The following is a 144,179-nucleotide window of genomic DNA, read 5'->3' as shown; positions in this document are numbered from 1 at the left end:
ATAAATTTTATACTTATAAGCAAAAACATAATTGAATATTCCAACATGTATTCTATGCATATTGCTAAACATAGAATTTTATGTTAAACCCTAAAATGTTAGGAATGCTCTAAAATATCCATATATTACATTTAGAAGCTGAGAAAATGAGGGTTGAAAAGGGAAATGGATAATGCATGCTGCAAAAAAGTAAACCTTGTAAACTAAAGTAGCTGGCTGTGAAATTATTGATTTTAAAATTTTAAGAAGCTTAATTTTGGTCTTAAGCAGGTTTTGGTCTATTTAAAGAGAGAGATCAGTTCCTAAAGGCTATTTATATTGTAAACTACTTTCAAATCTAAATGGATAGTTTTATTAATTGTTGGATAATTTATCATTTACCATGTGTGCCTTACAAAAAGTTTACTTCAATAGATTGTTATAATACTAATCCCCTTCCATAGTTATTGAATTTAAAAGTGTATCGAAGGAATGTTTTACATGATAAAAATTTTGATCGAGGAATATCAAATGCTTTATCACGTAACCCTAAATAAAAGAATTGTTTGATTGTAATAAGAAGCTTGGAGAATAAAAGGCAATTGAGGATTTTTATTATAAATCTTTGTCTAAAATCCGCAAAGAAAGTCCACATAAAGATAAAAGTGAAAATTATAATCCTTGTGAGACAAGATCGGGCTAACCACTGCAAAATTGAGTTTGAGATGCTCCTAGAGGCTACCGCCCTATCCGCCAATATATAGATTAGATAGATTTATTCAATTCCTCTAGTTACATATTATATAATAATAAAGTACATTAGGATTTAATAATGAATACAATTTACATATCCAGTTACAATATTATATATTAAAATATAACTAGATAAGATTCATGGCACTACACTGTATCTGCATATATAACATCTTGATAAGTCTACAACGGCCTTGTCGCTTGGTAAACTCAACAACAGTTGATTTATCAAATAAGAAATGGTCCCTAAATAATAGTCAAGCAAAAACATTGCCAAAAATCTTTGGTGTTTATTTGTTTCAGTAAAATAAATCAAAACAGCAAAATTCTTTTATCTCATTCAAATTTAAATGTTAGGGTTATTTTTTTATAATATGGCATTCAGCGTAATAAAGTTTCATCCATATAGTTATAAAACATTCATGATTTTTAATTTCCTATGACTGGTTTAAGTTGAGCGATTTTCTTTTTTCTTTTTGTGTAAACACTTAAATCATAAACTCATCATAAATTGACTTGTAAAAAAGATGTCATTAATCTTTACCTTATGAGGACCAACACAAAGTATTAGTTTATTTATAAATGATTATAGTCAAAGCCGTAGCAAGTACGGAAAATGCCTTGGCCCAAAATAGGCGCAACTCTACTAACCATGAACATTTAGAATTTCCAGATATATGTCTTGCAATCAAAGAGTTGGTTGTCTGTTGAGTGTTAGGTAAAGGTAACAAGTTATTTCCAAATACAAAATGAATGTAATGACTTTTATTGATTGTAGAGTATCAGCTCTATATTTTTAATACCTTCATTCAATAAAAAAAATATTCTTATGATTAATAAGCCTAACAAATTATGCCTAGTATATATGTGCAAATCAAAGATTCTTTTCTCCAACAGATAAATTAATTATAGACCCATTACATACAGGGTTTAAAGTAGTGATCGAGTAAAAAAGAGTAGTTTGGCTAAAAATAATATTTCTAAAAAATAGAATCAGCCTAAAGTCTCTAGAAAAAATGACAATCTATGTGTCTAGCTCAATTAGACAAAAACAAGTATGATTTGGCTAATCTATATGTCTACCTCTATTGGTTACCAAAAAGCATATATTGATTTATCTTTATTCTAGCTCAATAGGTCAACAAGTATGTTTAGATTAATTTATTTTTCTAGCTCAATTGGTCAACATCAAGAATGTTTTGATTAATCTATTTGTCTAGCTCAATTGGCCTACAACAAGCATATTTTGATTAAACTATAAATCTAGCTCAATTGATAGAACAAGTATATTTTGAATAATCTATTTGACTATCTCTATTGGCCAACAACAAGTTTGTTTTAAAGAATCTATATTTTTGTCTATCTCTATTGGCTAACAAATAAGATGTTTTGATTAATCTATTTGCATGCAAACAGCAAGTATATTTTGATTTATCTTTATGTCTATCTCAATTGGCTGAGAATAAGTATGTTTTGAGTAGTCTTTTTTCTAGCTCTATTGGCTTACAAATAAGATTTTTTGATAAATCTATTTGCATGCAAACAGCAAGTATGTTTTGATTAATCTATATGTCTATCTCAATTAGCTGAGAATAAGTATGTTTTGAATAGTCTTTTTATATCTCTATTGACTGCGAACAAAAATGATTTGATTAATCTATAAATCTAGCTCAATTGGCTGAGAACAAGTATGTTTTGCTTAATCTATTTGTAGCTCAATTGGCTGAGAACAAGTATATATTGATTATTTTATAAATCTAGCTCAATCTGCTGAGAATAAGTATGTTTTGATAAATCTATTTGTCTATCTCTATTGGCTGAGAATAAGTATGTTCTGATCAATCTATTTGTCAATCTCGAATGGCTGCGAACAAGTATGTTTTGATTAATCGCCAGACCCTTTCTTTCTCTTCTTGTACTAGAAACATGATATGTCAAGATATATTATACAACAAGGATACTAAAATTCATAGGAAACGAAACAATTTAAGAGCCAGACAATTTGCATCTCTACTTATAATAGAAACATGATAGAATGAAAACAAATATTAATTGAAAGAGAAAAATAAGGGATGAAAGAAAAGATTACAGCACAAAGAAACAAATTAATCATCTATAATACAAACCCCCAACCCCCCCAAAAACAAAAAATCTACCCCTCAATTTTTACGAATTTTGCAAATTCGCTATTTTTTCGCGAAAATTCGTTATTTTTTTCGCGAAAATTTGCGATTCAATCGCTTTTTTTCCGCTGGGTAGGTATTAGAAGATGTAATTATACCTCTTGGGGCAAAGTCCCTAGAGTCTAGGGGCGAAGCCGCTAGTATTTTATAAATTAGTAAGGTTTTTTTGTATGAAGCTTAAGATTTCAATTACTACTGAACCGATCGAGTCTTCCTTCTAAGAATGCTTCACATAGATCCTGAAATGAGTTCAGGCTATTTCATTTTTAGATTTAAAGGGGATGTTTTTAGAATTTTTTTCAGCCCCCTTCCTACTCCTTTCAATTGATTTTAGGATGCTAATAGTGCAGCTGCTAGTATGAAAAAAAGGAATAAAAAAATTGTAGAGATATATTGTATCTTGTTTATTTCTAAACATTTTACACATATGAAAATGTAAAAATCAAGTAATTTAAAGCCATGTTTAATTTTGCAACAAAAAGAGCGAGCAAAATGTTAAACACATTAAGAATAAAGTTCAAAAAGTTACATTTACATCTTTAAAAATTTAAAAAGTATGTTATCTTAAAACTTTGTACAATTCTAAAACAATTATTATGAATATTTACTTTCAGCAAATTTAGCGGTATCAACAAACAAAGTCTAGTAATTGACTTGGATAACCGATGTTAATTAGATCATAAAAAATATATAGAAAAATTCTCAGCTGCTAGGAATTTCAATCGCCTTGCTTTTAGATAATTTCTAGAATTATAGATGGAAGCTGTTTGTTAAAATTCAGTAATAATCGAGATTTTTTTTATCATATCTAAATTTGTATAGTCAGCCATACCCAAAATGGTTTTATGCTATTTATTTCAAAATAAAATGTTTAGATGGTTTTAGGCTATTTTTATGCCACCTCTCGTACCTTAAAAGGTGTTTCAGTATGCAAAGATTGAAGCCGCTAGTCTTTTTTTGGAAGGAATAATGGATAATTGTATGGAAAACAAAAACGGATTTCAATAGAAATATAATTTAATTATGATGATGAGTCACCTGTAAATATTTGCAAAATGCTACAAATCCCTCTCAAATTTGACATAATGAAAAATCAAAGGATGCCAAATTAATGACTAAATAACTTTTGCATTAAAAATATCAAATGATATGTTTCTATGATTTAACCAAATAAACATTTTGGGAAAGATTTAACTTGTCCTTTTGAATTCTTTTAACTTTTTTTTCATTTAACATACTTACCTAAAGTATTATGAACATTTTAAGAATATAACTGACAAACAAAAAAAGCAATTACTTTAGTGTTATATGCCTCTTGCACCTATGAAAACCTTGTATAATTTGGGCTAATTTAAAACAAATTCTTTTAGCAATAATGTATAAACGTTTTATATCAGAAATGCATTTCAAATCGATTTAAAGGCGTGTAACAAGTTAATTTTAAACTATTAGTTCTTCTTTAAGTCATTTTTATCTGAAATTATTGAATTCGTTTGCCAAAGATGGTAAAAAAAGAAAAAGGACAGCACAATTCTAATTAAAAGAAGTAGAGTTTCGGTTTGTATGTCCCATAAAATCTCGCAAATAGCTGGTTTTATTTGGCTCAAATAGCTTCATGGGACATTTTTTCCTTATTCTAGTTCAAGTCATACAAAAACCAACCTCAAGGAAAACATAACACTAATAATTATAATAGTTATTTCTATCATCGTATTATAAACTGCTTTCCGCGGATATAGAATTTACAATTATAAGATTAAAACCAGTTTTTATAGCCCCGAGGTGCCGAAGGCACGGGCTAAAAAACTGGTTTTAATCTTATGATTGTACATTTTTATATTCGTAGAAAGCTGGATATAATACGATGCTAGACATAGTTTATCGTATGGATGAGAACCGGTTCCTATCCACCGGATTCGAATAAATACGAGAAAAATTATTATTTTTCCCTAGAGATCTAATTGTTTTGAAATGGATTTATTATTTCTTGGATCCTACACCCGATTAGCATCTACACTAAAAAATGAAACTTGTAGCGGGCAAAAATATCGATCTTTTCCACTCCCCAACCTTTTACTTCATCCCCTCAACTTCAACTGAATATGCGAAATGACCAATAAATGACAGGGGAAACAGCAACCTAAACTGACAATTTTTCTCCTGTTATAATATCCACGTATATTCTGCATCCATTTTTTGAACTATCACATCCTTGTATCAAATAGCAGATTATTATTTGAACAGAGAAACCCACCTTTAACTTTGGGCATCCCGTTTTTTAATATTTTTTTTGTATTTTTGCGCAATTATCAATAAATTTGCACTTCTGTCAAATATATAAAATATTTGCAATCATTATTTTATTCCTAAAATCAATATTTTTATTCTTCTAATCATGAAGGTAGCGTCTCAACATACATGAATTGAATAGATCTGGAATATACATAAATATTATAACCGGTAAAAAATTATCGTCAATTTAGGTTGCTAACTTGGAACTCATTTATTGGACAGTTAGGGTATCGTTATTTTTGCCAGCTGGGAGTATCACTTCTTAGAGCACATGAAATATGGTGCAACATCCAAGTAATTAAATATCGGTTTGTAATAGTTATTTCTCGTATCGTATTATAAACGGCTTTCCGCGGATATAGAATGTACAATTATAAGATTAAAACTAGTTTTTTTAGCCCCGAGGTGCCGGAGGCACCGGCTAAAAAAACTGGTTTTAATCTTATAATTGTACATTTCTATATTCGTAGAAAACTGGATATAATACGATGCTAGACATAGTTTTTTCGTATGGATGAGAACCGGTTCCTATCCACCGGATTCGAATGAATACGAGAAAGATAATTATATCACCGTCCAATTATAAGAATTTCTTCATAAATTTGCATTTAATGAATACCCCATGACGTCATTTTATTCTATTTCTTGTTTCTCACATATTTACTAAGAATTTGATTATAATTTACCTAAGAAAATTAAATCAATATTGATAACAATTATCATGTTAAATTTGACCAAACGCATAAAATTTTCTAATAACAAATAGATGAAGGAACAGGCAAACTTTGTATTCAAAGCATTTATAAAAGCGGGTTGGTCGTATATTTTTACAGGTAGAATAAAGAATTGGACGATTTAAAATCTTAGTCTCATAAAAAGTGTATTCAAATAATCGCTACTAGCGGCTACGCCCCCTAGAAGCCTCTAGTGGCACTTTAAATGTTTGGTTTTTTGTTGCATTCAAGTTTCTACGATATGTTGCGTAAGAGTGTCTTTATACGATACCTCGCAATGTTACGTAGGAGTCTCTATACTTAAAATAAAAATTTCGATTTATTATTATTTCTCTTGGGAGGGTGGTGGTACCCTCCCCCAAAATAGTTATAAACCTTTCCGGGACCTAAGAGAAGCTCCCCTGTTAAGGAAAACCCGATCGGTTCAGCGGTTAGCGAGATCCTTCGGTACAAACAAACACACAGACACACAAACATCCTGTTACTTTAGTGTAAGAATATGATCACATGGATGTAACACTTGGTTTTCACTTACACTAATAAAGTGAAACTCACTGCTGGCTAAAACAACGATACCCCCATTCACCACCCTTACCCCATCCCCTCCCCTCCTACTGGATGAACGACCTTACCAATATTCCATTTTATTTTCTATTTCTTCCTGCTAATAATAAGATCATAGACCCATTTATAAAAAAATCTTACCAATTGAACAAATTAGATTCAATTTTTTGAATTAAACGTATACTTTATTTGTGATACAGGAATAGTAACATGAAAGACTATTAATTATTCTTTTCCTAAACTAAACTTAAAAGTTTTAAGCTTTGAAAATTGGGTGCTTTCCTTCAAAGATCCTGTCATGCACTGAATCCCCTCTCCTTATTAAACTACACTCTTTTCTTTCTACATCTCCATTAAAATTTAAAGTTAGTTTGTTTTTCAACCTATTTTCAACAAGAAAATATAATTGAACATGTATCAATTTTCGCCCCATTCTCACAAGGAAGTTTAATTTACCATCAGGTGGCCTATCCTTGGAATACACCAAACTAAATTTCAAAATCCTATTTGTGTGTTGAGTTCCATGTAATACCAAATAAGTGTATGGAATCTCCAAATATAATTCAGATGTATATTTATCATACAAATGTACAATAAGGTCATATGGCTAATCAATGACATGGACAAATATTAGGAATACATTTCATGTAGCTGAGAACAATTAAAATCCATAAGTAGCGCAGACATAAAACTGTTGATCGTTAAAGACAGTCAATTAATTTTGTCTCTTCTTTAATGAGAGCATTGAACCTCGATAAATTCTAATGCCCATTTTTTCAATTGTTTAATTCACATAGACTCATAGGGTTAGGCAAAGTAAAAAAAACTACCCCTTCTCCCCATTTTCAAATCATGAAAAAGATATGGACAGGGGAGAGGGGGGGGGGTTAATGATCGACCAATAATTTCGCTGAAAGTACAGCTATCGACGCTTTAATAGATGTTTCATCCTTGTTGTATTTAGTTGAACAATTTGTATTAAATTTAAAACTTTGTCTATTTAGAATGGTTTCTGTGTCCACTCTGAAATAATAAATAAGATATTCTGTAATAAACTGTAGGGGGTATCACTCACCAATTTACTATTTCATTTAATTCAAGGAGGAGGGGAAATTGGACTGAATATTATTACATTGGTAGCCAAAGATTTTTAACCACATAATTTATTTTTTTATTTAAAACGTTGATATTTCAATTGAATTTTGATTGATAAGTTCAAATTTAGAATTGTTCAATAATTTTAATCATCTTGGATAAATATAAATTTATCCTCAATTGTTCCTTTAGATCTTTGGATTTATTTAAGATTGGCTAAACTTTAGTTTGTTAAATTCGACAGAAAAGTTGTATTATACAATACTTTTATAAATTTACTGCGATAAGCCAAAACTTTATTTAACAATCTTTCATTTACTTTTAAAGTATAAAGATCATCCAACAATTTACATTTGTCATTAGCCTTTTATTGGTTTTTAATAGGAGAGGGGGAATAGAAATGAAATAAAAAGTATAAATGAAAAGTATAAAGCTTTCTTTGATAAGCACCAATTACTTTACCAAGTATTTTCGGAGATCTTATGCTTCAGACAAGAACATTACTACTTTACATATTTTTATCTCAAATGTTTAAAGTTCTTAGTATTCTTTATTAATTTTGTAGGAAAAAAAAACAGATTTGTTTTGATAATCGTTTTATTAATAAAACTGGTATTGATATTACAAGAAAATGAAGTGAATATAATATAAATAATTTCTATAACATAAGTACCTAATAAAAGAAACATAAATCGTGTGCATTTGAAATTTCTTTTGACAAAAATCAGTTGGATATACAAAAATTTTTACTTCACATGAAATTTAGTAAATTAAAATGCCTAAATAAAAGTATTTTAGAGTAATCTTGATTTGTCAACGTCTTTTTACCAAAAATGCCCATTAGAACCTCGGGAACGGCAAAAAACGTCAAAAATTCCGCCTTTGGCGGTGAATAACGGCAAAACGGTTCGCCGGAGGTGGTTAATGAATAAATAACAAATGATGTGCCATGAAAAGTTCTACAAAAATGAAGAAATAGTCTATGGCCCTTAAACGACTCCTTCCCCCAAAAAAGGGGCAAAAACCGTCATAACGATGTGTTTGCCCCCAACGACAGCTGTTAAAACACGTATAGGTTTCGTGATTTTTTTCTGAATTAATTTCGTTATTGGTATAAGCTGTTCTCTACCTTACTTTATTTTTATTTTACCCAAATTTAAAGTAAACACATAATAATTTAATCTCAAACTATTTTAGATAATTTTGATTTCAATATTGAAGTTAAAAAAATTATAATTAATTTATTTTTTAAATCCTCGAAAATAATTAATTTGGAAAAAAATCCGCGAACTAAAATTTGAAAAATCCTCGAACTAGAATTTTAAAAATCTACGAGTTTATAAAAAGGGTCCCAATTTAATTTTGTCTCATTATTTTCGTGACTACCGTCAAGAAAGGTTATCTGACTTCAATCAAGAAAGGTATTTTTTTTACTTAATTTATAATAGTTATCTATCGGATCGTATTATAGATAGTTTTCTAATTTTTTACTTAATTATAATAGTTATTTATCGCATCGTATTATAGATAGCTTTCTAATTTTTTTTACTTAATTTAGAATAGTTATTTATCGCATCGTATTATAGATAGCTTTATAATTTTTTTACCTAATTTATAATAGTTATTTATCGCATCGTTTTATAGATAGCTTTCAATTTTTTTTACTTAATTTATAATAGTTATTTATCGCATCGTATATTATAGATAGCTTTCTATTTTTTTTTTACTTAATTTATAATAGTTATTTATCGCATCGTATATTATAGATAGATAATTTTTTTACTTAATTTATAATAGTTATTTATCGCATCGTATTATAGATAGCTTTCTGCGGATATTAAAATAAAAAACAATCAAAGTTCAACCCATTTTGTTAGATCCTAGGGTCTAACAAAACTGGTATTAATTATATAATTTTTACAATGTATACGTAAGCATTTAAATTTGTTATTATTTTATCAACAATTGATGCTTGAATCCAGTGAAAATGACGCTTTTAAAAGTTAAAAATTTTGTTAATAGACACTTGATTCCTGAGACAATATGATATTCCTTTAATGGACCTCTTGGTCCGCATGGAATTATAACAATCAAATCAAATCAAATCAAATCAAAATTAAATTTTGTGTATTAATTATATTTTATTTTTTTAGACTACAAAGAAGTGAATCAGCCGAAAACATGACTTGGAATAAATACAATTTGGATTTGACCAAGAACCCGCCATGTGACAGCCCGCATCTGAACGCGGGGCAGCTGTTAGGACCCATCCTGCCGCTGGTATCTGCCGCCTTGTTCTTTATGCTGTATGTAACCCAAGAACCCGGAGACTGCAATGTTGGTTTCTTGGAGTTCGCTCTGGTTGCTGGATGTATAAATTTGTTTATTGTCATCATTGGCCTGGCTTGTAAGATTATGGTAGAGGATGCCTGGGCTGATGGAACGCTATCAAGAAAAGAAAACACTGTTATCTGGCTTATGATTAATTCTCACTATGCGATGCTTCTGTCCCAGGTATTAATGTTCTTTACTATCTTTATCTACGCTGCTCTTACTCATAGAAATATAACTTATAGGAATATGGACAGTGAAAACTACTGTGCAATACACATATCTCGGAGCACTTATGGTATTTCAGCAGTTTGCTTTGCCTCCTCTCTCTATGCAACCCTGTACATCATTGCAGTCTGGGTATTTACAAGAAAGGGGGGACTAAAAGACGATAGCATCCAATTGGAAGAGGTGATAGTTTCCCCTGCATCCTCCCCCGCCACCAGAAGTTCATCATCTGCAGGATTCCGCGCGTCACCTGAGCGGCCAAGGAGCATCAGATCCATGGATACATCCAGTTCTGACGATAGCATCCAATTAGAAGAGGTGATAGTTTCCCCTGCATCCTCCCCCGCCACCAGAAGTTCATCATCTGCAGGATTCCAAGCTTCACCTGAGCGGCCAAGGAGCATAAGATCCATGGATACATCCAGTTCTGATGATTCTGGCAGACCTGTTCCTTAACAATTTGATTTAAAACCAGTATTAGAACCAGAATAAAAAAATAACTAAAATGTATTAAAGACTTTTCACTCAGTGAATTTATCATAAAATAAGTAAATAAATAAATAATAATAATACAATATATTTGAATTTTTTTACTAAAATCTTATAATATAAAGTGGTAAGGTTTTTTTGTCTCAAGCTAAAGATCTCGAAATTACACGTCCGAATAGGCTGTGCTTTTATGGAAAGCTTTATAAATATCTTGTGGTGGTTTTAAGCTTTTGTTCTGACATCCCACGCCCTCACCTAGAGGCTAGAGGCGAAGCAACTAGTCCTTATAATAAAGTAAAAGAATGTTTGTTTGTCTGTACCGAAGGATTTCGCTAACTGCTGAACCGATCGGGTTCTCCTTAACAGGGTAGCTTCTCATAGGTCCCGAGAAGGTTTATAACTGTTTTAGGGGAGGGTACAACCAGATTTTTTAAATCACGAAACCTATACGTGATTTTCAGCTGTTGTTGGTTGTGGGGAGGGGGGGGGGGGGGCAACGCTTAATAGAATTGACGACCTCTTTATCTTCCCCCCAAATATTATTTTAGATTTATTTCGCTTATTGGATATATCCTATTCCTGCATTAGTTTGGAAATTAGAATCTACACTGCAGAGAATTTAATCATATATAGAAATTTATGCTTTTATCATTCTATATTTTAATATTATGCTTTTCAGGTTTTCATACCACATTATTTCAAAGTAGTTGGCTGTCAGCTTCTCCATTAATATCTCGATAACTGACCGCTGGACTCAAGTGTATACAATTAGCTTATTATTGCACTTCTTTGGAAGGTTTAGAGCTATTTTTTTCTATTGTTTTTAACACGAAACACTGTGTATTGGACTTATCAAATAAAAATAACATGTTTAATTAAACTGTGTTGATCACTCTATCCTTATACTAAAGTAACAGGATGTTTGTTTGTCTATGTGTCTGTCTGTGTATCTGTGTGTCTGTACCGAAGGATCTCGCTAACCGCTGAACCGATCGGGTTCTCTTTAACAGGGTAGCTTCTCATAAGTCCCAGGAAGGTTTATAACTATTTTAGGGGAGGGTACCACCAACCTCTCAGGAGAAATCGCCCCTAGAAAAAATTACTCCTCCCGAAAAAGAGACTTGAACGAAACATAAACCAATTATTTATGTAATTAGACATTTTAAATAAAAAAAACATTCAAAGTGCCACTAGAGGCCTCTAGGGGCGTAGCCGCTAGTATTATATAAAGTAGTAAGTTTTTTTTGTCTATAGCTATACTGAGCTAATTGAGATCTCTATATTATGAAAGCTTCCTTTGATGGTTTTAGGCTATTTAGTTTGTAGATTTAAGTCTTGGGGTGATTTTAGGCTATATTTCTGCTTTCCTTACCCTTCGAATACAGAGCATCTAGATGCTAGAGGCACAGTCCATAGACGCTTTAAAAAAAGCTTGGACGTCTATGGCATAGTCGTTTGAGGGTATGAAAATAATAGCAAGTTTTTTTTCTAATATAGTACAAATATTATAGATACAGATTTTATTGTATCTTTTTCCCCTGATATTTCTTTTGTTCCTTTTTCTTGAGAATTACATAAAAGAAAGACATCAGTTTCCATGCAAAATGGATTTATTATTACTTGGATCTTGCACCAGATTTGCATGCTCGATAAAACAAAGTGAACTCTGTAGCGGGCTAAAATAACGATCTCCCCCATCCTCCTCCTTTACCCTATCTCCCCCTCCTACTGGATAAACGGCCCGACCAACTAATGCAACTTAGCAACCTAAATTGACGTCAATTTTTCTCCTGTCATAATATCCACGTATATTCTACATCCATTGTTTTAAGAGAACTATCATAATGGTTACTGAAGATGAATCAGTTTGTTTCCAGAACAACCCAGGTTTACAGTCGTACAGTAAACAAATATTTTGAATCTACTTCAGTTCACGGTAAAATATTACTGGTAACAAATATTGCCAAAAATCTATAAATTTTAAAGGCTGCTAGCTGCCAAACGACTCGTACAGATCATACCCGCACACTATTTTAAGCGGTATAAGAATGCCTACAAATAATCTGAAATAGCCAAGATCCAATGATGCACAGGGAAAGCTTCACTAAAGAAAAACGCGTAATTCTCTGCACTGCGAGATAATTATGGATTATTGATTTATGGCTATTCCAGATTATATATAGGACTTCTTATGCCGCCTAAAACAGTTAGCGGGCATGATCTGTACGTTTAGCCGTTTTGCAGCTAGCAGCCTTTTAAATTCATTAATTTTTGGCAATATTCGTTACCAGCAATATTATTCTTGATGCAATAAAGCAAGCCGTTTTATAAAAAATCTGTCGAAAATAATTCATAAGGTAAAAAACAGAAAAAGTAGTCGCTCATATAGGTATAGAATGATTTTTATTTAAATGTATTTTTAATTATCTGTAATACGATGCTATTCATGATTTTTCAATAGGGCTGAGAACCGGTTCATTCCAGCGGATATTAATAACTTTCGAAGCCATCCTGGAATATGAATTTAAAAAAGGCTACTCTACTATAAAAAGCATATCATCAGAATAGAGATGGATTTATTCATTGCAAATAACAATTTTGACATCACACATTAATCTATTTCTCAATATCAAGCAAAAAATGAAGGACATTGACAATCATTCTGATAGTTAGGTTAGTGGAAGTTTAAATGTCTAAAAATAGAGGCTTTTACGTTAGGATGGAGGTGTGAGGAGTCGAAACTCTCCCGCTTTTAATTTTGATTTAGAAAATAAAAAGTAAATAAAAAATTTTGAGGGGCAGACAGACAGACAAAAATCCTTTTGATTTCACGATATTGATATTGCAAATTTATTACAATTTTCCACAAATATTAAAATGAAAAATCATACTATTAAAACCCCCAACTGAAGGCCGATGGAAAGTTGTCTATAATGCGATGAGATAAAAAAAACTATTCTATTTAAATTGTTCTTTTGAATAACTCTCTCTCACAAGTTAACAAAAACTAGAATCCATTTCCCTTTATGATTTCACTGCCTTATCAAACCTAACTCAAATCATTTCAGACCTTATTTATCAAAGAACAATAAAACCAAAGAGTCTTCATAGATTAATCAAAATAGGGATTGGCGAGTGTTTAAATTGTAATATGCTTAAACGCTGTGTCGAATAGCCAAAAAGGAGATAGAGCTGTAACGAACTCCGAAAATATGAATTTTTGGAAATCTATAACTCATCAATATTCTTTTTCTTTTAAAATAAGAACTTGAGTCTAGCAGTAAAAAATAAAACACCTCTATAATAACTCTTTTATCTTTTATATTCATTCTCTCTCTCTTTTTTGGGATATGATAAATTAGGCATTCACTAATAATCAAATCAAAATTTAGGACAAACTTACACAAGAATAATATTCTAAAGAGAAAATATATTAAGATATTCAGACTTAATTAAATAGTAGAACTATTGCATATGTTCAGATATTTAGATTCTTAAATCAATTTAAAAAGCTTATTGTAAACCAATGGTAACATAAAGCCAATCCAAATTAATAAAAAAATACCCTAATGATAAAATATTGTCAATAATTGATTGTATTTAGTATTAGTATTGAATTTTTGCTATGTGTTGCAGAAGCAGCTTATATTGCTATATAAAAATGACGTCATACAATACAAATGACCAATGCTAGGCCAGTATACATTTTACAATTGGCCAATTATAATGTATACTGTCCTATCATTGGTCATTGTTTTTGTATGACGTCATTTTTTAAGGCACTATAAGCTACTTCTATGTCACACAAATAGTTTTGAACATGTTATAATATACGTGTATTCATATTAAAGATAACTGATCATGATGATTTAATGATATATCTCATTTTATAATATCTGATTACAACATGTTATGGAAAGTTTGTGTCCTTGTTTTTTTTCAGGCAGTCTTATTTCTTATGCATTGATGTGCCAATTTCATGGCAAACCTAATCTAAGTTAACTTTATAGGTGTTTTCCCAATACAACAATACAAACAAAATTAAAGCCAAATTGTTAAGCCAACAAATAAGAAAACTTAATATAAAACTTTGGAGACTAGTGTAATAAACAGACCAATGTCCCATCCCTCCCTGAAGTAACCATAGCAAACTAATTCAACTTAGCCTTACTTAATAATCTTTCTAAAAGAGTCAGAAGAAAACCCCTTACCTTTTAGGAAACGTAACTCTTTGATTACAAATGTCCTTCCTCTGTAAGTTTCTAAAAAGGAATTACAATTTACTTTGGTTGCTATATGAGATAGAAATTCAAAAACTTCTTGTAAATAATTATCTAATAACGATTAACTACTCTAAAACTGATTTAGTAAATATCTGTCTCTCTGTAGGAAGACCTAGTTTTATATAGACATTAATAGGACTGTAAACATTTTCTAATCTGGAGATAAGCAAAACAAAAGGGAGATCTAGATATTAGAGTTAGGATTCATTGGTAGATTAAAGTAAAACACTGGAGGGGGAAAGGGTTAAATAACTGTATCTGACTTTCAATTAGGTCATTGAAAATTAACCAATGGTGTGGTGTGTATTAACACAGCCTGAGCTAAATAGCAGGAAACAAACTGATAGACTTGTCCAATTGAATTAAAATCTAATGTGACGCAATGTTTAATATAAAGTAGAATAACATCCGTAAGCTAGCCTTTTAATATCATCACTTGAAGAGCTGAGCATTGTCTGTTTATGAGCCAAGACATCACCTCCAACCCATCTGACAATATTGTAGATCAATCTTAGATAAAAAGTATTGATTGCTAAATAACTTTATGTCTAATGTATAGAAAAACTAGAATCAAATATTTTAATTGGTTCGGACAGAAAAATTGAAAAATCTCGTCAAAACTCAAAGAAATAAATAGATTGCTGAAAAGCTATCTATTGCATTGTATTATAGACAAGTTTCCGTGAATATTGAAATACAAATTAAAAGAATTATACCAGTTTTGTTAGCCCAATGGAAATTCTCCGTAATACGATGCTATACATAATTTTTCAGTATGGCTAAGAACCATTTCCAATCCAGCGGATATTAGTCGGTTTCGTAGCCATACTGGAACAGTTATTTCTCGCATCGTATTATAATCGGCTTTCCGCGGATATAGAATGTACAATTATGAGATTAAAACTAGTTTTTTTTAGCCCTGAGGTGCCGAGGTACATTTTTATATTCGTAGAAAGCTGGATATAATTCGATGCTAGACATAGTTTTTTCGTAAGGATGAGAACCGGTTCCTATTCACCGGATTCGAATGAATACGAGAATAGTTATTTATTTCATCGTATTATAAACCGCTTTCCGCGGATATAGAATGTACAATTATTAGATTAAAACCAGTTTTTTTAGCCCCGAGGTGCCGAAGGCACGGGCTAAAAAAACTAGTTTTAGTCTTATGATTGTACATTTCTATATTCGTAGAAAGCGGTTTATAATACGATGCTAGACATAGTTTTTTTCGTATGGATGAGAACCGGTTCCTATCCACCGGATTCGAATAAATACGAGAAAAGTAATTCTGTTGAAATTATGTTAGACGCTTGACTAAAAGATTGCTTCAAGTTTAATGGAATAAAACTCTAAATACTTACTTTTATTACAGAGAAGCTATTCTTCCCAGCTAGCAAAACAACTATACTAAATGCAATAAGTAGTAAACTCATTTTTACAATATAAAAGATTAAACAAGGTTTACTATATAGCCAAACATATACTTTTAGGTCATTAAACTTGTATAAGCGGTATGCATATGTTTTTTTACAATACTTGTGTCAGATAATATATTTTCTTGTATTCATTCGAATCCGGTGGATAGGAACCGGTTCTCATCCATACGAAAAAACTATGTCTAGCATCGTATTATATCCAGAGCTGGATCTTTAAAACGTTTTAGAGGTGCGCTGAATCGGGGCGATTCAGAGGTGAACCGGAGGTGCGCTGATAATGCGGTATTTTATATAAAACAGTATATAATTTATTTAAAAATAACTATAAAAATGTTTTCACAATAGTTTTGCAATAAAATATTAAACTAATAAAAAAAAATATTTATTTATTAAATCACACCGGTTTCGCGCACCAATGGTACTCGCTGGTACAACAATGGTACTCGCTGAGTACCATTGGCGCGCTGGTACCGCGCAACTGGCCGCGCTGATTCGCCCATGCCATTTGGATTTAAAGATAGGTATTAATAATCCGATGGTGCGCTGAAATGAATCGCCCCGAATCAGCGCACCTATAAACAATTTAAAGATCCAGCTCAGCTTTCTACAAGTATAAAAATGTACAATCATAAGATTAAAACCAGTTTTTTTTGCCGGTGCCTTCGGCACCTTGGGGCTAAAAAAACTAGTTTTAATCTCATATTTGTACATTCTATATCCGCGGAAAGCCGTTTATAATACGATGCGAGAAATAACTATTCTTGTATTCATTCGAATCCGGTGGATAGGAACCAGTTCTCATCCATACGAAAAAACTATGTCTAGCATCGTATTATATCCAGCTTTCTACGAATATAAAAATGTACAATCATAACGATGCGAGAAATAACTATTCTATTATGATCCTAGGACCAACAGTCAATTATTTTTTCAACTCACTATTTGCAAATATATTTTACTATTAATGTCATGCTTTTGATAAAACAGCATTAGGTATCATTTTTTCTCATATTTGACACATCCTCAGTAACTATTGGATACTTGTTTTGGGTTGAGAAGCTATTCTATAATTTAATTTGTTTCTACGTCCTATAAAAACGTAAGCAATTTGTTTTCCTACAACAATTTATCCTTGTTTTATGACCACTTTAACCGTATTTCTATAAATATTTTTTTGTAATATACTTCTCTTGTATGTTGTCATCCTTGTTATTCTTGATAGGGATATCTATATATGCCAAGAGCAAGAAAAGCTTTCCTGTTTTTAAATGTTTCTAAAGGTTCTACTTTGAAATGTATTTTAATCTTAGTTTTTTGTATAATTAAACAAATAGCCAAATGATTTAAATCAGTTTTGATAAAGGCTTTATAGCCACCCAATTTTGGACGGCTAGGTGCAACTGCAGGTTGTTGTAAAACATTACTGCGGATTTAGTACATACTGGCAGCTGTAAATAAAAAAAAAACTATGATAAAAATGTGGTTGTTACATTACGAAGATGGAGGTGACTGGAAAATGATAGAAAAACTAAGGTTCTAGATTCATACGTTTTGATAGTTACTTATTAGGAGGATGTCTTTTGTCAGATATGGATGGTCCAAAACAAAGAATAATTTTAGCAGCTTCGGCGTACGTTACAAAACACTATATGTGCGGCTACCAAACCATGTTTTGACCATATTCAATTATCTATTTCCGAAAAATTAGTATTCATCTAGCATATAAAATTCAGATTGTAAAAGAATATAGTTTCTCGTATTCATTCGAATCCGGTGGATAGGAACCGGTTCTCATCCATACGAAAAAACTATGTCTAGCACCGTATTATATCCAGCTTTCGACGAATATAAAAATGTACAATCATAAGATTAAACCAGTTTTTTTAGCCGGTGCCTCCGGCACCTCGGGGCTAAAAAAAATAGTTTTAATCTTATAATTGTACATTCTATATCCGCGGGAAGCCGTTTATAATACGATGCGAGAAATAACTATTAGTAGCGTAGCTACTAAACAAATCTAATTTGTATGTAGGGTTATTTTCTTATGATTGCCTTTCTTTATACTTGCCAATATTTTATAGAATTGAAAATTAAAGTTCCCATGAGACAAAAGAACTTTACATTTTTTTTACATTATTTTTTCCCAAGATACCCTTTTTATATCTAACTATTACAGTATATTTTGTACATTTTATAGCCTCCTGATGTAAAGTGATAATCTATAAATACAATAGTCTTTTGAACCCGCTACTAGTAAGATTGTTATACTTGATAAGTATGCCGTATTAATTGCTTTCAATAATTGACTTTGTTGATTTTTCTGTATGATAAAATCAGGTCTATATGCATATTAGAGTTCAGTTAGAGTTTTTTTTGTAGCTTCTTTAGCTAGAAAACTTTATCTATTACTTAAAAATTGTGTAAGTTTAAACAAAAAGCAATTGTGCATTTATCCTTTTATAAAAGTAACAGGATCTTTGTCTGTGTGTCCCTTCGAATCTTGTTAACCGCTGAACTGATATGGTTCTCATAGCTTCTCATAGGTCGTGGAACGGCTTGTAACTTTTTTTGAAGGAGGATACCACCCATTCAACAGAAATTGCACCTAGACATAATTCTATTTATCATTTGTCTATTTCTGAATTTTCTTTCTGTTTGTACAGCTTTGTTAGTTATACAGATCAATAGAAAGATAAAAACTGTATTCTCTAATATAAAGATCTCTAGAACGGAAATGAAGATAAATAAATAATTTTTAGGAAGGCTTAATCTTATTCAAGCTTGGCATTCAATTTATTAATGCTTGGTTATAATACAGGCTAACTTGTCTTATATACACATAGATTTTACAACTAGACACCTATATCTCTATTTAACGCTATTTTGATAAGGCAAGTCAGTAAAAATAGATTTTTTAAAAAGGGGAAAACATCCATTAGTAATGAAGCATTTGATGTAGCTATGATTGATGAATGAAAAAAGAACAAAAATTTGACAAATAGAAAAATCTATCCAATCCTAAAAATTAGTTCAAGATAGGACACAACGTCATATTATAATGAGATTAAACGATTGGAAATTTAAAAAAGGTTAATTTGGCCTTTGAATTAGTTCCCCAAAAATTGCTGTTTATCGTCAACATTTATTTTTAAAAAAACATCTGAGTAAGTCTACTTTTTTATTATCCTACATTCGATAACAGACGGACGTACTGATATTTTCTAGTTATATACTAGCTTCGCTCTAAAAAGAGACAAAGGCACGTGTGTAATTTCTCCCTCACATGGAAAATCCTACAAAACAAAGACAAGGAAAACATCTGTCCAAGGACAGGAACAAGTCTTCTAAAAATAATAAGAGCATGAAATTTAACAATAGCGACAAGAGAGGATATGCTATAAATCAAGAAAAATCATGTAATTTTTGTAATATGAATAATATTTATCTATAATACAAAGTAGAACGATGTCTGTCTGTTTGTTTGTCTGTCTGTCTGTTTGTTTGTAGCGAAGGATCTCGCTAACCGCTGAACCGATCGGGTTCTCCTTTACAGGGTAGCTTTTCATAGGTCCCGGTAAGGTTTATAACTATTTTCTTGGGGGGTGGGACACCCCTAACCCCCCTAAAAAATGAAAAATCCCCCCCTCCAAAAAAATAAATTTCCCTCCCCCCCCTCCAAAGAAATTTTTTTACATTCATATTTTAAATTTAAAATACGAAAATTTGGTTTCATCAAACCTCTTGGGGCCCAAGCCCCTAGAGGCTAGGGGCGAAGCCGCTAGTTTAATTTAAAGCATTACCGACAGACCAAGTGGATTGTTCAGGGATTCTTCAACAAAACTTTTGGCTGTCTATGTTTAATATCAGTAGATTCCCCTTATCGTACAGACACACGGTCAAACGTACAGAGGAAATGATTTAAAATGTAGCCTCGCTTCCTAAATAAACTGTTTTTAGTACCCAAGCAATTTCCCCCATAGGCATCTAGGGCCATAGCCGTTAATTTAAAAAAAAATTAAGAGTATCAATTATGACAATAGTTTTAATAATTATTAGATGGAATTGTTTGTATTCGAATTCCAGACTTGTTTAAAGGAATAATTGTACCTATCTTTACAAATGTGAATATCAGACTATTTTAATCTTGTAAAAATACAAAAAGAATGCTTGAGTCTTTATTTCATCTATTCTTGCTTTATCCTGAGCGACAATTTTTTTTTATAGCGAAGCTATTCTGCAATGGGTCGAGCCGTGATAAATGTGTGACTTATTCTAGGTCTAAATCACTGGAAACTTTGATATGGATATGTCACATCATCTAAAACTAAAATCTAAAAATTACAGCCGACTTCCCTGTGGATTAGAGTGCCTAGTTTTAGGGATGCATCCACCAGTCAACCTGAATCCAGACAATTATAAATGATATAATAAATGTTTGTAGTAATGGTATTTATATTGAACTTATATAAATGGAGACAACATTGATATGGTAAACACATAAATGGATACATTTTCATCTCAAAATCACCAAAAAAAAGCCGCAGCTAAGCTCTGAACAAAATTATACCAATAAACTTTTTATAAGTTATATGAATGTAATTTTCACTGGCTTGGACAAAGCAACAGTGCCTAAACTTTTTCACCATTAATCTTAAACTACATTAGGGGTATTTATGCTTCTCAAAATTTAGTAATATTTAAATGCATTTTTCATTGTCGCATATTTCAAGATATCTAACTTTTCTAAATGTTTGTTTCATCCAATTTTCTTTATTTGTATTGATTAAGTGAACCAAATTTATGATAAATGCGCTAGTACTCAAACATGGAAAAATTTGGGCGTAGCCAAGCAAAGCGGGGGGATATGTTAACTGCAAATTGTAAATGTGTAATAGGTCAAACTAATTTTTAAGCATACCAACAATTTAATATTTTATGAAAAAAAACTGCCTCCCAATTTTCTGTCATTTGAAAAATACATGAAATTGATTATTAAAAATCTAATTGACATGTTATTCCTGCAATACACCTTAACCGGTTCTCAGCCATACAGAAAAATCATGTATAGCATCGTAATTCAGACAATTTCCCACAAATGTTATGATGAAAAATCATAGGAGGAATTAGTATAAGCGGAAAGCTGTCTGTAATACGATGCAATTTTTGAATATTTATCCTCATCCCAAGGCGTTTCCCTGACATTATACAACCCAACAATAAATAAAACCCTTTACTTATATGTTCAGTGGTAGTTCCTTTATTGGTAATATTTTGTTCTAGAAAAAGAGATAAAAAAGACAAAAAGAAGATATTAAGAAAGAAAAAGAAAGAGGGAGATGTAGAAAAATAGATAGATAGATAGAGAGAGAGAGAGAGTGAGAGAGAGAGAGAGAGAGAGAGAGAGAGAGAGAGAGAGAGAGAGAGAGAGAGAGAGAGAGAGAGAGAGAGAGAGAGAGAGATAGAGAAGAAAAAGATACATCAGATTACACAAATAATGAAAATTAAAAAGAAATAGAGAATAAAGAGAATAGGAAAGTAGAGGAAAAAATAAAAGTATCAAAATTAGAAAATAAATACTATTATAAATGCAACAAACAAATTTCTGTAAAATGATATGGACTACCACGCAACCCTCATTGAAAGAAATTACAAGCATTCCTTCTTGGTCACTTCGATACATTATAACAGTGGTGAACATTCAATACTGTAACAATCATAGACGTCCAAGGGGGGGGGGGTAAAGGGGTGATTACCCCCCCCCCAAAAAAAAAAAAATTTTGGATTTTCAATTTTTACCCCCCCCCCCCAAATAAAAAAAATGCCTCTATGAAATAAAGATTACCCCCCCCAAATCAAAATCATAGACGTGCAAGAGGGGGGGGGGGCGGGGGGTAAAGGGGTGATTACCCCCCCCCCTCCAAATCAAAAAGCATGGACGCCCCTGGTAACAATATTGGTTTTTAATATTGGATATTAGGGTATATTATACCAGCTGCTACGCGCCTATCCTCAGAAGGCTCTGTATTAGAAAAAAAAGCTTAAAACCAGCCTAAAACTTGAATCGGAAAATAAATTGGCCTAAAACCATGACAGGGGCTTTGTTTAGTTTACCTTAAAAAGTTAACTTAATTGGTTCAGTAGTTATTTAGATCTTAAGCTTTAGACAAAAAAAAACCTTACTATTTTGCATAATAGGATTTGAAAAAATACCAAGGATTGATATTCGATTTTCTAGCAAACACATAACTTCCTTTACTATTTAACAACACATTTAGGTGAGATTTCAAAATTATACGCTAATTATAGAAATTTGTATTATAGTGGAAACACCAATTTAATTCCATGGAATTCGGAGTTTTCTTACAAGTATAACTTATAACCGATACAAATGTGCTTAGACTGCTTCGTATCAAAGCTATTCCTTAAATATTGTCCATCCAGAGGTGTGCGTTCAGGGGGGGGGGGGGGGGACCAATAGAGAGTGAAAAAAGAAAAGCCTCAATTTAAATTTTAAGGAGGGTGTTGACATCCCACTACTGCTTCAATCCAATTTCATCCCACAAAAATTCTTTTTAAAAATAATTGATATCTATAGGGATAAGTACATTGAAGAATATAGGATGTTTTTAGGGTAGCTTAACTTCTAATAGTTTCATGAGCTTACTAAATGTTACATAACTATCAGTGATCTAAAGGGATAAGCCAATGGCCAATAAATTGATGTACATCCAGTGAAGATACACAAAATTACCCCTTCTATAGACTACAATTATTGATTGAAACAATCGGACACAAAACTAAATTAACCAACTTATCAAAATTCAATAAAAGTCCCCAAGGTTGTTAAGCCAACAAATACGAAAACGTTATTATAAGACTTTTGGCACTAGTGTATTAACAGCCCAATGTTCCCTCCCTTACTGCATATCCGCAGGGGAAAGGGGACATTTGGCTGTTTATATTGCACAAGTCCACAAAGTTTATCATAACGCTTTCTTATTAATTGGCTTAACAACTTTGGAGACTTGAATTAAATTTGGATTAGTCGCTTCATTAGTTAAGTGTCCAAACGTTTCAACTTCGGGGACTTTTAATGATTTTTTGTTGGTTGATTCATTAGTTTAAGTGTCCAAACGTTTCAACCACTATTTGTAATCTAAGGGATAATTTTGTGTACCTTAATATGGGATGTTCATCAATTTATCGGCCATTGTCTTATCCCTTTAGATCCCTGCTGTATATGGCTAGTATCCTACTTTAAATGATAATCTTTAGTGACGAACAAACAAACAAAAAATACAATATTGTAGATGTGCTTAAGATAAATCTAAAAAACAAAACAAATTTTTCTCGTTATATTTATTCTGTTAAAACAATAAAGAATTATCAAATAAATGACTAGATTTATAATTTTAATAGTGTTAGCTTTATAAAATCAAAACTATTTTTAATTGCATTATATGTTACGACAAAAATTATACAAATATTTATTTTCATTAATCTAAAATTGTACTTCGATGTTTGATAAAATTAGTAAAAGAATTTATAAACTTTATTAATATAAGTTAGTATTTAAATTTAAACAATTAATTAATCACTTTTAAGACTACCTTTATACTTATTTGTAACTAATAATGGGATAAGGTATATAGAATCTAAAGAAAAAACTATTTTTGCCTATATATATTGAATAATATAATTCTTTAAATAGTTACAAATAGAAGAAGAAAAATCCACCAACAGCAATTTAACTTTTTGAAAAAATATTGAATATTGTAATAGTTATAGCTAACGCATCGTATCATAGACAACTTTCCGCGCAAAATAAAAAACTAAAAGTTATATGGTCAAAACCATTTTGTTAACACCAAGGGGCCGAAGGCCAGGGCTAAAACAACCAACTATTATTAATTTTATGATGTTTGTTTCCAAATTCGTGGAAAATTGACTGTAATACGATGATTACATGATTTTTCAGTATGGCTGATAACCTGTTCTAATCCAGAGGATATTAATCGGTTTTGAAGCCATACTTGAAAATAGTTTTTTTTCTGCAGATTCCATACCCCTTATTTGTGACTTTATGTAATTATGACAGATGAGTTTGAACTTGCATTGATGGATAACTCAGTAAGGCAGATGAAAAAAAATTTCTTTCTTAAAATGCTTTTCACCCTTCCGTAAACACACCCACTTTGAAAATGTTCCCCTTTTAGTAAAATTGGAAAAACCAAAATATCTTGAAATTTTAGTGAATCAATAGCCAAACAGCAATAAAAGCACCTAAAGTAAAGAAAGAACGTATCAGCTGCCAAACTGAAATTAAATAAAAATAACCAAAAAATTGATCTTAATCTACAAAACGCCCTGCAACATTTATGATTATGTAATATTTGCATAACATTTTACTGCTTAAAAAACATGAATAATAGTTATTTATTACATCATATTATAGACAACATTCCGCGGATATTAGAAGAAAAAAATCTCAGATCAAAACCAGTTTTGTTAGTTTCGAGGACCGAAGCCTTTGCTTACAAACTGGTGTTTAATTTATAATTTTTATTTTAATCTTCGTGGAAAATTGTTTTCAATACGACACCATATATGATTTATCAGTGTCGCTGAGAACCAGTTCTAATCCAGCGGATATCAATCGGTTTCAAAGCCATACTGAAAAAATATATTATTTTTCTTTTCTAGTTTTCTTTGCAACCAATAGACCCTAACAACAGAAACCAATAAAGAAATTAAAGTAAAATTTGTCTATATTTTTATTCAAGACACACGCCTAGAAATTATACAAAATCGGAGGGAGATTTATTCTGAAAAGAAAAAGGTATTTTGACTTATTTCTTATTTGTAAAAATTAATCATGCCTAGGCATTTATTCTACTGCTACTATTTGTGCCCCCCTCCCGATATAGCAGTAGTAGGTGTTATTTTAAAAGTATATTAGTCTATAGTTCTTGTTTAAATAATAAAATATCTAAACTACCTATCAGTATTGAAAATGATAAAGGAGGCACATACATTTTCTTAACACGAATTAATCCCGACTACGCTAACAAAATTAAGTTTGTTCATTCTATTTTTGTTAATCAGAATAACACTCCCCCTCCAAATTATCTAGCAAATAATTGGATCTTTGGTATTTGCTTCAAAATAAACTATAAACAGAAACCCACCCAAATTTTAACTAACAAAAGTAAATTCATTTAAAAATTTTATAAACAAGAAATAAAGCAGTTTTGCCACTTAAACTCGTATAATTTCTAAAGATGCTTTTTTATTTATCAAAATTGTTAATATTTTCTTTAAAAAAAACTCGCTATTTTTACTCTAAAATGGCACAAAGATTATTTAAATTCTATTAAAAGAGATCACTCTGAATATAATTTTAATTGAAATGGCAGTTTTAACTTTATATTTCACTATTTTTATATTATTTTCTATTAGTAATGATCAAATATAACATTTTCTCTCACAATGAATCTATAATCCTTTTTTCACTTGTTTTATTAAACAACATATAAATCACTTTAATTGTAGATTTCTATGCCAATGTCTTATATCTGAAATATTGTGCTGTAATCACCATTTTTTGTCACTAAGTATTAATATCAAAAGTAGGATTGGGTGCCTGAACCCGCACCTTCCTCGGGCGGATGGTGTCCATCCCCTCCGGCATTACTCCCAGAGACTCGCTGGAGGTTGAGGAGGTGCTGCTGTCTGAGTTGGCGTCCTCGACTGCTTCAAGCGCCTGACACAGCAGCAAATATTTGAATTTAATTTAACCCTTTAACAATTTAACCCTTTTCAGAGGGAAAAGGTTTCTATAAAAACTTATTCCAGGGGGGGAGGGGGGCTTACGCATTCATATTAAACAAAATAGACAAACCTATGTGAAAGATAGGTATGCATAATAAGGTTTGCTTTACAGCAATTGATTCAAAAGCTTTAAAAAAGTCATCCTTATATTTAAAACCTGCAAGGGATATCTCAACATTTCAGTAAACCACCCTTCCTGGTCACATCTTTCTTGAAGTGTAAATGGAAAACGAAAAATGTCTGGCCTATAAGAAGAAAACAAAAGTTTTAGACATTTAAAACAAGATTAAATCCTAAAATTTTCAAATTATACTAACGAGGGTTTTTTGAGAAAATTAGATTTGAAAATTAAGTTCAATTTTCATCCCCTAGGAGTTACCGCATAATCAAGACAAGAAAAGCAAAGCATACTTTTTAAACACTTTGAACAAGTTTGCTTTTATAAAGTTCTTCATAAAACCACTCTTGAAGGGAGTTAATTAATGGCCATTTTTATCAGTTGCTTTGCTAAGGTCACGGAAATTCAGCCTTAAATAAATCATATATAGAGAGGTTTTATGAAAGACTTCATAAAAGCAAAGTTGTTCAAAACTTTAAATAAACAATCTTTGCTTTTCTTGTCATGATTATGCTTTAACTCCTAGGGGATAAAAATTGAACTTGAAATTTTCAAATATAATTTTCTCAAAAAAAAACCTCGTCAGAATATTTTAAAAATTTCAGGAATTAATCTTGATATAAATGTCTAAAACTTTTGTTTTCTTCTTATAGGGCAGACATGTTTTGTTTTCCATTTACACTTCAAGACAGATGTGTAGTCCAAAGCCTTTAGTTTGCACAAAAAAGGTAAATTTTTACATTGAATTAGTCCTAATGTGTTAACAATCCCAATTTAGGCGTGAAAACAATTTTTCTTATTTAATATTTTTAAGCATTTGTTGCCTGAGTAAGTAAATTATCAGCTGCTAATCTTTCATATTCCCGAGTGCTTTGATACAAACAGTTTAAAAATTTGAACACCTAAAATGAATTGGATAATTAATTAACAAGAATGGCAACGACAAAAACCGATAAAATACCCGTTTCGCCAAAAATATTCTTTGATAACCAGCATTTTGGCAGCCATGATCAATTTTGATTTAGTCATATAACAGCTGAGTTCTTTATTTTAGGGAAGCTTCACATAGGCCATGTATTTTTATAGGCTAATTTATTTTCAGACACAAGCCTCGGTATGATTATAGGCTATTTTTCTGCCCATCCCTTTCCCATCAAATTGACACTAAAAATCAAACGTATGACTTCATACAAATGATTGATTATCCATCTCTTTTTTAGGGGTTTTCTTTCCCACTTCTCCTTTCATCTCCCTCATTTTTATGACATCACTTGTCCGATTTTTGAGTGATTTCTTTATTTACATCAAATTCAAAGCTCCAAGGTGCTAGGGGCGCCGCCGCTACTTTCAAAGGAAACCTGCAGACATCATGTCAGCCACAAACACCTTTTATAAAGCTATGTAAGCGACTTAAATCATTGAAATCAACAATAGCATGCCAATTTTTAAGTGATTATAATTTTGGAACAAGTCCGTTAATTACTTGAATAACAAAATATTTTTTACCTGAATTTCTCCCATCATGGGATCAACAGATTTATCTACAGCTTCCAGAACCAACTTTCCAAGTGCTGATTGACTGATTTTCTTAAAAAAAGATAAATATAATCTAACATCATCCAAAGTCCAAGTTCTAACATGCCAATATTTAAGAAAATAGCTAACTGTGACGTACGGAAGGTCACAAAGGCCCTAATCATAGAGAAGCTTAGGTTTTTTAATGTTGGTAATAATATAGGTTTCAATGTCAGGCAAAAAGCTCAATGTTTGAGTTACTATTATATGAAAATAGTAATCCTTGTTTTGATTAAAATAAGAATATGTGTTTTTATGAAGTTTTTCTCTTTTTATTTACGTATAAATAAATATCCACCGACTTTGTACGTGTTCTTTAATTTCCCCTTAAAACAAATAAATACATTTAATGAAAGATTAACATCCAATCGATATATTATAACTTGGATATTGCATCAGATTTTCATCTACTCGCAGCTGGCTAAAATAAAAAAAAACCTCATCCATCCCATTATCCAGTCCCTTCCCCCCTTACTGGATGAAAGAACTTACCAATAAATAAGGTTCATATTAGCAACATAAATTTACAACAAAATTTCCTCTGTAATTATATCCACGTATATCTTATATCCAATAAACATCCAATGGTGTGCCTTTACTTCTGCAAACTGTATTACATTATCAAATGACCAGCCCTTACAATCACTTATAATCACAATTGCAAAAACTGTCCTCTAACCATTGCTAACTCTTATTAACATTTTCATTAGGTGGGGGTGTGGGGGGTTAGAGGGATAAAACTCACTTTTTGGGTGTGAAATGACCCAAAAAATTTCAATGAGTAATAAACTAAGGGCCTCGAATAATGATGCCAATCTATTTTTGAAATATTTGTGAGGGACAATCACCCCCAACCCTCTATTTTGTATGTCTTTGACAAGGAATAGTTGATAATATGTGGAAGTGATAGAATAACACAATCAACAAGTGTTTATCAGACGGATACAAGGATAGAAAAATTAAAAATAACGAAATATATTTAAATATAATGGCAATAGAATACGTGGATATATTGACAAAGAAAAAATTCTGTCGTCAATTTAGGTTGCTTTGCTATTATGGACCTCATTTATTGTTCTTTTCGTTCATCCAGTAGGAGGGGATGGGGTAAAGAGGGTGGATCGATTTTAACCAATTTAAGGTAGCACTTTATAATAGTACTAGCGGCTACGCCCCTAGAGGCCTCTAGTGGCACTTTAAATGTTGTTGTTTGTTAAAGTTAATTTTTTATGTACGATACCACCTTATTTGACGTTGAAGTCTCCTCTAAATTTGAATTTTTTTTGATTTTTTTGTCATTTCTCTTGGGAGGGTGGTGGTACCCTCCCCCAAAATAGTTATAAACCTTCCCGGGACTTATGAGAAGCTGCCTTGTTAAGGAGAACCCGATCGGTTCAGCGGTTAGCGAGATCCTTCGGTACAGACACACAGACAGACACATAGACATCCGGTTACTTTAGTATAAGGATATGAAAATCTGGTGAAAAATCCAATTACTATTGTTTACTTTTCTGTTGATTAATTTAATAACTGAAAAGTTTTGACACTGCTATTTTAATTGAATGGAAATAACCAAATCTAATGCAAGTTTGTAAAGTTAGTAATACAACTAATAAGAGAACGTGTTTATAAAACTTTGGGTACCAATATAATTTACAATCTGCTGTCCCATCCCTGCTTTTAAATACTTAAACTGAACAATTAGACAGGTATTGGGTGTAAATCATGTAACTTACCATTTTAATATACAACTTAAGATGTATGTTTATACTTTTCTACTTTAAAAAGTTACTGCACAATAAGAAAATGAAATTTAGATAAAATTAGGATATGTAAAAATAGATATATTGGTTGATATATGGTGCGTTTCGTCGTATTTTCACAGTAGCTTTTCCCTTATTTCTAGTCCCTGCGGGGCCAATTGCCTAACTCTGCGGGGCAATCACCTAAGTTTTAACCCAATCGAACCTCACTTAAAATAAATAACCTATCAAAAGCTTCTGTGAAAATACGACGAAACACCCCTTAAAAGGACTCTCCACAGAAAAATCAACTTTGGATTTTTGAAAATCTAACCTGAAATTATTATTCTCTGTTCAATTTTAAGCATTTTTTGTTTTTGTGGCATCGCGATCGAAGCCCTTTGAAATTTTTTACCTCCTTTAAGTGAATCCTCCCGCCATTCAATTTGTGCTGCTTTAGTGATTTTTAGCTTCTATGTTGCCGCATTCATCGCCCTTCTCCGCCGCTACTCCGCTATTCATTGCTGTACGTCGCGGTTCAATACATGCTCCCCTCTCCCTTGTTCAGAAATTAAATGGAGGCTGGGGGTGTTGTGTATAGCCACGTACGCAATGTATAGCGGAGTAGCGGCGGAGAAGGGCGATGAATGCGGCAACTGCGGCAAAAGATAGTTATATTTGGCGGAGGCGAACACAAACTGGAGGCGGCGGATTGTCCAGTCAAGGAAGAGGATAAATCGTAGAGCGGCCGGTTGCAATGGAGCAAATGTTCTTTAGCGGCAAACATATATTGAGTGGAGGAAAGTGTAGTATATATTGTTATAGCCACAGTTATGGAATCTCAACGACAGAGATTTTTTTATCCAATCTTGACAAGTGAGGTATTTTTGGAAAGAGGAATATATATAGAAAACGCCTATGAAAATTAGAAAATCCGCAGAAATCATATTTGCAAGTTATTTGCAAAAATCTGCAATGCTAATTTGCAAAATTAATTTCATGCCTTAAATGACTTATTTAGAAAAAATCTTTTTATGAAATGTGTTTATTTATAAGATTAGAACATACTTAGGGCAAAAAAAATTTTTTTAGTGTTACTTTTTTCACCTTACATATGAAAAAAGCAGTTTCTCACATTTTATGATAAAAAAAGGTATAGGAACAAAAAATATGATTTTTCTTGATGTAAACACAATAATTGGCATAAAATCTAACATCCTAAATGTAAAAATCAGATATAGAATCCTTTTTAGAGCAAAGTATGAAAATCTGAAGAAAATAGTTCTTTTTGCTTTTGATATACATATCAGATAAATGTAAATAAAATTAGTGATCAAAAACTATAAAACATGTTATAAGTTTTTTCAACACTGTCATTGATTAAATTGCACTTTTAGGTTTAAGAATTACCGAAGTAGTGCATAAAAGCTCTTTTTATGATGTAATTAAACAAAATAAATGCCAAAAAAACCAACTACAAAATGGTCTACTGCATTATAAAAAACGCCTAATTGTTGATTTGAATTTATTTTGTTTAATAACTTAATAAAAAGAGTTTTTATGTGCTACTTTGGTAATAAGTAAACCTAAAAGTGCATTTTAATCAATGATAGGATTGAAAAAGTTATAACTTGTTTTATAGTTTTTGATCACTAATTTTATATACATTTATCTGATATGTATATCAAAATCAAAAAGAACTATTTTCTTCAGATTTTCATACTTTGCAAAAATGTCTTGGTTACTTTTTGCACTATTTTTGCTCTAAAAAGGATTCTATATCTGATTTTTACATTTAGGATGATAGATTTTATGCCAATTATTGTGTTTACATCAAGAAAAAACATATTTTTTGTTCCTATACCTTTTTTTATCATAAAATGTGAGAAACTGCTTTTTTCATATATAAGGTGAAAAAAGTAACACTAAAGAAATTTTTTTGCCTTAATTATGTTCTAAACTTATAGATAAACACATTTCATAAAAAGATTTCTTTTTAAATAAGTCATTTAAGGCATGAAATTAATTTTGCAAATTAACATTGCAGATTTTTGCAAATAACTTGCAAATATGATTTCTGCGGATTTTCTAATTTTCATAGGCGTTTTCTATGTATATTCCTCTTTCCAAAAATACCTCACTTGTCAAGATTGGATAAAAATATCTTTGTCGTTGAGATTCCATAACTGTGTAGCGGCAGTACAAATAGGCGGCGGACAAAATTTTCAAAGGGCTTCGATCACGATGCCACAAAAACAAAAAATGCCTAAAATTGAACAGAGAATAATAGTTTCAGGTTAGATTTTCAAAAATCCAAAGTTGATTTTTCTGTGGAGAGTCCTTTTAAGAGACGTTGTCACGAAAGGGACTATTGAATAATGTTTAGTAGCCTTTTTAAAAATGACAGTGTTTCTATTACTTCTATGGGATATTTCAGACCATCCAAGTAGCTCATCTATTATTCTAATCACAGCAGTTTCCCTCAAATCGAGTTATACTATTCAAACTGCAATAAAAGATGATTGCTATGTAAAAATACCAAAACTTTATACTATGCTATTATTAGTATAATATTTTCTATTTTATAAGCATCCAAAGTTTATATTGTCCCTGTAATATTATGCTATTGTTAGTCAGTTTTCTGCATAGTAAAGGGAGTGGTCTTTTTACACACGGTGTTTTTACACCACCCGAAAATGACATACTATAGTATAAACTCACTCTACCTGTATGTCTGCTTTTCAAATATTTTAAATTTTCCTTTTTTCAGTGACGACTTTGCAGAAAAACTTAATGATTTTAAATTTGCTTTAAAAAATGAAAGTATTTTTCTACGTTTAGTCTTTGAAACTATTCTAAGGGTGTTTCAAAAGAGTAGAGCCCCTTGTAATTTTAATAAAGGTTTCATTCTGCTTTAAATGTATCGTCTTAAGTAGAAAAACTATTTTTTAGAAGCACCCTTTAAGCTATTCTTAGAACTCTTTGTCGGGGCCCTAAATATAACTTCAGTCACACATAACATTTATAGTGTTTATACAATACAGAAAATAGTTTAAATGTTAAATTGAGCAACTTTTGCAAAAAAATCAACAGTTCTGTTCATTAAGTTACTTGAAAGTACACATTTCAGTTTAGACTTACATACAATTATTTTTTTGAAGGGAGGCTACTGTTTAATTCAATGTCAACTACAGTAAAACTATTTTTCTTAGCTGCTATTCAAGAAAGAGGCCTCAAATTGTATTTTTATCACTATACTTTCAGCATTTAAATTTAAAAATTTCCTTAATTTTGTACGTCTTGCTTTGACTTATATTATATTTTCACAGGAAAAATTATATTTTTTAAGGCTGCTATTATAGATAGACAACTGATTTTTTCAGTGAAGATACTCCTAGCCAATCAGCTTCTACTCTGTTAATATGTCTGTATCTTTCCTTATGGTCTGTATCTTATCCATCTTTTACTTTGTTTGGTTCCCTTTACTAAAAGACGATTTCAAGAATAAAAAAATGACTCTAAAGATGCTCTAATGTTTCTACAAATGTTTATTTGTCTGGTATTTAAAAGGAGTGATTTGACGTAAAAAAGTCTTTAAAACGCACTTTGAGTCCCTCATAAAACCAAACAAAAAAAAACCTTAAAATGGTATTTTATGTTAGAATAATAACTTAAAATTATATCCATATCCAGTAACAAAAAAAAAGATTTGAATAAAATGAATGTCTTACCATGTTGTTTAATGTCTTGAGCATGCCAAGAACCTCTTTTACTTTGTCTTCTAACAATGATAACCTTAAAAAAATATGTGGAATTATTGCTTGAAAAAAGGTGATAAGATAGACAGACAGAAAGAAAGACAGAGAGAAAAAAAGACAGACAAATAGACAGATAGACAGCTAATTTGACAGACAAATTGGCCGACTGATTGACAGACAGATATACTGACAGGTATGCAGACAGATAGACAAACAGATAGACAAATAGATAGAAAAACAGATAGATAAACAAACTGTCAGATAGTCATACAATTTGACAGACAGATTGACAGATATACAGACACCTATATAGACAGATAAAGAGACAAATAAGCATACATAAAGACAGACATACAAACAGATATACAGACAGACAGACAGACATACAGACATACAGACATACAGACATACAGACAGACATACCGACATAGTATACAAATAGAAATACAAATAGACAAACAGACAATACAAAAGGATATACAGTCAGATAGATAGCCAATTAGACAAACAGATAGATAAGCAGATAGACAGACAAAAAGACAAATAGTAAGGCAGCATTCAACCATTGAACAAAAAGAGCATTAAAGAAAAGAAATAGTTTGAATAATGAAACATATATTTTACCTAAACCTTTCAGCCTCCAAGACCTGTAGGTCGGTAGTAATCTCTCCAAAATCATCCCTTCTCCTAGTAAGTTCTTCAATAAATGTACTTCTTTCGTTGTTCCATTCAGTCTCAGCCTGAAGACAAAATATGATAATCAGTTACTTGTATTAATTTTTGAAGATGTGATAATCTTAATAAAAAGCTTATTCTTTAATGTTTGCAAATGATGATATTTGAAATGGTTCAAGGTAGCCAGAATGCCCAACATTTTAAGGAGCCGAAAAAAAATAAAATGCTGTTTATAAGAGTGTTTGGACCCAAATCATATTGGAGTAAGTTTGCTGGAATCGGCTAAAAAGGTTTCTGAAAGAAATGATGATAAAAGGGATGAGAATATAAATTTACAAAATAATAAGCAATTAAATAGAGGAACCTTTTTTTTGTGTCTGTTAAAGAAAGAAATTGTAAACAAACTTATTACCTGGAGGAACTTTTTCTTCAGACTCTCAATCTCCTTCCTAAGTCTGGGTAGGACACTGCCCTCTGCCAGGTTGATCTCAGAGCTGCGGGTTGACTTGGAGGCCTCCAGGGAGGTTACCTCGGGGCTCTGCTGCTGGGTTGTGCTGTCAGGGCTACGCATCTAGGTAGAAAATGTATAAATAGATAGTATCTTTTAAAAAAATGCAAAACCATGAACTTTAAGTTAAAGATAAATAATAGAAAAACGTAGTTTCACTTTATGAAGATGGAGAAAACAAATATTCAAAGATAAATTTAAAACGAGAGTAGTCACAAACATTTAGATAGATAGATAAAAAACAGAAGTTAAGATAGATAAATAGAAGGTAGATATAGAATTTTGGTAGTAGAGTTAAACTTTTATCTGATAATGATCTGCAAGTCTTTAGAAATTAGAGTAATCAAAGAATGCCGTAAGATATATTTTGAAAATAAAAATGTATTTTATTATTGGGCATCAATATAATTATTTCCTTTTGTAGGAAAGGTTCTAGAGACATATAAAGTATATATAAAGTAGATTTAAGTTGGCCTAGTTGTCACATATTTAGGCTATCTTATAATATAAAGTAGTAAGCTTTTTTTGTCTGTAGCGAATGATCTCGCTAACTGCTTAACTGATATAATCCTTCTTTTATGTGAAGCTACGTATAGGTTTATGGAAGGTTTTAAAACTATTTTTGGGAATGGTAAATGTACCTTCCAAATAAAATTACACCCCCCCCCCCAAAAAAAAAAATAAAATCCTTTAAAAATTTTAAAAACTTAAATTAATATGAGGGTTTGTCGACTTTTCCCCTCCCACCTTATGTGCCCCGAGAGGCCTCAAGGGGCTTAGCCGCAAGTACCTTTACAAAGTAGGTGTAACTAGAGTTATATGTCTATATGTAACTTAGAATTGTTGTAAATTTTAGTTATCCTTTGAAAATAATCTTAATATACATAGTTTGTGTGTTAGTTTGTATATATTTGAAGGTATGATAGGTTAATCTCCAAATAGAAGAAAATCCCCACCTCCCTCAAATTCTTATACTTTGTCTATTTTTGTGTTTATACCAGCACACCTCAATGAGTTATAATAAAGTTAAAATGTATTATGTGTTTACTCTATCATCTTTACCTCAAATATCATTTCCACAAAGACATTATTATGAACTCTAAACGGAGAGATTAAGAACTCAGTTGAAAGATTATCTTTTCTTTCACTCCTTTTTTAACATCTTTTGTTACTTTTCTACTTTTGTGTGTTTATTAAGGAGATGATCAAACAAAAAATTGGTCATTTTGGCAAAACAAAATTTATATTTATATTTTATTTATATTCAAATAGACATTTTGAAGTTGATAGCTGATAATATTGTAATATTAAAGGTAAGGTTAATAGGACAATTCTATCAATTCAAAAGCTATTTATAGTTTAAATGATGTAAAGCAACTGATTGCAGAAAAGCTGTGCTTTTGAATTAAGATAGTTCGGGACAGGGAAAAATTACAAAAAAAAGGAGAAGAAAATTTAATCTAAACAAGCAAATAAAAACGAACAACCAACAAAGATAGAGTTGCAGCTTTAATTTAAAGATTTAAAGTTGCAGTGCTTTAAATGTCGAAGATTATGCTACACTAAATTTCTTCACGTTCCAGAATTTATTCAATAAAAAAAAGGAATCTTCGTGTAAGATATCAAACGATTAAAAATTCCAAATCAACAAGTTATCTGTAATAAGAAACATACTAAAATCGATAGAAGCTAAGACTTGAATTCAAGGGATTAAAATATGAAAACAAAAATAGGTTAGAACATATTCATATCCTAATACACCTCCCTCTTTTTGTATTCTGGGAGCAATGGATATAGAACATACGTGGATATTATGACAGCGGAAAAAATTGTCGTCAATTTAGGTTCCTATCATGGAAATCATATATAGATCAGTTCGTTCATTCAGTAGGAGGGGAGGGAATGGAGTAAGGGAGTGGATATGGGGATCATCTTTTTAGCCAGCCACAAGTTTCACTTTATTAGAGAATTGTGATGTAAGATCCAAATAATAATAAATCTATTGGTAGAGCAAATGTTTCTAATTAAGAGACACCACGATTTTACACTTTGTTAGCTGTCTTCATTTCATAGGGTGGTAGGGAAAGGAAAATGTCAAATAATTTATCTGCAATCCATTTTTTTATAAAAACAAACCACCAAAGGCAAAACTTTAGGCAAAAGGTGGGATCTAGAGGGACCTCTAAAAATCGTCCAAAGTGTCAGAAAAATAAATTTTTTATTATAAGAAGAAAAATGAGAATAGTTGTTCATCTGTTCTATCTAATGTTTTTAGTTAAAAATCACCTATTCCTAAACAAGGACTTCCAAGGTTTTTAAAAGCTAAGCTTTTCTATAATTAGGGTCGGTCCGTCCGTACGTCCGTCCGTACGTCCGTAACGGATAGCTTTTTCCGTTAATTTAGGCATGTTAGAATTGTCCTATCGATATCAAATTTTGCATGTTGATTCCTTTAGTAGTTAGGTACGATTTAGAAAGCGTAGCAACTCTATAATCATTACCAAAATGTCCGTACGTCCATTTTAAACATGTTGATTTTTTTACTTTTTTAACAACAAATTTTTATGTGATCAAATCATCGGATTGATCTGATTTTTGGTATATTGATTCCTGGGACAACAAAGTATAATGTAATAAGCGAAGCAACTCTATAATCAAGTCCTAAAAAAGTAAGTATGTCCATAAAAATTATCCTGTATCAAGCAGTTTTACAACAAATTTACTTACAATTTAGCTTTGACTCTTATAAATTCATATTATGATAATTAAGTTCTAACACTATACAAGTGTTAATGTCCGTTTGTTCTACCGTTTCAGTGCTTCGCTTTTATGGATGTTGTCATCCTTGTTTATTTGAGGTGGGGGGCTAAAAAAATCTGGATAGGGAGGTTAATTTGCATTTTTGGAGGTGGGGGCATGTAATATTTACTGTAGGGGAAGGGTATTTAAATCCAACAATTCAAACAGAGCTAGAGCTAACCTATCACATACTTGCAAAACAATCCTTCGCTTATTTTCATTGCAAAAATAACTAGATCAATAAAATCCACAAGCTTATGCATTTAGTTTGAATTTTAATCGGAAGATTAGGTTATTTACATTTTAAAAAATAATGAAAAAATATAATCAAAATCCAAAAAAGGTAAAATTTGCAAGAAAAAATAAATAAAAGAAACACAATTGTAAGAAGGAAAGAATAGGAGAAAAAACAAAACTAAAAAAACAAAGAAATAGAAGTTTGATTAATCACAAAAACTGATGCCTTTTTTTAAAAGAAAAAAAATATTACTATTCTTTCATGTAAAGAACGTTACACACCTTAGACATATAGCTATAAAATTGCCGTCAAAAATCAACTTAATATTTATAAAAACTAACCCCAAAAAATAACCATTCTTCTAGCCCTATTTGAATTGGTGGAAGAATTCAAGACTAAATTCCTTTTTTCATAAAGTCATACCAATGAGACTACAATAGGAACTTGCAGAGATGTTCCGTATCTATCAAAGTTGACGTTAAAATGCATATAATCAAGGAATGGTAAGATCTACGGACCCCTATACAACAAGACCTCACAGCAATCCAAATTTTCTTCTAAATACATAAAAAGGCAATTCCCAAACCCTATCTTTGTATTGGGGTGTTTACACAAAAAGTATAATACACTAAAAAAGCTAGTTGGCAAAAAAGACTTTTATAACAAACTTATTATCATGTAAATATAATATCTATGGGTTTTAAAAATTCTTCTGTAAAAGATGTAGGATGTGTTTGTGTGTTTGTCAATACCAAAGATTCTCTTTATTCAATTGACAGATTAAGTTCTCCCTTTCAGGTCCTGGGAAGTTTTTGAGAGGGGGTAGGTCAATCTCCCAAGAGAAATACCCAAATGAAATGTTTTTCTCCCTCCTACAAAAATAAGGTGATTCATTCCTCCTCAATTTAATTCTAAACAAAAAATTATTAATTCAAGATCTTGTTTGCCACAAAATATATTATCTATAGAACTTTTGGTCATTATAAAGAAGTTTTTGTATTGTAGGTAATGTCTCTCAATCTTTACTGTTTTGCATGCATATTTTTATCTTGGATCTGTATCTTGCAATTCACATTTCTAGTCTTCAATGCAAACTTGAAAAGCCAGGGACTAGTTTACTAAAAAAAAGAACTCATACACGTCCAAGGGTGGAGGAAAAGAGGCCTTTACCCCTTTATACCTGGGAATCCCTCATTTTACCCCCATCAAAATTTTAAAATTTCACAAGATTACCCCCCCCCCTCATACCTTTTTAACCTCTTATTTTACTCCCATAAAAATAAAAAGCTTAGACGTCCCTATGAAATATCCATTTTTGCTTTTAAATCAATCTTAGATATAAGGATCTCTATAGCAGTATGTCGAACAAATAATTGTAATGAAATGCGTTGAAATAAAGGGGGTCATTGCATACATCTAATAGACTTGCAATAATTCTAATAATTCTAATTAATGTCGACGGTAAAGTTAATTAAAAGTGATTTCTACTAGCATATTAATATTTTTGTTTTTTCAATTCTTTTATTCTGAATTCTTAACCCTATCCCTTAATGTTAAGTTGGACAGAAAAAGGCGAAGAAAAAAGATTTAGTAGATTTTTTACTCCATAAATAGAATTGTAGATTTTTTCTTCATCATTCCATATACAGAAAAAGCTTAACGTAACACTTTTGTTATAAACAGTCAAAATTTTGAGCAATGTTTTAAATTTGCCCATAATGTGTACGATATAAGTATAATTATTAGTTTGAGTTTTATGTATTTGCTCAAATATGCATATTAATTAGAACGTACAAGATCGATCATTAAATACATATATATTTGTGTAATTAAGATTTTCACAAGGAAAATCCGCAAAAATATAAAGATTAAAAGATCAAATCAAAATTTCAAGGTATTTTAAAAGTTTGTTATTTTTGATATATGTCAGGCAAGGAAGCAAGATTGTGTTAGGTTACATAAACACACACACAATTTCATATAAAAGTTAACTTTTGCATCAGTTAATAAAAGTTAATTATTTTTACTTTTGGTCTATATGGCTACTTTTTAAAAAATGTATCTTCATTTATCTTTTTTTTCCTTTCAAATCTATTAATCGCGCATTGGCTTTATGGCTATTCATCTAATGATTGATTTTGCGTTTATTTAAACTTATTATTTAGTCAATATCTTTCTACAATATTTTTATAAGTATATCTATAGACTTTTTTATCGTTTAACATTTCAGTAGCTATATATTCAAATGTTTCATTAATTTGGATAAAAAAAACACATGGATAGGTTGTTTGTGTGTCTAAAGTCTTGGGACCTATATTTCTATTTATACCTGAGGTGGAGATTGTGGAGAGGCAGAAAGCTTGGAGCCTGCACTGTGATGACCGCTGGATGGTGTGGTGGGTCGGGGTGACCGCTCACTCATAGCACTAGACGGGGTAATTGACCTACGAGGTGTTTACACATCACAGTAAAATTTACAGTGAAAATTGTAAATTTTTCAGCTACATTATATGAAGATGATCAGATTTTATTTGTACTTTGGTTATTTTTAATAGAGGTAATTAGTTCAAGTCTTGGTCTTAAAATGCAATACAACTATTGGAACATTTAAAATTGGTTATTTTGGTGTTGTTCATATCTTTATATTTTCATAAGGAGGAGGAATGGCATGGCCAATTAACAGGCACACTTTTAAGACAGAGTTTAGTTTTCTACTTTACCAAATGCATTAGGTGTTTGTAAGAATGGGGATACAACAAATTTACACTGTTGACAGGAAAATTGTAGGTACTTTTGGATAATGGAAAGAAAACGAAGCAGCGGGTTTAGTTGTATTTTCACAACATCTTTTCTTCTATTTCTAGCCCCTGCGGGGCTAATTTCCTAACCCTGCAGGGCAATCATTAACATTTACCTAACATGAAATAACCTATCAAAAGCTACTGCGAAAAAACGACGAAACCCGGTACTTCGTTTTCTTTCTCTTATCCAGATTTTGTACTCGTCTAAGACTCTAGTTTATTTGTAGGAACACCTCCCTGGAAGATTTGTCACGTGACCTGGAGGATGGAGGACGGGGTGGAAGGCCGTGGGAGTCTCTCGCGCCAAAACTATCATCATCAGAACCTAGACAAGGAAGGATAAAATAGTAACAAAAATTGCTTAGGCTACTCAGTTAAAAATAATCTAGATTATGTAAATTAACCTATTAATTTACTTCTAAATATCTGAATATTTTAATGGCAAGTAATCAAGTAATTGAAAATTGGTCTAAGGAAGGCTACTTATGTCCTTCATCTAACAAAATCTAACTTAAGGGAGGTGACTTATGTCCTTTGTCTGACAAATTCTTACATTAGGAAGGCTGCTTATGTCCTTCAAGTTGCAAAACTTAGCTATTCTGTCCTTCACATAGCAAAACCTCACAAAAAATAGCATTTCTGTCATTCACATAGCAAATTCTTGCAAAACATAGCATTTATGTCCTTCACATAGCAAATTCTTGCAAAACATAGCAAATTCTTGCAAAACATAGCATTTATGTCCTTCACATAGCAAATTCTTGCAAAACATAGCAAATTCTTGCAAAACATAGCATTTATGTCCTTCACATAGCAAATTCTTGCAAAACATAGCAAATTCTTGCAAAACATAGCATTTATGTCCTTCACATAGCAAATTCTTGCAAAACATAGCAAATTCTTGCAAAACATAGCATTTATGTCCTTCACATAGCAAATTCTTGCAAAACATAGCAAATTCTTGCAAAACATAGCAAATTCTTGCAAAACATAGCAAATTCTTGCAAAACATAGCATTTATGTCCTTCACATAGCAAATTCTTGCAAAACATAGCAAATTCTTGCAAAACATAGCAAATTCTTGCAAAACATAGCAAATTCTTGCAAAACATAGCATTTATGTCCTTCACATAGCAAATTCTTGTACTGTTTGAACTTCTATCTAACAGGATATGAGAACTTAATCAGAACACACATAACAAGAGTGTTTACATAGTACATTCAGATTAACAATTATTCAATTGGCCCCTTTCCAGTCCATCATATGACATGGGAAGGAGGTTGAGGAGCATTTTATGCAGCCTAAATTCCACTATGCTATGCCACTTTTCCTAAAAGGCGTCATAGCTGGCCTCTATCATATGACATGGGAGGTGGTGCCATGTAGGAAAAGTGGCATTGCATTCTTGGGAATTTAGACTGCATAAAATGCTCCTCAACCTCCTTCCCATGTCATATGATGGACTGAAAAGGGGCCAGCTATGACGCCTTTTAGGCCCTAGAATGCAATGCCACTTTTCCTACATGGCACCATAGCTGGCCTCTTTTGTGTCACAACCTCCCAGTTCTCATATCCTGTTAGATAGAAGTTCAAACAGTACATTTAACTCAGCATAAATTATCATAATTTATGCAGGGGTAAATTTTAAATAGGGGGGGGGAGGGGTAATAATAAAGAATTATCATAATTTATGCAGGGGTAAATTATAAAAAGGGGGGGGGAGGGGTAATAATAATGAATTATCATAATTTATGCAGAGTTAAATTATGTAAAACTCTTGTTATGTGTGTTCTGATTTAGTTCTGATCTCCTGGTAGAAAAAGGTCAGAAAAACCTATGTTTTGTGAGATTTTGCTATGTGAAGGACCAAAATGCTATGTTAAGGACATAAATGCTAAGTTTTGCAAGAATTTGCTATGTGAAGGACATAAATGCTATGTTTTGCAAGAATTTGCTATGTTTTGCAAGAATTTGCTATGTTTTGCAAGAATTTGCTATGTGAAGGACATAAATGCTATGTTTTGCAAGAATTTGCCATGTTTTGCAAGAATTTGCTATGTTTTGCAAGAATTTGCTATGTGAAGGACATAAATGCTATGTTTTGCAAGAATTTGCTATGTTTTGCAAGAATTTGCTATGTTTTGCAAGAATTTGCTATGTGAAGGACATAAATGCTATGTTTTGCAAGAATTTGCTATGTTTTGCAAGAATTTGCTATGTGAAGGACATAAATGCTATGTTTTGCAAGAATTTGCTATGTTTTGCAAGAATTTGCTATGTGAAGGACATAAATGCTATGTTTTGCAAGAATTTGCTATGATTTGCAAGAATTTGCTATGTTTTGCAAGAATTTGCTATGTGAAGGACATAAATGCTATGTTTTGCAAGAATTTGCTATGTGAAGGACAGATAAACTATTTTATGCAAGATTTTGCTATGTGAAGGACCAAAAAGCTAGGTTTTGTGTGGTGAAGGGAGGCTACTTATGTCCTTCATCTTGCAAAATCTTTGTTAAGGGAGACAAGTTATGCCCTTCATCTAACAAATTCTCACATAAGGGAAGCTACTTATGTCCTTCCTAGGAAGGTGACTTCTGTCCCAATTAAGGAATGACTTTGTTTTCTTTCCATGATCCAAAAAAAGTTATGCTAACTTTCTATTGCTTGAAAAATTTAGAACGGCCGGCTATAATTGCCATAGTTAAAACGAGGTCTATCTTTTGTGTATTGACTGATTTTTTACATAATTTATAGAAATAGATCATCCAAATTGTTAGCTTGTTATTGTGCATTGATTCTTATAAACACAATAATCCAAGTTATCCAAGTTGATATAATAAGCAAGTAAGAAATATTATCCAGCAATATAATTTAAATCTGATTATAATTAATATAATATCATTTCATGTTATTATGCAATTCTAGTAACATTATTGTGTAATAAAAATATAATACATAGTTATGATTCAATCATTTCGATGTTTTGCAACTCGATCATGTTAAAATTGCTATTTTGCATTATTTTTATAATAAGGATACATTCTGTATTTTCTCCTATAAAAAAGCAGTACTTAGATTTTAAAGTATATAAATAAAGACAAATTTGTTCAGAGCATCACAAAAATGTATGTCAAAAAAGTAAAAAATTTGCACATTTAAGATGGACGTACGGACTTACTGGTAACGATTATAGAGTTGCTACACTTTCTAAATCGTACCTAATCGTAACGGAAATAATTATATAAAATTTAAAATTTACAGGACATTTCTAACATGTCTAAATTAACAAAAAGAGCTATTTTTGACATATGGCCGTACTTACAAGCCCTTAGTATAGAAAAACAGCTTTTCTTTTGAATATAAAGAATTATATGTTCCCCGTTATTCTAAAATTGTGCAGATAAAGATTAAATTAGTGGACATTCTTTTATACCCACTTATTATGCAATTTTATAGTCTCAACACATAGATGGAGCAAAAAGTGTGTACATCTATCTTACTGTCAAAAAGTAAAAAAAATTGTAAATAATAATAATATCAAAGAAATTTTAATTTAGAAATTTTTTATATAGGCAAGAATATAGTTTTGTAAAATCTGCATTTTTTACCTTTTCGATCCACCAAGACTTAAGAAATGTATTTTTAGCAGACAAGAAATTTGCAACCATTGGATAAAACGTTTAAAAACTGAAATATTTTGAATTGACATACATAAATATTATTAAGTTCAGGCTGTAACATTAACATAACCATTACTTATTTAAAATTGCTTTCTGAATTTATAAAAATCTTTTTTGTTATTAAAAAGTGTCTTATGTCAAAAATTACTATGGAAGTTTTTTTGAAACATGTTATTTATATTACATCCATTGTCCAGACAAGATGCATCATCTTACTTGCAAGATAAAACATCTAGAATGGTTCTTAGAGCTTTTAAATTATATATTATCACAGTATATTTGAAGACTTTATTAGTTTTGTTTTGAAATGTAATATTACTGAGACATCACATCCTTAGAAACCTACCATTCAATTTACTTATAATCTGACCTAAGGGGAGGTAATAAATAATCTTAAGAAAAATACTTTTGCTTACAACTTTTCTGATAATTAAATAAACAATACTTAGATAAAATTTTATGTTTCAAAAATCCATTGCAAATAATTGTTATTACAATACAAACAAATTAAAAGGACTTCTAAAATTTGTTTTGATTTTAGTGAAGGTTGTATTATGTTTAGCTTCATATGTTGTATCATTTTCGATTATAGCACTTATGTAGGTGTTTTTAAATCAGTTTAACTTGTTTAACCTGTTCCACTATTTAACTTTTTTCTTCTTCTAAATAGCTCTCCTTATCTCTGACTTTATCTATCTATCTATCTAATTTATCATGACATTGAATTCAACTAGACTGCAAAATTGGTACAAAAATAAATGGTAGCGGTTTTGACCAGGGACTAAGTAGTCGGAATGATTTTAACCCACGGATGATTTTTAAAATGTGGGGAAGGGGGTTTAGCTGCTGCTACGATTTTTAAGCTAATGTATGCCAGCAAGATTCAGCGGATTTGATGCGGATGGAATAGCCTTGTTGTAACACCAATATTTCTTTTAAACAATTGTTTGAATATATTACATGAAATTTTATATAACAAATATCTCCTATTTTGTATAGAAAAGCTACAAAAGTAAATTGCTATTTTTTAATTTTTGAAAAGGTTTGTAGCACTCTGCAAAACTGTTTTATGCAATTATGATGGGTAAATACAGGGTGGGGCACATAAATCCGGACTTGTTTAAAACGGCCATAGCGTCAAAACTACTTGACCAATCAGGACGTTTAACCCCACTATAAAAACCTTAGGTAATGAACTTTCAGCACAAAAAAAATATTTGGACGATTAGGGACATATACTCCGAGCTGGCCACGAATATGTTCAACAAGGCAGATTCGAAATGCGCACGGTGGTTTAATCTTGATTCTCGACTAGGTCCCACTTAATCTGACCTCAGCCCATCTGTAGGTGAGGTACGGTTTCAAAACTTGCTGGAGATACTCTTAGTTACATAAGTAAGACACTAGAAAAGACTAGAGCTCTCTATCTGAAATTGCTTGGCCGTAGTACTCTAGCAAAGTGAAACGTGGCAGATTTTGAGATGTCAAAAACGTCAAAAATCGTGAAAAATTGTGAAAATTTCTCGGTTCTCGATTTCAGCGACCCGTATGGAACTTCAAAACTCATTTTAGACTATAGATTGTGTTGACAATCATAGCTGAATTGTCATGTAATTTCCAAAAAGGTAAAGAACGTCGTTCTAGCTCAACTGTGGTCCAAATAAGAGCCTCCGTGTCTAAGGGTAGCTTGAAAGTTGGGTTAATTTGGATCCTGCGGTTACTCACGATTCTAAGGAAATGTGGCCTCCCAGCAGCCTAATCTTAATTCAATGGACTTTTTTGCCTGGTGCTACTTTGAAGCATGCACCAATAGACGTGCCCATATCACAAAGACCTCCCTCATAGCCACTTTCAAGGAGAACTTCGACAGCTTAGAAAGGTACATTTTGACCTGGGCAGGCTGGCGGTTGAGGAGCCGGGTAGAGGCGGTGAATGAGACTGGCGGCCATTTTTTTGAATAATCTAATAGTCATACACCTATTCTGCCTTCCAGTTTTTAAAATTCAATAAAATCTTTAAAATTGACGATTTTATGTTCATTTGTTTAAAAATTTGAAAAAGTCCGGATTTATGTGCCTCACCCTGTATGTATATATGGAGAAAAAAGGAAGGAAGGAATGGGTGTTTCTTGTCCCTACTTTTTTTGCAACATTACTATGCAAAAATATTACTCTGTCTATTTGGGCGTCTAATGTATCTTTCTATCTTTTTATAAATGTTATGTTGTGAAATAAAGGGCAGTTATTATTATTTCAATGAAAATTTTGTAAGACAAAATGTATTGCACATATTTTCTCAGTCTGTCATTTTAATTTCGTAGGCACATTATAAAAAATTTAACATGCCTCAAAGTCTGAAATTTGTCTAATTCTGACTTTTATGTGTCTTGCATAAAAGCTGCTATTTTTGCAACACTACTTGTCTGTGTTGCTTTGTCCATTTAACTGTATATCTGACAATCTGTCTACTTATTTGTTTAAAAACTAATCTAACATAAACACTTTAATAATTCAACAAATAAAGGCTGCCTATCCCCCCCCCCTTATCGAAAAGAGACTAAACCTAACCATTATAATGCTGATAAATGCTAACCATAGGCCAAAGCTTTTTTTCAGGTACTGATTCTCTCCTATACTATTCAGGGAAGATCTAAATTGTAATTAGGATGCTTTGCAGGGGACTCCTTATGAAAAACAGCCCCAGAAAAAGAGGAATTATTGATACATTTTGTAAATCCTTCAAAATTTGAAAATTTATTAAAAGCATAAAAATTAGAAATAGAAATAGGAAAAGTTTTGGTAGAAATAGAAAACATAATAATTTATGTGTGAACATAGCTGCTTATTTTGCGCGATTACTATTCAAAACAAGGGACTCTTATTGCAGTTTATAACTCATGTTCCGCTGATTCAAGGATAAGGATAAATAAACTGAAGAAAAAATCAAAAGAAAAGTAAATAGAAAACTAATCTACCAGTTAAGCATGTCATAATTATTGTGTTAATGTCTGTCCAATCAAAAATCAAAAACTGCTATTAATAGACTTTTCAATGATTTTGAACATAATAATTAATTCCAAATTTTAAATTATTTTTCGTCTCCAATTTATTTCTAGAACTCATGTCCTTTTCCTGGGTAAAATGAATATTCAAATCTAAAAGAAGTATTATTACACAGTAGCTAGAACTACTTGATTCATCTTGTTTAGAAGTTTGGATATAAACTATTTTTCAGTAGCTGAATATTTCGATAACTACTTAACCGATTGAGTTTTTTATTTTATGGAAGCTCAACAAAGGTCCCAGGATAGTTTTAGGGTATATAATTTTATTGAGTTTTGGGATGGATTTAGGTCATTTTCCTGCTTTCCCTACTCTTCGAATACAGAGCTCCTAGATTCTATGAGAGCAGTCGCAACTTGCAAGTATTATTTATAAAAACGCAAGTCTCTTTAATTATTTTCTTAATTTTTAACTATACCTACAGTAACAGCAATTTTATAGATCATCGCAATTCCTAAATCGTCCTTGTTTAATATTTTATTTTCAACGATTGATCTTATCATGATATCAACACATTAAATGCAATGATCTTTTAACTTTTTGCATAAATTCTCACTATAAGTTCTTTTGAATTATAAAATTTTTCCTGAAATAAAATTTTCTTAATAAAATCAAGTTCATGAATGATTGTTTATGCATATAATTGTAAATTAAATTCTTCATTGTTTGTTAAAAAAGTAAATATTTTTGTCGGAATTTTTAAGTCTCTAAAAATGCCGACAGGAAATGCTTTCCTTTAGACTAACATAGTTTTCAAATCAAGAATCAAAATCAAGAAATCAAAGCTTTTCTATTTATAGGGTATGTTCATTCGTAGGTAAGTCAGTGTATCATAAACGATAGCTAAAATCACAAACTTGGAAATGTTATTATCATTCTATCAATTTTAAACTAGGTATACAAATTTCAAAATCATACGGTCTAATCAAAAAGCATAAGTTATAAATTATTTTTTAGGTAATATCCACTTAGAAATATTTTTTTAAATTTTGAAAATTTTTATAATAAATTTATAGGAAAGCTTGAACACAGTAAAAGTGTCTGACTGATTATGACGTAACAAAAAAAATTTGCCAATGAGAGGCCGTTATTGGCCAATGGTAAAATTTATAGTGGCCTCTCATTCGCTAATTTTTTTTTACGTCATAATCAGTCAGACACTTTTACTGTGTTCGAAAGCTTAAGTAAGGCTTCAAGAATGGTTTAGGTAATTTAATTTATGATATAAAGTATCAGGATGGTTTTAATCTATTTTTCTTTTGTCGTCCTCACCCTTTGAATGCAGTACCTCTAGAAACTAGTGACGATTTACTGTAAACTATCAATACTGACTTTTACCTTCTTCTTTAGACTTGTCTTGATCCTGATCACTATCTGTACTATCTGTAGAATACATACTACTATCTATAGTAGACAAGGGAATATCTTTACCTTGTTCTTTGTACTTGTCTTGATCCTGATCACTATCTGTACTATCTGTAGAATATAGACCACTATCTATAGTAGACAAGGGAATATCTTTACCTTGTTCTTTAGACTTGTCTTGATCCTGATGACTATCTGTACTATCAGTAGAATATAGACCACTATCTATAGTAGACAAGGGACTATCTTTACCTTGTTCTTTAGACTTGTCTTGATCCTGATGACTATCTGTACTATCTGTAGAATATAGACCACTATCTATAGTAGACAAGGAACTATCTTTACCTTGTTCTTTAGACTTGTCTTGATCCTGATCACTATCTGTACTATCTGTAGAATATAGACCACTATCTGTAGTAGACAAGGGATCTTTATCTTGTTCTTTAGACTTGTCTTGATCCTGATCACTATCTGTACTATCTGTAGAATATAGACCACTATCTATAGTAGATAAGGGACTATCTTTACCTTGTTCTTTAGACTTGTCTTGATCCTGATCACTATCTGTACTATCTGTAGAATATAGACCACTATCTATAGTAGACAAGGGTCTATCTTTACCTTGTTCTTTAGACTTGTCTTGATCCTGATCACTATCTGTACTATCTGTAAAATATAGACCAGTATCTGTAGTAGACAAGGGATCTTTACCTTGTTCTTTAGACTTGTCTTGATCCTGATCACTATCTGTACTATCTGTAGAATATAGACCACTATCTGTAGTAGACAAGGGATCTTTATCTTGTTCTTTAGACTTGTCTTGGTCCTGATCACTATCTGTACTATCTGTAGAATATAGACCACTATCTATAGTAGACAAGGGACTATCTTTACCTTGTTCTTTAGACTTGTCTTGATCCTGATCACTATCTGTACTATCTGTGGAATACAGACCACTATCTATAGTAGACAAGGGACTATCTTTACCTTGTTCTTTAGACTTGTCTTGATCCTGATCACTATCTGTACTATCTGTAGAATATAGACCACTATCTGTAGTAGACAAGGGATCTTTATCTTGTTCTTTAGACTTGTCTTGGTCCTGATCACTATCTGTACTATCTGTAGAATATAGACCACTATCTATAGTAGACAAGGGACTATCTTTACCTTGTTCTTTAGACTTGTCTTGATCCTGATCACTATCTGTACTATCTGTGGAATACAGACCACTATCTATAGTAGACAAGGGATCTTTACCTTGTTCTTTAGACTTGTCTTGATCCTGATCACTATCTGTACTATCTGTAGAATATAGACCACTGTCTATAGTAGACAAAGGACGCACTCCACTTCCTCCAATAAGAACTCCAGCCTATCAATTAAGCACTCTTTGACTTTTAGATTAATTTTATCAAGAAAAGTTTCACTATAAAGGTGTCATTTAATATAATTAAGATTCTTTGAATCATCACTTTGAAATATTAAAGAATCTAAAAGATTGAAGTAAAAGTGTTTTTGTGGGTTTTTGAATATTAGCCAATAGCGTCGGAAATATTAACAAAGCCAAGTCACTACAAACGCACAGAAAGCAATTTGCAAGCTAACGAAAAACGTTCCCATCCTGGAACCAGGTAGTTGTCTGGGTTATACATCTATACTTTTACATTTATTTCTAGAAGAATAAAATTCATAGTCATTAAAAAATAAATGAATAAGGTCTTAATAAAACTACAATAAATCAATGTTGTGTGTAATCAAAGTGTGTTCCTTGAGGTCAGACTTTCTGGAAGCCACCCTTCGCTCCAGCTCTTGTACTTTCTGCTGTAGGACAGGCACCTAAAATATTTCTAGATTTATATAATTATTCTAGGTTAAATATTATAACAAATTTAGCTACTTTTTAAAAGTTAGAATTAAGTAAAAGTGCAGTTTTTGTCAGGATTGGGGCATTGGGCTGTTTATTATACTGGTCTCCAAAGTCATATAATAACGTTTTTATATTTGTTTGCTTAAAAACCTTTTATTGAATTTTGATTGGTGGTTCATTGGTTGATTGTCCAAACGTTTTAACCACTAATTGTAATCTGCAAAAGGGATAAGTTTGTGTATCATCATTGAGGATGTACATCAATTTATGAGCCATTGTCTTATCCTTTTAGATCCTTGAGTTTTTGTTCATTTTGTAATTAAATAAAAATATGATAGGATCTTACTTTTTTTTGATATTTTTTAACCTGTCTATACCTTCTCATAATTATGAACAGAATTGTGAAGTCATTCAAGACACAGAAATCAAGATTTATAAATAGAATAAAACCTTTACCTTGCGGGATTCAATCTCTAGATGGTGAACCTTGTTGAGTGAGGAAATAAGAACCTCTTTTGTTGATTGTAACTCACACAATAAACTTCGCCTGAAAAAAAAATATAATTCATAAAAATAGTCTAAAACTTTATCCTAAATTTATCTACCAAAAGCTATCTGACACAAATATTTATTATCAGTAAACAGTTTATATCTATCTAAAGGTTGATATTTTTTCTTCCATTGCCTAACCATAGACAAAAAGTATTAATTAATTAAAATTTAATAGTGCAATTAAGATAAAAATAGTTTATCAGAAGAGTATAACTTACCTTATGAAGATATGAACATATAATAAAAAAAAAGAGCAAAGAAAAAAATAATAAAATCAAAAAATTGAATATATTATTAACTCAAACCATTTTTTCCTTATTGTGTAACCTTTCCGCTGGTCTAAAGTGCATAGTAATAATCTTTAATGTAAGTTAATCCTTGCTAATCCCATATTGAATAACAACCTCAATTTTTAAAACAGCAATCAGTGTGCTATAGCACTTGGGTTCTCGGGTCCTTTTCATTCAATAGTTTAGAAGTCTTTCTCAATTTGTCACTCTGTTATCAAGACAGTATAAGTTTGTGTTTTATATTATTTTGTATTAGTTTAATTACTATTCAATTCACATTTTAAAGCAATACAATGTATATGTCATATCAATTTCTCAAATATGTTTTTAAACGTCCTTGTTTCTCCTACTACATTACATAATATGTACTTGGGTATAAGTATATATTCAAAATTTATTTCCTTAATTTAAATTTACTATAATGTTACATATTGGTTGCTACGTCCCCTGGCATCTAAGGGGTCTGTATTCGAAGGGGCAGAGGGAGGCTAAATAAATAGCATAAAACCATCCCAAAACTTTAATCAAAAATTTAAAAATAACCTAAAACCATCACAAGATCTAAGTGAAGCTCATCTATAATAGAAGCTGATATTCGGCTCAATAGTTGGATCTGAAGCTTCATTAAAAATAATGTTATGCAAAGTTGAAAAAATATTAATATAACATATATCAACATCATAAACAAAATATAATTAAGTAGAACTTATTTTTTAAAGTAAATTCTGAGCGTATAAATCTAGAATTATTCCTGTATGACTTATCTCAAATTGAATCTACTTTTACTCTGATTGTTTAGCCATGTTTTACAACTTAAATAGGCAATTTCAATAATAGTAAGTCAATAGTCTAATAATTTATGCATGCATATATTCAATATTAGCTTATAAAAAGAGCAATTTCAATTATGAAAATGGGAAAATATGGAAGCTAGTAAAAGTGGCTGACTCAGATTATGACGTCAAAAAAAAATAATCAATAAAAGGCCAGTATACACTGTAATTGACCAATGGTAAAATTTATAGTGGCCTCTTATTGGTTAATTTTTTTGACGTCATAATCTGAGTCAGCCACTTTTACTAGTTTTGAAAATATGTCCATGAAACGGATCATGTTTTTTTTTGGATAGGTTATTTTAGGTTAGGTAAATGTTAATTTTGCCCCGCAGGGACTAGAAATAGGAAAAAAGCTACTGTGAAATACGTCAAAACACGCTACTTCGTTTTCTTTCCACGATCCATAGAAACTTATGATACATTATATCAAACAATTGGAATGAAATGGTAGGGAGTATATGTAAAAAATTTCTAATAGGTATTGATCGCATCATATTATAGACAACTTTCCGCGAATAGTAAAACGATAAATTATAATATAAATTAAATATTAGTTTTGTTAGCCGAAATCCCGGGCTAACAAAACTGGTATTACTTAAAATTTCTTCAGTTTGTATTCCTATCTCAATCGTATGTTTAATGTGTAAATTTTTAGAATAAATTATAATAAGAATTATCTAATCATTCATATTAAAATTCGCATGGGTGTAAAACACACCTTTTGAAAATATTTTACCAAGACAGGAATTTGAAATATCAAAACTAATTGAATATTTTATATTTTTGTCTAAAAACTTTGGGTACTAGGTAGTATAAAATCCTTATTTTGTTGTAAAAAGCTTTGATGTCCAAACCTTTCTACCAATTGTTAAAATCTACAGAATGGGTATTTTTTCAGTATTGATTGGATATTTAAACCAATTTATCGTCTATTGTCTTATCCCTTAAGATCCATAACTTAACAATATCATATTTTCTATAAATCTTATCCTTTTCCCAAAAATGTAATGTAATCAATGAATGATTTAAAAATCATAATCAAAGCGGTATTTTTATTCAAACAAATTTCTCCACTAGAAAGGTTGGATATTTTACAAGATATTTCAAAGATTTACATTTTCGATTATGGCTTTGAAACCGATTAATACCCGCTGGATTAGAACCGGTTCTTAGCCATACTAAAAAATCATGTGTAGCATCGTATTACAGACAATTTTCCACTGATAATAAAACAAATCACAGAATTAATACCAGTTTTGTTAGACCTGACCCTACACAGGGCTACCCAAACTGGTTTTAATCTTATTTCTTTTTACATCATTATCCCCAGAAAGCTGTCAATAATACAAAGCGATTAAAACCTATTAATTTATTTGTAAAAGAAATATATATAAAATAAAAATGACTTTTGGGGGAGCTTTTTATTCGTAAAGTTACAAGGGTCACAGAAACATTTAAAAATGACAATATATTTGCAATTTAAGTTCAAAGCATATGTATGTATTTTCACTTAGTGTTAAAAGCTTAAATTCGTTAACGCTAACTTTTTTTTGTTAAGTTTAGCTATTTGTGAGTCTAGGTGTGCCTTTAGAAATCTATCTATCATCATGTTTTAGTTGATGTTATTACAATGTTATTATAATATTTTTTTTGACAAAACCCCTTAATAACGAGCACAATTTACTCCATATTTGGCCCGTCGGTCATTCTTCAAAAGAATTATTAAAATATAATGGTTTCTTGATTTTCTATTTCTTTTATCATTTTCTTTTCTCTCTTCCTTTTTCGTTTTTATGACCTGTGAACAGCTGCTCTATAACTCTTCAATAATACAGTCAATTTAAGTCCAATAAACAAGATTATATAAACTATAAACCTACTTTTTTTCTTGAAAAAAAAATAAACAGCGGTATTAAAGGGACACCGCCCCTATGCTAGGTGTTATATGTATGTAAATGAGTTTGCAAGTCAGAAATCTTTGAGGACTTGTATTCAGACAAACAAATGTTACAACATTACAGATTAATATTTAATTTGCAGTTCAAACAAACCAATATATATTATGTACTTTAGGAGAGAACAAGGCAAATTAAGATTATTTGGAAGAAAATAATTTTTTTTCTCAAATAGAATAGGGCAGTTAAAGATTAAATGTATAACACTAGTAGCTCTTTATAAAAAAAATAGGTAATATTCTCAACAACAAAATTAAAACCTCCCTGGTCCTATAAGAAGCTTTTCTATAAAGGAGAACCATATCAGTCCAGATATTTTTAAGATATTAAGGTACACACAGACAGACAAGTATACTGTTAGTTTTTTATAAGGAAATTTCTAGAATAGTTATTCCTATCATTTTCAACTGTTATGTTGGTTGGTAATAGATAAAAATCTCCTAAAAAATTGTTTGAATTTTGTCTGGTTATCATAATGCTTTATCACTAGAATTCATGAATATAGCAGCTGCGCCTACACCTTATAGGTGATTTCACTTGAATTGTATTTAAACTTGCGGCTGCGCTCCAAGCATCTAGGAACTCTGTTTTCTTGGGAGTAGGGAAAGTAAGAAAATAGCCTACAATCAACCTTAGATATATAAAACGAATAGCCTAAAACCATCTATGGACCTATTAGAAGCTTTTATAAAATGGAAAACTTACTCGGTCAAAAACTTAAGCTACAGACAAAAAATAGAATGATATAAAAATGTAAAGTAGAATAAAATTAAAATCGTGGGGGGTAAAAATGATGGCTTTTAAATTAAAATCTAATTGCTCTAAAAAGCCAACCCTCTTCTTATCTGTTAGTTTTATCTGCAATAATGGTCGTAATGCATTTTAATTCTTAATTTATCATAATCCCACCCTCAACAGTTTGTGTCTACGCCCTCTCGACAATTAGAATAGGGTACAGGATTAGAAAAAGGCAAAGTTAATATTGAGAAATCGATATATTATTACTCGGATGTTGCACCAGATTTTTATGTACTCTAATAAAGTTATATTCGCAGCTGGCTGAAATAAAGATTTTCCCCATTCACCTCCGTTACCTCATTCCCTTCTCACCTACTGGATGAACGAACTGACGAAAAAAGACCATATTAGCAACCTAAATTGACGACAAATTTTCATCTTTTAATGATTACGTATTTTATGTCCATTTAGGCAGATCAATATTTGCTAAGAATATTTTATAAATAATATGCAATTGAGAATGATTTCAAGTTATTGGTACTGTTTTATATTTTAAACAAAAACTAAAAACAAAGTTATGTTTGTGTTTTTTTTAACTCCGTCTAAAATTCCTGTTCCATTTTTTTGGAATATATCTCAATTTTTTTTTAAGGTCGATGATTAATTTCCATTTTTTGTATTTCATTTCTATTTTAATTTATCTATTTAAAAAAAGGGATTTTGGCCTTATCATTTTATGTAATTTAAATAATTGGCGGTTAGGAATACGTATACCGCTTTGCTTTCAATTTTCATGATTGTTTTGTTCCATTAAACTTGTCAAATGTTGCATTTCAAGTTCACGGATAAGGATACTTTATAGAAAAAAATAGCTTAAAAGGTAAAGGGACAAAGTGACTAAAAATCAGCTATATGACGTCATAAAAATGAGTGATTGTCCATCTCTTTTTCAAGGGTTTCCTTTTCCACTTCTCCTCTCATCTCCATCATTTTTATGACATCACATGATTTTTGAGTCACTTTGCCCCTCTACCTTGAAAGAAGAAAAATTTATTTTACATTCGCTTCAATTTATTAAAGTACATATATGAAAAACCTTTTCTAAATTAGTTATCTTTTTCATTAAAGGTTAAGGACAACCTTTCAACCCAAAACTTTGTCGTATACCTGTCCATATTATCTGGTATCTCGTGATACTGTGTGCATATTTATGTCAATATGAAGGTCAAAGTTTAACACATATGGGTTTTTACAATTTTTCAAAAACATGAAATCTAAAGTTCAGCGTCAGAGACAAATTATCCTGCAAAGTAAAGTAGGGATAAGACAATTGCCGATAAATTTTTACAACTGCTATGATTAAACACAAAATTATCCATTCTGTAGATTACAATTAGTAGTTGATACCTTTGGACTCTTAGCTTAATGAATAGCCAACGAATAAGAAAACGTTATTTTAAAACTTTAGGGACTAGTGTAATCTTTGGAGGTTTAGTTTTGACTTGGCATATTAAGTAAGTATCAAATAGATTGGCATAATTTTTAGTCAATTAAAAAAAATTTATTTGCTTTACTGATTACTTATTCCATCTCAACATGAATAAAAACAAAAGATTTTTAAAATTCTTTTTCCAATATGGCTTTGAAACCGATTACTGTCCGCTGTCTCCCTAGTATAAAGCATAAGAAAAAGATTAATTCTAAAAAGCATACTAGAGCCTTAGAAAGAACACAAGTAGTACAACGTCCACTTTATGCGCAACTTTGAATATACATAAAAACAAAGAACATGTCTTTTAGCAGAAATTTCAAGCTTTAGTATTTTTTTTCAAATCACAACCACTTTGGGTTAACTATACATATGTTTTGGGCCTTTAGCACCTTTTTTGAGCAATGGCATAACCCTAACTCTTGCTTGACGCACTTGATATAGCAGCATGAAGTAAAATTTTTTACGTTTCTGCAAAATTTTAGACATATAAAAATTTAATTATGCTATTATTTTGAATTTTTTGTTGGGGATAAATCTACATACCAAGCCCTAATGTATAATATCTCCGCACCAAACGACCCTAGCTAGTATGAATGTGTATAAATATGGCAAAATTTTAATTATTGGATATGAGGGCTTTTTATAGTGCTCTAAGAACCCCTTTTTTTGCTGTTATAACAATGGGTTTGTTGTGGTTGTATCACAATACAACAACAAAAATTAAGAAAACGGACAGCGAATTATAATGACATTAAATATCCTATGTAGAAAGTACTAACTTGTGTGTTAGAATATAAGTCCAGTTGGATCATTTAAACTGCTGGACCGATTGAAACAAATTTTTAATAAGCTAATTGTTGGTTCTTTGGAGGTTGTATTTGGTTAGGAGAGGCCAAGAGATACGGCTCCAAAAAATTAATAAAGGGTGTACATCCAACAAATTACAACACTCTTGGGATGAAGCAACTAGAAGCTATTGCGAAGCTTCCAAAGTTTTAACTACATAAAACTTACACAGGACATTTACTAACAGTCCAAATTGATTTTATATCATCTTCATTGATAACTATTTCAACCTACTTTTGCATTTATCAAAAAAGATACCAAAATAAGCAAAAATGGTAGTTTTTACTTATTACTTTTAAAACATTAGCTATTTTGCACTTGCGGTTTTCCAAAAGCTTTTTTTGTGGTTGTCCCATTTAAACAGGTTGGTATGTAGTTAGTTTGTGTGTGTGTGTGTGTATGGGTGTCTGTGTGTCTGTGTGTAACAATTATCAGTGTGTGTGTGTGTTGGTATGCCTAAACACCATACCATCATCTTATAAACAACCAGTATGCCAAAATATTTCGCGCATATTTTTCTGTTTTTTTTTGCAAATTATTTTTGCAATTTTTGACAATTTGATTTTTTCAGCAGATAAAGGACGGGCACAGAGTTAGTAGTAATAATATAATTTAAAAAAAACCTTTTATATAAATTAGGTAGTATGTCTATCTCTGTTCAGTGACATTAACATCTCTGTTCAGTGGTCGCGCTGTACAGGACAGCTTTGTATTTGTCTTTTTTACTGTTCGATGAAGGGATATTTGGAAAACCAAAATCCTAGAGGCTAAGGGCGAAGCATTAATTAATCAATAAATTAAAGAATCTTTAGATTGAAGTAATATGATAATTTTACCCCCTCTAAAATAAGAATTATACTCTAAAAATTGTATAATTTTATAAATTGTTATTTAACAAGGATGACAACATCCATAAAAGCGAAGCTCTGAAACGGTAGGACAAACGGACATTAACACTTGTATAATGTCAGAACTGAATAATCAGAATGCGATTGTTTAAGAGACAAAGCAAAATTGTAAGTAAATTTGTTGAAAAACTGCTTGATACAAGATAATGATTATGGACATACTTACATTTTTAGCACTTGATTATAGAGTTGCTTCGCTTATAATATTGTATTTTGTTGTCCCAGGAATCAGTATACCAAAAATCAGACCAATCGGATAATTAGGTCACATACAAATTTGTTGTTAAAAATGTAAAAAATCAACATGTTTATAATGGACGTACGGACATTCTGGTAATGATTATAGAGTTGCTACGCTTTCTAACTCGTACCTTACTGTTACAGGAATCACCATGCAAAATTTGAAATCGATAGGACAATTCTAACATGCCTAAATTAACGAAAAAAAGCTATTTAAAAAGTAAAAAAAATCAACTTGTTTAAAATGGACGTACGGACATTTTGGTAATGATTATAGAGTTGCTACGCTTTCTAAATCGTACCTAACTACTAAAGGAATCACCATGCAAAATTTAAAATCGATAGGACAATTCTAACATGTCTAAATTAACGAAAAAAGCTATCCGTGACGGACGGACGGACGTACGGACGGACGGACGTACGGACGGACGGACCGACCCTAATTATAGAAAAGCTTCGCTTTTAAAAACCCAACCTAACAATGACCTTGCAAGCCCAGTAGATAATCAGCACACTTACACACACACACACACACACACACACACACACACACACACACACACACACACACACACCCACACACACACACACACACACACACACACACATCTTCTTACTCATAAAGAAAAATGAGACATTTTGCAATTTGGATTTGCAACATTTAATTATCTTTTATGAAAGTCCATTTGCAATTTTGTAATTACAGATAATTTTGGTCATAGTGTCAGTAGCGCAACTTCTTTATAATTAAATTGATTTGGGAATACAAGTGAACACTTTAAAAAAAAAAACTTGTTGGCTTATATTAACCACGCAATAAATAACTTAAATAAGGCAAAAAGTATATATATTCTTTTTTATTACGGTAGAGGACTTTTAACAAACTTTTATTAAGTTGAATAATTTTTCAGTTTCCACACTTTTTCACCAACAATTTTAATATATATAGAAGGGTACTAACTACTGTTTAAATCTTAATTTAAAGAAAACATCAATTGTCTCATACCATGAAATAACAGATTTATCACTTTGCTCTTGTGCAATAGTAGGCTGAAATTGTTTTCAATTCAGGAATTATTCCAATATTAAATTTAAAGGTAAATTGTTTTTTTCTTCAGATTCCTAATTCTGTCCAAATATTTTTTTATCTAGGCTAAGTAAATCAATTAAAAATTTGAATTAAAGGACAGCTTAATCTTTTATTGTTTTATGGTTTAAAATTCTTTAATAAGTTACAGTAAATTTTAGTACTATAATAGCAAATAAGCTACTGTAACAAATCATCCATTAAGATGTTAGAAACCGCCTTTTTAATTTGTAACAACTGTAATTCTTAAAGATAAGGAAAGACATTTTAACATTAAACAATGGGTGGGGAGACTTTAAACGTGTTACTCATCACAGAGACAAGTTTTATGAAAAATTAATTGAATAGAGCTTCCCCTAAGGTGCCTTTCCGATTTATTTTTAAAATAAATTGTAAATAGGAGGGGTCTTTTTTTTCCTATGCCTGAAGTCTGCTGGGTTATCTAGTGCTCAATATAAAGTAGCCTGCCTAAAAGTAATAAACAAACAAACGAAAAACACACCCTCTAATTCATTTCAAAATAAGAGGATGAATTTCTTTGATCGACTAGGCACTTTGAAGGAAAACAACGAAGAAGTACAGAATACTGATGAGAAAAAACAGGGATTGTCAACCAATCAGTATATAAAACATTTTATAAGAATAATCAGAAAAATTCAGCCATTTTTATGTTTACAAAAGAACCAACCAAAAAAAATTTGTTTAGAATAATTAATTCTTCTTACTATTTTTCTTCAATACTTATCTCTATTAAAGCATGTAACGACTAAGCTGCTAACAAAATAATAGGTGTTTGAATAATTAGTGGTACAGCCACTATATGATTTACAACATTTTTATTCAATTTAGAACAATCTACCATTGTAATATACAGTTCTAGCCACTGCGGGCATAGGCGTCAAAGGGGGGGGGTAATGGGGCGTTTACCCCCCTCAAACGAATTTGGGGGTGCCGTAGGCACCTCAAAATTTTTTTCATTTTACCCCCCCCCATTTAAAATTTACCCCTACCTTGGGGGTGCCGTAGGCACCCCCAACCAATTAGTAGGGGGTATTTACCCCCCCCAAACAATTTTGGGGGGGTAAATACCCCCCCCAAAAATAAAAAAACTCTAACAAAAAAAATTTTTGCGCGCTTCGCGCGCATTTTTAATATTAAATTTTTAATAAAATTTAAATTACCCCCCCCAAACAATTTTACCCCAGGGGTAAATTTTGGGGGGGGTTAACAAATTTCACCCCTGCCAACAGATTTCAGGGGGGGTAATTATCCCCCCCCCCCAAAGCAAATTTTACCCCCGGGGTAAAAATTTTGGGGGGGGTAAAAAAAATTTGCGGCGCGCTTCGCGCGCCATTTTACCCCCCCCAAAACCGAATTACCCCCCCCCCTTAAAAAAAATTTACCCCCCCCCCCCAAAAAAAAAAGCTTGGACGCCCCTGACTGCGGGGACATTCATTAACGATATCTAAACTATCCTAAACTAAATAGAGCGTTCTTTGAAAAGTACCATACTCATTTTAAAAAAAGGGTACAACCAAACCATACTCTTTTCTATTAATATGATTTACTATAATACTTTTATAACCAAACTACCTATGGAAGTTTTCATACTTGATGTTAAAGTCACTAAATGCAAATACAAAGTGACATAAAGACAAACAATGACTCTGCTACCTGTTACAACATTGAACAATGGATATAAAATATACGTGGATATTATTCGGGTGAAAATTGTCATCAATTTAGGTTGCTAACATGAACCTCATTTTTTGATCAGTTCGTTCATACAGTGGGATGGGAGGAGATGGTAAAAAGGGAGTGGATGGGGCAACCGCTATTTTAGCCAGCTACAAGTGCTATTAGAGTACATGATAATCTGGGTTAAGATCAGAGTAATTATAAATCCATTGTTACAACAAACATGGTTACCTAATTTTTTAAATTAGATATTATCACAATTAAATTTTTATCTTTAATATTAATGTCTTATACTGTAAAACTAAAGTTAAAAATCTTTATAGAAACTTAAAGTTTAAAGAACATACATAGTCAATAAATGAAAGTTTATTTTTTAAACATAAAAATAGCTGTATGAAAGCATATTGTCCTCTCTTTTATTTCTTGTTAAATCTTGTTTAGCTCCGCTTCTTGTAGACATAATTGTCCTTGCTTCTTAATAAAATTCTTATCATAATTGATCAAATTGCTTAATGAAAAGTTCAAGTAGTCTAATCTAATGGACATAGAATGTACGTGGATATTATGACAGGGAAACTCATTTATTGGTCAGTTCGTTCATCCAGTAGAAGATATGGGGATGGGGTAAAGAGTTGGATGGGGGTGTTGTTATTATATCCCGTCTGAGTTTTACTTTATTATAGAACACGATAATCTGGTGTAACATCCAGGTAATAATAAGTCCATTCATAATTTAAATTTGGAATGTGTAAAATGTTGATCATTTGATGATGCCTATTAAATTTATCAATAAGAAATAACGAAGGCCATAGAAGTATCATAATTCAAATTCAAGTTAAAATAAGCTAGTAAAGCTTTCTAATATATTTGGTTTATACCATTTTTGAACTAAATTCGTATTGGTTGAACTTAAAATAGCCAAGATACAGTATAGAATTTGAGAGAATTTCTATTGATTTAAGTGATTAGACTACTAGTCTGGTTTAATTTAGAGAAAGTTGAGTTTTAGCATCTTATGGTAAGAAAACTATATATATGGAGATTGTGTTTTTCTATGTGCCAATATAAAGTCAGCCATGAGCAATTTTAAAAGATTTAAAATCAAATAGTCGAAGCGTATATTGACGAATCATTATATTAAAAATAGCATGTCGTTTTAATGTCCGTCACGTCCACTTTTTATTAAAGCCAAAACATATAACGTCGAAAATGAGTCGATTTCAAGGTATTGCAAAGAATAGTAAGTTAATCACTTACGTTCAGAGTGGTCTAATCAAATGCCAAACTCTGGTATGGGTAGGGAATGTTATTTATTACAGAAGGCAAATCTTCGTGCTTTAATCCATTAACTTTAGAGTAATCCCTAACAGGTTTATGTAGGGTAACTTTTATCAGAAGTACATCTTCTATATAATTAGAATATGTGTGTAATCATGAAGAACAATTTATAAGTGAAAAAAATATAAATTTGAGTAAAGTCACTCTATATTATTTCTATTATATGTGCAGAAATACAGTTATAAGCAACATAACAACAACGAGATGGCCAATAATTTTTTAACCCTTTATCTGTCTCTCTCTTTCTCGTTCTTTCACTCTCTCTCTCTTTCTCTCTCTCTCTCTCTTTCTCTGTGCGTAATTGTTACATAAGACATACGCGCGTACTTGAAGATACGCACAGACGTAGTGACGCATTGACGCACACTGAAACAGACTTATACAACTTTCTAGACATTGGTGTCATAATAGATTCCAGCTTCTAAATACACTGTAACAATCTAATAAAGAAATGGCCAAAACCCCAACATTGATAACTTTTTTTTGTCTTTAAATACCCATGCTAAAAATATAGATTCTTCTAATAGTAGAAGGTTTTAAAAGGACAAAATCAATAAACAGTTAATCTATACATTTAACTTTATGAAATTCATACCATGCAATAAATCTGTTTTGGAATTAGTATTTTTTGCAATCAAACTTTATTAAAATTTTTGCGCGGTTAATGAATACTTTAATCTCTGAGTAAAACTTATTTTCTTGTGTGCTTCTTATTAATAACCATTTATATTCGTGTTTCATATACTTTATATTCATTTTATGGCAACCTTTATAAACAAAAAAAATGTTGAAATGTTGTTGTTTAAATCAAAAGAATTGAAAATAGAACAGACGAAGATTTCTGTGCTTTCCCTTAATATACCTAGCAAGGACAGAACCCCATCTCCATATTTTTAAATAAATTTAAAAAAGTGAATATTTTCTAATGGGGGGGGGGGGGTTAACAATGTTGGCCTATATCTTCAGTGTCACAGCCCTGCGAGGCTACCAAATACCAAATATAACATAACCTTACTTTTATTGTTAAAGATATTAATGTGATAATAAGCGGGCGAAATAAACAATAAATAGTAGTACTAGTACAGTAACAATGTAAAATTATAATGAAATATTTATTAAATAAATCTCACATTGAAAGATATCAAAAAGTTTTAAGTAATATTCTTAACCCTTACAGATCGGGGTGTATTGACCCCCCCTCTAGTTTTTACAATGTCATTTTTTTTTAGGTAAGATAGAGAGTTGTGACTTCATGACTTTTTAAGTTAAGTAATTATACGTCGGCAAGAGTTGGTCTTATAAGGATATCTGGTCTGTGTCGGTCGTGGCGTCCGGTCAAAGTCGGTTAGGTGGCACCAAAATTAGAAAAAATTCTAAATAATTCTTAATTTCTTCATTAGGACTTTTGTGTATAAAATAGAGACCTAAAATTTTTTGGTGAATACTGGGATATCAATGAACATCAATGATATCATGGCGGTTTCCGTTATTTGCCGTTTTAATATTTAGCGGCTGGCCGCTGAAAAGCGGCTAAGGAGCGGTCTGACAGCTATGACTAGAAAAAGTAATTTTCTCTAACTATGCACATGAACCACCAGAAAAAAAAGTATGTCTCTAACTGTAACGGAGCCGAGATAGAGGGGGGGTCAATATGACCCCCCCCCCCCCTCGATCTATTAGGGTGGGAATTGGGGCCCGATCTGTAAGGGTTAATAGAGTTATTGTTGGACGAATGAACCTCAATTCCAGAGTTGCAGACTGCAGTGCTTCCAATAATAACATTCACTGGACCTTTTTTTTTTCTTCTAATTCTATGTATGCCTATTCATACTTTTAATTTTTAATGTGTTAGATTCTGTTATAAGCTTTGATGTGAGATGATCATGATTTAAATCTAATTTACAAAAGAAATTAATCAAAAATACACACATCTAATCCCCCCAGAAAATTAATTTGCGCCCATTTGCTAAAAGGTTGCGCATTTTTTGGCAGACAGGGCTTGAAAATGAGCTTTAAGGCTTGCCTCGTGGCAATATAATAAGATTTAATCTAGCGGTCTTTCAATGTGTGAATCAATTTTTTTTCATTTTCATTTTTAAGTATAGAAAAAAATTTAATTTACCCCGAATAAAAGCTACTCATCAAAGGGCAAACGGGTGAAATTCTTAGATAATAATATAAGGCAATAAAACAATAATAAAAACAAGACGCCTTGTTTTGCAACTACCGAACAGAACGCTTTAGGAGCCATTCTTGATTAAATAATAAATATAAGGATGAAAAATTACTTTATAATTTATAAAAATTATATTGAATAAACGTTTTAAAAATAAAGTCATTTAAAATTTGGTAGTATTGTATTGTACCTCCTAATTTGCATGCTGTTAAGTGACTCTACATGAATATCATAATTTTATCATATACACATTACTTTATACTAAAGGTTTCTCCCCTAGCTTATAACTTCAAGCATTGATTGCAGAGGCGTGCAGAAGGTGGGTGTAGCGGGGTGAATAAACCCTCTTGGCAAAAAAGTAAACCCCTTTACAACTTACATCCACTAAAAACAGCCAAGTGGTCTCAGGGTAAAAAAGTCACAGCCTCCTAAATTCAAGGGAGGCGTTAAAGAAATTTTTGTTTGCGCGCTTCGAGCGTCAGTTTACTAATTTAGACGCTTTTGGGATTTTTAAGTGGGTTGGTGGACACAAAAGGGGGGTGTATCCAACCCCCTGACACTAAAAATATACCCCTCTTGTCTGTAATACAAACATCTACAGCCCACAACCCTCGATCTTTTATTAAAGGGAGGTGTCAAAATCTTAAACCTGGCAAAACCCTCTGCACGCCACTGAATCATAGGCTAAGATTTTGATGATTTCCATATAACAATCCCTAATTCTCTTTTGTCCATGATTCTATCTTTTGCATCAAATAATATATAGTTATAATTGTTTGGCAAAGAACCATCATTAAACAATAATACATTAACAATCAATCATATTTTAAACATTTTCTACAATCACTTTCAATCTTGTTAAGGAGATTTGGTATAAAAATATCTTGATTTTTTTCATTCGCTTGTTGATTGGGAGATATATAAGTTTTACAATTTTCTTATTATCTGAATTTTATAAGAAATGTGTATAATTTTAGAGGATTTAATTTGTTTGTTTTCAAAATCATTGGAACAAAATTTTTAGTCGTTCTATAATTAATTGAATGTCTGCCAAAGTACTAGAATGTATGAAGGTATGTCTGTCTATATGAAATATTGCGTACTATTTTCCATCGTATTTTTTGCTAGAGTATCATAAAATATATTCAAATATATAAATTTCTTTGGAAATGGTCGAGAAATATATTAAGCTTTTCTATATTTGTGTAAATAATAAAGTTTTATTTGGGTTTTTTTCTATGTCTAAATGTTTTTACATCCAATTAAGAAAGTCCATGAAATATAAGTAAGCCACATAAAAATGAATGCTAAAATATTATCCATATTTTATTGCACAACGTTTTTAGGGTATGTTTTTACAATACTTAATATTTTTGAGTAAATCTAACAGCAAAGCTTTAAAATAGCCTTAAACCCTTTAAGAACAAAAAAAGAATTCCATAAGAACAAACTATTATTTTAAGTAGTAAGGTGTTTTTTTGGTTCATTCGTTAAGATCTTGGGCGCTGAGCAGATTGAGTTTTCCTTTATGTAAAAAAGCTTAATGTCCCGGAATGGTTTAAAGCTTATTTCTCACCTACAAAACCCTCTTAGATGCTAGAGACGCTTTAGACAAAAGAACTTCTAAACAGATTAAGTGAATTGGATAGAGTTTCATAACATAAATAATCTTCCAAATGAAACCAAGGGGTTAAAAAAAATATTTTAAATATTACAGATTATTTGAACACTATTTATAGGAGTCATATTTAATTGCTTTAGATAAAATCTTGCATAATTCTGCTATTAGTGTCTATACAAAATCACATAAGAAATTGGGAACATTAGAGAACACAAAGATTTAATTATGAAGATAAGTTGTTCAATATTAGCAAACCAAATTCGAAGTGCATTGCATATAGAGTTGTGTCTTAAACTTTTTAGCCAATTAAAATTAAGAGTTGTTACTACTATGTACACAATTTGTAAATACACTGACTTTTTAAAGCACATTCCTGTTCTACGATATTCCTTTTTTTAGCTTTTAAAAATAAAAGAACAATTATAACAAAGACAATTTGGCAGTCAAAATGGACAATGTTAGGTTAAAATTATCATTGAATTTTATAGTATAAATGTTTTATAACTACGTTTTACGTAAGGTCGTTCATGATATTGATTAAATTAGCGGTGCTTCAAAAACTTTTGTCTGAATTGTATAAACACCGAGGAAAGTAGCATTCATTAAATTGAGCAAAACAAACCTTGCAATAAATATTTGATTTTATCATAATGGCTTCATGTATATATTTATTCATAATTCTGGCTAACTATCTATCTATCTATTTTTGCATTAAATATTATTTACTAGCGGATACGCCTCCTAGAAGTCTCTAGGGGCAATTAATGTCGTAGGGAGAAAGCCGATTCCCCGCAATTACAATTTGAGTTTTTAAAAGAAAAATAAAAGAATTTTGTTTTGTTTTGTGGGTGCTCACCTTATATTGAGAGTATGAAGGTACCTTCCCTCAAAATAGTTTTTAAAAACCTCCCCAGGACCCATAAGAAGCTTCACTGTAAAGGAGAACCATCTAGATTAAGCGCTTAGTGAGATCCTTCGCTACAGACAAAAAAAGCTTACTACATTATATAAGAGGATTTATTTTTTTTATCTATATACCAATTCATGAATTGCGTAGCTTCTATGAATTAGCTATCTATCTGAGCAATTAATATTTCATTTTATCATAATGAATTTATGTTTCTATCTATAATATAATTATCTATCTAATAATTCTTTGTCTAATTTGTTAGCCTCGTCAAAATGAATTTCTCAATTAGTAAACTAAATTTTTACAGCTGCTTATAAAATTAAAATTAGATTTACGAGTTAAATAGATTATACTTCCTTTCCCTCTCTTTCTTTCATTCTCTTAGTTTCATTGGTGCTACTTTAATGTAACTTAAAGGAATCTCTTGAAAAGTCTATTCTTGTGTTTTGTGATTAATAGAGTAAAATGTCACGACTTTTATGCATCTGTAAGAATACAGGACTGTCCCTTAATTTATTTTTAACACTAAACCTGACCATATTTTTTGTTATATTCATGTGAAAAACATTTCTTTAACCCCCGAATCGTACTCTAACCTTGCCGGATCCTAATTTCAACAGGAAAATCCTTGTATCCTACCTATATCTAACCTAATCTAACATAAAATAAACTTTTTACAAATCAGTTACATGTAAAACTTCAAGTCAATATATGGTATTCTAATTAAAGGGTAGGTTGTCTGAGTGTTAAAACTATTTATTCTTATTGTAAGAACATCTTTATTAAGGCTAGTAGTTTAACAGTTTATTATTTTACCCAGCTTGAGATAATTTCAAATAATTAGGACAAGCCATTAATTATCGTTAAAGCAGCATCGTTCAATTCATTATGTACATAGCGGGGATTGATTTAATTAGGTAGAAAAAGTTCATCACAAACATTTAATTTACTAAAATTGATTGGTATTGCTTCCTAAGAGAATTATATTTTTCCTTCAAATTTTGTACCAGTCAAAAGTAACACAAATATGATTGCAACAAACTAATGAACTGTCATAATTAAATCGCAAAAAGCTGCCTAAGGATTATATATTCTTTTCCATTGGTCAGGGAGGGTTGGAAAATTGAATCGAAAATTTCTCTGGTACCCAAAGTTCTATCACCACATAATCTTCTACGTTTGCTCAAAACTTTTTTTAAACTTGTAGTGTCCCAACTTTTCAACCAAATATTTAAATCTACATAAGGGTTCTTTTTGTTTATCGCCAATGGGGATTTATACAAATCTAATGTCCGTTGACTTGTCACTTAAGATTTCTGCTAGTATTAGGTTTGGAAAGACAAATTTAATTTGACCATTAAAGTTTTGCTACTGATGAACAAAAGAACTAAGAATCAAAACTATTCTATGATTGTTGTTCTAACCTGTTTTGATTAAGCTGAACAGCGCGCATTTCAGCCATGCTGAGTTGGTCCTTCGTCTCTGTTAACATTGTCTGCATCTTATGGTACTCCTAGATAGATAGATACATAAATGGATGGAAAGATAGATAGAAAGATAGCTGGATAGATTAATAGATATAAGGAAATATGTAGATATGTAGCCAAATAGATAGCTGGATAGATGGGTGATGGTTAGATAAATAAAGAGACTGATAGACAGATAGAAAGACAGGTAACCTGTAAAGGAAGTATCTAGTTCTGATCTACTTTGTTCTAAAGCTTTCTGGGCACTTTCCAAACAGACACTAGCATACAGACAGACAAACATATAGATAGGTATACCTGTAGAGAAGTACCTAGTTCTGATCTACTTTTTTCTAAAGCTTCTGGTCACTTGCAAACAGACTTAGATACAGACAGATAAGACAAACAAACAGACATATAAATAGATAGGTATACCTAAAGACAAACAAACAGACATATAAATAGATAGGTATACCTGAAGGGAAGTATCTAGTTCTGATCTACTTTGTTCTAAGGCTTTCTGGGCACTTTCCAAACAGACTCGAGGACAGATAGATAAGACACACTAGCATACAGACAGACAGACAGACAAACAGATAGAAAGGTATACCTGTAGAAAAATATCTAATTCTGATATGCTTTGTTCCAAAGCTTTCTGAGCACTTTCCAAACAGACTTGAGGACAAATAGATATGAGAGACAAACAGACAGACAAACAGATAACTAGATATAAAGGTATACCTGTAAGGATGTATCTACGTTGTTCCAAAGCCTTTTAGGCACTTTCAAAACAGACTTAGAGACAGGCAAACAGACAGACAGACATTTAGATAGATGGATTTGTATACCTGAAGGGAAGTATCTAGTTCTGATCTACTTTGTTCTAAGGCTTTCTGGGCACTTTCCAAACTTTCCCTAAGATAAATAATTTTTTTAAACACATTTAAAATACAACTTTTTCCATGAAATACTACAAAAAAAATCCATAGATCAATGTTATGATGCTTAAAAAATACGTAAATCTAAAGATGTAAAATGGTAATCTTTGGTGGACTAAGCTAAGCAGTATATAATATAAATTGAGTGTTAAAGAAAGAGTTAAGCTGTTTTATATATCATATTACAATCTCATTTTTTTTGATATTCCTTCAAGTGAAACTGCAATAATACAACTATTTCAAGTATAAACCAAACTGTGATAATTCAATTTTAATAACTATAGGAACATATTGCAAAAATGTATAAAGTGTGAAAAGTAAAGGTGAGCAAAAAAGATTGCTTGATTTTTTTTATCAGGAAAAATGTGTCTTTAGTAATAACATATATGATATATGAAATTAAAATTAAACTCAAGGACAAAAGACAGTAAAATGAAGCTTGAACATTGAATTGCACCTGGACTAGATTGCATCTGATTTAATTTGAATGGGTTAAGTTAGTTAGGTCAGTTTAAAATAGTAGGATAAGTTATGTTATTATAGTAAGGGTAGGGGCTAAGTCTAACGAGCAGTTCGTTGGTGAACTTCAATGTAGATGGAGTTCTGAAGAAACCAATGCTTATCAACATGCAAACACAAAAAAAATAGAAAAAAACTGTTGAAATTAAAGGACGGGCCATTGAAAGGGCTATTCAGTTTTTTAGGAATGTTTTTGTGAAACTTTTTGTGGCTAGTTTTTTACCCTTGGACATGTAACTTAAGATTGTGTGATTTTAGCTATCTTTATTCTTTATCCATGTATCTTTATGTCCTTATTGTTTTCACTTTCCTTTTACAGAAGACAAGTGATATCTAGAATGGAAAAATTTACTAAATAAGAAAAATAACATAAGAAATATGTCAATAAGTTTAGCATTAAAATGTTTTTTTTTTATGTTATAAATCTTTTTAAATATTTTTAAATCTTATAATTCTTAAAATATAGAATTAAGTTTATCAAATGCATTGATTCGTTTGGGGAAGGTTCATACAGTTCAGACAAACATTTACCGATATCTTAATAAAAAAAACTACTTAAAAACTTTATAAGATAAGAAGTTAATACTTGTAAAATTAAAGATGTAGTAGCCCTTCATTTTCATTAATTAATTAAACCTTCATCTATTTTGTTTTTCAAGTTTTCTACAGATTACTTGTTCCACATCCTTGATACAATGATTCGCATACAAATAATCCTTTCGTTTCTTAAGACGCGAAGAATCTCTATAATACATATTAGGTTTACTCATAATTTTCTCTATTCGAGAAAAGGTAAGATACATCTTGAAGCCTTAAAATCTTGAAGTACTGTAATTTTAACATGTGGAGGGTGATATGTTATGTGTGATGTCATAAAATGTGTCTACATCCATCTCTTTTTTTATGATTCCTTTCCCACTTCTCCTCTCATTCTTCTTTTTTGACGTATTTTTATGACGTCACAAATTTATGACAAAAATTGTGCACGCTAACGATTTTAAATTATGTCTTTCCTTATATCTTATTTTATAACTACTCAGTTATGACAAAAACTGTTCTTGTTATTTAACATTTATGTATTTGAAACATTTATATGCTGTTTATAAACAACTTTTTTAGGTCTACCAAATTTGTCCAAAAAGCAATAAGCATTTTTTGCCCTTTGTATTTCAGTTCCCCTATTTATGTATGTTTTATTTCAATAACCTTTTACAAGTGATATTTTAAATCTACTTTTCCCCTTACTTATTGACTTTTTGTAATTATGTGTGTGTGCTTTAAGCATTTTTTTCTGAAAATATTTCTACAGCTAACTTATACAAATGTATTACTCCATATTATCATGTACTGTAATAAAATGAAGCATGTAGCTGGCTAAAATTACGACAATTTCCCTCTGTCATAATATCTACATCTTTCTAAATCTCTTCCTATACAACTAAATTCTTGAAATCTTAATGATTGACTAACAAATGTATAATATTAAAGAGTAGCTTCTCTACTAAAATTACATAAGCCAATATTTTAACAAATAATCAAGGGAAAATCTTCTAATTTTGGTTATAGTAAATTTACAATTGAATCATTCTATTTTGCAATATTTGATATTCCAAGTGCCTTGTCCTGACTCTTAAAGGAAGAAGCCACTTCAAATATCTTGATTTCAAAATTTTAAAAGAATTTTCCAACTTGGTATTCAAGCATTTCATCAAATCAAAAAGTGGCTTTTAAAAATAGGATGCATTATTAAATGACATATAAATTATGGAATAGTTTTGATGATTGGATGTCATTAAATATAGATACGCTATTTCATTCCTACAAACAAACATTTTTTGATCTTGTTTTTGTGACTTTTTGGATATTTTATAAAAATCTATTTTTGATCAATTTTGAACCAACACCAAAATTTTCTAATATTGAGTGCTTAACAGAAAATTGCTATTTATGGAATGTTTGCACAATCTAACATTTCACATGCTAGACATTTTTATTTGTGGGTTTTTTAACAATTTTACACATACATGTATTATGTGAAATATAGTAGTTGCGCTGTATATATTACTAGCGGCTGCGTCCCTATTATTAGGAGCTCTATATTTGAAGTTATATAGAAGCTAAAGTAGCCTAAAATGGCTTAAAACCATCCCAGAACAATTAAGAAACTTCACTGTAAAGAAGGGCCATATAGGTTCAGCGGTTAACGAGATTCTTCGCTACAGGCAAAAAAGCTTACAACTTTAAAGAATAGAAAAATATTTGCAACAAATGGTTTTAAAGGATTATTTTATGTTAATTTTAGATGTTTTTATGAGTTAACTTATTGCTAGAACTTTTTATATGAAGGTTTAAATATCAATCTAAAAAATAGATTTAAACCTGCTAGATCAAAAAGATCAATTCTAAAGAAGAAAATTTTGTGTCTAGATAGTTTTGAAATAGTACAGTGCAATACAAAATATATGTATGGTGACTTCCCTCCTTTGGACGAAGCAAATAACAAATATATTTTACTACGTTGGTTACCTTAAGGTTATAACATTCATTTGCTTTGAATGGTAATTATCAAAATATAAAAAAAAAAACATGTATGTTCATACTATGTTAACATTTTGTTCTTTGGTCAATAGTAATTGTTTGATTAGAATTTTCTCACCTAAGTTGTTGAATTTCTACTTGGGCTTTGTGAAGGGCCTTATGTGCTTCTTTCATACATTCCTGGATAAATAGAAATATGTTTAAATGAATTTTATATTTTTAGACAAGTAGCGACCCACAAAAAAAATATGGAAGGACAAACGGATAAAATGAGATCTTTGAAAAAATTTACAGGTGTCTTATTTAGCATGACCGAAAGACTGATGAACCAGAAAGTTGTATGCTTTTGCTCTTTGTGAGTGGTTTTCCCCATAGATTAACTGACACCCATTCTGTTGGACAGACGAACGGGCAGACAAAGTGAATTATAAAATGAGTTAATTTAATCTATCTAGAAAATATGTATTAATCAATAACCTTATCAACAGAAGAGTTAGAACCCACATCTCTGCCATTAGTATAAGCATAACTTGTTCCATGACCATTTAATCTAAAACTGGAGGCTCCTGGAGGGCTAGAGGACGTAGACCTTGCAGGAACTCTACCTCCATTTGCGGCTGAGTACCCAGGAGAACCAGGTAACAGTTTCCTGGCGGTTGTAGCCAGCTCCAAGTGGGCAGAGTCAAGCCGCCGCTGTGTGTTGGTTAGCGTGGATACTGTATTGTCTAGGCTTGTTGTAAATACTGCCAGCTCATCCTCCACACCTAAATAGTAATACAATTTAAATCTACCATTTTACTAAAATCCAAAGCACAAGTCTGTTAATTTTCAGCAGATGATAACCTAAAATGCCTCTTATCTTAATTTCAAATTAATGATACTATTCTTTAAAAAGTATAAACTGGCTTAATGTAAATACAGAGAAGCTTCACTACTAAAAATGAAAAACAAAATTATTTCATGAAAGATCAAGCAAGTTGCACGAATTTATGACTGTTAAAAAATGAGCTAATGCCCTTACAACCAAAAATTACAAGTTCACCATTACGATTCTTAACAAGCAATATAAAGTAACAAGGAAAATCTTTCAAATAATATATGCTAATAAAAATAATAGTCAATTAAATGTGAAATCCTTTAGAGGACAGAAAACCCACATAAAGAAGTATGTTATAGTTTCCATAGAAAAAGGATACATTCTTTTTAAAAAGATATCTTACTGGACAAACAACCATGTAGATATTTTTTAATATCTATCCATTCATATGGGAAGGTTGACAAAATTTGGTTTGTGGTACGTTGCAACATTTTTATGATTAATCATTTTTTCATGTCACAAGAGTTTTAAAAAGTATATCCACAAAACAATAAAAATTTTAAAAGAGCTAAAACATTATTATATATGACTATTGTAGTGACTTGATTTATGAATATTTTTGTTCAAATTAGTGTATAGAACCATTTTATGTTTCAAATCTTTGGATAATCTATTGAAAACTGAATAGTTTTCTATTGATTGATACCTGACGTTTTTCTTGAAGTGCTTACTGTGTTTGGTATAACATTTCACTTATTTTATTTGTAATTTATCTCATCATATATAGTAACAGAATGTTATTTCTGAAGTATTTAGGCCGAGATTCGTTCCCATCACCTTTGAAACTTTGATATATTATAAGCTTAAATATAAAAATCAACCCAATCACCCGAATAATAAATTTAGCTAATAGATGATTGTTATGAAGGAGCACCTTTTAAATGGTATAACGAAATAGGAGAAGGGTTCTATTTAAAAATTGCTAAGATTTTTAAAAACATGTTAATGCTTTTAATGCTATGATATTTAAGCATTCAATTCAAAATATGTTATTTTAATTTATTTATTTCTAAATTTTTCCATGCAATTTTGTACTCGATCCATAAAGAATTTAAAATTCTAGTTTTGGTTAAGACATCAATACATCATCCGAGAAAGGTTTCCATGAAAAACAGCAAATTTTTTGAGTCATCAAAAGATTACTTTTTAAAGATCAGTCAAGCCGTTTAAACGATCTCAAAAAGCATTTTTCATCTGTTCATTGTATATTTTTTTGAATGTATATTTTATGTTTTTTTTTACAACCCACTCTTTCATTGTACTATCTTTGTCTGGAGGTTCTTAATGAGCTCTGTAATAAATACAGCCCGTTTTTGGACGACTTCCCCCCCCCCCCCATCCTTTCTTATTTTCTTATGATTTCTTCAAGCAAGGAAAGCCCAAGATATTGCAGAAGCATTTTACCGTTCTTAGTACTAAATTGTCAACAATTGGTAATTTTTGTCTGTTTCACGAAAACACTGATTTGTAAGCTTTTAATGGACAAAAAATGTTGTCAACCTTTTAGAAACGTTGTTAGTTAGTTAGTTGACTCGCAAACATTTAAACTTAATAATATTAGACATATTATACGTGGGCGTTAGCAGAGATTTATATCTTTATTAATGGCTAATAAAACAAAGATTTTATACATATAAGGTTTGGTAGTACGTCTGTGATGGTTTTTTGCCAATAAAAATCAATTAAGTCCTTTTAATTATATGAGTAAGATATCTATTTATAAAAAAGGATTAAATAAGTTTTGCTTTCAAGGATAGCTTTTCTGGTGGGTTTTAGGCTATTTTCATTACAAGTAGACAAGAATATACGATCTTCGCTTTTATTGATTTAATCATTCTTGTTTAATTCATGTCTGCTGTAATAAATATTCTCAAAGGGTTCTTTAAGAATTATTACATTTCATAGCCCAAAAAAATGAATGTACTTTTTACTTGCACTGCACATCTACTCTATAATTGGTTATCACTAACATTCGACTTTTCCGTCAAAAATTATTAAAAAGTAGGGAGAGTTTAATTGCGCTAAGTAATCTAAATTCCTTTTTCCCACCCTATGATCTAACAGCAACCAATTTGAACATTTGTATGTGAAAGGGAGGAAGGGCTGTTTATTACACTAGTCCCCAAAGTTTTATAATAACATTTTCTTAATCGTTGGCTTAACAACTTTTTTTATTTTTATAGTATTTTGATTGGATAGTTCATTAGGTTGAGTGCCCAAACTTTTCAGCCACTAATTATGACGTACAGAAGGGGTAATTTTGTGTACTTTCATTAGGGATCTACATCAATTTATCGGCCATTGCCTTATCCCTTTAGTCACAGGCAAACAAGCAGACACAAACAGGCAGACATCTGATTACTATTGACATTTGAAATTGGGAAAGTAGCATTATTTTACATTTCTTTACAAATTAGTCAATACATACATACATATACATTCAGAACAAATTGTTTAAAAAACAAGGATAAATATGTTTATGATAATAACTTGGCGAAGCTTAAATAAAAAACTTAAAGAATATGAGAAAAGTTGCTTCACCCCTAGCTTCTAGGGAAGGGCGAGGACAGTCAGGAAAATAGCCTAAAACCAACCGAAGACATTTTTACAGCTTTTTGACAAGTAATTTTACAATATTTAGCTTTAGACAAAAATCCTTTGCTACTTTATATTATTGAATAAAATTAAAGAGCAAGAATTAGGTAAAAATAATATATTTTAAACCTCAGTTCAAAAACTATAAAGTCATGATTTGTATTTTGGATTTTACATGATGTTAGTGTAAATTTTTAATAGAGTATCTTCACTACTAATATGTAAACAAAATTTCATCAAGAAAATGGAACTTTGTGTTTGTTAAATAAACAACAAATTTTAGCAAAAGCATGTTATAAAAACACATTGAAATCTAGGACAAAACTGCCCATTAATGGCACAGACAAACATATTGTTTTTTAAGTATAAACCAAAAGAGTATTGTGTATCAAAAGATCTGGATCATGGAAAGAAAACGAAGTAGCGGGTTTCGTTGTTTTTTCGAAGTAGCTTTTCTAGGGGTGCTATAATGTTGTGGGACAATCAATAACAATTACCTAACCTATCAAAAGCTACTGTGAAAATACTCCGAAACCTGATACTTCATGATCCAAAAATCGGCTAGAAAGCTGTCAAACGACTAAATATTTCAAAGGGAAAATAACCTATCAAAAGATACTGTCAAAATACAACGAACCCGATTATTCGTTTCCTTTCTATGGTTCAAAAATCGGCTAGAAAGCTATCAATGAGTAGTCGACTAAATAAATCTAGGAAAATTAAACCGAAAATTTCATATTTGCCAGTGAATATGACGGGCAGACGTAAGGAACAATCATTTTTATAAAGTAGCTGCGCTGGTAAGAATCTATTTATTCTTGTATGTTATAAAAACATATAGAAAAGTCATATTTGTCTACACTAGTACATATATATACATACAACAGATGAACAACACTAGGTCCTAATACTCTGTCAATTTTTACATAATTTTTTGGAAGACAAAGAAAGTCCATCAAGAAATCAGCATGTGACGTAATAAAAATGAGGATTATCCATCTCTTTTTTACGGGTTTTCTTTCATACTCCTGCTCTCCTCATGCCTCATTTTTATGACGTCAGAATTTTTTTTGAGAGACTTTCTTCGTCTTCATTTTTTGTCCTTATTTGTCCCTTGTCCATATTATGACAGGGAAAAAATTGTCGTCAATTTAGATTGCTTTTTACCCTGTCATTTATTTGTCATTTCAATAATCCTGTAAGAGAGGCGGGAATATGGTAAACGGGGAGGGGATGGGTATGATCGTTATTTTAGCCCACTACATGCTTCACTTTATTAGATTACATAATAATCTGGTGTAGATCTAATTAATAATAAATCAATTATTCTTTGTCATTATGAAAGTGATCTTGGCTGACGTATCAAAGGCATGTCTAAACATACATCGACATGACGTTTTACTAATGGAAATATCATGACCACAGGCTTATTTTGATAAGAAAACAGCACAAAACGTAATCAGGAGTAATGAATAAATAAAATGATTAAATAATTAGTTCCAAGCATTAAACTTTGGTAAACACATTATAAGAAAATAGAAGATTTTGTTTGACTAAGCTTGGAGTCAATTTAGTACTTTATACAATAAAGTGAAAATATTTAAAATGATCTAGCAATGTTTATAGTTCATGATTTATATTTTTCTGTCTGTACATCTATCCATCTGTCTATTTTTAGGCTGTATGATTGTATTTTTGTTGTCTGTATGTCAATATTATTTCTCAGTTTCTCTGGTATGCTAAAATAACTATCCCCCCCATTCAACTCCTTTCCCACATTCCCTCTCCTTTTACTGTATGAATGATCGAACTGACCAATAAATTAGTTCCTTATAAGCAACCCAAATTGACGACAATTGTTTACCCTGTCATAATATCCACGAATAATATGCATCCATATGAAATGCTTTTTTAAAAATCTAAATTAATCTTCAATTTTATATAAACATGTTACTACCGATGAATGACAAGCAAGTAAATGACTTATTTTAAATGTTAAATGTTTAAATAGTATGTGGAAGCAAAAACTTATGAAAACTAAAAAGATTGTAGGTAAGGAAATGAAAATTACACCACTTGGCTAAAAGTGTTCATGGTTGACGTGTTATCCACATTCTACAACGACTATTATCTATGTCAACTGTAAGATTTCAACGAAAAGTAATCACTACTGACAATTTATCGAACTAGCTTGTCTTGTATATTGATATATACCTTCCCTAAAGTTTTGTTTTTCATGGCAGGGTAGGCAAATATTTAAGAAAACATTATAATAGTTATCTATCCCATCGTATTATAGACAGCTTTCCGCGGATATTAAAATGAAATACTAAATGATTAAAACAAGTTTTTTAAAGGGGCCGAAGGCGTAGGCAAGTAAAACAGGTTTGATTTTTATTCTATGTCATAAAAAGGGCTATACATAATTTTTCAGAATGGCTGAGAACCAGTTCTACCCTGCATACATATTAATCGATTTTGAAGTCATACTGGAAAAAATTTTACCTGGTGTACACGAAGATGAGAGTTGACTAGACATTGTGGGATACTCTGTTTCACTCATCATCTAGATATAGATAGATAGATAGATAGATAGATAGATAGATAGATAGATAGATAGATAGATAGATAGATAGATAGATAGATAGATAGATAAATAGATAGATAGATAGATAGATAGATAGATAGATAGATAGATAGATAGATAGATAGATAGATAGATAGATAGATAGATAGATAGATAGATAGATAGATAGATAGATAGATAGATAGATAGATAGATAGATAGATAGATAGATAGATAGATAGATAGATAGATAGATAGATAGATAGATAGATAGATAGATAGATAGATAGATAGATAGATAGATAGATAGATAGATAGATAGATAGATAGATAGATAGATAGATAGATAGATAGATAGATAGATAGATAGATAGATAGATAGATAGATAGATAGATAGATAGATAGATAGATAGATAGATAGATAGATAGATAGATAGATAGATAGATAGATAGATAGATAGATAGATAGATAGATAGATAGATAGATAGATAGATAGATAGATAGATAGATAGATAGATAGATAGATAGATAGATAGATAGATAGATAGATAGATAGATAGATAGATAGATAGATAGATAGATAGATAGATAGATAGATAGATAGATAGATAGATAGATAGATAGATAGATAGATAGATAGATAGATAGATAGATAGATAGATAGATAGATAGATAGATAGATAGATAGATAGATAGATAGATAGATAGATAGATAGATAGATAGATAGATAGATAGATAGATAGATAGATAGATAGATAGATAGATAGATAGATAGATAGATAGATAGATAGATAGATAGATAGATAGATAGATAGATAGATAGATAGATAGATAGATAGATAGATAGATAGATAGACAGATAGATAGATAGATAGATAGATAATAGATAGATAGATATATAGATAGATAGATAATAGATAGATAGATTGATAGTATAAACTGAAATAAAAAGTAGATAGAAAAACAGATTGATATGTAGATATATAGAAGGATATACCTTAAGCTCTTTAACAAGGTTTTCCAGCTGTATTTCAGATTCCTGGAGGCTGTATCCTGCCTGGCCTCTCCGTCCAGCTTCTGCCAGCCTCAGCTTCCGTAGGGATACCTGGACAGATAAAGGTTAGACAAATATGTAGATTAATGCGGGTTCATATCGGAATTAGACAAAGAGGGGATATGCAACAGATAAAATTAACCTTTAAAACATTTCTGACCGAAAAAGAATTTAAAAAAATTGAGTTTTAGAACGCGACCACTAAAAAACATATTTCATTACTTATGAATATGCAAAGACGACATTCAATTTTTTTTTTAATCAGAACTATAGCTTCATGGTGCTCCCTGGAAAGGCCTTGAGGAGCTGAATCAGGAACTTTTGTCCGTTTCAAAATATCTCGTTCCTAGCCTTAGAAATCACTAAAAAACCGCAATTTTTTCAGGTTTACTGAGAATTGTCTAATTTGTAGAGGTTTTTTAGATTTTCTCAGGCTAGGAACGAGATTTTTTGAAACGGTCAAAAGTTCCTGAATCTACTCCTCAATGCCTTTCCTGGGAGCACCATGAAGCCACAGTTCTGATTCAAAAAAAAAATTGACTCCCATTTACAAATAGCTATACAATTGAATGTCTGGTCGTCAGCGGTTTTAAGACTTAGGATAAATTTTAAATCATCCAGAGGTGTATTATACTCATACAAATCATTTGCCGTCCCGCTTTGGCCTCAGAAAAAAAATGTCCAAAATCGACCCACCCTAATGTAGATAAAGATTCAGGGGGTTATATCATAGAGATAGATCATTGACAATAACTCATCTTATTTAGGGATTGTCCGCAATAGTTATTTACATCCACATTGATGATACACAAAATAAACCATACTGTAGATTACAAATAGTGGTTGAAACGTTTGAACACTTAACTTAATTAACCAACCAATCAAAATTCAATAAAAAGAATAAGAAAACGCTATTATAGAATTTTTGGGACTAGTATAATAAACAGCCAAATATCCCTTCCCTCCATGACTTTTCCTCTATCCTATTTTTTTAAAAAGGGGTTTTAAAAAAATATTTAAAAAGTACAAGATGTGCAAAAGTAGCCAAGACAAATTACAAATAGTTGGTTCAAAAAAAGCCATTTCTGACATTTCAACTATTTCAATGTAACAATATTTGTTAAGTAAGATTACTTGCTAGTATTGAAGAAGCAATTTTCTAAGCAAAAAGGTTGAATAAGTGCTTAAATAAACAATGACTTACATTACAGAGAAACGGACCAGTAATTCTAAATAGTTTAAATTTTTTTTTTTAATCAATGGCATATTAATTAAATATAATGTGAACATGTAAAATATAATTTTATAATAACAAGTGAACAATCTTTATCCTAAAATATAATGTAGTAAAAGTTTTTTGTCTGCAGCTTAAGATCTTAAAAAGAAATTAACCGATTAGGTTCTCTATTTAGGGAGTTCTGTGGAGGTTTTAAGCTATTTTGTTTGTGGATGGTTTAACGATATTTTTTAAACACTCGAATACACGGCACCTAGACGCAAGGGGCCTAGCCGTTAGTTATGAAAAAAGAAACAAAAATATTAATCTAAACAAATAAAACTCTTCATATATTTTTTTTATAATTCTTGTCCATAGCAACTTAAAAAGGATATCCTCCTTGAAAGGAAGCTGAAAATTTGTAGAAAAATGGTGGCTAAATGACTACTATTTACAATTTTTAAATACCTCAATTAGGAAGTGAGTAACCCAAGATACAATAACTAATTATTTTTCAATATGTTGTGGCGGGTTTTTGCCAATCCTATATAAACTAATTGTGTTTTTATTACTATTGAAAAATTGAAACTATTAAATAGTGATGATAGACTATGTAAGTTTAATCTAAATGCCAGAAATTTGTAAACTGCAAAACTGGATAAATGGGTATAGAATATACGTGGATGTATCATATATTGGTCAACTTGTTCATCCAATAGGAGGGGAGGGGATGGGTTAATGGGAGTGGATGGGGGTATTGACTTTAGCTAGCTGCGAGTTTCACTTTATTAGGAAACATGAAAATCTGGTGTAACATCCAAATAATGATATATTCATTGCTATATAACATTTTTTTAGGCTAAAATCAAACTTCCTATAAAGAATAGAATTACATGTATAATACACAATTTAGTTAGTTGAACAGCCAATGTATTATCCCTGTATACTTGCAAAGAAAGACATTATTTACACCTTAAAAACAAAGCAAAACATTTAATTGAAAACTGAATAAAATTATGCACACAAATAATCTCGGGTCAAACTTTATATTTTTTATGTTTATACAATACAAACAACAATTTAAAGAAAAGTAGCGATATTTTCGCCATTAAATGGTATTTTATTTTTATAATTGGATTTTAAATTAATACGGGGGGGGGAGCAACTTCTCTTGTGAGGGTGGTTGTATCCCTCTAACCCCCTAAATTTATAAACCTTTCCAAAACATATGAGAAGCCACATTGTAAAAGAGAACCATAATGGTACAGTGGTTAGGGAGATCCTTTGATAAAGAGAGACACACAAACATCCTGTTAGTTATATAAATAAAAGGATAAGAATTTTAAAAAGGTATTACATTTTACTCTTGTAATATTGGTTATATTGTATAGACATCTTGCAAATATCTTGCATATTTTATTGCTGGACAAAGCAAAAAAATGCGCAAATGCAAATAGTAGAGTCATATTTCAAATTATAAAGCGTGTGAATTAGGCCGAGTAATGGGAATTTTACTTAAAAGCTGGAAAACAACGCGAATTACATGCATTTACTGCAGATTATAGATATTTTTAAAATATCAAAGCATAAATAAATTTAAGTAATGACACTTGTATGCAAATAAACCTTACCAGGCCTTTGGTAAAAGAAAAACTAATAAAGGTTTTGGCCATTAAACTTTTTTTCTGACTTATTGAGTAAATAATCCTTGACATAAAAAAATGTAAAAAGTTCAAAAGCATAATAAAAAGCAGTTCAAAGAAATAGAAGCATAAATCCTAACACAAAAAGGCCTAAATAATATAATGCAAAATCTAAATTGTTTGATATATTGCAAAAATTTGCTAATATTTTTATAAAAATAAAAAAATGAGTTGTTTAAAGTTTAAACAAATATACACAAAGGCACAAAGATTTGCATTCGATAAATAAAAAGTAGAACAAGACAAACTACTTTTTTCAAAATGATTTATTCATCTTATGTAAAAAATCAACTTAACAAGTAAATTTAATTTAAACAGAATATGGCTTCAAAACCGATTAGTATCCGTTGGACTAGAATCGGCTCTCAGCCAAATTGAACAATCATGTATAGCATCATAATAAAGACAATTTTCCACAAATACTAAAATAAAATCATAATATTAATACTAGTTTTGTTAGACCGGGTTTTCGGCCCCTCGAGGCTAATGGCTTTAAACTTATAATTTTTCATTTTAATATCCGCGGAAAGCTGTCTAAAATACAATAAGATAAATAGTTATTCCTCTTCCTTTTCTTTAAATAAAAAAAACTTTAACTAAAATGAGTACAAAAACATGTTTCCAGAAATGATCTTTCTAAATGGCAGACAAGTTATAGGAAATATTTTAGATTAGTTTTAGTATGAAATATGAAAATTATATAGTTTTGGATCTTTCCATTTTGTAAAATATGTCTCCCTTCAATAAGACATTGTTTTACTTGCAAAAACTGTGCAAAAAGTTCAGCTTTAGTAGTTGATAAGAAGTTAAGGCTTTTAAAGTGCCAATAAACACACATATTGCTAACCCTTGCTTTACATTTGTTTTTACTAAAACAAAACATCAATATGCATACAAAACTGAAAGTAGAGGGGTAATCAGGAATTTGACAAGAGGGTGAGGGATTTCTACCCTATTTATTATCCATAGAGGTGTTTTACGTAAAATACCTATGACACTTCTTGATATTTATATTTCTTCAAATTTTATTCTGTGATCAAAGGAGATTGTTTACAAACTTCAGGCTTAGAAGGGGTTAGTCAAAGAGAAAAAAAAACTTTGCCACCTGTGTAGATGACCTTGATTTCTTTTTAAATATTACCTAAAATGACAACACCTAAAAACCAGGCAGTAAAAAATTTGCAAAAGAGAGCAAAATCACTTTTTTCCAGTAACCTAGGATTAGTATTCTAAAAATATGATATATCGTGTATTTTCTATGGACAATTGCGGTATTTGATTTTTAGAATATTTATCTCTCGCCAGGAAAAAAAGTACAAAACAAGCTGCTAAAACACCCGTATTCCAAATGTTAATTTTCCCTAACACAAAAAGTATATTTTTCAAGAATTTAAGGATTTAAAATCAGAAATATTATTGTAAAGAATTATAAAAAAAGATTTTTAACACAGCAAAATAAATTTTTCTCCAAAATATCACGTAATTTGTAGCATATTAGCATTTTGTGGGGCTGACAATAAATCCTTAAATCTCTGCAAATATTTACCTTGAGTTTTGCCAATCTATCCTATAACAAAATAAATAAACATTTAATTTTCAGTAAGGGGACAAAGTCACTCAAAATCAGCCACGTGACGTCAAAAATAAAAGGGAGATGAGAGGAGAAGTGGGAAAGAAAACCCCCCTAAAAAAGATATGGATAATACCTCATTTTTATGACGTCATGTAGCTGATTTTTTAGTGACTTTGTCCACCTACAATTTTCATCTCCTCATATCATTCAAACATATCTACTATAAGAATAGCGTTACATGTTAATTTAAAAATCTAGAAATCTTTTCTTATCCATAAGGTCATCTACTATTGGTAGTGAACTTTTTAAAATCAAATTCATGTTTCTATATTTATATTTAACCCTTTTTGTCAATATATCTATCTATTTTGAAGGCAAACAAACATTGCATGGAGAAAATTTATGATCAATTCCTTAACCTTTATAAATTTATCTGTCAGTTTGTTCAGGGAAGGAGGGGACAATAGTTAAAAATCTAATCTAAACCCTTTTATAATCTTTTACAATTTTAAAGATTATAATGTGAGATTATTATAGACGTCTAAGGGTCCCTTAAAATTAAAAAAGAGTTTAGAATACTTCCTTCAAACCTTGATAACCCCTCATTTTACCCCCTATACATAAAAACTTGGACGTCTATGGAGATTATCTTTTTCTCCATTATCCTATCCCTGTATCCCTGTATAAGTTTGATATATCAGATATCAGACAGTGTTGGGGGAATTTTAAATTAATTGATAAGAATTATAGAGACACCATGCAAACTGTCCCAATTTTGTATAACTTTTGCGGAACAAGTTCCAGTTACGTCATACTTTCCTTTCCCGAAAAAGGGAAGTGGGGAAGAAAATCTCTTCAAAAGAGATGGGGAAAACCCCCTTTTCTCCCATTTCTTTTTTCTTCCCCCCTTCCCTTTTTTTTTTCTTTCCCCCTTCTCTTTTTCGGGAAAGGAAAGTATGACGTAACTGGAACTTGTTCCGCAAAAGTTATACAAAATTGGGACAGTTTGCATGGTGTCATTATAGACCAATCACATTCAGGTTTTTTTCAATAAAATAAATATGTAAGTCACAGAAACTCTAAAAGTTCATCTAACTTTAATTTTGGATGTCTTTAAACAGAATCAGTTTGTCAATTTTTTTTTCTTACTGTATGATAATTTACTATTTCGTATCAATATACTTATGTACAATTATGTAATAATATACTTTAATTCTAAAGTAGCTACAACTCTATTCTATTAAAACTCTATTATAATATCTTAACCTTGCCCTTATCAAGTTTCTATTTTGTATTCTTATTAAAAACTTTGCAAAAATCTAATTCAACATTTGATATTCAGATTAATTTAGACATTTAAAAGCTTTTTCTTCCTAGATTAACAAGGATGAAAACATTTACATGTTCTCATATGTTTCAGGATAAATTTAAACATTGTCATTTATGTATTTTTGGTTATTTATTTTAATAGGCCTATTTGCCTAAAAAATGATGATGACTATTTCTAAGCTTCTATAATTTTTTTACTTCTTTTAAAAACTAAAATATAAAGTGGTAGGTCGACTTCCTCCATTCATGTGCCACTAGAGGACTCTTGGGGCGTAGCCGCTGGTAAGAAAATAAAGATATCTATAAATTTTAATGTAATAATTAATCCTACTGAGATACCTAATAGTTGAAAAGAATTACTGTTTAAAAGTGTGTCAAACTATATTTTGAGCACATTTTTTGTGTAAAATTTTCACTGTTTTGCCTCACATGGATTAAAGGATATAAAAATAAATTGATGTATCTTATAATTTCTAGAGCAAGAAATTGTTTTTTTTGGTAGTTGGGGAATACTTTAAGATTATGTGAAATCTTTAGGTGAAAATTGTTATAATTGTCATGATCCTATCCTTTACTACTTTCCCTCATATGTTATCTCGTGTGTTTTGATATTTTATAGCTATAAATCAAGGCTATAATGTACTAAAATTCCTATAAAACTGCAAGAAAATAACATCTCTAAAATCCCAAAACAGCTAATACAAATTTGCGTTTTTATAAATGATTTTTAATATCTTAGCAATGAAAACATTTAAGATATTTCAAAGACATGATAATTTTTGCGTTTAGACTCTGACAAGGCATTTAATACTTAAATCAAAGGTTTCTTAGGCCAGATTCTTTAGGTGTACGTTCGTTTGGGGTTTAGTAATCTTAAGAATACGATATGTATAACTTAAGAAATCTAACATAATACATATAAAGGGAAAATATATTAAAGTATAAATGTATTTGCTTAATCAATGGAAAACCCAATACACATATTACATAAACAAAGTTAGAAGCATCAAAACAAACATACTAAATTATCAATATCAAACAGCTTCTTGAAGTTAACAAATTTTAATTTCTAAGTGCAATTATAATTTATTTTGTTTTTTAATGTTTTTTGTTTGTTTTTAAAATAGCTGAACAGGTTTGGGTTATGTTAGAAATAAAAAAAATGTAAGGTGTGACTAATAAGCCTAAAAATAAACTACAATTTAAAAGTTAATTGAGGTTATTTGTTAGAACCTATTATTAATTAATAATTAAAGTGATTTATAAAATTACAGTAACAGTAAGCTTACCTGTAAAGCTAAGTTCTGTGCATCTGAAAGTTGTAAAGAACTCCTCAAATCTTCAATTACTTCCCTATTTCGAGATTAATTTGTTAAACTTCTCTGTTAAGACATATTTTTTCAATCACAGGAAAAAATAAGCATGCTTTAACATTAAGCTTTAGAACTCGCTTACCGCTAAACCTAAATGGTTATCCTTTATAGTGTAACTACTTATTTTTAAGAAAGGTTTATAACTATTTTGGAGGAGATGACCTATAATACTAAAATAGTAAAGTTAGAATTAGACAGACACAAAATTTAATTTAATTTAAAGTTTAACAAATTTCCTTAATGAGTTGAGTTGCTGTAATTGATGTTGATTTTGTGCTTGCAGCACCTTTGCTTTACTATGAGAACTTTGGAACAATCTAACAAATTTTGTGTTCTTTTATAATGACTGTAAAACAACTGCTAATTTCTAGCATATTTGTATCAAACAAGGAAAATTAAATATATTTTTAATTACTTTGATCTTACACCAGAATATCATGTACTATAATAAAGTGAAACTTGTAGCTGGCTAAAATAACAATCTCCCCATCCATCCTATTTACCCCACCCCCTCCTTTTCTACTAGATGAATAAACTAACCAATAAGTTATGTACATTGTACGTGTTAGCAACATATTACTATATTCATTGAAAATTATGGCCGTCAATTTTTAGCGAAACAACATTATGCTGACTTTTTATCAGAAAAAAACAACAATGAACTGTAATATACTAAGAACACATGCCTAGTCTTTGGTGTTGGAACAGCCTGTGGCGGGCTCAACTCTTGGTAAATACTTTCCGGTAACGGCGGCGTTCTAGCCCCATCCCCGAATCGACCGTTAACAAAGACCCCGTTTCGTTGACTAGCTCCGTTAACTCTTGCATTGTGATACTCATTTGTCACGCCATTGTGGCCGTTTAGCATGTGTGAGCCGTTTGCATGGGCGTTGCCGTTAACAATATGCCCGTTGGTATCGCCGTTTGTTGTTGGCTGAGTTTGTGGGCGGCGGGACAGCCGTTCCAAGATGTGGTAGCGGCGCGAAGCGCGCGCAATTGACCGCATCAGTCGTCGAGATCGGCTTTCATCCGAGCTGAGACTGACTTCACCTAGTTTCATCACAGGGATAAAGGGATAGGTAAATGGATAACAAATTTAAAGATGATATTGTATATTATGAATTTTATTGATTTTCATTTGCACATCTCTTTTATGATATGGATTTATAAAAGTTGATTAAAATATCCCCTATATATCAAAGTATTTTGTGTATTTTACATAGAATTAGGTATTTTATTGACATTGAATTTAAAGATTTAAATTAAGTTTTAAAAATCTCTAAAATATAGATACTTTGATATAAAAAAAAACAGTTTTTTCTATTGCTGCTGTACTTGTGACCGTAATTGAATTCAATTATTTGTTCATTTACTTATGTTTTATCCCGTGCCTTGTTCTTGATAATGCAGAGAGCAGGTAGCCACTTCCTGACTCCCAGTGCATAATGAACTACTAGTAGTAGCACTGTTCTCAGCTTGGATAGCTTGATCTCTCAAACTTGCGAGAACATTGTCTTGTATATTAGCTGTTGGATACCTACAAAACAAAATACATTTTTAGAAGAAGAAGAAAATATTAAATTTGAACAGGGATAGGTAAATAGACTTCAAATTGGAGTGGATACAAAACCGCGACAGTTACAAAACCGCCCCATAACAAAACCGCGACAATAACAAAAGACCAACATTAAAAAAGTCTTAATGCTAGAAGGTCATAACCGCAAAGCTCGGCTCCCTGGCCTGCCTAGCCGCGGGCGCTCGGCCCCCTTGCCTATAACCTAACCTAACCTTACCTAAATATTGTAAAAAAAATATTAAAAATTTAATGTACATTAACTTATTTATAGTTTAGAATTTCGTGGATTTTACAAAAAGTGGTTAGTAGATTTTTTTTAAATTTTTAATATTTTTTTACAATATTTAGGTAAGGTTAGGTTAGGTTATAGGCAAGGGGGCCGAGCGCCCGCGGCTAGGCAGGCCAGGGGGCCGAGCTTTGCGGCCATGACCTTCTAGCATTAAGACTTTTTGAATGTTGAATTCTAAAAAATTTCTACATAGTTATATTTTTGTTATTGTCGCGGTTTTGTTACTGTCGCGGTTTTGTTATGGGGCGGTTTTGTAACTGTCGCGGTTTTGTATCCACTCCTTCAAATTTGCCTAGCCCTAAAACTCAGGGATATAAAGGGATAAGACAATATAAGTTAATTGATGTCCACCATAAATTAATATAAACAAAATTACCCCTTACTTAAAGTTTGTACAATCTAATTAAGATTTGATTCAAGTACCATGTATGATTTTGCAAACGAGTAAGAGATCAAACTTTCGACACCAATCTCCATCTACTTTATTAATGTACAAGTTATTTGCAGAATAACACAAATGTCTTTTAAGCATTTTAACAAGTAGAAAATATATGTAGAGGCTTTAGTTCATTTATCTTTAGTTTTTTATCTACTATTCAAAATACACAATGTAAGCCTTGCAAGTAAGTTTTAAAATCCGTTATAAGTATTAGAGCAGCAGTGCTTATTTACTGCAAACTTCATACTAATTACATTGTTGTAGAAAAGCTTCTCTATAAAAACCTCACCCGTATGTTTTAGCCCACTGTTCCAGGAGGCACTTTGCAAACTCATCCACATTAAGATGTTTCTTCCGACGTTTTTTAGCCGGCCATAGCTCCCAAAAAGGTCGGGGTCCTATGGTCCATAGAAAGCTCGTTGGGTTCTCCTAAAAATGGAAACATTAGATGAACAATGCAGAAAAAGATTTATATAACTAACTAAAGCTAGTTTTCATAATACGATGAAATCAAAATCAGATGTCCCAAGAAAAAAAGTTAATACTTTCATATTTTTCTGCCATTTACCTCTATGAATATATTATAATTATCTTTTCTTTGCCCCAAGAAGATAAAGGGGGGTTTCCCCAATATTTTTTTTGAGAGGGATGTCCTGACCTACCCCTTGGATAATGGTTTAAACCACTACAGGAACAGGTATATTCTCTGAAATATACAACTAATCAGTTCAGTTGTTTCAGATATCTCAGGCTTCAGAGAGACATAATGACAGACAGACGGGCAGACGGACGGACAGACAGATAGACAGACAGACAGAAGCGTAGGCATCATACTAATTTGTATTATATATTAACTATTTACCTTGACTAATGGTTTGGGACCATTATGTTTGTACTTCACATCTTTTAATTTGTCCAACCTAAAGAAATATCATTTATATTATTCAAACAAGACAAATTATGCACATGTGACATAGCGCAGCATTAACAAAAGAATAATAATATCACTAAGATGAGAATTTATAGAGTGTATACTGTATAATAAGTAAAAAATTTGCACAAAAAGTTACAGAAGAGTTAAATTGTATTGAAGTTTTAATTTATTTTTTAAATAAAAATTATATTTGCATAAATAAAGTTATAAGATTAAATATGCAAATTCAAAATACCCAAATTTAGTTTTATTATTTAGTAAATTTGTCTCCTATAAATATATGAAGTGATGTAATACGTTTTCTCGTATTCATTCGAATTCGGTGGATAGGAACCGGTTCTCATCCATACGAAAAAAAAATATGTTTAGCATCGTATTATATCCAGCTTTCTATGCGAGAAATAACTATTCCAGTATGGCTTTGAAACCGATTACAACCTGTACAGAAAATCATGTATAGCATCGTATTACATACAATTTTCCACGAAAATTAAAATATAAATCATAATATTAATACCAGTTTTGGTTTTAATTTCGTAATTTTCCATTTAAATATATGCGGAAAGCTGGCTATAATACGATGCAAGAAGTAACTCTTATCATACCTCAATGGGGAGCCAGGAGAGTTTGGCCTGGGTCTATAAGAGGCCAACCATTCTAGCCCACTATTCCGCTTGGAAGTTGGAGGGGTGGTACTCAAACCCAGCACCTCACACAGCAGCGTGAAATCTTCCCTCGTTACTGTGCCGGTGTATTTGTAGTCCAGCTGCCGAAATATTTCTCTAATATATTCATCTAAACCTAAAATAATAATGAACCTTTCATTTTTAGAAGGTGGGGACATGACAGTGACGATTAAATTAATCAACAGGCCTTTCTTCTCCGATATTTTCAAGCTTTCAAAGTCAGGCTTGAATAAACAAAAATTGAGAGAAAGATACAAAAGATATAGTAAAAACTAAAAAGCTAGGACGAAGCTAGCTCAGAAAGTCAGGCATGTAACGAAGAAAAAAAATATTAATAACAACAAACTGTACTTCTTTTTAACGGCCACACTTGAATTTATTTGTCCTGGTATTTTTATTAACTAATAAAATTTAAAATATTTACAATATACCAGCATTTATAAATATTTTACAGATGTAAATCAGTTTGCAAATCAAGGGCAAAATAATTTCAGGAAACTTGAAAATCCTTGAAATACTTAATGTAAGCCATATATCGGCCATTGTCTTATCCCTTTATATCCCTAATACTTTTGTAATTATGTACCCTAGTCATAGAGTAGCTAGGCTTTTAAAAATATAAAAACTTACCTTTTGATAAAACATTTCCAACGGCGGTAGATTTGCCAGAAAGGCTGCAGTGTTGGTTTCTAAAATGTCTTGCCAATGCTGATTTCAGCAGCCGGCCAGCCTCTGGGTTGGCGGTCGGCTGCCGCCGCAAAACAACAGTGTCCTGTGGCCACACATATTATTAAAATTTACTTGGTTATAACAGGATTTTAAGAGAGAAATAGAGGTAGACCAAACTACAATACTTTTGTGTAACTTTTGATTCCTGTGACGTCATAAAATGAGGAAGATGAGAGGAGAAGTGGGAAAGAAAACCCCTGAAAAAGAGATGGAGAATATGACGTTAAAAGTGGTGCAAAAGTAATGCAGTTTGGTCTTCTTGATAACTTCTAAATATTTGCAAGTACTTTTGAAAATCTTTTTCTATGGTTATATGTTTTCTGTATAATAATTTACTTTAATTTCAATTTAATTGATGTGCTTTTCTTAATTTACTTATTTTCTTATCAATTTAATCTTTAAAAGGGATTTAATCTAATGATTTAATTAAGTATGAATTTATGTTGCAAAAAGCCATAACTTGTTTATTTGTGATAAAAATTAGATAAATGCAATTAAAGATGTTTTAATTATAAATATTATCTTAATTTATGTATGTTTTTCTCAATAAACATTAGATGATTATATTTATTTTAGTTCTATCAAAACTGTTTAAATCATTCGAGTTATTTAAAACGTTTTTTTCTACAATCTTTTGCTTAATAAGTTTTATATACTTTTGTTTTTAAGATTTAAGTGCATTAATAACATAAAGAGACATTCATCAAGCAAAGTTTATATGAGTATTTCAAATATGCTAGAAATGAATATATTATTACTTGGATGCTACACGATTTTTTCAGATCTGATGAAGTGAAACTCGCATCAGGCTAAAATAACTATATCCCCTCTCCTACTGTACTGGCCAATAGATAAATGAGTTCCATGTTAGCAACCTAAATTGACGACAATTTTTACCCTGTCATAATATCCACGTATATTCTGTATCCAATATACTAGATAGCAACATTTTCAGTATTACAAAAACATATTATTGCAATAAACACTTCGTCATATGCTTGCAATTGCTTTTTTAAGGGTTTATACAAAAAGGGTAACTTTACGATATTGCCCTATTTAAAAAGCACATAGTTCTTTATCAAAAATTAGCAGCTATGCCCAGTAGAAGCCTCTAGTGGCACTTAAGGGGTATTTAATCTCCACTCATTTCAATTTGAGTTTTATAAAGAAAAAGTATTTTTTTGTAGGAGGGGGGCATTTTTTATTAGTAGGGAGAAGATACATTCCCATAAAATAATTAAAAACCTTCCCATGACCTATAAGACGCTTCACTGTAAAGGAGAACCATATCAGTTCATCGGTTAGCAAGATCCTTCATTACAGATTATTATCAAATCAACATAAATAACAACATTGCAACCTATCAGTCCCAATTTGCTTTACTCTACTCGAATTCCATATTAATGGATGAAGAATATACGTGGATATTATGACAGGGGAAGAACTGTCGTGACTTTAGCTTACTAACATGGAACTCGTTTATTTGTCAGTTCATTCATCCAGCAGGAGGGAAGGGGGGGGGGGTTAAAGTGTTTAAAAGAAGATATAAATGGAAAGGCAATAGCTCATAAATTGATGTACATTGTAAATGATAACACACAAATTCAACCCTTCTGAAGATTGCAATTAGTGGTGTAACGTTTGGACACTAAACTTAATAAAAGTTAAGCCAACGAATAAGAACCATTATTTTAAAACTTTGGGGACTAGTATAATAAACAGCCCAATGTCCCCCTCTCTCCTTGCTATACATAACATTTAAAATATACGGATGTGAAAACACACCACACAGAATTAATGTGTCATCAAATATTTTATTGGTGTAAAAACAAATCTTTTTCTGGCCGCAAAAAGTAAGGATTTAAGTAAACATGGGTATATTGATAATAAAAACATCTTTTTATGCTAATAATTTTAGGTAAAAAGCATAAGATTTAGTTGCAAAAGTCAGGAAGAGAGGGGACATTGGGCTGTTTATTACACTAGTCCCAAGTTTTATAATAACGTTTTTTAAATAACGTTTGGGTCTTTTGTTGATTTGTTGGTTTATTATAAGTTAGATGTCCAAACGTTTCAACCATTAATTGTGATATAAATAAGGAGTTATATTTTGAGGATATACATCACATTGTTTTAACCCTTTAGATCCCTGAGCAAAAGTAGCAAAGAAACAAGGACGTTTTTTTTATGAATGAGGCAATGACATTTAAGGACAAATTAGCCAATGATTACGATTAGGACTGAATTTTTGAATTAAATAAATTAGTAGCTGCACTACGAATAAATAATTGAGAAGTTTATGTAAGTCTAAAGTAAGCCTATCAAAATCTTTACTTATGCTTGACATCAATAAATTTAAGGCTAGCCTATACTAAGGAAACCCTTTTTTTTTAGAAGTCCATTAGACATCGTTTGTGATTCCCCTTAATATTATATGTATGTTCCTGGTTTCTAGGAGAAGAAGGAATACTCTCAGAGGAGAGACCAGAATTTCCAGACAAATCTGTAACCTGACTAAACCTTGGGCTAGGCTTGATGGGGCTGTTTGGGGCGGGAATAGACAAACCCAGCGGGCGTCGTATCTCATGATAATCTTTGGCATGCGGGGATAACTTAAGAGGTTCGATTGTAGCATTTTCTTTGTCCAACAAGGATGTACCACGCCCATGGTAGTGTTCTATCCTATCCTCGGGATAAATTCTAAATTGCTTCTTCACAGGTTTTGCATATATAGGTTGCTGTTCGTGTGCTGTAGGTGGGGTTGGTTGTCTGCTCGGCGTTGGAGGTGTGTTGTCACGTAGACTAACCACCAGTGGAGCTCTCTGTTGACGTGCTGATACAGGTTCTTTGTCATAATTTTGAATATTTAAAGCACTTTTGTTGTGAAGAGTCAGTAGATCTGATCTGCTGTGCAAATTAGCTGTATTGTCAGTAGTATCATTACCATTATCACTCCGCTTGCCACGACCTTTTTTAAACTGAAAAATTCGACTTTTCAGCGATCCCCTCCGCAAGTGTGCATCTGCATCCTTTTGCTGTCTGCGAACAACCTGTCCAGCGCTGTCCTGGCTGGAGCCAGAGTGACGCTGGTTCTGGGGACGGTATTTCCCCGATTTTTCAGGGGAACGTTTGCCGGATTTTGGTTGGTTGTTGTTGTTGATGGTAGTTTGGGTGGATCTATCCTCTTCTTGTCGTTTTCTCCTGATTTCAATTACAACATTTATTTAAACATATTTTTTTAATTCAATTAGAGAACTGTTTCGCCCCTTGCGTATGTCTTTTAATTGTGCTAAGCAACAAGATAATATTTTAATAATTCTGGCTATATTAATGAACAATTTGTGTGTAAAAACAAGACTATATGCAATCTTATTGGAAAATTATAACTCCAATCTTAAAGTATTGATATTATTATAAATGTTGTACTTTCCTGCTAGGAACAGAAGGAGGGATGGTATCAGTACTATTACTAACTCTTTGTGTGTGCGAATGGGGCGTTTGTCCATAATTAGGTATGGAGACCGCTCTTCTATGAGTACTACTAAAACTTAATTTTAATGCAATACACATAGACATTCTCATCGTCGGTTCGCTTATTTAGAATGCTTAACCCTCTATTCCCACAAGTATAATACGAATTTGGTTGAGCTGGTGGAAGCTCAACAAAAGACCCACGCGAAGTATTATGTTGCTTTAACCTAAGAATAAATGGTTGGTTTTGATATTCGATCAGAATCATATAAGTATATTAAGTATTAAGGAAGGAAAATGTTTTTATAAAGTGTATTTATATCACAAGTGCATAAGTTAAGTATGGAAATATTTACAGGATAAGTGTTAAAATTATAAGTAGAGTAGGACAGAAATGTGCCCTAAGTCCCAAGCAGTGAATTGTGCTAAGTGTTAGAGTTCTAACATAAGGCCTGAGCTCAATTCATGCTAAGTACTAAGGGGCCTAAATTTAAACTACAATGCATGCCAAACAACTAAGTCATTACCTTTTTAAAGCCAGAAAGAGAAGTTGATGGTAGGAGAGTTAGTAAATAACTGAATAAATTCAAGAGGTACATGCTATAACATTAGCTCTGGACCAGGATTTTAGTGTTTGTCTGTGCAATTAAATATCTGTGTGTTAATATGTGACGTAAATCAGGCATAGTTGTAGGCATACATATATGTACTGGATGTTTATATGATTACATTAACTATAAACATAATATCTTTAATAAACATATACTGTTAGCAAATCACATACAGATTACCATGAATAGGCTTTCGTTACCCATATATGGTGTCATATAGGTAGAAACAGGCCTATGAATGCATAAATTGATACAAATAATGCCTTGGGCCTAGCTAAAGTAATTGTGTCTTGCCCCTGAGTGCTACTAGTTAATTGCAGGGCACGTGTCAATCAAAGGTTCATAATATGATCTATATAGTGTTGATTTTATATCAAGCATAGATAGATAGTTGTGGATGCGAAGCATTTCTGTAAAAGTCTCATATGTACGTTCAAAGAATTTGAAAATTGAGGATCGCATCTCCATCTTTCATATACTCCATTATACCTAGATAGAAACAATACAGATTTATAGATAAAGATAGACAGTAAGATAGATAGAGATATTAATCAATTGGTATTTTGATAGATGAATAATTATTGTATGGATAGATATATAGGAACATATATAGACAGAGAGATATGTAGTGTAGATAGAAAGATATTAATAAAACTTTACCTTGATGTCTCCAGATGCCTGACAGGTACAGATGTTAATTCTGGATGTTCCTGGCTGCCCCTGCGCTGTGGATTACCAGCCAAGTAGATACCATCTTCCCCCTGTTAATTGTTGTTCACACAAATGTTTGAAAATTTGAAAATCAAAGCATAGCTTTTTCTATATTTTTATTTCAAAATTTGCTAGATCAAATAATACCAAATACCGTATGACAACCAATTCAATGAATGATTTTATTGATTGAAAGTACTAATGATGCCTGACAATAACGCCACCTGCTAATGGCAAATGCCATTTTTCTTACTGTTTGTTTAAACGTCGTATTATACTAATTAACATTTTAGTACATGACACTTTTAAGGCCATGAATCGAAGTCATTACCTATTTTGCAATTGAATGAAATTTGGTGAACATCCCTGAAATCTAACACTGCTATAAGCAGACCCCCTTCTCTCTTCGCCTGCATTGTTAATGGGCTGGTTGTCTGGCTGTTTAGACTTGTTAGAGCTGGTTGACGGGGTCGGGGAGTTGGTCTTGGATGAGGTTTGGTCCTTCGGGGGAGGATCTCCACCTTAAAAATGGATATATTGTTACTTGGATGTTACACCAGAGTTTCATGTCCTTTAATAAAGTGAAACTCGTAGCTGGCTAAATTAGATTTCCCCATTTCAACTTCTTCCAACACCATTCCAATGCTCACCTCCTACTATAAGAACGAACTGACCAATAAGTGTTAGAAACCTAAATTGATCTCAATTTTCCCTGTCATAATATCCACTTATATTCTATATCCATTACCGTAGAAGAGTAATTTTTCAATTTTCAAAAATTTTTAATTTAAAATTAGAGGATTTTTTTTCTAGTAGGATATCATTATGGACAATAAGATAGATACATAGATAGATAAATAGTTACCTATAGGTGGAGGATCCATGTGTAGAAACTATATCAGTATGGACGAATAGATAGATAGTTACCTATAGGTGGAGGATCCATGTGTAGAGACTAAATCAATATGGATGAGTAACCAGCTCCGAGCCTCTGATTTAAACATATCTGAAAATAAAAAGAATAATGTTAACAATATAGGAAAACTAGTTCGCAAGAAAATTATTTTTATCAAGCTTTTCCACCAGCCAAAACAACACTTCCAAAAAGAAACTGCAAAGTAGTGTTTAACAATAAATTAAAGTTTTGAATACTTAAGTTACAATACTTCTCCTTATACTAATATACTTATACTTATATGTCTAACTTTGGGTTCCTGTTTACATTAACTAAACATTCTACCAATACTTTTCTATGTATGAATGTAGTCATCCTTGTTCTAAACTATAATGACCCATGACTCATATGAAGAAAATGAATATCTGTAATAAGCAAAAACGTGATGAGGCTTAATAGGCAACATATTATAATTGCTTATGTTTGTGTTTTGAATTTGTTTTAACAACAAAGGTTCATACAGTACAGTAAAAAATATTTGAAGTATCTATATATAAATGTATCCTATTTCACATAAGGTTTGGCTACTAATTTAATTTGCCACTGTTGTATGTTATTTTAAAATTTTAATTATTTTTGCTAATATGTCTCTTAGGAGGGTAAAATATCCATCCCATGACCTATACAAAGCACCTCTAATAAGCCAAGAGGTTAGCGAAATCCTAACTCTCTTATTTAAAGAATTATATCAAATGAATTAGATTTAAAAAGAACACTCTCTAATAAGCAACACAAATTAGTAATGCCAAATCACGTTCAAAAACTGAACTCAAAAACAAATAAAAATATGGTATTGAGCAATTTTTAAAAAGTTTTAACAATTTCAATTGGATGCCGGATATTTTTCCTGAATTATAATTGAAAAATTAAAATATGGATAAATTGTAAAAGATGAATTGCACTTATTAAATCTTCCAAGTGTCTTTTCTTTTCAAACAAGGTTTTACAATTAGTCTTTATGTCATAAATTGTTGTTTTATATGAAAACTTGATAAAAAGTAATAATTTAGCAATTAAAGAAGCCATGACCTTCCCTAATAGAAAATATTTTTTTATAATCTGACCTTCAGATATCAATCAGTAATTAATTAATAATTATGGCAAAATGTGTTTTTATATTGATTTTATCATTTAGATAATATTTTGATTCTATATTTGATTTACTAATATTATTTTTTATAAAGAAAAAGTATTTTGATTTTTTGAGGGGGGATGTGGTTAATTGTTCTATAGGCAATGTATCTTTGAAGGGTTGTGTAGTAATCTCCCCCAAAATAATTATAAACCTGCCTGGAACCAATGAGAAGCTACACTGTAAAGGCGAACCATATATGTAGATATCCTGTTACTTTTATATGAAAATTATTCATTGTCAACATTTTATCTGCATTATCTTAATTTTGGAATCAAATAAAATTTAAAGCATCCTGCCCCCTAAAAGTTTTCCATTTGTTGTTTGCAAATCTATTCAATCAAAATTAAATTGAAATAAAATCAATTTTGTATTATTAGTGTTCATACCTTCAAACAAAAAAATATTAGCTTAAAGATTGAGATAGATCAATAGCTTTTCAAAATTAGCTTTAATATACATATCAAAACGTATAAAGTAATGTTTATAAGTCAAACTAACACAATTTAGATGCTAAATATAGCAGTGCTGCTACAGAAATACAAAATAGTGATGTATCAGCGAGTCATGAAATGGTTGTGTTACAACACATATTTTTGCTACTTGTTTCAATCTACATAAATTGTAGGAACAACTTATGATATTTCTGAGGTTTTAAGACAAGCCTATAAAATCATTTATAATTCAAACACCTATTCAAAATTTTAAAGATTTTCTATTGTTTCTACCTAAAAGATTTTTTTGATTTTTTCGAAGATTTTTCGTTTAATGTTTTCAAATTAAACTAAAGTGTACACACGATATCAAAAAGCAAATGACTTCTGTACTCTTTTTAGTATTGAGAAAAAAAATAAGGCTTGAATATACAAAAAAATATAAAAGTAGAAGTTAATTTTAGCGTATAAGGCTGGTGTTAAATGATATTTTACGTATAAAAAACACAGTAAAATTTAGTCTTCTATACATATGTTATCCTACTGTGGCAGAAAGAATTTGGACACCATTAAAAACGTATACACATGTAAATTATAAAAGGAATTCATTTTAAAAACCAATTTGTATGCAGAACCTGAATGTTTGTCAATCTAACACCAAAATCCAGGAAAAAGGGATAGATAACTTTATTAAATATATTTCACGTTAAATCTAGTTAAATAAAGGGTCTTTATGTAATGTTAAGAATTAACAAAAGTTGAATCTATCACATTTACAGATTAGAAGTCAACGCTGATTCATTATCGACATTTTATTAAAAGAACATGCTTTTTACTTAAAATCTTTACAGATAATGTGATTTTTCCCCTTATCACTTTAAACCCGATTAATATTCAATGGATTAGAACACGTTCTCAGCAATACTGAAAAATCATGTATAGCATTATATCATATCCAGTTTTGTACGAATACAAAAATGTACAATCAAAGATTAAAACCAGTTATTTTGCCAGTGCTTTCGGCATCTCGGGGATGCAAGAAATAACTATTATGATATTATACAAAAATTTACTACAAACCAAAGTTGAGTTGGTAATATAAGAAAAAAAATAAGTTTATTTTTAGTATTTCATTATCGTATTTCCCTATACTTTAATTTCTAACTTTTATTCATACTTTTTCTCCGTTTTAAAGTTTCCTTTTCCTTTAAGTGTATTCATTTTTTGTAGCGAATCTCCTCTAAAATTCTATGTTCGTTTGATAGCTATTGGAAACGGGTTTTACTCTTAATTGTTGACTAATGGACAACTACTCTATTAATCACTAGGCTCTATTAGTTTTGCAGTGGAATACGCTAAACTTTGTAAAAAAAAATTTCCTCGGCTATAATAAAAATAAATGCTTAAATTTTATGATGAGATTCATTGAGCATCTACTCTTACAACTTTTTTCGGCTGTATATTTGTAAAACATTTCATATACTCATAAAAAAAAGCGGAATATGATTGATATTGAAAAAATGCAGTTCAGGTTTTTACTTGGTCTTGTTATATCCTTTACTAGAAAAGTAAAGCTCTTTATTATGTGTAAGTTGCAGATCTTTATATTGCCTATACAATGACTTCACACAAGTGACCAATGATAGGCCAATACACAGGCTAAATTACTAATGACAGGCCAGTATACATTTTAATGGACCAATGGTAGGCCAATATGACGTCATAGGTACTTTAAAGGCTTCTCGTAAGTTATCTTTTTTTGCAATCAAAAATTTTAGATTACAACTTTAATATGGATATCCATTAAGAATTGCAAAAAGGATAATTAATGCCATCTGTAGCAGTAATAACAAAATATTAATCATACCAATTTCTAACATCTAGATATCCTTAATATAAATTGTTAAAAATCTACCGACAATAGATAAAAACAAGGATGATATTAAAGTATTTGTCATAGTAGCTCAGCTTACATAATTTGTTTATGATATACCTAAATAAATTACATACTTTTGTAGCGAAAAAATCCAATTGACAACCAACCGTATGATTATCAATAATTGTGCATTGTAAGGTAACACATTGGCCTTTTATATGGTCAAGGCATTCCATTTTCTCTTCTTAATTTTCATTCAACTGATTTTCGGAATTGAAAAAAAAACAATATGACATACTGATTATAAAACATGTTTGTAGAGAAGCTTTTGAAAAAATGAAATACTAGAACATCATAGGAGGTCCATTATTTATAACTAAGATAATGTCATAGAAAATAATTGCAAAATTTATATCATTTTCTTATCTATAATACAAAGTAGAACGATGCCTGTCTGTCCGTCTGTCTGTCCCTTAAGATCTCGGTAACCACTGAACCAATTGGATTTTACTCTTCAGGGAATATACCTACTGGTCCTGTGGTGGTTTTAAGCTATTTTCTTGGGGGGTGGGACACCTCCAACCCCCCCCCCCCCCACAAAAAAAAAACAAATATATCCCAATAAATTATTTTTTTAAATGGAAGCGGGAACATCGAATTTTTTTTTTTAATTACCTCTTGGGCAAAGCCCATAGAGGCTAGGGGCGAAGCCACTAGTATCAAATAATGTAATAGCAGATTTCGGCTTAATTAGAAAAACCTAGGGGTGGCCTGTTAGGTTAAAGTTATAGAGTTATTATAGAATAATATTTTGTTTTAAAAAGAAAAGTTGAAAAAAAAATTTGGAGGGATGGGTCATTTTTTTCTAGGGTCGACTTCTCTTAGGAGGATGGCAGTACCCTCCCTAAAATAAGATCTATGAAAAGGAGAGCCATATCAGTTCAATGGTTAGCGAAATCCTAATTCAGTAAACAAAGATACACATAATTCATCCACTGATGTATCATTCTACTATTAAAATTGGAGATAGATTAATTAATCACCTATTGACTTATTCCTGAATTGTGTAAAATTAATGATTATTATCATATGTTGTGTACAAATGTTAATAAGATGGTTCTAGCCTCAAGAAATATCAAATTTAATTAACTGACAAAACGAATATGGGGTCTAAAGTTAATTCGGATCTTACAGTTACAGCAGAGTTTTAGAACTATCCTAGACTGTGTCTGTGTTGCAAAATCCTATTACTTTAGAACCTAGGAAACCACCTTTAACAAGCTAAAGATAAATTTAGCATCTTTTAATAGGCAAATTTATAACGGACAATCACCTCAGCGATTAATCTTCCTAAAAATCTAATTTTCTCAAGAAGCAACATTCATAAAAGCAAAGCTCCAGAATCATACGGTATTACGAACATAACCATTTGTAAAAGCAGAATATTAATCTATAAATCTAAACCAAATTGTATATGAATAGTTCCCTAAATGTTTTGAGACAATTTAATTCTTAGATTTAAGTCTTTTATGGTTTTAGGCTAATTTTCTGGTTTCCCTAACCTTTCGAATACAGTCTAGATGCTAGGGTCGCAGATGCTAGTTTAATAAATTGGGACAGATATTAAATGCATTATTTAAATTTGTTTTGAAAGTAAACCTACCCCCAATATTTTAAAGACAAAATTTTGGATTTTTAATTATTTGAAGTTTTTATGAATGAGTTTCAGTGTAAAAAAAACGTTGACATTTATTCTGCGCGTGTCTTTCAATATTTTTAACATCAAAAGGATCTTAACAAGGGATAAAGATAAGAATAATGAAAAACAATGAAATGAAGGAGTTTTAGCAAAAAAAAATACTTTTTTTCTTTGCGCTTTTAACATTTTAGGGGGTGTATCCATCCCCTTCACACTAAAATAAAACCCCCTCCCCCAAAAAAACCACTCCCCTCTATAACTTCATCGAATTTTGTTTAAGGGGGGGGGGGGTGGTGTCAAAACCCTATGTGCACGCCACAGTTTAGGAATACGTATCCCCATCCCTGAAAGAGAACAGTGAATGTTTCTGCCTAGATTAAAAAGAGTGATATCCAAAAATTTAAATTCTCTGTGAAAAAAAAAAGATTTTAATCTGTTCGACTCATCAGTTACATTCTTTATTAAAATTAGAAAAAAATGCGCAAAATAGCTTCACAAAAAATGTTTTTTAATTGCTTTAATCATTTTACCATAAGTAACTTAGAACGTTCTTTATTGGTCATAATGTTGATGTATATAACTGCTAATTTAGCTCATATTTTATTAGCAATGCCCATTTTATTGTAAAAAATTGCGTCTTCGCCCCCAGAAACCTAAGGCTTTTTATTCAAAAGTAACGAGAAGATGCAGAAAGTAGATTAAAACCATCACAGAAAGTAAATCTAACAATCAAATAGCAAATAGTTATTCTTGGACCTGCTTGAAGCTTCTCTAAATTGGATAAATGAAATCTTAACAGACAACTTTATAAATTAGGATAAAAGTGCTTTAAACATATACCTCTTAAATAAATAAAAGAATTGGTAATATCCTCTTGGAAATATTATTTCAATTTTTAAAATTTTTATTAAAAGAAAATAAGCCATTAATCATTAAATTCTGATAACTATATATGGGGTAAAAATGCTTTCAAAAAAGTTCTCATAAAAAAACTCACTGTATAAGAGGTTAGTTTTTTTTGTAAATTGGTTTTGGGTACCACTTCAATTTATCGTCTATTATCTTATCCCAGGCTCTCAACGGAGTGTCAATTAAAAGGAATGTCACAATTTTAAGATAATCATAAGATTTTGTTATAAAACTGGAAATAAAAGGAAGTTTTATGTTTGTCCTTTTAAGGTATTTACAAGTTGACAGCAATTGCATAAAAATGTATTGCTGTAGTTTTTATACCTTTTTTTTAGACCATACGACGTTATTTTTGCAACTTTTATTAGATATATCGAAAAACTTATCATAGATTGGTTTTATTAAAACTATTTTTGCAATCAAAATGACCTTTTTTACCATAAGCAAGCTAACAACATTCATTAATATAAAGTAAACAAAATTTTTAGGAAAGCTTCAATTAAGTGCCGGAGTGGTTTTAAGCTATTTTTCTACATCCTTTCAATACATACCCCTAGATCCTAGGGGCGCAACCGCATGTGTAATGTTAAAAAATATAAATATTTTCAAATATTTCACATGGCTTTTGCCTCTAGAATAACTCTATTAGCCATGCAAAAAATTAGCAATTCAATGAGCAAAAAGCCAGCTACTTAAATGCATAGCAGGTGCCTTTAACCCCATTTTTCCATACTTAAAAACTCGCTACATTTTTGTGGGTAAAGTAAATGCATAAAGCATTTGATGTCAAAAATGCTTTTCATTTTTTCTTTTTTTTGGTAAAAGATAAAATATATCTTATAACTATGATTAATTTAGACTTTTCTATAATCTCTTAGAAACGCTGTATAACTGGGTATGGTCGTATGTCCGTTTGTCTTCAAATAGCTGCGATAATTTTGTGCAAAAATATTTAAATTTTGTTGATCAGTGATTGTTTTTATAATATTAAAAAATATACAACTAATATAAAAGTAAGTAATAATAATGGATTTATTATTACTTGGATCTTGCACCAGATTAACATGTAGTCTAATAAAAGAAACTTGTAGCTGGCTAAAATAACAATCTCATCATATTCCAACATAACCTCATCCCCTCCCCTCCTACTGAATGAATGAACTGACCAGTAAATAATGATCATGTAAGCAAATTCAATTGACGACAATTTTACGCTGTCATAATATTCACGTATTTAATATAAATCCAATGTAGTAATATATGTATGTAATATAATCCATAAAAAGTAGAGTGGTCAAAAGCATATCTCAGTAGGGTAGTAATTACATTCTAATGTAATATAACCCACAAACAGAGACTAGTATTGTAAAGTACAATAAAGTGATGCAATAAATGGATCATTTGGTATAGCTTTTTAAGCGAAGTACCTCTATAACCAAGTCTTAAAATGTAATTATTTTAAGATAGATATTTGATAAAATTATTAAATGTTGAACACTAAGCACTAAGCACCCAATGTTTGTTAATTATTTGTCAATTCATAGTTTTTATTTCAATTCAAACATAAACTGAAAAACTTTTATACGCCTATACTTCTATCTATTTTTTTACAAATATATTAAAAAGAGAATTTATCATATTTATGATTGACAGACAGCTATAACCTTTTATGGAATTGATTAGCTTGTTATTTAGTGATAGAACTCAGATTAAATATTAACCTTTACATAAATTTTGGAAGTTGATAAAAAATATGATGTTTTGGAAAGAATGTATTTTAAGTAGAGCAGCAATAGCAAATGAAGGCCTTTTAAATGAAGAAAGAAAATATGAATATTAAGGAAAAAACTAACAAAAACAAATCGTTTGGTTTCAATATTATCACAAAATTACTTGAATATTGGATTTAAAAAGTGAACATATTTCTATTTAAGATTTATTCAAATGGACAGTTCGCTTATAACATGATGAAGTGTAATAAAAAAGCTATAAAATCATATCTAGAGAGACGTTCCGTAATTGTAGAAAAACTTCTCTATTATAATTATGAAATATTTTTTTTTCAATTGGGAAAAATAAATCATTAATTATAATTGCATCACATAAAATGCATCAAAACAAGATAACATCATTTTTAATGCTAATAAATAAAAAAATGCTTAGTTTCAGTTTTTTCATCAGTTCAATTGCATAATTAAACATTAAAAGAATTTTTATATATTTTTCAACTTTTTGTCAACAATTCACAGAACAATGTAATTTTATTTGCAGTTTAGCTTTCAAACCGATTGATATCCAAAAGAATAGATCCGGTTTTCAGCCATACTGAAAATCACGTATCGCATTGCATTACAGACAGTTTTTCATTTTGATTTCACGGAAAGCTGTCTATAATACGTTGCGATAAATAACTATTAAACTTTAACTTTATAGTTTTATAGCGTCTGTTATACTTAAGTTGTCCAACATATCACAAATAATTTTTATGAAGTTATTTTAATTTTAATTTTTGAATAGCTTTTTTCTAGATATTCATATGTTGAAATAAACAACCAAAAATAATTACAACAATTTGGTACCGTTCCTCCCTTAAACAATAATAAAAGGATAGCGCACTTGAATATTTCTAAATTTTCTAGAAATATGATAGGATGTTCTTAGCTCAAATTAAAAGAATTTGGATTGAATGTTTCATATAGCTATTTAATGCTCAGTTTATTGATTTGATTTGAATACAGTCTATTGCGAGAAAAACAGGTGATTACCCCTCTCAATCTTTTCAACCCCTTATTTTTTTACCTTCAAAATTTCCCAAAATACATAAGAAAGAATACACTCCCTCAGTCCTTAAAAACTCCTTATTTCCCACCCACCTCTCCTAAAATAAAAAGCTTTGACGTCCTCCGGGTATACTATACACTCATCTATCTTTACATACCTATAATTAAAAACAAAATAAATCATTTAAATTCCAAATACCTTAGTTCCTGGTGTTGCACCCCTTGCAACGCCCAAAACAATGATGCTGCCTGTTTTTTTTTTACGGGATAGGAATCATCATTCTGAAATATAATTTCCAATATCGCTTCAAAACCGATTAATATCCCGTGGATTAGAATCGGTTCTCTGCAATACTGAAAATTATGTATAGCATCTTATTGTAGACAATTTTCCACGAATATCAATATTTTAATCATAAAATTAAAACCAGTTTTATTAGCCCGTGCCTTCGGCATCTTGGGTCTAAGAAAACTGGTTTTAATCTGCGGAAAGCTATGTATAATACAGTTAGGGAGTTGAATCCATTTTTATAGAAGCAGAAATATAATCTATGATTATGGTTTGGACCCTCTAAAACTGTAATCTACCTTTCCACTTTCCCCTCTCTTGGTGAAGATATCTTCAACGCCGATACGATTTTTGAATTGTAAGATTCCACTTTCCCCTCTCTTGGTGAAGATATCTTCAACGCCGATACGATTTTTGAAATTTAAGATTCCACTTTTGCCTCTCTTGGTGAAGATATCTTCAACAAGAGAGACCAAAGTGGAATCTTATATTTCAAAAATCGTATCAGCGTTAAAGATATCTTCACCAAGAGAGGGGAAAGTGGAAGGGTAGATTACAGTTTTAGAGGGTCCAAACCATAATCATAGATTATATTTCTGCTTCTATAAAAATGGATTCAACTCCCTAACTGTAATATGATGCAATAAATAACCTTTCATATATATGTTTGTATATACATTGTATATAAATACAGCAGAAGCTGTTTATAATAAGATCTCGAAAATGGGGTATTCCTGTCCAGTTTTTTGTTTAGGAATGAATAAATGATGACCTATCGGTCCATCATTTATTCCCTCGGGTAAGAAATATTCATTCCTAAACAAAAAACTGGACAGGAATATCATTCTCATTTAAACAAAAACTCATTTTTATGCTAGTAAAATGTGGTTTAATTTTGGTTTTTAAAATTCATTTATTTCCCTTGTATAATTTTTCTTTCTTTTAGTAATTAATAAAAATTATAAAATCTTCCAAAAAAAATTAAAAATCTTCTAAAATCATACCAGGGATATAAATGAGATACCAGGGAAATAAATGGGGTATTCCTGTGAATAAATGATGACCTATCGGTCCATCATTTATTCCCTCGGGTAAGAAATATTCATTCCCAAACAAAAAACTGGACAGGAATATCATTCTCATTTAAACAAAAAACTCATTTTTTATGCTAAAATGTGGTTTAATTTTGGTATTTAAATTTCATTTTTTCATTTTTCTTTCTTTTAGTAATTAATAAAAATTATAAAATCTTCCAAAAAAAATTAAAAATCTTCTAAAATCATACCAGGGATATAAATGAGATACCAGGGAAATAAATGAATATTTACATCCACTATTTAAGGGGTTGTTTATATGGGAATGATCTTTCTCTTAGGTCTACTGCCTGTTTATAGTAAATATCGATAATGACCTTTCTCTCAGGTCTACTGTCATCAGGGATGCTTTGAAATTGTCCTAGTCAGGTTTTGGGCTAATTTAAGGTATGTCAGTCCTAGATATAAGTATATCCCCAAAAAAAAAATTGTTTAAAAGAATTTCTGTACCTTTCCTTATTTTATCTATGAATATCCATGTTCTTGTTTCCTAAGTGAATAATACTAAATATAATAACAATACATTAACAAACTAAGTCAGGTATATATTCTATTGTGAAACTGGGAGTGAAAAAAATGTAGGAACAGCCCATGGTTAGACATGACCAATCAATCATATTACATGTCCGCTGCTTTTTAGATGGCCATACAGTACAACTTAAAATCTCAGAAACAGCCAAAGTAACCTTTTAAAAGATTATAAGATAAAAGAGGGTCTGGGACGGCTAAGCTTTTTATTTTAAAGGGGGTAAAATAAGGGTGTCAAAAGTTTGAATAGGATAACGTAATGTATTTTTCAAATGTTGATTTCAAAGTTTTGAGAGTGAAACAAAGATAAGGAGAAATTTGGGCTGTAATAATAATTTTCTATTTTAATAATGGGAAACATGTGCAGTGCAGTAATGAATGGACACCAATTTAAGAGCCAAATGGTTTAAGTTATGTTATTTGAATAAGACACAAGGCATCTTTGGCCAAAAAATACTACATATTTTTTATTAGTTTTTAGTATAAAAGCTTTTCTCGTATTCATTTGAATCCGGTGGATAGGAACCGGTTCTCATGAATACGAAAAAACTATGTCTAGCATCGTATTATGTCCAGTTTTCTACGAATATAGAAATGTACAATCATAAGATTAAAACCAGTTTTTTTAGCCGGTGCCTTCGGCACCACGGGGTTAAAAAAATCTTATAATTGTACATTCTATATCCGCGGAAAGCCGTTTATAATACGATACGAGAAATAACTATTCTTTAACCAGGTCCGTACGCCATACCGAACAAATGTCAGCCAATGTATTCATCCTATTATATAATGAAGTAAGCGTTTTTTGTCTGTCTCGAAGGATCTCGCTAACCGCTGAACCGATGTTGTTCTCCATTACAGTAAAGCTTCTTATAGGTCCTGGGAAGGTTTTAAACTATTTTTGGGGAGGGTGTCCTAACCCCCCTCCCCCCAAAAAGTTTTTTTACTCTTTTGAAACTCAAATTTAGAAGGGGATAAGGTCGACTTTTCCCCCTCCTACCTTAAGTGCCCCTAGAGGCTTCTAGGGGCGTAGCCGCTAGTTTAAAATAAAGCAGATTTTCTCTAGACATTCCACAGTATCTACGCATTTTCACTTTTTGCTTAGCAATTGTAATCTTTTTAGTAGCGAAACTACTCTATAATTCAATTTATCTGTCCGTCAGTCAGTCCGTAACGACATGGGGGAAATGGGATTTACTCAGCTCCTATAAAAAATAGAATGCTGACAACATTCCCATCATTAAAGAGCACAATTAACTATTAAACATCAATGGCAGTCGGACGGCTTTTTAGCAGGTTTTAGGCTATTTCTTTTAATTTTCACATTTTTTCCCATATCTTTGGTGTTTATGGTCCGATTTTCAAAACATTTTCAGTTTAAGATGTCAAAATTAAATTTCCCGTCGTTTGAAGAAAACAACTATGAAGGTCATACTGCCTTATTACAAGTTTTTGGCTAGTTTTGTATTTTTTACATTTTCCTCCATATCTTTGGTGTTTTTAGTCCGATTTTCAGTAAATTTCCCGTCGTTTGAAGAAAACAACAATGACGGTCAGTCCCATCCACGAATATTCGTGCTTCGCTAATTATGGATGTTGTCATCCGTGTTACTTACAATCAATCGTTTATATTTAATATATGGTCTTTAATTATCGAAATCCTGAAAATTTTAATTTAATTTTTTTAACTTTTTATAATATGAAACATAAACTTTTCGGAAGGCTTCAGATTTAGAAGTGTAATTAATCCTGTTATAGATATGAAATAGATAACAAAACAACAAGCAAAAATTAGTAGTTTATCGCGTTAGTTTTAATTTTCTATGACATAGAGAAGTTTTCTTAAAAAAATAGTTTTGTGTAAATGAGAATCATTAGAAATAACATGAACATTAAGAAAGCGTCCTTTTATTCTTTTATTTAATTAATTTCCTTTAAGTGTATTTTTTTTTAGAACAGGAATCCTTGCACTTGCTGACAGTTTGATTAATGCATATATAGGTCTTGATTTTGTAAGAACTAACACATAGATAGGCGCTTTAAATTATTAGACCAAAGATATAGATAGTTTAAAAGAGGTTTTTGTACGAGTAATGACATGTCAGGTACTTTTTAAAAAACAGAAAAAAGAGAAATAAAATAAACTGATACCCTGTTATATAATAGAACTTTGAGAACTTTGTACAATCGAACCAATTAGATTATTAATTTTAGAGAATCTTCATTTAGGTCCTGATGGATTTAGGCAGTTTTACTATTTTATTTAAGTTTTAGAAAGGTTTTAAGCTTTTTAACTACCACCATCTAATTTGCGCAAAAAGAAATTCACTAATATCATGTAATTTAAATAAAACATAATAATCTCTTGTATATTGATTATCATTCATAAAAACTCTAAAATTTTAACTCTAGTATTTGATAAAGTCTTAAGTTTGTGATCCAATCAGCACATAGACTAACATCCATCAATCCACTGTGGACAAGGATAAATATTATCAAAATTCTAATTTTAACTCTAGTATTTGATAAAGTCTTAAGTTTGTGATCCAATCAGCACATAGACTAACATCCATCAATCTACTGTAGACAAGGATAAATATTATCAAAAATTAAAGAAAATCGAACACAAAGTTGTATAATATATATCTATACCTAGTTCAAATGAATTACTAGTTATCTATCGCATCGTATTATAGACAGCTTTCAGCGGTTATCAAAATGAAAACTTATAAAATTTAAACCAGTTTTGTTTTGCACAAGGGGTCAAAGGTCAAAGCTGAAATTGTTTTTATGATTTTTATTTTAATACTCATGGAAAATTGTCTATAATACAATGATATACTTGATTTTTCAGTATGGCTGAGAAACGGTTATAATCCAGCATATAATAATCGTTTTTCAATCCATAGTGTATTTTCTTTTCTTTTAATCATACTATTATCTTTTAGGAAGAACATTCTCTGTCTTTATTATTCAAATGTGTATCTGTCTTTGTCTCACCTAATCCAGGGAGGGAGAGTTCAATGGCAGATAATTTTAATCTACATATCTTTAATTAATAATGTATATTGAATCAATACAGCATGTTTGTATTAAATCATTAAAACCTGATATTATTACAACCTTTCCCTTTGCTTTACTCTTCAGAACCCTTTTATAAATGCCTAAAATATGATTTAGGAGGAAGTTCAATTTATCTTCCATTGTACCACCACAGCTTATCAAATAACGTGGGTTTTAACAACTAAATTTGAATATTGTTTGTCATTTAAGTGATTCTAATGGGTTTGGATAAAACTCTTATAAACATAAATATTATAAATAAATGTATATTTTTTATTGGCTTATAATATATGTATATACAACAAGGATAAAAATATCAACAAAAGAGAAGCTTAACAAATAATACATTTAGAAAGTTTCGCTAAGGTAGAGAGATTGATTAAAAAGGCAATTTTTGGTTTTTGATCACAAAAAGTTAAGTTTACAATTAAATAAGAACAAAACCTTCTTAGAAATCAAGAATTGCAAAATAAATTTTTATTCCCCGATAATTAAGAAATTTTCTGTCAAAGAGAAACAAATATCCTTGTCTGAAAATTCAAAATATAATTATAGAGTAAGGACTTTTAGACTGATCAAATATTTTATTTAGTGAAAAAATAATAAGAGTAAAGTGATAAGTTAACTTTTTGGCTAGTATTTTTATGAAACCAGTTAAATTAAATTTTTAGATCAGTGGCGTGCACGACGATTCACCAGGGGGATGTAAAACTAATATGGGGTGAAAAATGGAAAGACAGGCCCAGCTAATTTGAATTTTAAGGTGGGCGTTGATACCCCACTACGATTTGAACACAGTAATAGTGTCTGACTGATTATGACGTAACAAAAAAAATAGCCAATGAGAGGCCGTTATTGACCAATGGTAAAATTTATAGTGGCCTCTCATTGGCTAATTTTTTTTGTTACGTCATAATCAGTCAGACACTATTACTGTGTTCCTACGATTCTATACCGAACGCCAATTTAAATTTAGACTTACATACATATGCATACTGAATAGGAATTTAATATGGTCTTTATTTGTCGCTGTATAGTTAATAGTAATGAAGCTATTGTGTAAAAAAGGGACTCTTTAAAATCAAATAGATTATAATCTAAATCTTTTATTCTGATAAATGTTTAATGAGTGCTCTAATGGCTAACTCCATTAATTAAGAAGTATGTCTTACATTACAAATTCCCTATGTAAACTTTACTCAAAGAAAGAGACAAACAATCTAAATTTAAATACAAAATCAGTTAGGCTGGCATGAAACCCATAAACAAAACATGTATAGCCTTACAAACCCCTAATACCGGGTTAAAAATAGTCTCAGCTATACATAAATTTTATACATTTAAAATTTTGTTCATACTTAGAACTTACAGCAAAAGTTAAAAGAAACATATGAAAATCTATATTAAAATTGGGGACTCCATCGGTATAGCGATTAGCGAGATCTCAATAAACAGACAAAAAAATACTATATTATAATTTAATGATTTTCTATAAAATATGTGCGTTTCCCAGATTTTCTTGTGTTCCGGCTAATCAGTAACATTCCCTAAAATTGACATTTTACTGATTAGTTACCAGTGTTTATTCATTTCATCTAAAATATTTTCTTTTTAGTGTCTTTTTATTCATGTTCTAAAGACATAAATTTGATTTTAATTTTGATTAGATCATTGACAGCTATCAATTTAAATTTTTTGGGGGGGTAATTTAATAATGTAAAAAGGTACCTATCTAAGAATGAAATACCATTAAATAATTTGCAGTCAAAATGCGCGTGAAGCGCGTCATAAATTTTTTTGTTAGGAATTATTTATTTTTGGGGGGTGGGTAATTACCCCCTCCTTAATGATTAAGGGAGCCTACGGCACCCCCATGGTGGGAGTAAACTTTAAATGGTGGGGGGGTAATCACTCCTTTACCCCCCCCCCTGGACGTCCTTGATTTTGACTAACCTAGCATTTTACAAACTTTTCAACCAATATTCTTAATCTTCATTAAGGGTTAATTTGTACATTATCATTGGGGATGTAGGTCAATTTATTGTTCATTGTCTTATCCCTTGAGATCCCTGGATTGTATAAACTCTTGTTTACTATGCTAAAAGGAGGATTTTAAATCCCTTGTTAGTTATACTAATTCTAATTTTAATCAGAGAAGCGCGTACACAGGAATTTGGAATGGGAGTATAAATATTCAAATTCTCCTTGTTATCATTCCCTTAATTCTTGAATGGTTAGGCTATAAAAATATTTATAAAATCCGATTAATATAATACTATTAATCCTTTTCGTCTCCAGGGGGTGTTGATTCCCCTTGAAGTTTTTGCAGGAAAAAAATTTAGTTATCGTGCCTTTTTTATAGGGAAAGGTTCTCGCTTAGTAGCCTAAAACCTACCAGGACAAATACTTCAAATATCGTGAAGCCGTTTTCGAGATCTTACTTGACTTACTACCTAATAAGGTTGAACAGATTGATTTATCTTTCATTTCCCTAGCCATGATTCTGTCCCTAATTCAAAGAAAAACATATATGTATATATTCGTTCTTGACCCTGATTCCGGATTTCACAACAAATAATAATTCCCCATAACAAGAAATTTTAACTACAAAATTGGGGAAATTTTATTAATCAGAGGCGTAGAAAGATGGATGTATGTTTTGACTTAATAATTAGTTGTTTAAAACAAGGAAGTCGTACATTCTAAAATGCATAGATATCAAAAAGTAGGAATTATTAGGAAAGAAAAAGTTTAAATTCAGGTAAAAATGAAAATATTGAAATGCTTATTTCATATTCATGACATTTCAATTTAAGTTTTATAGTAGCGAAGCTACTAATTAATTTAATTTGCCTGTCCTTCATTTCGTCAATCGGTCAGTCCGTAACGCTTTAGTTGATGTGATTTTCTCAGATGTTATTGAAGATAGATGTCTAATTATTTAGTGAAGGTTCCTATGACACATGCGCATCTAGCTTCTACATTGTTTTGTCCGTCTGCGTTGCGATCATGCTTAATATGACATAAAAGGTTCTTTGTTGTATATCTTTTTTCCTTTGTCATGAAAACTGAACATCTGCGCTCTAACAACTTTGTTCGTAAGTCCGCTAATAATGGATTTTGTCATCCTTGTTTTACATTTATATATAGATATACAGTGTGTTTTTTTTTTATGAGAACTTTTTTGAAAGCAATTTTACCCCACTTATAGTTATCAGAATTTAATGATTAATGGCTTTTTTTCTTCGTTTTTTAAGGGAAATTATGAAACAACAAAAAAAATTACAGTTTTTGTTGAAAAAGTACAGTAAAGTTGAAAATTAAAACTTAGGTGTCAACATCTAAAAATGGTTTTAGCGCATTTTTCTTATGTTCAAATATTCTACCTTTTGCAAGAATGGCTGCAAAACGCTTCAAAGTTGAGATATAGAGCTATAAATTTATACAGATACTATTGGGGACATGTACTAGAATAGGTCAAAGTTTGAAGGCCATATCTCAATCAGGGAGAAAGTACTGGCCCCCCAAAGTCGACTACTGAAAATCCAATTTTGAGCATAAGAAAAATGCGCTAAAACCATTTTTAGATGTTGTCACCTAAGTTTTTAATTTTCAACTTTACTGTACTTTTTCAACAAAAACTGTAATTTTTTTGGTTGTTTCATAATTTCCCTTAAAAAACGAAAATAAGCCATTAATCATTAAATTCTGATAACTATAAGTGGGGTAAAATTGCTTTCAAAAATGTTCTCATAAAAAAACACACTGTATATGTACATTTAAACTAAGTTTTTTTTTATTGCAAAAGCTACATTTTGATATATTACAGTTGTATATGTTTTGACAATCTAGTATTTATTAACTATGCACATTTTGTCAAGATTTTAGAGGATTTTTTTATTTTCTTGATTCAAATTATTCAAAGAAAGTAATAAAGATACTGAAAGAAAGTTAATTTGGAAGCTGTAAAATTTTTTGTGGGAGTAATACAAAAACTATTTTGTCCAATAAAAGCGAAGCTTTTTGAGCATTGATTCAACTTAGTAAATAAAATGTATGTTTTTAATAATTTATATGGGCTAAAATTAAAAATAGGATATAGAGATGTATCAAATAAATCAAGAAAAAATTTGCATGGATGGGGGGGGGGGCATTGGGCTGTTTATTACACTAGTCCCCCCCCCCCCCAAACGTCTTATTATAACGTTTTCTTATTCGGTGGCTTAACAATCTTGGGGACTTTTATTGGATTTTAATTGGTTGGTTTATTTAGTTGAGTGTCCATCGTTTCAACAACTAATTGTATTTTTTTGTATCATCATTGGGGATTTACATCAATTTAACGACCATTGTCTTATCCCCTTAGATCTCTGGTAAATTTGGGTAAAAATGGAACAAGTAGTAAAGAAGCGAGGGTACAGTGTTTTGCGCCAATCTTTCTGTACGTCCTGTTAGGTAGGTCCTGTTATAATCATTTATTTTCCAGAAAGACTAACCCTCTCTTTGCTTAAATGGATAAAAGAATTTAAAAGATTCTTAAATGCATATATTTAAAAGAATATTCATATTTTGTTTATGCAGTTTTGTCGCATAGATATGCAAAATGACTTTAATGTTGTTTGATTACATTAGATAAAAAAGATATGCTTTGGTATTAACAAGAACAGCTATGGTCCTAAAAAGCGCAGCAATAACAGAAAAAACAAAAATTGTGCGCAATCACTGCCGTATATTGTTTAAAAACTGTTTTACAACGTGATAAAAACAAAATAGGAAAACAAATAAAAAGGAGTGATAGTTTTCCTTTGATGATGAAAGTCAAGCTAGGGATAGGGTCTCAGTTCCATTGAAATATAGTAATTAAACAGATTGATTGATTTCTAATGATATATCCCTAAAATTGTACAAGTCATGATAAAATTTGATGTATTATTGATATTGTATAATGTTGCATAAAATCCTGATACTATTAGAGACCATTATTGCACGATTAAGCATATTGACAATATACTTATGGTTATTATGACGTAGCTTCTTTAAATTCATGTTAGCGTCTACGCTCCTAGAGGCATCTGGGAGTATTGGAGGGAAAGAGTTGGGGGAAAGTTGACCCTATTCTTTTAATCTTAGATTAAAAAAGAAAGTTGGTCTTTTTTTCTTAGGAGGGTGGAGATACCCTCCACAAAATTCTTCCCGGGCACTATAAGAAGCTTCACTGTAAAGGAGAACCATATCTGTTCAGCAGTTAGTAAGATCCTTCACTAAATACAGACAGACATCCTGTTATTATATGTAAAAATGAATAATTCATATTGTTTATTTCTAACGTGTTAGCTTTATTTGATAATAATAACAATCTTGAAATGGTGGTAGATTAATTTAACAATCATTCTTTATATAGTTTATTCATAGACTTATAACAAAGAGCCATGGGTTGTATAAAAATTGAAGATGGTGTTTTTACACAATGTTTTCTTATGCCCAGTGTCAAAAGGCATGTTATATGCCATATAGTTAAGCACCTCATATTTATATTTCATGGCGATACAAAATAACTCACGAAAAAAATTTTAAACAGCCACTAATAAATAATGTATCATTCCCTCAATTCTGTGTCAAAGGCTTAGTTAAAAGCCATACATTCTATGGTAAAACAACAGCAAAAACAGTTAAAATAGATAAATCAAGTGTCAAAAAGCAAGTAATATGTAACCTAGTTAAGCCACCACTAGTAATTAGGGTGCTACACAATCACAATTATAAAAAGCAGAAAAAGCTAATTTACAGGGAAATACCGTAATAAGTGATAAAAAATACATGGACGTCCAATCCCCCCCCCTCCCAAATAAAAAAAGCTTGGACGTCCTATATGATTATTAGCCCCCCCCGAATTTTTATTTTCAATTTTACCCCCCACCCCCCAAATAAAATTAATTTAATGCATTATTGATGTGATGTTGGAGGAAGTTTATGACTTTTTTTGTATCCCCACAAAATTGTGCATATAAAATTTATGATGGAGTAAAAGTGTTATAACATAAAATCACATGCACACATACGCATATGTACAAAGAATAATTCAATAAAAATGGTCTTACAAAAACCGAGAAAAAAAGTAGTCCTATATTTTAAAATATGACGTTCAGAAAGGGTCATTTTAATTATCCAATCTCAGCTTTTCTAAAAGCCACTAATTCTTAATTCATTATATTCTTTTTTGTTAATAATTACAGCAACAAAATTGTACAATGGCATCCAATCAAGATATCAATAGAATTATTTTTTTTATTACAGAAACGTTTGATGAAAAAAGTTTTTATAATGGTATACAAATGAAAAAGTACATGCTGAAAAAAATAAAAAAAAATAGAGAAAATCTATCATCACATCTTAAACAAACAAAAAAATATTTTATATTAGTTTTGCTATGTGTAATGAAAAAGTTAAACATTATTACTTGAACACCTAAAAGTTCGTGTGTCTCTTGTAAAATAATCCACCATTTTATTTTATTCTACCTTAACTAAACCATGATATAGTAAATATGATGGGTTGTCTGTTGGTCTGTCTGTTATACATGCATTTATGATATAATTAGAAAGTCTGGAGTTTTTATGTTTTATTTGCTAATTACCATCAATTATACATTGAAGTCGCCATCAAAATTTGTATGATTAAAGTGCTCAAATAACTCACCAAATGCATGCAAATACAAATTTTCAAATATTTTATTTCTTTTGAATCTTAAGGTTTTATTTTATCTTAAATGTGTATAGAATACGTGGATGCGTTGAAAGGGGAAAATTTGTCTGATCAGTTCGTTCATCCAGTAGGAGGGAAGGGGATCGGGTAAATGGGGTCGATGGAGGTTAGCATCATTTTAGCCAGCTGGGAGTATAACTTTATTAGAGTACATGAAAATCTGGTGCAACATCGATTCATTTTGATAAATTCACTTATTTAGGGGTATATAATGAATAAAAATATTGCTAGCTTGAATAATTTTATGCTAAATTACAATTCTATCCAAAAAAAACTATATTGCCCTAATTTTAGTGTGCAAAATAAAAAGCAAACAAAAAATGTCATAATTACTCAGATTTATCTCTTTTTTTTAGGTTTGTCTAGGATAAGGAAGCAAAATTATAGAAAAAAGATATTATAACAGAACAATGTAAACAACAGGACAATGATTTATAAATTGACCAACTCCTATTTAAGATTTTTGGAAGATTAAATTTATTGGGAGAAACCTTCAGGTAACCCCAAATATGATAAACAAAATAACCACTCCAGAGGATTAAATTATTTATAAGAAAATTTTGTTGTTTTGTCTTAGTTTTTAGTACAAAAAGTATTGAAGCTCACTAATGAGAGAATGTGTTTATTCTAAATTCTATGTCTGTTCTGTTTATTATTTTGTAAGACTTGGCTTTGTCTATGTCCAACTATTTCGTGACCCCTGCAAATAAAAATAGACCTAAAGAGAACCGACAAAGTTTTAGTACTTTCCTCCCTTAAAACAAGGATGCCAACGTTTTTAGATGCATAGGAATGGCATTAAAAGATTCATGTACAAAATTAGGATAGCGATTATCTAATAATAATATAAATAAGGTTTAATTTATACAATCATATAAGAGGACGGCAAGAAAATATGTAGAATAAGAAAAAAATGACAGTCATACTGACACCAAATTTACAGACAGACAGATAAACATATTTATAGAGATCACTGTTTTATTGGTCCATTGAGACTTACTAAAGACGAGAATATTTTTCTCTCTCAAAATAATACGTGGAAAACTATTTATATTTAATTTTAAAAAGTGTAAAAGATAAAAATTGAAAATTGAAGGTACATCAAATACTTATATAGTAACTTCACTCTTAAAACTTGCATTTCATGAAGTTGGTAATTGCTAGGCTAGTTATAATGAATTTTCCTTTGCCAAAAAAGATATAATAATTTATATTCCTCAAACTTTTTTCTACATTTGATTAATGTCCATCTGTCCATGCAGATCGCAAGAAATGTTTTAATTTTAAACACAAAATATCATTTTTAAATAATGATTATTGTCAATGGATTCATAGCATTTTAATTCTAATTTTACTCGTGATTTCAAGTAGTAGGGTTCTTTTTGTCTGAAGCTTAATAACTCGAGAATTGTTGGTCCGAATTGGTTGTTTATTTCAGGTAATATTTTTATATATCTTAAGGTGGATTTTAGCTATTTAGCTAAGTAACTAAAGTAAATAAAAAACAAAAAAAGTTATTTCAAAATCAACCCCTCCCCCCCCTTTAAGTGTCCCTAGAAACGTCTAGAGGCGTAGCCGCTAGTAAATTATATAGCAGATTTAAAGTTCCTTTGATTAAACGCGTGTGTTGGTTGAATTTAGTATAAATTTGGTAAATATACCATGCAATTCTTTCTGCCTAATATATACATAATTATACCAAATTCTACATTATATGTTGAAATAATGGAATTTAGTTAGATGGAGAGGGCATTTAAAGAGATTCAAACATATTTTTGATAACAATTAAAGTAAGTAAAAGTTAAAAATATATTTACGTTTGGCTTTAATAAAGAAGCTTTAAAGACATGTAAACAGGCCGTAGAATATAGGAAAATCGTAAAAAAAAAACTAATGAAACTATTTATTATCTATTTATTTACATCTGTTTATATATGTATATATATTTCTTAATAGACTATTCGTTTCGAAGAGGGTGTTATGATTCTCTCTTAATATTTTTTTATTAAAAATTTTAAGTTGACAGATCCTGCCGTTTATGTGATCTTATATCCAATTGGCAAATTGCATATTAATTACTAAATGAAAATGAAATGCTGTATCTTTCTTATTATATCCATTGAATGGTGTTGCCTATTATTAAACACATATGAATAAGGCAAAGCCATAAATGTATTTACAATGGTGTTTTAACAATTCCACCACTGCGTCTGTCTTAAGCCCAATATATAAAACAATAAATGTTATTAATCACAAATAAAAGGTTTAATAAATGATATGTTATTCAAAATTTATTCTAAATATTAAATTAGAAAATCCGCAAAAAAAGACAAAAATTTCGCGACATCAAAGGAACATAAGATTTTATTTATGATACACCTTAGAGTATTTAGTTACATTTATTAAGGAAATATTACCTTACTTGCTTGAATAGGGATCAATATATAAAAATAAATTATTTAGCATACATTACCCTTACCATTAATCCTTGCTAATAACTCAAAAATAAGTTTGAGATCTTTAAATTTCTTATTTTTTATATTGCTAAGTTATTTTTTAGAAATATAAATCTTTCCTTTCAACTAATTGTTTTTCAAAATGCATGCCTCGAGCCTCAAAAGCACACTTTAATATTAAGGCATGTGTAAGATTATAAGTAGCGCAGCTACGCTATAACTAGCAGTATCAGAATGTCCATCACTGTGTAAGTTATACCAATATGTTAATTGTTTATGAATACTATGGCTCTTTTTACATTGCAACAGATTACCGCGTTTGTAGACACTTTTTATAGACTAGTGCACAACACAAAACGCACAACACATACACATCTTCAGTCTTCTGTAGGTTAGATATTCCATATTTCATATTTATAAAAGTTGACTGTTCTTTGTAAGTTTCTGTTTGCGCCGCATGGACAAAATTGTCCATGTTATATAATACAAATAATATAACATGATACAATCTATATTGTACATAATAGATAATAAATATTATATAATGTTTTACAATGTGTGTATGATTGCCATTGTATTAGGTACTAGCGGCTACGCCCCTAGAGGCCTCTAGTGGCACTTTAAATGTTTTTTTAATATTTAAAATATGTCTATTGCGTTAGACGTTTATGTTTTGCGTTGAACTCAATTCTAAAATCGTGAATTTAAAAAAAATTAAATTTAAAAAAAAAATTTCTTGGGAGGGTGATGGTACCCTCCCCCAAAATAGTTAAAAACCTTTCCGGGACTTATGAGAAGCTACCCTGTTAAGGAGAATCCGATCGGTTCAGCGGTTAGCGAGATCCTTCGGTACAAACAGACAGACATCTTGTTACTTTATTATGAGGGTATAAGACAAAATGTTAAGGTATCGAAATGTTCATTCATTGATAGTTAAAGGGGTAATCCAAAAAATTACCCCCCCCCCCCCTAAAACTTTAGACTTCGCGCAATAGTTAAAAGCCTTTAGTTTTTACAAATCAGGTAAATTTGGGCTCATTTCCTGGCCAAAGTGTGGGTCTTAAAAATCATCTTTTTTATATTGTAACATCTATTGATCATTCTTAAATAACAGAGTTGAGTTGATATAAACGCTTCAGTAACTTATAACTCAATTCTGACCAAACAATAGGCGCATCAAGTGATCATTAATTGGCACTAAGTTTTGGAACATATATGCTTACATTCTTTGGATGTTATTTAGCTGTTCAAATTGTTAAATTTCACTTTTGATCATTTGTAAGAAACAACTGAGCACTGGTCATCTTAATTGTAGTGATAATTGAATTGATTGATGAAGGAAATTAATTAAGGAACAAAATGTACAAATAATTAGAAAGTAAGTATTGGTCATCTGTATATGAGATAACTAGTCCAGTGGTCATGTGATTGATGGATTGACAGATTGTAACTGAGTAGTGTCCATACGTTACGAAAAATATCTTTAAACTATCACATTTATCAATATTTAAAAAGGTGTAAAAATGTAACTTTAGGCATTCAATGTAACGAAATACTACATTGGCCTTAACGTTTTTCAAAGATTTGACATAATTAATAATTTTCTAATTAGCAAATTTTCAGTTGTTTTGTAATGCTACTCATTTAGGTTGACATGAGAAAGCTTTACAAAGGTCCATAGTTCACAGCAGGGGGCTAGAACTCGACATACCAGAGACCAGTTATAAAGAAGATAAGGATATGCCATGGAAAATGAATAGTAGAAAGGAATATACGAGTCAATTTTTGTCTCTGAGTTTAAAAATCTTCTAAGATTTAAAAAGTTTTTCTTACCTTTAAGACCTAATTAAAAGAAAGTCTACATTTTTTAATGGGGGGGGGGGGGGATGTAATTTTTGTGAGGATGGTTGCACCCTTCCTCAAAATAAAACTCAATAGGGCCTATGAAAAGCTACACTGTAAAGGAGAATCATATCGGTTCAATGGTTAGCGTGATTCTTTATTAACAAATGCTGGAAAAACATACCTGCAAAATTAAAATAATTTAATACATTCAAATATGATTTTATATTACAAAAACTTTTATGGGATAAAGCAATTACCTATTATGTTGCTAAAATTACTAAAATTATTCTTAATATGTAAGCTTAGAAGTAAGATAGATAAATTTAATAAATACGCACTTTAGGACGGACATTTTGAACATTATTGTCTTTACTCCTAATAATTTTAATCTCTAACAAACAAGAGAAATACAGCAGTACATAACTAGACGGATGGACTTACAAATCTAAGTTATAGAGCTGTATCAAAGAAAAATTATTTAAGAAGAACAATTTGCATCGCCCCTATTGACTATTATCTAAGGTATATGTAAGAGAAGGGGGGACTGGGGATTAAAAAAATTACCTAAAGAATTTAAATTAAAACTAGTTGCCTAAAACTCTCTCGGGATAATTTTGGTTAGAAAGATCTTAAACGACAAACAAGAAAAAGATGTGTAAAAGTATTCTGATTTTAAAAACTCTAAACCTTTTGTTAATCTTTTTCTCAAATGAATAAATTCTTTACTAAATTAAAGTAAGTAATAATTTAATTTAATTTAATTTAACTTCTGAACTGGTTGTCCTGAGTTCATTTTTCTTAAAGAAAATTTCTTTCTTTTTAACATCTAATATGAATGCTTTAAAGGTGATGATTTTGCTCAAATTTCGATGCTTATTTTAGCAGCTAAAGACAAGGCACTAAAAATTAGTAAAGAACCTATCAAGAACCTATCAAGATGGAATGAAAACAATTATTTTTCTCGAACATTGCTTTTAGCTTAATTTTGTTCAAAATTATTATATAAAGGTGGTATAGCAACATATCTTATTGAAAACTTTATTAATTTTGTTTTGAAATATAAAGACAACACAAAATATTTTAGTATTTGATTTTAAAACTGTCTCCAAATATAATTAGTTAATTTTTACAATATATTATAATATCTCTTGTTATTAACAATTTGTGTAAGACAACACAAAATATTTTAGTATTTGATTTTAAAACTGTCTCCAAATATAATTAGTTAATTTTTACAATATATTATAATATCTCTTGTTATTAACAATTTATGTGCTATTTTTTTTAAACTGTACATATATATTAATACTAAAGACTATGTGCTTTAATTATGAATAGTTTGTTCTTAAAGGAATAAATTATTAAATAAGAAACAGTAGCTGAGCTTGTAATAAAGCATCATTATAATAAAGGAGGGAATTAATTTATTAAAGATCAACACTGTAACAGATAAGAAACATTTACTTAAAAGGTTGAAAATAAATTGAAGTGAAAGTAAAACTTTTTGGTAGCAAAGCGACTCTATTACTCTACAAATAATTTTAAATGTCCGTCTATTTATTCGTCTGTATTGTTTTTTTAGGCATGACTTTCACGGCTGCAACAAAATGTTTTTATTTTGTTTTGTTTTTTAGTACTAAAACTAAGTATATTTTCTAATAAATAACGGGATATAATTAAACTTTCATTGAAAAGATTTGCTAATTTAAACCTGTATTTTAATCCCAACCCTTCTTTAATTTGTGTCAACCTTAGGTACAGATTCCTTGCTTAGACACCGGAAGGCTGTTTTGGCTTCTGCCCAACTGTGCTTTGTTGATTCAGGTTTCCGTCAAGTAATTCTATTAGAGTTAATATAGAGCTCCTGCTCAACTATTCTTTGTTGATTCAGGTTTCCGTCAAGTAATTCTATTAGAGTTGATATAGAGCCTTTGTCCAACAATTCTTTGTTGATTCAGGTTTCCGTCAAGTAATTCTATTTGAGTTAATATAGAGCTTCTGCCCAACTATGCTTTGTTGATTCAGGTTTCCGTCAAGTAATTCTAGTAGAGTTAATATAGAGCTTCTGCCCAACTGTGCTTTGTTGATTCAGGTTTCCGTCAAGCAATTCTATTAGAGTTAATATAGAGCTTCTGCCCAACTATGCTTTGTTGATTCAGGTTTCCGTCAAGTAATTCTAGTAGAGTTAATATAGACCTTCTGCCCAACTGTGCTTTGTTGATTCAGGTTTCCGTCAAGTAATTCTATTAGAGTTAATATAGACCTTCTGCCCAACTGTGCTTTGTTGATTCAGGTTTCCGTCAAGTAATTCTAGTAGAGTTAATATAGAGCTTCTGCCCAACTGTGCTTTGTTGATTCAGGTTTCCGTCAAGTAATTCTATAAGAGTTAATATAGAGCTTCTTCCCAACTGTGCTTTGTTGATTCAGGTTTCCGTCAAGTATTTCTATTAGAGTTAATATAGACCTTCTGCCCAACTGTGCTTTGTTGATTCAGGTTTCCGTCAAGTAATTCTAGTAGAGTTAATATAGAGCTTCTGCCCAACTGTGCTTTGTTGATTCAGGTTTCCGTCAAGTAATTCTATAAGAGTTAATATAGAGCTTCTTCCCAACTGTGCTTTGTTGATTCAGGTTTCCGTCAAGTATTTCTAATAGAGTTAATATAGACCTTCTGCCCAACTGTCCTTTGTTGATTCAGGTTTCCGTCAAGTAATTCTATTAGAGTTAATATAGACCTTCTGCCCAACTGTCCTTTGTTGATTCAGGTTTCCGTCAAGTAATTCTATTAGAGTTAATATAGACCTTCTGCCCAACTGTCCTTTGTTGATTCAGGTTTCCGTCAAGTATTTCTATTAGAGTTAATATAGACCTTCTGCCCAACTGTCCTTTGTTGATTCAGGTTTCCGTCAAGTAATTCTATTAGAGTTAATATAGACCTTCTGCCCAACTGTGCTTTGTTGATTCAGGTTTCCGTCAAGTAATTCTAGTAGAGTTAATATAGAGCTTCTGCCCAACTGTGCTTTGTTGATTCAGGTTTCCGTCAAGTAATTCTATTAGAGTTAATATAGAGCTTCTACCCAGCTGTGCTTTGTTGATTCATATTTCCGTCAAGTAATTCTATTAGAGTTAATATACAGCTTTGTCCAACTATTCTTTGTTGATTCAGGTTTCCGTCAAGTAATTCAATTAGAGTTAATATAGAGCTTCGGCCAAACTGTGCTTTATTGATTTTTGTCTAATAATTCTACTGTCAAACTGCTTTTTTTCATTCCGTCAAGTAGTTTTATTAGAGATTCTTCACATTGTTACTTCTTATTCTTTTATCAATCTATATATTAATCTAATTTGTAAAAAAAAATGTATCTATTACTCTATTAAGATTTATTCCACATGGTCTAATGTCACGATAACTAACTTGCAAGTCATATATTATAGAAACATACACACAGAGTCAAAATAAAGGTTTTGGGCTAAACAGCTCGTTTAGGGCTTTTAGTTCGATGTCATCGGTTTCTTAGAAATACTACATATAGTTATGTTGTTATTTCTTCCATCTGAACTAAAATTGTAAATCAAGTTTACCACTTCACATATAAATTCACATATGCTGTGCTTTAGAAAATCAAAAAACCTATTCTAACTAAACAAATAAACCTACATTGTCCTAAAAGTTAATTTTCAATCTGTAAAACGAAAGATACATTTATGGGGTAGCTAAAGATTGGATTTAAGATACGAATCCTTTTTTCATTGCAGCCAATGATGAGGGACTTGTATACTGAGCAAACACTATACTTAAAACTTAATAGCGTGCATATGGTTTTGCTAGGGGCGTTTAAATCTTTTAAGGAAAAGGAGATGGCAGTAATACAATTTTATGGTTTATGTCGACAATTTAGAACTAGTTAAAAGGAACAGAATAACATTATATTTGTCAACGATTGGCCTGCGGAAGGGGGGTGGGGAGGTTATAACTACCCCCAAAACAAGAAAAACTGCCTTCTACTTTTATTCAATCCTTCAAGGTTCAACGATTGAAATAGCATTAACATAACGTTCTTTCAGTAAAGATTAAATAACACTACATATCTTTCTAAGATATTTCAAAGTTGAAATTTTTACAGCATGTTTTTCCGTGTCTTTGAAGGCGAACGGTCTCGTATCACTTAGTATTGTTCTTTTCAAAGTTGTATTTTGGGTGATTTGCTTTACAATTCCTTAAAATGACTTTTAATGTATGATATTTTTTTTTAAATGTCAAGTATATTTATCCTTAGTTTATTTAAAAGTAACAGGATAACTTGCCTGTCTGTTTAATCTTGTTAACCGCTGAACCGATATGGTTCTCATTTACCATGTAGCCACTCATAGGTCACGGCAAGGTTAATAACCATTTCTTTGGAGGGTACCACCAACCTCCCAAGAGAAAAATTGCCTCTAGAAAAATAAGACCACCCCGGCCCCGCCCTACCACAAATGCCCATTGAGGCCAGGACGATGTCTGTCTATTTGTTTCTATACCTATTTGTCTTTCTATCTGTGTAAATATCTCATTGTCTCCAAATGAAATATCAATTTGTTAAAAATTGATAATTATAACAGCTTACCAAAATTAATTAGAAAGATAAAAATCTGTAATAATTTTCTTGTGCTAATCTTATGATGCTATTTCCTGTCTTTTAGTTCGGGTCCTAAAGTCCTTCACTTATAGTTGTGTAACAATAGAATATTAAGCTAGTAAAAGCGGCAGTACAAAATACCTTCCCCGTAATACTGTAATAAATTGAGGTTGGATAAATTGTCGTTTGTTTGTCTTCACTTCACTTAATGTTAGGTTAGGTTTTATTGTGTTATTGGGTACTGTATAGCCCTGAATGGTTAGGGTATAGCAGCTTTAGGCCCCGCAGGGCAAAGGAAAAAAAGTCTCTTGATTTTTTTTCAGTTTTCCATAATAAGGGGGGGGGGATTCAATGCTGGATAGCAAATCTTAGGGAAGGCTCCTTTAACCCATTTTACTGTCATATTTTCAAACTAAATAAAACTAGGAATCCCTATTTGTGTGGTCCTAATAGATAAATCATTTTCAATTATTTAAACAAATAAATACCAATATAAAATATATCATTACATATTTTATTCAACAATGCCTCCAATTAGGTACACTAAAATTTTATTTTATTGGAATGCTGCCTGCCGAGCCCTGTGATACATGTATAAATACGTTGTAATACATTCACTTTGATATCAATTTCAAACATTTGCTAATTTGAAAATAAATTTGTTTTGCTTTTAAATATAGCAAATCCAAAAATTTCTTTCTTTGTTGGGAGTTTATAAAGTAAAACAAGGCCAATAACGTTCATCGATGTACAGATGTCACAGAAAAAAAAACTGCGTTTTCTGGTTTTGGAAAACAACCAGAAATAGTTTGGAAAAAAATACATCAAATTTAAACTTTAAAACAGATTTCTTTAAAAATAATACGATTTTCGTATTGTTTAAATGCAGCTGTTCTATTTTTACAAAATGAACATCGTTCGCGCGCATATTTAATGTTCTTCCATTACTACAAATGAATTTTTTTCCAGATTTTTACAAAGTTAATCCTCTCGAATTTTATAATTTAATAAAACATCTTTTAGGATTGAACTAAAATAAGATTTTAAAAGCTAAATTGTGGAATCATTATAGATCCATTTGTTTTATATATTTCTTGTTCAAAAACTTAAATACTAATAAAGTGTACTGAGTTGGATCTTTAAATCATTTCAATGGTGCGCCAAATCGGTGTGAGCAAACTTTCCACCAATGAGAGCACAGCATTTTACGAAATGCCGCGCTGTGATTGGCTGAAATTCGGCGCACCCCAATTTGGCGCACCATTAAAATGATTTAAAGATCCAGCTCTGAATAATCAAAATTTGTTATTTTCAATGAACACAAGTAAACTGAGACCCACCCACGAGCACGCAAGGGAAACATCTGTTCGCGCGTTTATAAGGTTTCACGCTGACCGTCAAATATCACAAATAAATAAAGTTGACACATCAATAGGATGACATTTGGGACATATTTGATAGTATAATAGAAATAAAATAACATTATTTTCATAAGACAATAACGTTTTTCATGGATCTAAAGGGATAAGACAATGGCTAATAAATTAATGAACATCCCTAATGATGATGCACAAAATTACTCCTTCTGTAAATTAAAATTAGTGTTTAAAACGCGTGAACACTCAACCTAATAAAACAACCAATCAAAATTCACTAAAGGCCACAAATATGTTAGGCCAACAAATAAGAAAACTTTAATATAAAACTTTGTGGACTAGGATAATAAATAGGTTAGAGAGAATATGAATAAAATAAAAGTTGTAAGCTTGGGAGAAGAACGTAAACACAATGAAACATGCACATATATTCAACTATGTGCGTGCACAGGAATTTTATTTTTGAGGGTAGAAAAAAGAGGAAGGCATTTTTCGCCAATTTCTTAATTAAGGGGAGGGGGCGTAGACACCCCATCCAAATCACCTTATAATAGTATATAGAATTTATATAAATATTGAAAAAAAAATTCGTTGTAATAACATAAACAAAATTGAACTATTTTCAAACATTCTAATTTTCTCAAAATAAATTAGAAATTATCAAACAAATGCCGACTTTAATATAAAGTAAATCAATTAGGAAAGGAATATGATACCTCAAGAATAACTATTTTACATTTTAAACAATTCCTTTTAGATAGTGTATTATTAGAAGAGTAGCATACACAATAAAAATCTACCACCAAATTACCTCCCAATTTGTATAAAAACTAAAATTAAAGTGGCTGGTTTGTCTCCCCGCCCCTTCCCTCTCTCTTTTGAAGTATTAACAATTCAGAAATCCAATTGTATTTTTGCAATTTTGTTAACTGTGCTTAATTATTATCCGAATTAAATCATGCTTGGAATTTCAATTCTCGCATAAATGGACTTTATTGTCCTTGTTATTTAAACAATCTTTGTTAATAATGAATACTTATACGTTGAATAACCTTTTATAAAAAAAAACAAGGACAATTATGTATATGAGTAGCGAACCTATAATAAGATACTATTGTTTAGGATTGAAGATCAGTTAACATTAGCTCTATTATATAAAGTAGTAAGTAAGTTTTTTTGTGTGTAAAGCTTAAGATTTTAAAACTGCTGAACTGAATCAGTTCTTCTTTTTAGGGCAGCTTCACATGGGTCCCGGGATGGTTGAGGTCATTTTTCATAATTAAGCATTTATATGGTTTTAAACGATTTTTCTATATAATTCGTACCCCTTCAAATACAAAGCCCCTAAATACTAGGAGCGCAGCTGCTGGAAAATATAAAAATATTAAAATACTAAGCAAGCTTAAAGCCCTTTATTTACAAAAATTGATAAACAGACATACGAATATATAATTGTACAGTAGCTATGCTACTTCTAATAAAAAACTATAAACACTTGAAAGAATAATAAAATTTGTCAAATAAAGAAAATACTCAAATTACAATTATTTACATTGTTATTTTACTAATGCTGTAAAAGTGGTACCTAAACCGATTGGTATAGGCAGAATTTATAAATTTGTATGATATTTAAAGTAGCACCGCTACTCCTTATTTATGGTATTTTCAAACATAAAGCAATCTAAGTAAGTTATTGGCGGACTTTAAAAAATAATAGCTAAGGATATGTTAGATTTTTATTGATGCCAAAATTCCAATGTTTACTTTTTTATACTTTAATTCCCTTTTCCCCATCAAAATTAAAATTAGATTATAACTGCTGCGCTATTTAATGGACATACTTGTTCTAGCTCAGTACTTAAGATTAAAGTTTCTCTCATAAACACTTCAAATGCATTTTTGAATAACAAACCTAGTAAATACTATTTGTTTATCAATTTTTACCCTTTGTTTGAGATAGGTAGCGCAGAAATAACAATACAGGATTCCTGATGAAAATATAACATTATAGTATTATACAGTAATATAAGTAATATTCTTTCTAAAAAATCCCGAAAACTTTAAAGAGTAAAAGCAAGACTTTAGCAGTTGCACCAATCACTGAATTCTTTCTTTGTACAAGACATTGTTTTAATCAATCCATGCTTTTTTCTATATTTTTAAAAGCGAAGCTTTTCTATAATTAGGGTCGGTCCTTCCCTCCGTCCGTCCGTAACGGATAGCTTTTTTCGTTAATTTAGACATGTTAGAATTGTCCTATCTATTTCAAACTTTGCATGGTGATTCCTTTAGAAGTTAGGTACGATTTAGAAAGCGTAGCAACTCTATAATCATTACCAGAATGTCCGTTCGTTCAATTTAAACATGTCGATTTTTTTACTTTTTTAACAACAAATTTTCATGTGATCTAATCATCCAATTGGTCTGATTTTTGGTATGTTGATTCCTGGGACAATAAAGTATAATGTTATAAGCGAAGCAACTCTATAATCAAGTCCTAAAAATGTAAGTAAGTTCATAAACATTTCCTGTATCTAGCAGTTTAACAACAAATTTACTTACAATTTTGGTTCGACTCTTATACATTTATATTTTGATTATTCAGTTCTGACACTATACAAATGTTAATGTCCGTTTGTCCTACCGTTTCAGTGCTTCGCTTTTATGGATGTTGTCATCCTTGTTTTTTGTGTATTTTAGATAAAGAATGCCGTTTTAAACTGCTAAAAATACCCGTAATCATTTAATCTGATATGTTTAATTATAACAGGACCATTCTATCCCTATATAATGAGACATGCAAATTTATATGTCTTAGACAATAGAGTTAACATAGATAAACTTTAAATGTTTTTTTATTTCTCTAAAGTTTATTTTGTATCTTTTTATATATCTATAATACAAAGTAGAACGATGTCTGTCTGTCTGTCTGTATGTCTGTCTGTCTGTCTGTCTGTCTGTCTGTCTGTCTGTCTGTCTGTCTGTCTGTCTGTCTGTCTGTCTGTCTGTCTGTCTGTCTGTCTGTCTGTCTGTCTGTCTGTCTGTCTGTCTGTCCGTCTGTCCGTACGTCCGTCTGTCCCTTAAGATATCGGTAACCACTAAACCGATTGGATTCTAGTCATCAGGGTATATTCCTATTGGTCCTGTGGGGGTTTTAAGCTATTTTCTTGGGGAGTGGGACACCCCCAACCCCCCTAAAAATGAAAAAATCCCCCCTCCAATTTTTTTCTTTTTTTCTATTATTTGAAATTAGTGGTGGAGTGGGGGCTTCTCACCAGGTACTTAATTTTTTTTCATTAATTACCTGTTGGGGCAAAGCCCCTAGAGGCTAGGGGCATTACTCTAAATGCACTATGTCTATTATTTTGAGACTTGTTAATAACAAGATTGCACTGAAGCAATCAATTTAAATTTTACACACACGTACCCATTTAGGACTGGTTACTTTAAGGTCTAAAATTAGGTATTAAACTGTCCGTATATTTTTAGTGACTGGAAAATAGGACTCATTAAATTTTACTTCTTGTATTTTTATTTTAAAAAAAGGAAGGGGGGGTAGAGTTTGATCAATCTACTCTAAATTTTGCAAGAGATAAAAAAAAGTTTAAGAAAAGCATACCTAATTCGTTCTGATATTTGCACGATCTTAATTGACAATTACACTGGCAAATTAAGATCAAAGTGTCTTTACATCTAGTTAGTTTGGTTTAATTATTATTTCTTTGATTTCCTTGTTCCTATTTACACTTAAGCTCATTTATTTTCAAACCTAAGAGTATTAGGTGCATGGTTGTAGAATGCTTTGTAGTTGACCTTTTCAATGGATTTCATGCATATTTTTAAACTAAGTGTCTACACTGAAAAATCTATTTTTAGCATCAAAGCTAATCTATAATTCGAAATGTTCGTCTGTCCGATAAAATCGTGAATTTCTTGGCTTTTATTCAGGACAGATAACTAATTTTAAATATTTGATTTATTTGATGAACATTTACTTTATTTGATTCGTCGGTTTGTCTGTAATGCTCTAGGAAAATACAACCTTCATAGAAAAATTATTTTCTCGCGTTACATAATAAATCTATGTAGTAATGTTAATTTAAAAAAAAAAAATTTTAAAGATAATCTTATTTAAATTATTCATATAAATGCAAATCTATAAAGTAGCTTTCATACTTTAGTAGATTACTCTTTAAAAACAAGGATAACAACATCTATGAAAGCGAAGCTTAACAAACATAAAAAGGAGCAGAAAACTTTTACAAAGTTAACTTCTTTGTTTATTTGTGAAGCTATCCAAATAAAAATGTTTTAAAAGATCGTAAGGGACACATTGTGCCTCATAGCCAAAGAATGCGTCATTTAACCAGATGGCCAACCATAGAAAAGATTCACAATCTCAAAAATCCTCCATAAAAACGGGTTTATCTATGTTAAACTTTTATTACAAGTATGGAAGGTATATAACACCCCTTTAATCTGTGTGCTTGCTTTATGACATTAATTTTAGGATTTAAAACCTATAATTTAAGAAATAGTTTCCAGAAATAGAAATACATGCAAAAGGAAGGTGATAATGCCCCTAAAAACAATTTTTGTTCTTCATTTTATTGTACTACTGGTGGATTCGCCCCTAGCCTCTAGGTAAGTTGTCCCATGAATGGAGAAAGCAATAACATGATGATATGCCTTGCAGCTGTTTCTTTAAAAAAATGGTTGGGGGTGTTCTTTTTTTCGGTTGATGAGTCAAACTGTAACAAAATAGCTCCAAACCACTGCAGGAAGAGTAGAGCCCAATCATTTTAGCGGTTGTTAAAAGCTTAGGCTTTAGACTGACAGATAGGTAGACGGATGTACGGACAACATGAGTCAAAGAGTGGATACATTGTGCATCAAAGTGGTTTATTTATTATTCAAGAGGTGACAAAGAATTTTTAGACGGCGCGTAAAAAAAGGTTTGCTTAAGATTTGTTGTGCATTTTTTGAGTTCATTCAATGTTGTTGATATTTCTAATTTTCCTAACAGCGGAACTTCTCTAGGACATGTCATTACATCCTATTGACCACTCGTTATGACCGGTTATGTGATTTGATGTACACTTTCTAATTCATTGGTAGATTTTATAGATTTGCTTTAGAAGATTTTCTTTGAGTTTCTTTTCAAGATCTTTAGTTGTTTTTGAAGCGTTGTTGTAGCAATTTTTATGCATTGCAAGCAGTTTTCATTTTATACATTTTATAGACTTTGTAAATGCTATTCATAGACAAATAAAAATAAGATATAGATAAAGATTCTTAAATCTAAGAAAAATAAAAATTAGAAATTCCTCAATTTAGGTTTTATGTGCTCTAATCATTTGGATAGATAAACTTCAGAAAATACATTTAAACCTGCGCAACAGCATTAATGCAACAATTTGCTGTTTTTAGATTTTTAAAGGACAAACTTACTCCTACTGGACTTGCTAATAAACGAGAAATCTTATAATTTCTTTAGTTTGAATTTATAATAATGAAATTTGAAAGACGTATTGATCTCATCATCACTAGATAAAAGTTTTATCAGCAGATTTATTGATAATTTTTGCATTAATTTATCGAACAAGTATGCATAGTTTTAAATATCTCTAAAGAGCAATTTGTAAGGTTCGAGACATTCCTATAATATAAAGCAAAAAGGTTTATTTGTTTGTCCGTTAAGATCTCACTTTTAATTCAACAGATTGAGTATTCCATTTTAAGGAGGCTTTACACAGATAGTGTAAGGCTATTTTATCTTTAATTTTAAGTCTTTGGGACCGGGAATGTTATTTGTACAATTGTATGTACTTCTGTCTTTCAGTCAGCATTCTCTTTTGAGTAAAAATTAGCCTTTTTCAAACTACCATATATAAAAAGTAATCTATTTACTTTAAAAAAAAAAAACATTATTAAACAAATTAGACAAGATTTAAAATGACTTGAACAATTTAAATTGAATCTGACACAAAAATTGCCATAATTTTTGTCCAATTTCAAGCAAATTATCATATTTATTATTTTTAGCCCTCTGTCTATAAAGTTCTTTAAGTAAACTCTTCCATTTTACTTTACATGCAATAGCTACACATATAATAAGTCCATAAGTAGAGCAGTAATAAATAGATCTAATTTAAAATCAAAGGTAATTGGTCAATATCAGTTGCATGCACAGGGTTTTGTCAAAGGGGGTTGAACCTTGAGAGGTTGAAGAAAGAAAAGTCAGGATGGGCTACCTATATAAATTTTAAGAGGCCGGGGGAGAGGGGAGGTTCACAACTCAACAACCCGCCTATGTTCATAAAAAAGTGGTGTGTAGGGGGTGGCAAAATCTCCCTTAAAATTGAAATTGGGATATAATGTCCTTCCCTAATCCTCCCCTCCATAAAGAATCAATGTGCACGCGACTGCTTGTGTATATATTATTTCAAAATAAGAACTCCATTAAATCGATATACCCTAACTTAATGATAGATATTTTAATCAAATTATATCATTTTTAAAAGATTTGGAAACTAATAAAAACACTTGTTTAAAAATTTCATTAACCTCTACTTCTATGCTTAAACACAAATTATCATCAAATGAAATTTCCCTTCTTAAACAGAATAATATCATTACAGTTGCAAATATTTTTGACCACAGAATAATTGGAGATAGAATTATCATACTTCCTACTCTACATACTAAAATAACCAATAACCCTGCATGTTCTACTCTAGTTAATAAATTAAATGTTTTGAAATCTATTGCATCCCACTTTCCAGTAGTCACCAGAAAAGAGTTTATAAATTTAGGAAAACCCCTCATTAACATAAACAATTTTAATCCACAAATATATTATTTCTAAATCCACCAATAAACGAGAGCCAAACGGATATACACTGGTCTAGAAGAAGCTGCGCTACTTAAAATCTAATAAATCGTGTTGATCCCTTTTTGAATGACACATCAAATTATTTTAGAAACAAAACCTTTAATTATGGTAGTTCAGTTTTGTCATAATTGTTTACTGGGAAATTTTTTAGATGCGAAGCATCTCTATAAGCGAACACGCTACATGTCCTCACTCATTTATTTATCCTATAATATTAAGTAGTATAGTATTTTGTCTGAAGCTAATTATCTCAGAAATTGCTGGTCCAAATGGGTTATACAGGTTTTTGACTGAATTTGGTTTATTTTTTTTACCTTCTTTACCATACCCTAAAGTCTACTGGCGAATCGACTAGTTATATAATAAAGTTACTTATTTCGTCACTCAGATTGATAAAGACGATTTTCATCCTTTTTATCTTACAAATCACCCTAACATTTAGTGTATCGTTTTTAAATCCTTTCAAATTTGTCATTTTATTCTTTTTCGCATCTATAACCGTTTGGGGTCTTGTATTGGTTACAAAAATATCCATAATATTGTTCAGATTTTAACCTACGGATGGTTTTAGGCTAATTCCCCTTAGAACATAAAAACCTTTAGATTTAAGCTGTTACCAGTAGCTGGTAATAAAAAATGTTAAATTTCATGTAAGCAGAAATTAGATAAAATTCATAATTACATCTACATTACATTCAGTTTAAAGAAATGCAGAAATATTTTGACTAAATAATATTTATTTTAGATTTCTTTTTTAACTACTTAGTTTTTAAAAAAATAACAGTATAGTGACGCATTGTGGAACAAACTTTCGACTATATACGAACTGTAGAAAAAGTATACCAATAGAATGAAAAGCCACTGTTCCATTATGTGCACTTTTATTTCATTTAGTCCAAAAAAGGCATTTAGTATGACTATTTACTATTATTTACGCACCTGCTTATGGCTCGAGTCCCCGCTGTTTTCTCACATTTAGAACATTCACTAAATATATATTTAAATTTAAACCTATATGTATATTTATAATTTATATGGGTTTGCTTTGCCAAGCTAATTTATCACTCTATACATAAGTAAAGCTTTAGAAGCACAATTTTCAAGATTTTAATGGATTTTTTTATTCAAATTTGTCCCATTTTTGGGAGCCCATTTATCACTAAGGCTTTAATATCTATACATTTGTATGGCTGTCTTTTTTTAACTTTCAAGAAATATTTAAAGGGAACGTAACGTGCACGCGCGTTAGCTCGTAACTAACTTTGTGGCTGTCACTGCGCTACTAAAGCTCAAAATACTACGCGAAAAGGGGGGGCGAGAGAGAGAGAGAGATAGAGAGAGAGAGTGAGGGAGATAAAGAGCGATATTCTATTACACCACTGTAGTAGTCATTCACTCCCCCTCTCCATTCTCGCGCCCTCTCTCTCCTTTCTCTATCTCTCTCTCTCTCTCTCTCTCTCTCTCTCTCTCTCTCTCTCTCTCTCTCTCTCTCTCTCTCTCTCTCTCTCTCTCTCTCTCTCTCTCTCTCTCTCTCTCTCTCTCTCTCTCTCCTTAGCTCTCTTTTTCCTCTCGCCCATTCGCTCTGTTTAATAGTTTATTGCACGCAAATACACATACGCAGATTTACGCAGTGTGCAGGTAAACCAGCCAAATAAAAATGTAAATTATTAGAAATTTGTATAATAAAATAATCGTTATTTCAGTTCATAGTTCATTTATTTTTAAAAATATTAACATTAAAGACATAAACTATCCTATTTGTTGGAGGATTTTAAAAATAATTAAACAATAGTTCCTAGTATAAACATGAAAATTGTATTATTCAGTATATTTAACTTTATCTTCTTTCCCTTTCCATTAATTTATCAAATTTGGGACACACAGAAAACTGTCCCGAATTTGTATTAATTTTGAGGAACAAGACTCCAGTGACGTCATATTTTTCTTTCCCAAAAAAGGGAAGGGGGAAGGAAAAAAAAGGGAGGGGGGGAAGAAAAAAGAGATGGGAGAAAAGGGGGTTTTCCCCATCTCTTTTGAAGAGATTTTCTTCCCCCCTTCCCTTTTTCGGGAAAGAAAAATATGACGTCACTGGAGTTTTGTTCCTCAAAATTAATACAAATTCGGGACAGTTTTCTGTGTGTCAAATTTGGTATTGATGTTCTGATTTTAAATTTCAGATAAATTTTCCAATAATGCTATTTTTCCATGTTGGCTGAAATATAGAAACTTTTATACGCTCCCGTTTCCTTTAATAATCCCCATCCCTTTCCTTTGAGATTTGCGCCCTTTTTTATGGGAGAGGGACAAATATTTTGAAAAATGAAGGTTTAGGTCAACAATTCAAACAAGAATTATATTGCTCTAAAGAAGTGCAACACTTTTTCGGCTGAAACATGCACTTTTGGGCTAGTAAGTTATTATTAACCTTGCCCAACTTAATCCAAACTGTGACAGCTATTACAAATACTTTAACCTCAACAATAAATAGAGGGTGAGGACTGATACCCCCCCCCCCTCAATATATTTTAAAAATAAGGGAGGGAGGTTAACAGTGCTTTGTGTTAAAGCGCCGACAATCTGAATAATATCAATTATTTATATGGATATATGTCTGTGTTGAAACGTGCCCTAACCTTTTATTATACAAATTCCCCATTACTTTTAATAATCATAAAGAACTTTGGGGTATGGGGGTAAAGATGTTCTTACAAATCAATAAAAAATGTTCAAAATCTGCACAGCAAGAAAACATTTATAACTTTCAACCAAAGAATTAAGAATACACAGTAATACAATGCTATTGGGCAAATAAAATGCAATAAAACTGTCTTTGCTGTTAAGTTATGTTTTTTCAATAAAAGGAAAAAAACTTAGTAGAGACTTTATTTTTACAAAGTTAATGCCAATAAAATGATAAAAATTTCCAAATGCTGGACAAATAATAAAAGTTTGCTCAAATGCCCCACCCTGGACAAATGCTTTGCACGCCTTTAATCAAAGCGGTACTGAAAATTGGTTGATTTTGAATGGACACCCAAAAAAAGTGTTAGAAGAAGGGATTTACGCTCAAGTGTTTACCTCAATAAATGATTTGAAATCATCAAATATTTTAACATTTACATTTGAATCTTTGTCCTCTTTGAAAATACAATTTTGGGAAAGAAATACTAAGCAAAAAGGTTTCGTAACTAAAAATGATAAAAAGTTCCTCTGTTGGACAAATATTAAATTTTAGTAGACAAGTAGATGTATTTAGATGTAGATTAATTTTTCATTAGTATTAATTGCCCGCAGTTTCCCTCAAAGACCTAGCTAAGCAGAAAACCCACCTCCCCTTTTTTTTAAATAAACTTAATATACGGGTAGGTAAGAGGAATATTTTTTGTTTGTCTATTTTTTACTTTAGGTGAGGTTATGTTAGATTTAAATGGTTACAGATTAGTTAGAGCACCGCACGCAGGGATTATGCATAGGGGAGAAAATTTTCTAGCTACTTTGAGTGAAATTGCCTTTTATATGTATTTTTAAAGGCAAGGTTGTCCAACTTTTTGTGTTTGTGTTTTCGCTACTTTTGTACAATCTAGTAGCGAAGTAGAAAAAGTAAAATATGGGTTGCAATCATTTTTATTGTTATGCTATAACAATTCTAATATTTACAATGTTTCATCGGTGACATGGATGCAAATATTATATATCTTAGTCAATTTTATCCATAATTTTTGCAAAACTTTTATTTTAAGGTATTATAATTCAATTAATTATGCTTTCAGACAAGGAGAAAAGATGCACATGGATAGTTTTATTTTTTCATTGTATGTATAAAAAAAATATATAGAATACATCTCCCTCACTGCTTGCTATCAACTCAAAAATCTTTTTTACATAATTTTTCTTTGTCAAAAATATTATACATAATGTCTCTTTTTGGTCACTTAGAAAATTTTACTTTTTTGTTGCGTAGCACATCTATTCATAGTTTAATTGTGCTTATTTTAACTTTTCACAAGCAAAGCTACCTTACATCGTACTCGTAATAGCAAGTCTGTTTTGTTTGCCTTTTCGTACTGTTTCTTTGAACCAATACATTTAGTCCATAGCTTATTTATTCGTTTTGATTTTTTAAAGCAACCCTTGAAACCCTTTCAAGCTACTTTCTACTTTAACTGCAAAATGATTTAAATTAAAATATAAAAAAGATCATGTATTGCAGAGATTGGTAGCGAAAACCACCTTTATCGCGAAGATAATTTTAATTCTTTGAAAAGGTTCATCCTTTTTTCAATAGAGGGGAAGCAAATTATGTATACAAATTTTAGTCCACCAATGACCAACTTGTCAAACGTTGATTATTAACAGTATTGCGATGAAAAAGTGGTTGATTTTTGGTTGATTGGTCCTTATGCCTTATTTCTAATAAGTTTCCGAGAAAGATTTGGGTGCTGCTTTTAAATCTGTCACTGTCCTTTCTCTCCAAAGGTTTGTTAAAATGCTGATAACCCAAACTTTGAAAACATTCATTTTACCCCCCTTAAAATCTTTAAAAAATACATTAGATTAACCCCTCAAACCTTCAAAACCCCTCATTTTTCCTCCCCAAAATAAAAAGCGTGTACGTCCACTTAACCGATGCTCACTAAATATTGCAAGAAGCTGTTGGCTGTTTGCCATAAATTTTCATTAAAATTAATTTGCGTGTCTCTAGTCGTCAAACTGTTGTATATCAAGCAACCCCAAAGTAAAATTTGCAATATTTGTCAACCAATATGAAAAATGAAAATAGGAAAAGTCCAAACAAGGTTTCAGAATGAAATTGGACAGAAGGAGAGGAAATGTTGTTCCAAAAACCTATTTGTGTTGCTTCTTTTTTGTTAGTTTCTAATGCTTAAAATAAAGACCCCCATGGGATTACTTCTAATAGAATAAGCCCCAGCAAAAGGTTAATTGGTTGTATGGACAATTCAATAGCTAAGTACTTGATATTACCATCATTGAATTTAAACCATTTTTAAAGTTGACTTTAAACACAACCACTTTTTGTTTCTGATATAGATATTCTTCTATTTTGTTTAGAAAATTTGTCTGTATCCAATTTTAATAAATGCTTTCTTTTTTTATGTTTTCCTACTTCATGGTTTTGTCATGCTGATATCTTATTAAAATTTTTGTTGTACAGCTACAATATATCTTTACTAGTTGCCTCGCCCTTAGTACCTAGGGAGGGTTGAGTTGTTCAAGAAGAAATTTATATAGCTTTCCGAAAAGTACAATTCATCCGGACCAGCAATTTCATAGATCTTTAGCTTCAGACAATAAAAAGCCTTAATTCTTTATATTACAGGATATTTATGAAAGAACCTATGGATTTTTTTTTTTTTTTTACAAATTTTGGCATATTTTCATTTTTATAACTCACATTGTTCTTCCACCTTAGGGGGGAGATGAGATCTACTTGCTGCTATTATATAAACAAGGCTGAATATTTTTCACGTTGAAATATATTAATGAATATTTAAGAAAAGAACATTTAACTGGCTAAAACAATAGGCAGACAGACAAATTTACAAACAAGAATGACAGCATTCATAAGAAGCAAAGCCCTTTCATACAAAACTATGGATAGTCTACTAGATGGATGAAGGAAAAGGCGAGTTATGAATAATAGCAGTAGTATAAATCAAATATTTTCTTGTAAAATAAAGCCTGTCATAGAATTGACGACTAATAAAAGTTTATAATATACTGGATTATTATTGGTATAGGAAATATTCCCAAAAATAGCAACTGTCTATTTTGAAAAGCAGCCGAGAAACGTTCATAAGGGCAGACCGACATACGAAATGACATATCGAATCACAGAGTAGCTTCGCTACTAATAAAAAGGCGAACAGTAGACATTACTACCATAGCAACCAAGTTTGCAAAAGTGCATCATTGTTATATTATTTGTTGGTTTTTAGGCCTTAAATAATACAAAAGCTCCATTTTTAATTTCACGGAAAAGTGGAGAGTTAGAAATACTTTCAAACTTTATTTCATTTTGGTGCTTTCTACCAAAGTGCCTAGCGAGCACAAAAACCATATTTCAATTGCAAATTGCAAATAAAAGGAGTTGGGTAGTTTTTTTTTTCTTTATGCCTAAGCATAAACCTTTCTGGGTTCTTAACCTATGGAGAGTGACCCATACCCCTGCAGGACACTCTGTAGTTGTACCCAATGTTGTCTAACCAAGTCAAAATACTTGTTTTCAATTTCAAAATAAGGGGAGGATGTAGATACCCATACTATATGGGCAATTTAAAGGAAACTGCCTTTATATCTTGAAAAAAAAACTACAATGCTTATTTCTAAATGCCTGATAAAATTCACAAACCCAAACTTAGATGTTATTTCCATATTGAGCAAATAATGTTGCCTTCCTAGAATCCTTATTATTGAGTAATCACAATAGAAATTCGACCAGATATAGCTACTGTTGTGTGGTGTTATTTAGAAATATTTCATAGCTTTAGGAATAATCTAATGTTCCTCTCTCCCCTTTCCTTTCGTTGTTTCTTCCTTTCCCTTTTTGTTTGTTAGTGTTGCTTATATATTGTTAAGGTTGTTAAGAATAACTGATGGTTACAACAATAATAAATCCTGTCATTAGTTGGTTGAATCCAGGAATCTTAAGGGATAAGACAATGGATGATGAATCAATGTACCCACCTAATGATGATGAACACAAATTTCCTAAGTTTGGACAAAGTCTTCAAAGTTTTTAAGCCAAGAAAAAAATATAAATTGCTTGTAAAACTTTGGGGATGCTAGTAAAATCTACAAATCAATGTCCCCTTCCTCCCTGAATGCTATCACATGTTTTTCCCCAATTGCTTCTATATTAAATTATCAGTGAGGGCAGTGGCGTGCGAAGCACTTTGTCTAGGGGGGGGCATTTTGAAGATTTTGTAAAATTTGGCCCCCCCCTAAACCAAAGTGCCCCGGGGGGGCACTTTGCTTTAGGGGGGGGCATTTTGATTATATATACTAATTTTAAATAAGGGCGTTTTAAGGGGTGGGATTATTTGATTATGGGCCTTCTAGTCCTTATCCCTTCTTCCCCATCCCTGCCCCCATCCCTATTTCCCGTTTATATCCCCTATCTCTTCTCCCCACCCTGCAATGACCAAAGGGAAGGGAGCTAGAAAGCATCTTCAAAAGAAAGTACAGAATATAATTTAACCACCCCCCCCCCCCCCCCCCACCACAAAACATTTTTTATGGGTGGAAGGGGATGTTATAAAATCTCGGCAGGAAGGATAAATAACCACATTAAAAAAAATTTGGGGGGGGGGGGAGGAGATAAAAACACTCATTTTGGAAATAATTTACCAAAAATTAACCTAATATGTAAAACTGATTTTAAATATTTCTTTATTGTATGACAACAAGGATGACAACATCTTTAAGTAGCAAAGCACAAAAAATCATTAATAAGAATACAGACAAGTAGATTTAAAGAGCATCTGTTGAAATAAATATATATTTTAGGTAGAAAAAGTCACAAATCCTTTTTCCTACATATTGTGTGATGACAGTCAAAGTAAATTACATACTGGATGCTCAAAACAGCGAGAAATTTTATTTTTTTTAATATTATAATCCATAAAAAAATTTATCATACCATAAAAACCAAAGATATGAAGAACTATGTAAAAAATAAAAAAAATTACTTGTCCTTTTATCTACAGATATGAAAATCTCTTAGAAATATGGAAAACTTCGGGGTATAGTCTCTTTTGTGGCAACGCCTCTTAAGGGGCATTTCATCGTATCTTCATAGTAGCTTTTAATAGGTTATTCTGGGTTAAGTTAGGTCAGGTGATTTCCCCACAGCGTTAGGCAATTGGCCCCACAGGAGCTATAAATAGGGGAAAAGCTACTGTGAAAATACGACGAAATGCACCTTAAGAGGCAATGTCACAAAAGGGACTATACCCGAAATTTAAAAGATACAAAAATAGCCAAAAACGTCCTGAAAAGCAGTCCGACATCCATGAATTTTTAATAGTTAATTATACTCCATAATGATGGGAATGTTAACATTAAGTTTTAGCCTTCTATCTTTAATTGCAGTTGAAAAAATCACATTTCCCCCTCAGCATTACGTACTGACAGCCATAGTGAATTATAGAGAAGCTTATAAGTTAGATCAACATATCCTACCCTCTTTAAATGGCACTTTAAAACTCTGTTAATTTTTCATTAAGTGGTGTTTCCAAGGATTTATAAGGGCGGTGCGTGAAGCGCACCTAAAAATATTTACTCCCCCTTTGAACTAAAACCAATTAAAGACAACAAGAGTGGCGTATTTTATCAAGTTAGGAATATAGAGTGTAGTTAGTTTTAAGGGTTTTTAATGAAAATTGCCATAAAAAAACATGTCTTTTTGTAAGGGTATGTAAACAAAAAAAATGATAAACTTATCCTGAAAATAATATGACATCATATATAGTTATTCATTTAGACAGAAAAACAGTGTTGAGAAAAAGGCTTATATAAATATCAATGCTGTTTCTTTTTTATATAAAATAACTTTTTGATTAAATATTTGTTGTTTACAAATATTTTTATAGAAATAAAAACAAAAATACAATGCATGTGATAAAAAGCAGAAACCATTTGAAAGTGCGTGAAGCGCTATTTTTTTTCTTCAAAGGAGGGGTTTTTGGGCTATTTATTACACTAATCCCAAATAATTCATATAAAATTTTCTTATTTGTTGGCTCAACAACTTTGGGGACTTTAATGGAATTTTGATTGGTTGATTAATTAAGTCGAGTTTCCATACATTTCATCCACTAATTGTAATCTATATAAGGGGTAATTTTGTGTATCATCATTGGGGATGTACAAAAGTTCTTTGGTAAAAAGTTTATATTATACCAAATAAAATACTTCCTATTACCTGGTTTGTTATGTTCAGTGAAATAAGATTATAAACTAATTTCTACACTAATTAAAAAAATTGGTAAGGTTAAATGAATAGTAACTGCGCGAAGCGCCAAAATTTTTTTTTTGAGTATTTCTTGATCTTTTTTTTGGAAACTGGGATAGTTTTGCTTTTTGTAGGGTAGGGGGCAAAAAGGGGCATTTTTGTTGACCAGGGGGGGGCAAAATGGGGCATTTTTCAACATTTAGGGGGGGGGCAGGGGGGGG

The 144,179-nt window shown here is 30.9% G+C and overlaps 3 protein-coding genes across 6 annotated transcripts; all 3 read right to left on the bottom strand.

The window, feature by feature from the left end:
- Positions 1 to 23,714: 23,714 nt before the first annotated feature.
- On the bottom strand, positions 23,715 to 87,879 carry LOC145314587 (uncharacterized). Of its 3 annotated transcripts, none has more exons than XM_080154567.1 (21): positions 87,516 to 87,879; positions 87,068 to 87,146; positions 86,746 to 86,811; positions 84,101 to 84,121; positions 79,579 to 79,686; positions 78,518 to 78,578; positions 73,018 to 73,304; positions 72,659 to 72,720; positions 69,394 to 69,460; positions 68,504 to 68,592; positions 50,849 to 50,939; positions 50,295 to 50,361; positions 49,783 to 49,899; positions 40,655 to 40,740; positions 39,944 to 40,060; positions 34,482 to 34,640; positions 34,019 to 34,134; positions 33,368 to 33,431; positions 27,826 to 27,906; positions 27,144 to 27,221; positions 23,715 to 26,133 (listed from the first exon to the last, which is right to left on the bottom strand). In XM_080154567.1, the coding sequence occupies exons 1-21, from the start codon at positions 87,833 to 87,835 to the stop codon at positions 25,981 to 25,983; spliced, it is 2,289 nt and encodes a 762-aa protein (XP_080010693.1). In that variant the 5' UTR covers positions 87,836 to 87,879; the 3' UTR covers positions 23,715 to 25,980. The 3 variants fall into 3 exon arrangements, with proteins under 3 accessions (XP_080010693.1, XP_080010696.1, XP_080010694.1); XM_080154570.1 differs by having other exon boundaries at positions 39,944 to 40,040; positions 40,674 to 40,740; XM_080154568.1 differs by lacking the exon at positions 84,101 to 84,121.
- A 330-nt stretch (positions 87,880 to 88,209) lies between these two features.
- LOC145314941 (uncharacterized) lies at positions 88,210 to 94,702 on the bottom strand. The gene is made up of 7 exons (XM_080155017.1): positions 94,698 to 94,702; positions 93,993 to 94,551; positions 91,384 to 91,525; positions 90,673 to 90,868; positions 89,996 to 90,053; positions 89,423 to 89,562; positions 88,210 to 88,366 (listed from the first exon to the last, which is right to left on the bottom strand). The coding sequence occupies exons 1-7, from the start codon at positions 94,700 to 94,702 to the stop codon at positions 88,210 to 88,212; spliced, it is 1,257 nt and encodes a 418-aa protein (XP_080011143.1).
- A 549-nt stretch (positions 94,703 to 95,251) lies between these two features.
- LOC145315301 (uncharacterized) lies at positions 95,252 to 136,249 on the bottom strand. Of its 2 annotated transcripts, XM_080155321.1 has the most exons (5): positions 135,924 to 136,249; positions 97,203 to 97,281; positions 96,645 to 96,796; positions 96,225 to 96,328; positions 95,252 to 96,053 (listed from the first exon to the last, which is right to left on the bottom strand). In XM_080155321.1, exons 2-5 carry the CDS (start codon positions 97,219 to 97,221, stop codon positions 95,933 to 95,935), a joined length of 396 nt encoding a protein of 131 aa, XP_080011447.1. In that variant the 5' UTR covers positions 97,222 to 97,281; positions 135,924 to 136,249; the 3' UTR covers positions 95,252 to 95,932. The 2 variants fall into 2 exon arrangements, with proteins under 2 accessions (XP_080011447.1, XP_080011448.1); XM_080155322.1 differs by lacking the exons at positions 97,203 to 97,281; positions 135,924 to 136,249 and adding an exon at positions 97,141 to 97,189.
- Positions 136,250 to 144,179: the final 7,930 nt, after the last annotated feature.

This window comes from Acartia tonsa, chromosome 3 (genome assembly GCF_053477335.1).
Source record: "Acartia tonsa isolate MP-2025a chromosome 3, ASM5347733v1, whole genome shotgun sequence".
Lineage (NCBI taxonomy): Eukaryota > Metazoa > Arthropoda > Copepoda > Calanoida > Acartiidae > Acartia > Acartia tonsa.
This window is presented reverse-complemented; position numbering and strand designations above follow the sequence as displayed.

What these genes read in the sequence shown, in the direction of transcription:
- LOC145315301 (XM_080155321.1), bottom strand. An exon ending in CTTATAGCAGTGTTAGATTT is followed by an intron (nt 96,329 to 96,644) that starts CAGGGATGTTCA and finishes AACAACAATTAA; the next exon opens with CAGGGGGAAGATGGTATCTA. An exon ending in AGGCATCTGGAGACATCAAG is followed by an intron (nt 96,054 to 96,224) that starts GTAAAGTTTTAT and finishes GTTTCTATCTAG; the next exon opens with GTATAATGGAGTATATGAAA.
- LOC145314941 (XM_080155017.1), bottom strand. An exon ending in CTAGCCCAAGGTTTAGTCAG is followed by an intron (nt 91,526 to 93,992) that starts GTTACAGATTTG and finishes GTGTGGCCACAG; the next exon opens with GACACTGTTGTTTTGCGGCG. An exon ending in TCTCCTGGCTCCCCATTGAG is followed by an intron (nt 90,054 to 90,672) that starts GTATGATAAGAG and finishes ATATTTCTTTAG; the next exon opens with GTTGGACAAATTAAAAGATG.
- LOC145314587 (XM_080154567.1), bottom strand. Translation starts at nt 87,835, where the DNA reads ATGCGGTCAATTGCGCGCGCTTCGCGCCGCTACCACATCTTGGAACGG. An exon ending in GTTCCAACACCAAAGACTAG is followed by an intron (nt 87,147 to 87,515) that starts GCATGTGTTCTT and finishes AAAATTTGTTAG; the next exon opens with ATTGTTCCAAAGTTCTCATA. An exon ending in CTGATAATTTACTTACTCAG is followed by an intron (nt 26,134 to 27,143) that starts GCAACAAATGCT and finishes CTGCTGTGTCAG; the next exon opens with GCGCTTGAAGCAGTCGAGGA.